A 135367-nucleotide genomic window follows, 5' to 3' on the forward strand; every position below is an offset into this window, starting at 1 on the left:
TTAACCCGAAGTATTAGAGTATCTTTTATCGGCATTCCTCCACCTTGGACGAGGAGCAGGACTGCTAGAAGTTAAGGATTTCCGAATGGAAGACCAAGTGCAAGTGGAACCTTGAAGGCTTAACAAAATACAACTTGGTCTAAGAATAATTGTCGTAAAAAATTAGGTTTCATTAGGCTCTAACCTAAGCCTAGGATGCTAAAAAAACCGGTATTCGCCGATATTCGTGGATAAGAAATGACATTAGGAATGATAACAGGGCAGGGATGAGTTTCGCTATCTCATATCCATTCTTGCAGAAAAAATTCATCCTTATTCCCATACCCAAACCCAACGGGTATCAAACTTTTGATTCATTCTCATTCCCACCGGGTAACGGATATAATTTCGTACCCATACCCGTACCTGTGTTTTAATTACTTCAATATTAATTTTTATAAAAAAAAAAATTACAACAAAAAAACATAATATTATCAAATATTCAATATTAGGAGGATGATTGTTTCTTCCATATCAAATATTTTGAAATAAAGTATAATTGTTTACATTTTAGATTAGAATACCAAATAAAAATTCATGAGAACCAAAATATTTATTAAATTTGCAAACTACAAACATGAGTGAGACTTAGTTGATAAAATTAAAAAATATTTTAAAAAATATATAAAAGGAAAACTAATATTCAAATTAAAATATATTTTAAATGTTTGGTTACTTCAATTTTTTAAATTCCAATGAATCTCTTTTTTATACACTAATAAAAGTTATAATAGATCACTTAATCAAAATGATACAAAGAACAAATAATAAACATAATAATAAAATTTTGACATAGATTTTGTATCTTTTGAATTCCAATATATGTTGGATAGTGACAAAAAAATATTCATAGAAATTACATCAAATTTTTATATTGTAGTAAATAAAAATTATTTATACAATTAAAGTGAAAAAATTATAATTTGATTAATAATGAGTTAGAAATAAAAAATAATTAGATAGAATATATCGAAATATTATTCTACATGATGAAAATAAACAATAAAAAATATTAAAAAATTAACAAATGTGTGTCTTAGAAATAATTTGAGAGACTATCGAAAAAAATCGCACAAAAGAAATCAAATGTATAATTAAGGGTATGATAAGATGAAAAATAACTTAGAGATCTAAGAAAACTTTTCAAATATCAACATTTATACTCAATGGTTGAAAAATAACGAAAATTATTTTAATTAAACAAAAGAATTCTTCAAATTAGACAAAAATTAATAATAATAAGTAAATAATTCTTTTTATATTACCTTAAATTGAGAGTATAAACATTCTCGTGTAAAAGGAAAATATATAATAAATAAAAATATTAAAAAATAATAGAAATATTCAAATGTGAGGCATAAAATTTTTTAATTAACATACATCATTTTAACATAACTACATAAATGTTATAATAAGATGAAAAAATATATTGGAGATGCGAATAAGTTTCATGACAAACCAAATAATTAGAAGAAATAAAATATATATATATATATATATATATATATATATATAGTTACTTAATTAATTGTGACTATTTTAATAATTTAAATGGGGACAGAGATATGACGGGGACAGATATTATGGCGGGGATATGTACATCCCCATACCTAATTGAAAAGGTCGAGGATTCCACATACCCATACCCAGTCAATGCGGGGATTCCCCGTCAAAACGGAAATGGGTTCGAGCAATACATATGGGGTAAGTTTATTTGCCATCTCTAAATGACATTGTAAAAAATCAGTACCCACCGGTATCCGTACTCGCTATACTCTAATTTAAATTAAAAATAAAAAATAAAAAAATATGATCAAAATATTAACACACTCATTTTGAATGGATTATTTTTTATCAATTTGTTTTAAAAAAAATAATTTCTTTGTAAAGTATCATTCAACACTATTTAAATAGGTTATTTGGACTAAATGTTTTTTTTTATTTGGTTAAAATAATTTATCTAACAATATGTTTTGTGTAATAAGTTAGAAAACTTAAATTAAATTTTACTACATAGTTACATTTGTCTAATTCATTTCAATTCCCTTAATTCATATTATTCTTTATTCTTTGTTCACTCCACATTTATTACTAACTTTTTCTTTTCAAAACTAAAAATTTTAATACTAAGTAATTTGCTTTTCTAATTACTACCTTTAATTTAAATATATTTTCATTAAATATTTTCTTAAAAATAAACTTTACATTTATATTACTACATTTTAACTTTATATTATTATTTTTTTCAAATATTTCAACCTACAATCATATATTATTTTATTTTATTTTTCTTAAATTTTTACACACAAAATGTTTTTACATAAATACTTTTAACCAAATAAATATACATTTATTAAAATTAATTTGACAAAAAACTATCACATTTATAATATTTTATTATTATAATTTTTCTATTACCATAATTACAATATATTTAAATGATCTTCTTTATTATAATTACTATTCAAAATATTTATTCTTGATTAATTTATACATATTAAACTAAATATATTTTTTAAATTTATATTCACTTGGGTTTATAAAAAAGTTATAAATTTTAAAAAAGTAATTTATTAAAAGTAAATATAAAAATATATAAAACCAGAAAAAAATGTTATTAGGTATTCATTCATAAAAAAATAGGATTCCAACAACAAACAACATGCAAAATTATAAAAAGAATGATCAGAATTTAGTTTTTACCAAAAAAAATTGTACTTAAATAGGCTCTAGTTTGAGAAAAAAATAATCCTAATAATCTACGTATGTTAATAAAGTTCAAAAGTGGTTTATATAAATAAAAAAGTCCACAATTGATCACAATGTTTTAAAACCTGAATTAGTCAGAATAACTAATAAAATATTTATTTTTTATATTTTTTATATCCGTAATAATGAGTAAAACTATCAAATAATAATAATAATAGTAATATTGCTATTATTATGTATAATTTAAAATTTGATAAGAATAATAAGACATACAAATATTATAAATATCTATTTATTATTTTTGACTTAATTTCATGTATAATTATAATATAAATAAGTATAAGCTAAAAATATCTTCTTAATTTTAATTACAATAATCAATATTGTATGTATATTTGTTTTTTTTTCTTTTTCTTTTTTGATTTTTTATTAACTATAACTTGAAGAATTCATACACATTTGATGTTTACCACAAAAGCTTTTGTGATGAAATTAAAATTGTAATAAAGTAGGAATTCGTTACAATTTTTTATGACGAAAAACATTACTCTATGTAAATGCTGATGTCAAAGCTATGGTCATCGACATTTTCTGTTTTACAAAAGAATTCAAAAAAATATTATATAGACATGTATTATAATAGAAATGTTTTATCATAAAATTGTTTGATAATTTAATTGTGCATGATAGGTAAATTATTTAAGCGTGATTAAACTGACTTAGGTGTTTGAAGTATTCTCTTATTAATAATAATAATAATAATAATAATAATAATAATAATAATAATAATAATAAACATGACTTTTATTATAATTATTTACTAAAAGAGTATTATTTTTTTAGTAAAAAATATTTGAAATTATAAATACATTAATATTAATGTAATTGGGTTCAAATTAGAAATAAATAATAATATTTTATTAAAATGGAGAACATCAGTCAGTTTAAAGAACAAATTACAATTATTTTTGTACAGAGAAAGTATTTGTAATAAATAAGAATGTATTACTACTAAAAATAAATAAATAATCTTCAATTTACTATTCCATTTAATTTGAAGGGTTTCACTAAAAAAGACAGTTTATATTGAATATAATAAATATGATAAATAATATTTAATTATTTTGACCAATATGATAATAAATTGTAGGGAAACTGCCATACATCAATAAATATGGAAGATGAAAAAATATTGTATCACATTTTAGTCATAATATATCTAATATATTCTATATTTAATATAATCAATAACTATTATTATTGATCCGTTAATTGCCTCCCTCATTGAAAACACATTTAATATATTTTTACGTTTTTCTTTTTGTTTGTTTTTCTGATGCAAATTCTCTATTTAAACGAAATTACAATACCTGATAAAATTCCAACACCACTCTTCAACTAATTAAGTCAATCTCACTCTTCTCAAACATGCAAAGATTAATCATTTTTCTTTTCATTCTTGGTTTTATTTCACCATGTTTGTGTGCGAGGTGTGTTAAAACAGAAGAGAAAGAAAACACTTATAATGTGATAGATTATGGTGCTCATGGTGATGGCAAGTCAGATGATTCTAAGGTACTTTTTTTTTGTTTCATGAGATTTTCTTTACTTTCTACCGGCTTATACACATATGAGGTGCACTACAGACATGATACTACAGACATGATATTAGTAGGTGATGGTATTAGTAGATGATGATAATGTAATGTTTTTAAGTTAATATATAAAATAAAATTATATTTATTAAAATTAAAATGAAATATATAAGAAAAATGAGAAAATAACAGTGAATAAATAGAGTAAAAGAGAAGAAATAGAGATAGATGATTTTTTTTAAAAACCTTGTAAAAATAACGGTCAATTTTTAAAATTATAATAAATAATTATATTTTAAAGGATAAAATTGGTATTTTAAAATGTTACACGAAAGAGGGAATCCTCTTTATATATTTTTATAGAGTATTTAAATTAGTTTAAATTATACTTCATGAGAAATGTCACTTTTATTTTTGTAATTTTGGGTTTAATCTTTCTAATTTAATATGATTAATCTTTGTGTTTTTTATTTATGTAGGCTTTTGTGAGTGCATGGAAAGAGACATGTGGAACAAAAGGAACATCAACTCTTATTATACCAGAAAATAGAGTATTCTTGGTGAAAGGCATAGCCCTCAATGGTCCTTGCAGTGCCACAAAAATTAATATTAGGGTACAACTTCTTTAATTTTGGATTGATTTTTTTTAAATTTTAGTGGTAAAAAATATTTTTCTTTCACTTTTGACTATAATAAATTTTAATGTTTTTCTTATCAATGTTTTTTTTTTTAAATTTTTGACTTCTTATAACTATAGACACGGAGTGACTTTTTCCTCGAGAAATATTATTTAATTTTGGAGGTATAAAATATTTTTCTTTGATTTTTACTGAATTTTAATAATGTTATCAATGTTTTTCTTATAACTACTGAATTTTGGTTTAGTGTGTGTAAATTATTATAAATTTTTTCCTAAAATATTTATTTTTCCAATACTTTCTCGATCATTTTCTACTCTTCTTATATACTCTTATAAACAAATTTGAGTAGAAATTTGGTCTCTTGCTCAAACAGTATTTCACTTTGCTTGCATCAAGCAAATAAAGAATAGCTTCGTAAATTACAAATATATTTAATTTAGCTTCAATTAGAAATAAAATTTCAAATCCAATGAATAATGTTTTTTAACAATTGGATTAAGTGGAATGAAATAACAATAGAAAAAACTATGCAACACTTGCACATCTGAAGGAAAGAACTGTAATTTACTTGAATGAAATAAATTATACAGACAAAACTATATAACATGATATATTCTTGTGTTAAAATATACAATTTAGCTTATATATTTGATTTCCTTCATGTAAATCACAATTGCAAAACATTGATTCTTGTTATAAGTTTAGTTTATTCATCATTTAAATTTGTTTGATTTGGGGAATCTAATCTATAGATTGTATCACTAGTTGAATAATTGCTTCTTTTTTCAGATAAATTAATAAGTAATGACAAATAGACGTTTTAAATATTTTATTTTCAAAATAAAATTAAAAAAAAATTCTTTTCAATTTGTTACTATAAAATCTGATTTGAAAAAAAAATGAAAATAGTTGCACCTTGAAGCTTATGGATATATGAAACCTCTATCTAAAATTATCTGGCTACAAAATATCTTTCAGATTGAAGGGAAAATAGTTGCACCTACGAAAGATGGATGGCGAAAAGGTACAAGTAATTTGATAGTAATCTCAAACGTAAATAATCTCTCAATTGATGGAAGTGGAGGATCAATTGATGGCTATGGTTCTTCTTGGTGGAAATGCGAGAGTTGTGGAAGACCAACGGTTTGACTACTCTATCTAAACTATGTGTTTTTTGTCTTTACAATGAAATACATCATATTTTCTTGGGAATATAAGAGTAAATCTAAGTCTGATATTAGGTAAAAGTGATAAAATTGAACATCATATAAAGAACAAGACTCACAAACTATGTTGTCTGGATATGGACACAGATACGACACGGACACAGACATATAAATACGACTAAATTGAAAAAATATAGGACACGGGACACGATGTGTATATACATATATGTTTGAAATTGTCATCTAACACAATGTGTCCACTAACGCAACAAATGAATCTAATATTCAAGAAGTGAAAAGTAGTGATTGTATAAAATTTGTTTCTTATTTTAATCAACATAATAGAAACTTATGTAATAAGTTAGTTTATGGGTCTTAAAAAATTGTTAGATTTGTGAATTTTAACATCGTGTTGTAACCATGTCAAAGAGAAAAAAAATATCTTTCAAATTTGATGTAGTGTATTTTACGAGTATCATCGTAGAAACGTCAGTGTCCGATACGTGTCACACACGGGACATATCATGTGTGTCTGAGCTTCATAGTCACAAACTTATTACTTTCAAATTTTGGATTAGAAATGGTGTGTCAATTTCTTATATAGACCGAGTTCATATCTCATTGATGTTGTATCGGTAAATCTTCATATCGAATAGTTCATGACATTTTATCTTCCAAACATATACATGAATTGATAATTGCAAGCTGGAGCATAACATGTTTTAGTTTTTAAACGCTGAGACTAAATGTTTGATGTGGTTGATGCAGATTCTTAGGTTCAAGTCTTGTAAGGATCTTAGTGTTAGTCACGTGAGCATCACGAACAGCCCAAAAGCTCACATAAGGATAAATAATTGTGAGAATGCCAGAATCTCTCATATCAACATTGATTCTCCTGGTGACAGCCCCAACACCGATGGAATTGACATTTATTCTTCAAAAAATATCTTCATTGAAGATTCCACCATACAATGTGGTAAATCATGTTTTCATATATTACGTACAAAAATTTAATGTTTCAAGCTGTTAATTTTATACATGCATTAAAAAATAACTGTTATTTGTTCAATTTTCTTTGTGTAAAGGTGATGATTGCATAGCCATTAGTGATGGCTCCTCTTACATCAATGCTACTCGAATTGCTTGTGGACCAGGCCATGGAATAAGGTTTATTTATATAAAAAATTGGAATGTTTAGTTAATATTTTTTTTTGACTCCCAAATTCAACAAACCCTAATCCAATAACATGAACAAATTAACAGCATTGGCAGCCTGGGTAGAGACGGATCTTATGAAACAGTGACAGAAGTTAATGTAAAAAATTGCAGCTTCAGCCACACTACAAATGGAGCAAGAATCAAGACAGCACCAGTAAGTAATAGCTTTTGTTTTTCTTTAGCTCCAATGAAGTAATTATATAAAAAGCCATAGTAATGTGTGAGAAAATACTATTTTTAATCTTGTAACATTGATTTTAGAATTGGTGAAACTAGGAATCAAAGCCTATGGAAGGATAGGAGTATATATGGAAAAAAACTAAAGTAAAAAACCAACATCAAATAAATATATATTCCGACCACAAGTTAGCAAAGATGACATGTTTAAAGTACTTTTGAGTATTTTTTTTTTCTATTTTCGAGAGAATAAACAATTTGAAAAATACCATAGCCATTTTCACGTTTAATTAAAAATATCGTTTTAGGACATACGTGATAGGATGTTAATCGACTTCTGGACCAAAATTCCAGTGTTGTATGATAACTCAAAAACTCTATTTTTAAATTCTATTAATTATTTTTTGTTCATTGTTCTGTCACGATTTTTGCTGACAACAGTTTAAAAAAAGTTATTATAAGAAAATAAATAAAAAGGAGCTAAAGTAAACAAACAACATCAAATAAATATATATTCTAAAATTATTATATTTGAAATATGATCTATAATTTTAACGATTAAACAATGTAAGACCATAATGAACTAAAATATCTCATACATTGTCCAAATTTTTTAGGGTGGATCAGGTTATGCAAAACACATAAGTTTTGAGGACATCAAATTAACACAGGTTGAGAACCCAATTATTATAGACCAGTACTACGGAAGTAAACATTCAAAGGTACTCTTAACTTTGTGTTCGTGTTTATATCTTTGTGATTTCGACTTATTTCTTATTTCTTATGAATGTTGCATTCTTGAACTCAGAAAAAAGGATTGAGCGTGAGTGATGTTACATTCCGTGGATTCAGCGGAACATCTGCAAGTGACGAAGCTATTAACTTAAATTGTTGTCCACCTGGTTGTTTCAACCTTGTTCTCGATAATATTGACATTGTCTCTTCTAAACCAGGAAAACCAGTTTCTTGTTCTTGCAACAATGCCCATGGAAAAGTTACATCCACTCATCCAAATTGTTCTTTCTCCTATAACCAAATAATTATGTAGAATCTTAGTGAGTGGGTGGCAGATCTTTTACTTTTAGGAAAACTACTGCAAAATAACTATGACTTTATTTCACCTTCTAGGTTTTGTTTTGTTTTGTTTTTTTTTTTTTTTTGGTTTATCTTAGGAACACTGGATGCATGGGGTCAACTGACTAGGATGTTCTAAAACTTGTATCTTAAATTTTAGTGATGTTAAGTTGTAGTTTCATTGGAAAAAGGATGGAGTTGCTTCTCTTACTTTCTCATAAGGGTTTTTTTGAAGATTAATTCTATTCAGTTTATTGTAAAATGTATTTTGAATTTGAGGTTGGACGTGATTTACTCTCTCGAGTTCTCATATGGTAGAAGTCATTTATAATAATAATAAAAAAAAGGATTAAATATGTTTTTGGTCCCTTAATTTCCAGTGAAATTTGGAATTAGTCTCTCTTTGAAACTTTGAACCAATTTAGTCTTTCAACTTTAAAAATTCGTAAATTTAGTCCTTATAATCAAATTTTGTTATATTTATTTGATATTTCAAACGCATTTCAGAATTGTATTTGAGTTGTTGATAATATTTGAAACATTTTGATTTTAATGTGAAGTCAAATACTATTATCAAACGTGTTTGAAACGTCAAATAAACTTAACAAAATTTGGTTAAAAGGACTAAATCTATATATTTCGAAAGATAAAAGACTAAATTGGTTCAAAATTTCGAACATGAACTAATTACAAATTTCACTTAAAGAAAGTTAGGAAAAAAAATATATTTAACCCTTAAAAAATTATATTAAATGTAACTTGAAACAAGTGATACATAAAAAAGACATTTTGACTCCCACAAAATTCTTGAATTATCTATTAATTGACTTTTAATAAACTTATATCTCAAATTTTAGAGGCGGATAAAAAAATTAAAATATTTAAATTCAGCTTATTATAATGATTACTTTAATTGGTTTATCTTACATCAAAGTCCATACTTTTAGATCAAGATAGTTGGATTGAACGAATGTTAAGTTGGGTAAAAAAATTTAGGTCAAATCAAATTGGAACGGATCTTGTTAAGCGAATCATTTAAAATTTAGGTTGGATTGACCTAAAAGAAAACTTATTTTAATTTCATTAGTACTATAAAGTTACACTCACATCAATTATGATTATTGATATAGTAATGATTAATATAAAACAAATATGAAACAAATTCAGGTTATTGTTCAAAAATAAAGCTTATAGAAATTAAATACTACCTAGTTTATTCGCACTCACCATTTGACTTTTGTAATTTATTCACACATTCTCACACTCACTTTATAGATATAAAATATTCTTCTATAAATAAGTAGCATGTTTATTACCCTGAAAGTGAGAAAGGTTGTGGGAGGACAAGGAAAATATTATGTATTATTTTCTTTAATTTTCAATTTTAAAAAAATATTTAACAAATATATAAAATGGTATAAATTTAAATATAAATACACCTATTACTTGAAGGATGAAACACTTCATATTCATCAAATATTAAAAACTAGGATAAATATAATTTTTTTTATTAGAAGATAAGATGTGTATCATCAAATTCACGATGAAAGTGTAGCTTTTACTTTACATATCATTCATTGTAAATTTAATCACATTTCCATTTTTTTTCATTTTTAATCAATAACTTAAACTCACATTTCCATTCCCAACATATTTATATTTCGTTACTGTCACAAATTCTTACAATAATTGTTTGACTTTTGTATGCCTTCTTCGGGTTATTATTGACCATGTTCTCTTACTAAAATAAATTGTAACGTTGAAATTGTATATCATTTTAATTTAGAGATGCAATATAATTAATTTTTTTCCTGCTTTCTTTGTTGACCTAATTAATTTGTGTAATGCTTGGATTGAATACTACAAAACAGATGGTATATGAATAGAGATGACAAATAAATCTGTCTTTGTAGATATTGCCCAAGCTCGTCTCTGTTTTGACGGAGAATCGCATTGACTGGGTATGGGTATGGGTATGAGGATGTACATATCTCCACCATATCTCTATCTCCACTTAAATTATTAAAATATTCATAATTAATTAAATAACCAATATATATATATATATATATATATATATATATATATATATATATATATATATATATATATATATATATATATATATATACTTTCAATTTTTTATTTCTTCTAATTATTTGGTTTGTCATGAAACTCATTCGCATCTTCAATATATTTTTCATCTCATCAGAACCTTTATGTAATTATGTTAAAATGATGTATGTCAATTAAAAAATTTTATGTCTCACATTTGAATATTTCTATTATTTTTTAGGCTTAGTTATCATTTTGGTCCACTAATTTGTTGGTTTTGTTCATTTTGGTCTCCTTATTATTTTTATGTTCAATTTGGTCATCTAATTCTTTAAAAAGGTTCAATTTGGTCCCTGCCATTAGGTTGACGTTAACACCGTCTTCGTACATGTCACGTGTCATTATATGGAATTTTTTAATTTTTTTTTAAAATAAATTGCCACGTGTCACTTTATGGTTGTGACACGTGTCAACTTGATAATTTTTTTTAATTTTAATTTTTTAATTTAAAAAAAAGTGCCACGTGACACATCATAATTGTGTCACGTGTCAAACTAACATTGGTTGTTTTCAATTTAGTCCTTCTATTTACAATTTTGATTCAATTTAGTCTCCCAATTTTTTAAAATGATTCAATTTTTTTTCTCTCTAATTTGAGATCAAATTAGTAATTAAGCTTAATTACAACTTATATATACATGTTAAAATAATTTTTATTATATTTATAGATCAAATTACTCCTTCTAACTATTCAAATTTTTTTTTTTACATGTATACAAAATTTCAAGTGTAAAAAATTACAAGTGAAAAATGTAAGAAATAAAATAACATGAGTATTTAGGAAGAGATTTGATGTATAAATGATAAAAAATTATTTTAACATGAATGTATAAATTGTAATTAAGCTTAATTATTAATTTGGCATCAAATTAGAGAGGACAAAATTGAATCATTTAAAAAAAAGGGAGACTAAATTGAATCAAAAATTCAAATAAAGGATTAAATTGAAAACAATAAATGTTAGCTTGACACGTGGCACAATCATCACTTGCCATGTGCCAGTTTTTTTTTTAAATAAAAAAATCTCAAATTGACACGTGTCACAACCATAAAGTAACACGTGGCAATTTAATATTTTAAAAAAAATTCAAAAAAATTCAAAAAAAAATTACAAAATTCCACAAAATGACACGTGGCATGTATGAAAACAGTGTTAACTTCAACTTAACGGTAGGAACAAATTGAACCTTTTTAAAGAATTAGATGACCAAATTGAATCAACAAAAAATAAGGGGACCAAAAGGAACTAAACTAACAAATTGAGGGACCAAAAAATGGTAATTAAGCCTATTTTTAATATTTTTATTTATTATATATTTTCCTTTCACATAAGTGTTTAATAACATAAACCTTTCACTTACTAGGTAATATAAAAAAAATTATTTACTTATTAATATTCATATTTTTTTCATTTGAAGAACTCTTTTGTTTTGTTAAAACATTTTTCGTTATTTCTCAACCATTGAGTATATATGTTGATTTTTGAAAAGTTTCTTAGATTTCTAAGATATTTTTCATCTTATCATACCCTTAATTATAAATTTGTTTTTCTTTATACAATTTATTTCAATAGTCTCTCAAATTGTTTCTAAGACACACACTTGTTAATTTTTTAATATTTGTATTTGTTGTTTATTTTCATCATGTAGAGTACTATTTGGATATATTTTATCTAATTATTTTTTATTTTCTAACTCATTATTAATCATACTATAATTTTTTCACTATAATTGTATAAACAACTTTTATTTACTACAATATAAAAATTTGATGTACTTGCTATGAATATATTTTTATCACCATCCAACATATATTACAGGGCTTAAAATTCGTGTGTTTAGAATGGTCATCATTTTCGTAGTGTTTGTTGCGAATGGTCCTCATTTTCACAGAATGTTTAAAATGGTCCTCATTTTTACCGAATGTTTAGAATGGTCCTCATTTTCACAATTCGTGTTTTATTTGGTCCTTTTCTGTAACGTCGTTTAAATCATTAACGGAGCATTGTACATGTGGCACGATTTGTATTAGGGTGTATTACGTGTACTGTACAGGTGGCTTAATTAGATATTTGGGGATAAATAAGTGAGCTAGGGTTTTGGTAGGGAATGTTTGGGCAGTTGGTGAGTTTGACAATCTTGTTCCTCTATTCCCAATTGGTATTGCTACAATCTTCTTCTTCCTGCAATCCCATTATATAGGTATGTTACGGTCCCAATCTTCTTCCTTTACCTCTGGTTGTAATCGTTGGAGACAACCGTGTTGTATCACTTCGTGCACTATTGGTGGTTCAACGAGAAACGAATTAACCCCGAATTGTAGTTGTAGAGAGATGGCTGCTTTGAGGATGACAAGAACTCCAAAGAATATTGGTAGAAAATTTTGGGTACAATCTATTTTTATTTTTGTGTTAATAATAAATTGGTTTTAATTTTTGGTTTATTGATTTACAGAGTGGTGGTTCCAATAATATGGGCTGCAACTTTTTCAAATGGTGGTGTTGATGAAAAAGATGTCATCATCATGACACAAATGAGGCAGATTAATGATTTGGAGAAGTCACTGAAGGTTGCTGAGAAGAGACTGCAATTAGTAATAGGGTTCACTTGAGTTGTTATTGTATTATTCGTACTGTTATTGTGTGTAATCTTTTAAAGTCCAATCTGTTTTGTACTATTGTTAAATGAAGAAATGAATTAGTTTGATTATGTTGATATTAGTCCCAACATGTTCAAAATGACATCTTAATCTGAGCATTGAAGTAAGTGAAATTGATTTAAGTTTGGGAAAAACTAAATTGATATAAGTCTGGAAGAAGTTAAATTCATAACATTAATTCATCCTCATCAAAATGCACTACATCAATGTTTGGCAAAAGTGAAACTGAACCAAGTTTAAGGAAAGTCAAAATGCAGTACATCAATAATGAATTCTACATCAGAAATTCTAAAAAATAACTAAGACATTTGTAGCTGCTATCATGGTCTCCTCCTAATCTGTAATTTCATCCTAAACTGTAATTTCATCCTAAACTGCTGAGATGGTTCTTCTGGTGTTGGTAGTGGTGTTGCTTGACTCTCCACTTCATTCCTTGGTGGTTGAGTTGTTTGAGTTATTAAGTCTACTTTAACGCAATGGGGAACCACTGCTACAATCAATTACAAATAAAATAATGGGAACCATTACACCAACATCGACAACCGACAAACAAACCAACTAAAATAATACCCCACTGAACCCCACCTACAGACACAAACTACACAAAATCATGGAAGTAAATTAGAAACCATGCAGAACATCACAACAATCGAAAGACAAACAAACCCAAAAATAGAATTACGAAAACCCTAACCCACGAGCAAACACAACCCAGAAAACCCTGAACCCACTTACCTCGTTGATGATGATTAACTAAAAAATGGAAATGAAGAGTGCAACTGCAATCCAATGATGAAATGACAAGTATTAGTTGTTTCCTCTGCAAATCTGAACTCAAGAAAGACGAAGATAAAGAAATTTTCCTAATTGCAAAATTTCCCCTAAATTGAAAAATTAATGTTAATTAGCCACCTGTACAGTACAAGTAACACACCCTAATACAAACCGTGCCACCTGTACAATGTTCTGTTAATGATTTAAACGGCGTTACAGAAAAGGACCAAATAAAACATGAATTGTGAAAATGATGACCATTCTAAACATTCGGTAAAAATGAGGACCATTTTAAACATTCTGTGAAAATGAGGACCATCCACAACAAATACTACGAAAATGAGGACCAAAAAGGTATTTAAGCCTATATTACAGTTTAAAAGATACAAAATCTATGTCAAAACTTTATTATTATGTTTATTATTTGTTCTTTGCGTCATTTTGATCAAGTGATGTATTATAACTTTTATTAGTGTATAAAAAAGAGATTCATTAGAATTTAAAAAATTGAAATAAACAAACATTTATAATATATTTTAATTTGAATATTTGTTTTCCTTTTATATTTTTTTAAATACTTTTAAATTTTATCAACTAGGTTTTATTAATGTTTGCAAATTTAATAAATGTTTTGGTTCTCATGAAATTTTATTTGCTATTCTAATCTAATATGTAAACAACTATCATTTATTTCAAAGTATTTGATATCAAAGAAAGAATCATCCTAGTATTTTGAATATTTGATAATATTATGTTTCCTTAACCGTAATTTTTTATTATTTTATAAAAATTAATATTGAAGTAGTAAGAAAACGGGTACATGTATGAGTGCGTGCGAGATTATACCCATTACCCGATAGGGATGGGAATGGGACAAAAGTTTGATATGCATTGAATTTGGGTATGACGATGGAGATGAATTTTTTCTATAAGAATAATATATGATAGTGAACCCGTTCCCGTCCCGCCCACCCGTTCCATCCAAAATATGAATGAATATGGATAGTCAAATTGTTTTCCTTATGGATTAATATTGATTAAAATAACGTAAATAAAATGTTGATAACATACTCTTTAAATATTTTTTTAATACATATTAGAAATATGATAAATATTGATTAAATTAACGTGTATATATATATATATATATATTATTTATTTGTAGGAATGATACTTTATTTATTTATTTAAGATTAAAGTAATACATATCCAATACTTTAATCTTAAATCAGAAGCATAGATGCATGTAAGCATGTTAAGTTTAAATACATTTGTAGTCTTTAAGAAATTAAGTGCGTCTCGATGTTGAGCCTATAAAAATAATTCTTTCTATTTTGTCTTTAGAAATCTTTTCAGATTGTTTAAGATGAAGAATTTTAATTTTGATCTCTATAAAACTTAAAAGAACTTATTTATTTACTAAATTTCATATCAACATAATAAATAAATTAAAATTGTCTTAAGAATGTAGAAATATTTTTGAAAGTACTAGTTTTAGTTTAATTGATCTTCCATTAAACACATAAATCACCCATGAAATTCCAATAATATGAATTGAAAGAAAATTTCAACCATTTTAAATGAATGAAAACCAAGATATGTATAAGGTTTAATATTATTCTACTTTACATCTAAATATCAAATTTATATTCTTTGGGTATGGATGGATCGAGTACTGTTAATTTTTGGATTAGTCTTTTGTTACTTCTATCTCTTGTCTGTTTGGTCTTCCGGATCTCTCGTTTGTCCAACATCGTTCAGACGGTACCTGCAAAAAGTATTTCGATGCTAAAATTAGTAGGTGATTAATCGAAAAAGTATTAAATGTTGTGATCGAAAGAGTACTAATTGTTTCAATTAGATCATTTAAAAGTAATAATTATTAACCGTGTTAACAGTGTTAGCAATGTAACACGTGTCAATTTGTAGTTTTTTTTATTATTTAGTTTAATTTTTTAAGTATTTTAACTTTTAATATTTACAAAAAAGAATTTTCTCGTGCCTCGTCTGTGGTATGACACGTGGCCCTGTCAATGCCACGTGACAAGGTACTGTCATGTGTCAGTGTTACTACAAAGTATTATTATCTTGATCTCAATTTAGTCTCACATTCGTCTCTTTGTTTTAATTTAGTCCCAACATAACTTTTTTTTATTCAATTTAATTCCAATTTTTTTTTTCAAAATACAAAAATGGCCTCTCTCTTAAAGTTGAGACGAAATTTATTATTTATATAAATATTATTGATATTTGTTACTAAAAATAACTTATACAATTAAGCACTTATTAAAAGTCATGAATAACAAAATAAGGATTAACAATTAAGAAAAATGTAATATCTTATAACGTCATTTTCAATAAAAAAATGAGTATAACATGTATATAAATAAAAAATTTGGTCTCAAAATTTAATAGAGAGACAATATTGCTTTATTTTGAAAAATAATTGGGACTATATTGAATAAAAAAGACACATGTGAGGACTTAAATTGAAATAGAAATACATATGTGAGAATTAAATTGAAATCAAGACAATGAAACTTGGTAGTAACACCTTGTCATGTGACACTGACAGCACCACGTGTTATACCAGATACCTGATGTGACAAAAAAAAGAGGAAAATTTAAAAAAAATTAAAAAAAATATAGAATGTCACATGATAAAGCGTTAACGTCATTAATAATTTGTTTTGAAAATGATCTAATTGAGACATTTTTTAAAAGTTGGAACGTAATTGACACCTTTCTCAAAACGAAGACCAAATTCACACATCCCAACAAAAGTGAGTACCATTCAATTAATTAATCTATTTTAAATTATTAAAATACTTTAACTCTTTACGTAATTTTAATAACCTTATATCGGTTTTTTTTTATTCTTCAGTTTCTTAACTTATTTCCTAGACATAGTTTGACTTTTTAACCTTTTTTAATAATTATTTAACATTTATTTAGTTATTATTTAATATTTTCATTTAATATTTCTGTAATTATAATTTCTCTTAGTTATTATTTAATATTTTCATTTAATATTTGCCATCTTTTTATCATTAAATACTTAATAATATCATTCTTCTTTTCCTTCATACCTATGTCCAAAGTTCTATTTAATTGAACTCGAACCTACCCTTCCCTCATTATCTATTAGCCCACTCTTCTCCTTAGGATCTTGCCATGCCAACTTCCTCAAACATGCAAAGACTAATCACTTGTCTTTTGATTCTTTGTTTTGTTTCACCATGTTTGTGTGCGAGGTCCACACTTACTACCAAAAGCAATACTTATAATGTCAAAGACTATGGTGCTCATGGCGATGGCAAATCTGATGATTCTGGGGTACCTTTTTTCTGTGTTTTATTTTTCTATATTCAAATTTAGTTTAATATATAGTTAGTGAAAAATGCCACTTTAATTTAAGGAAAAATTTATGATTGATATGTGTTGGTACAAATTTGATATTTGAAAACATATTGAAATATTTTTTGTTATTTGAATTTATATGTAGGCTTTTCTAAGTGCATGGAAAGATACGTGTGGAGCACAAGAAACACCAACCCTAGTTATACCATCAGAAGGAGTATTCTTGCTAAATTACATAACCCTCAATGGTCCTTGCAATGCCCCAAGTGTTAATATTCAGGTAATAATGATGATAAAGAAAATAATTATTTTAATAAAAGATGACATGCAAAATTATATAATGTAAATGAAACGAAAGAAGAAAAAACAAACTTGTGACGATACCAAACCAAAATGCGTTAGACAAATCAAACAAATTGATTTTTCATTATAAGGTTGTTATTACAATATATTAAATTATTTTCTAATAAATATGGGTAGGATATCCAGAAAAAAAAAAGAAAAGTTCTCTATAACGTCCAAACCAATATAAATGACCAATGCAATGCAATACCAATATTTATTCATATCGACAATAACTTAATTTTAGTTTACCTTATTATGATGAGTGCAAAACAAACTTTTATATAAAATAATTTTGGCTTTTTACATCTGAGAGTACTTCAACATTGATGGATGTGAGTGACATCAATATTATTACTTTTAATGTCTAATGCTTTTTAGATACACATTAAATTAGTAACGTAAATGTCTTTTATTTTTTACATGAGCAAATAAAAACTTAAAAATTATAAAAGTATTAAATTCATTGATATCATCTATTATTATTATTATTATTATTATTATTATTATTATTATTATTATTATTATTTTGTTAAATCAGATAAGTATAGTACATGTCAACCAAAAGGAGTGAATTGGTATTTAGAGATTTTCATTATTTTGAATGATTTTTGAATTATTTTTCGATCTTTATCAAATGTTCCGATCAATTTACCAACATCGTGTTAATAGATTAATTCAAACAATTAAGAATAATAGAAAAGATGAAAAGAAACAGAGAAGGCAATACTTTTTATATTGGTTTGATTTAAGATGATTCTACACCTAATTTTCTTCTAACAACCCGATCTTATAAATTTTTCACCAAATCAATTGAGTTTTAAGAATTACAATATCATCTAAATAACTCTAGACTCTAATGATCCAAGAACTTAATTCAATAATCAAAAACTCTCCCTACATGTAACAACATTCTAATAAAATACAATACATAAAATTCACAAACTTTAAACAAAATCCAAATAACTTATTTAAATAGTGTTGAATAACAGTTTACAAAGAAATGAGGATTTTTTAAAATCAATTGATAAAAAATAATTCATTCAAAATCAATGTATTAATATTTCACTCGTTTTTTTTTTTTAAATTTAAATTAGAGTATAGCGAGTATGAGTATCTACGGGTACAAATACTACAATATCCATACCTGCTCCATTAACATGCGAGTATAAAAAATACATGTACCCGTTACTCGCAGGTATCCATTTTCTACTCGTTACGAGTTTTATCCGTGCGTACCCGCAGATACATATATTTTTGACATCCCTAGTAACATGCTTAACCATGTTGCTTGATTTTAGACATCATCAAAACTTCATTTGGCTAACTAGACTCCCACTTTCAACATTATTATTATTATTATTATTATTATTATTATTATTAATATCATTATTACTATCATTATTATTATTATTATCATTATTATCATAATTATTATTATTAATATTCTCATTATTATTATTATTATTATTATTATTATTATTATCTATAACAATATATAAAGATGATTCCCTCCTTTGTGTCCACATTTCAAAATTCTAGTTTTACCCTTTAAAATATAATTATTTATTAAATTTTTGAAAATTGACTATTATATTTACAAGTTTTTTATAAAATTATCTATTTCTGCTTCTTCTCTTTCTTCTTATTTATCAATTTATCAACCGTTATTCCTTCATCCTTTCTATTATATTTCACTTTATTTTAAATATAATTTTATTTTATATATTAACTTAATAACATTACAATATAATCATCTATTAATATAATATCATTTATATTTTAAAAATGGATGTACAGGTGCAACAAGATATGTGTTTATGCCGGTTATTACATAAATAGGATTCGTGTTGATATACACATTTTATTATTCATTTTACCCTTTAAACATGTTTTTTTAAATTAAAATAATTATTTCATTAATTTTATTCTTTATGTAATGTTTTTTTTTCTAATTTAATTGTTCTTTTTTATTTGACACTTTTTATAATTTAATAATTTTTTAAACTAAAATAAATATTTTTAATAAAAAGTTATCTATAATATAAATAAAAATTATCTACAATAAATATTCTCATTATCATTATTATTATTATCATTACATCATCATTAATAATAATAATAATAATAATTATTATTATTATTATTACATAAATGGGATTCTTGTTCATATACACAATTTATTTTTCATTTTACCCTTTAAATAATGTTTTTTTAAATTAAAATATTTATTTCATAACTTTTATTCTTTATGTAATGTTTTTTTTAATTTAATTGTTCTTTTTTTATTTGATATTTTTTAACAATTTAATCATTTTTTTAAACTAAAATAAATATTTTTAATAAAAAGTTGTCTATGACATAAATGAAAATGATCTACAATAAAATTATAAAAAATGTTTATATTTATTTTTATAATTATAACAATAATAATTTCATTATTTTTGTCACACAAAACAAAAGTAAACGTAGATATATTTTTTTTCTCAAATCTTCTACTCATCTTCCACCAAATGATAATGAAAACACATACAAAACTTCATCTCTGAATTCTTTGCTTCTTCAATGCTCCAAATTTTCTTATGTATATGAAACATATGTATTAAAATTCATCTAACTACATTAATATATGTTCTTGCAGCTTCAAGGGAAAATAGTTGCATCTGCGAAGAAGGAATGGATAAAAGTGTCAGAAATCCAAAACCCTAACACAAAAGGTCTCACAAATGATACCTCCAATTTGATTGTATTCTCAAACGTTACTAATCTCTCAATTGATGGAAGTGGAGGATCAATCGATGGCTATGGTTCTTCTTGGTGGGAATGCAAAAGTTGTGGAAGACCAACGGTTTGACTATTCTATCTCAACTATGTTTTTTGTCTTTATAATTAATATACAATACATTTTACTAGGAATCTATGTCTCATATTCCATAGAAATGATAAAATTTAACATCATATTAAGATTTTTCATGCGGTCGATGCAGATTCTCAGATTCAAATCTTGCAATGATCTTACTGTTAGCAATTTGACCATCACTAACAGCCCAAAAGCTCACATAAGATTAAATAGTTGTGACAATGCCACATTCTCTGATATCAACATTCGTGCTCCTGGTGACAGCCCCAACACTGATGGATTCGACATTTACACTTCCAAAAACATCTTGATTCAAAATTCCAACATACAATGTGGTAAACCATGTTTATATTTTATTTTATGGTTAAATATGTTTTTGTCCCTTAACTTCTGGTTAATTCTGGAATTAGTTCATTTCGAAATTTTGAACTAATTTAGTCCTTCATCTTTCGAAATACGTGAATTTAGTCTTTTAATAAAATTTTGTTAGGTTTATTTGATGTTTCGTACGCATTTTAGGATTGTATTTGAGTTGTTTATACTGTTTGACATATGTTTGCTTTAATGTTAAGTCAAATACTATTTTGAGATGTGCTTGAAATGTCAAATAAATTTAACAAAATTTGATTAAAATGACTAAATTCATATATTTCGAGAGATGAATGACTAAATTAGTCCAAAATTTCAAAATGGACTAATTCCAAAATTCACTAAAAATTAAGAAAAAAAACATATTTAACCCCCTTTATTTTATGTACAAGAATCAAATTTCAATGCTTCATGGTTTTTTAAAACAATTACTATTTGTTCAATTGTGAAGGTGATGATTGCATAGCCATCAGTGATGGCTCCTCTAACATCAATGCTACTGGAATTGCTTGTGGACCAGGCCATGGAATAAGGTTTATTTATACATATATTTGATGAAATTATCACACACTTTTGCTAATGACATCAATCAGTAAAATGTTCCTTGATTAATTAATTAATATCTTTTGTTAGTCCCAAATTTAACAAACCTGATTAACTGACATGAAAAAATTAATCAGCATTGGCAGCCTGGGTAGAAGCAACGCTCATGAAACAGTGGAAACAGTTCATGTAAAAAACTGCACTTTCACAAACACTAAAAATGGAGCAAGAATTAAGACAGTCCCGGTAAGACATGTTCCTTAACATAGAGTAGAAATGAAAAAAAATTAGTGATAAATCTCCTTATTCTAACTTTGCTATAATTATATTTTGTAGGGTGGATCAGGTTATGCAAGAAACATCATTTTCGAGAACATCACATTAATAAATGCAGATAACCCAATAATCATAGACCAGTACTATGACAGTTATGGAAAATCAGAGGTATTATATATATATGTGTGTGATTTCACAAATTCTTTTTCCTTCAGTTTATGAATGCTTAATAAGGTTGAATTTGATATTTGGTGTACTTAGAGTGGAGCATTGAATGTGAGCGATGTGACATTCCGTGGATTTAGTGGAACAGCTGCAAAGCAGAAAGCTATTACTCTGAATTGCTGTCCATCAGGGTGTTTCGACATTGTATTGGATCATGTTGACATTGTCCCTTCTACACCAGGAAAAACAGCTTCTTGTTCTTGCAATAATGCTCATGGAAAATCTACAGAAACTGTTCCACAATGTTCCTTATCATCATAACTTATGTTACCTTCATACATACATGCATAAGCCAAAATAATGTGTAGTAGGCTAGATCTTTTATTTTTTGTCAAAACTACTACAAGATGTACGAGCTTTTTTGATCAATGACATGAGGAACACCAAACTGTGGGTTATCCGCTTTCTCATTTTAAGATATTCGTCAACTCTTGCTACTCATATCTTATTTTATTACGAAGCATTTCAACAATTATACGAAATTGAAATATATTATATTTAAAATTTTTATAATTAAATTTCTTTTATTTTTTAAATAATTTATTTGGATAGAGTAATTGAAATACCTTATATTTCAATTTCTTGTTTGGATAAAATAATTGAATTTCTCTTATGAGATAAAATTTCATTTAACAATATTTATTTTAATATATAAAATTTTGAAATTAAATTTTAAAAAATATAATAGTCAACTTAAAATATTTAAATTCAGTCTAATTTTGATCGAATCGACTAGATTGAATTTGGCTAAATTTTAGTCGGCGTAAACTCAGTCCAATTTGGCCAAATTTAGGTCGATGTTGACTCGACTAAATTTTGCCAAATTTCGATTACGGTCAACTCGGTCCAATTTGGCTGAATTTTAGATAGAGTCATTTCGACTGAACTTATCTCTAAGTCGATTAGGTCATATTTGGCCAAAATTTTGGTCGACGCCAAATTAGGTCAAGTCAGCCCCAACCAAAATTTGGTCGTACCCGGCCAAGACGATCTCAGTTGAATTCGGTCGAGTTAGTTCCAGTCAAATTTCGATTGAGTCTATCTTGACAGAATTCGGTCGAGTTGGTCCCGATCGAATTCGTTTGAGTTGGTCCCGATCGAATTCGGTTGAGTTAGCCCTAACCAAATATTTGGCCGAAATTAGTCGAGTCAGTCCTAACTGAAATTTGGCCAGTCGTATCAGTCCAAACCGAATTATGACCAAGTCTGCACCAAGTGAAATTAGACCGAATTCAGCCAAGTCACTGTTGGTCGATTATTGACCAAGTCGACCCCAATCGTTTTTCATCTTAAATAATGAGGAATTTAACAAATTGGGAATTTCAATTTCCTTCTTTTTTGAGTGAATTTCAAATTCTACTAATTTAATTATTTGAAATACCTTCTTAAAATTCCTCAATTTTAATTTCCTCTAAATTTTCTCATCTAAACAAGTCATTTTACTTCAAAGAAATTCAAATTCTCCAAATAAATGAATTACTCTCTTAAATTACCTCATTCAAACACACCATTAAGGAATTTAGGAGTTTAACTTACTCGTCCACAACTCGTACAAAGTTGTCTTGTCCTTCGTTTGCACTATTCTGAATGTCAACCTGTGGTGTTAGCTGGTTCTTCGTAACTATTTTCCACCATGTCTCAATTATCTTGGAAGCCAAAGAAGAACCTTTATTTGCATACTCCAATTATCATAGGTGACAACTTTTGTCAACTTGGACTCGGCATCTTGTATATTATTCATGCAAAGAGCATTGCAATATCGAAACTCTAATTTGGTTTTTCATTCCAAACCTTAAAATTTTACTATCAAGACAAGATTATTATGAAAATATAGCACACTAATGACAGTAAAGCTTCTGACCTTTGCACTTTTGTAAAGAGACAAAATCCCTAAAACATTTATTATCCCTAAAACAATTTATTTAAGGTGATTCCAACAGGCAATAACCCAACTGAAATCATTGGTTTACCATATATGTGGTATGAGAACTACGTCCGGTCATCTATTGGACGTAAATAAAATTTTTAACTACTTAAAAAATAAATTATAACTTTATTTCACTACTCCAAAATATTTTCTCAAGACGATTACCAATCAAACATCATCAATTATAGTACTTATTTTCATAGGAACAAATTAGATTTTTGGAGTGTCATAATGAAGACATTCTCTCAAAATTAAAGATATATTATAGAAGAGGGATTCACTATTCTTGAAGACACCTGCACTCTTAGTACAACTCAGAAGAAGTTGAAGCAAAACAAGAAGAAGGATTCAAGAACTTTTTTTGTTCTTCAATAAAGAGTTGATAACACAATCTTTCCAAAAATAATAGGTGCCACAAGTGCAAAGAAAGTTTAATTTATTTGTGTCTTTTGTTTCTAAATATAATAAAAAACAATGATTTTACATTCTAGCTAACTAACAAAAGTGTTTAAATCTATATGCATGTTAATCATAAGGATTTTTAAATTTAGTTGAGACTTTACTTTGATTTAACTTAGAAGCTTTCATGTGATTAAATAAGTTTTTATCAATAATTGATATTTTACTTTGATTAAAGGTAATCATTTTAACTAAAATTAGTCAAACATTTAATTTGATTGATTAAGCTTTTTATTTAGGCAGAAAACAAAGGAATAGACATGATTAGACATAGTAAAATTTAATTGAGGTTGTATTTTTGTTGAATTTATTGTGATAATCAAAAGGTTCTTATTGTTAATTGAGATTGTACTTTGGTTAAAAATAAGCATGTCAAAAACCTTACATTGATTGATTTGAAAATCTAAGACAATAATCAATTAAGCAATAATCTTTAGATAATATATGATGAATCTATTTTAAAAAAGTAGTGGAATCAATATATTCTCTTTATCATTATTTTTATATCTTTTTATCTTTTTGCAATTTGTTTCTTCCTATCATTTTTATTATTTAAATTTTTATTTATTTAATTTTTCTCCATCTTCTATTATTTTTATTTTATTTGACTAACCCTTTTATATAAATTTAATGAGGACTAATTTATTAGAAACAAATTACGTGTTCATTAGGACACAACTTAGGGTTAAGTCAATCCTATTGTTAACTACTCACTTGGAAATATTGAAGTTATTATAGTTAAGTAAATGTAAATGTTAATTTGATTGTGTTAACAATAACGTTATCTCAGGCGAATCTGAATAATGAACATTAAAGACCTTTTTAAACATGATGATGAGAACCTGAGGATGAAGGATGAAGGAAGCAAACAAAATAGAGAAATCAAGAAGAGAGGTAGAAGGGTTCACCACAAGAGGAATTTAAAATTGTATAGTATGGAAGTAACTTTTCTAAAAATTTAACCCTAAAAACAAGAATAAGCTTGGACTCTTCATAGAACTGAAATCTATTCTAGTATAGGCTTCAATTATTTTGGACAAAAAATTTCATAAATAACACCATGTTTTGAAAGACTTTGTTTTTTTTTTTTTAAATCAAAGTCTATCGGGCAATTTCCAATATGTTTTCTGCACTAGTAAATATATTACTAAGTTGCAAATTTGTGAAGAAAATTATATTTTTTATGTCTCTAAGTGATGTAGTGTTTGTTTTTGTTTTACCTATATATCGGTCAATATTTAAACCCTCGCAATAATCGTACACTTTACATTTATTTTGTAACCGGTATAAGATGTGTTTTTGTATTATAACATATGTTTATATCGGCCAGGCCAGGTTGCCTACATGTTGGAGTTACCTCCACACAGCAGAATACATCCACTTTTTCAGGTATCGCTGTCGAAAAAGGCCATTCAAGCAACTACAGTACCTCAACCCTTGCCTTCTACATTGAATGAAGACCTGGTGTTGGTTCTTAATCCAGAAGAACTATGTTAGGAATACGAACCAATCCATTTAAACTTGGACTAACATTTCTAGACATCACAAATGCAGTTTGTTTCTGACATCACCGATCAACTCAACCAATAACAAACAACCTTAAAACTTATGAATCAATTACAAATAATAAACCACAACCTAGATTGTGCATAGCTGACGACATATTACAAGGAAAACACCACACCAAACCAATTATTTCTTCCAACAAGTGATTGTCCTCAATGATAAAAAAAAAAAATTAAATCTGGGATGCCATAGGCTGAGATTACTGAGATACAGAAAGAACAGAATGGCAGAAAGGCTAATCCTTTAAGACAGGTTTATGGATTTCCATATATTCAACAAACTCATCTATATACTTTTGGTGCAGTTCCTTGTCCCCAACTATCTTACTCATCTCTTCTGCTTCACTTGTGTAACTTTTTTCCAACATCACTGCTCTCAATGCATTGGCCAATGATTCTCTGGTCAATTTCTCATCATGCTCACTTCTCTGTACTTGGAACCCTACCCTTTTCTCCTCCATAAGCTTAGCAACTATAAATTGATCATTTTGGAATGGCAACATCACAAGTGGACACCCAACTAGAAGACTCTCATTCACTGAACTCCAACCACAGTGAGTCAGAAACCCCCCAACAGACTTGTGTGCCAAAATCCTCATCTGTGGTGCCCATGTTCTCCACACCAAACCCGTTCCTGAGTTATTCACAACCAGATCCTGCAACTCAACGTTAGAGGTGTTTTGCTTTTTCAGAACCCAGAAAAATGGAAAACCAGACATTTCTATTCCCTTTGTAATTTCAGTAAAGTCTTCATCACTTAGTCTCACTTCACTTCCAAAAGCTACGTAAACCACTGACCCTTTTTCCTGTTTGTCTAACCATTTAAGGATGGTATCCCAGTTTTCATCATTGCTATCTTCACTGAACTCTAGTGAAGGTGGCAATAAACCAACTGGAATCATTGGTTTACTATATATACTTTCCAACAATTTGAGAGACGCAGCTTCAATCTCCATGCAGGTTCTTATAGCACTAGCTTGAGCACTATTAGTAGTTTCAAGGACTCGAAACACGTCTGAAACCCCCGATTCATTTGTCTCATAATGTTCATCAGGAAAACCTTTGTTCTGCGCAGACACACGTGCTTTACTAGTATAATGATCTAAGAGAAAATAATACAAAGCAGATGCACTAAAAATAGAGAAAAAGATGCATGAGATTCCAAGCTGAGAACATATTGGAGACAACCAATAGGGTGCAAAGTCGTATATTATCCAATGGGGTTTGCATCTCTCAAGAAACATGGTCAAAGGTTGTTCAAGACCATCAAAAGCCTGCTTGAGGTATGGAATGAGGTGGTAAGGAACGTCCACTGTGGCCTCTGCATTTTCTGGGAGTTTGTCAACACGGGGCAGTGGCAGTTCTATCAGATCCACCAAATGTTGCAAGTTTTCAGGCACTTTGGGTAGGTGATGGATATTTCTAGGTGTGGAAATGAAAGAAATTTTGTGACCCTTTTGAGCTATGAGTTTGGCAAGCTCAAAAAATGGGCCTAAGTGTCCAAATGCTAGCCATGGAAACACCACAATGTGAAGCTTCTCACGCTGCTCCGCCATGGATATGCTTCAGATTAAGAATGAATGTGTGGCTTCAAGTTCTTTACCTTGGATTATCATGGATGGTTGTTTATTGGGATTTGTGTATTTTGTTTGTTCCTGTTTGTAACATCTTGCAATCAGTGAGTGACCCATAGACAACATAGGAACTTCTCCTTTTAAAATTACTCAATTTGATCAAAAAGAAAACACTAAATTTTGATACCTACCATTCATTCATGATAACCTTGCATTCATTACTGTCTCTCTTGTCATGTCACGTCTCACTCAGCAGGGACCATTCTGAATTCCTGCAACTCATGATAGCTTCTTCTCACGTTTTACTTATGCATAACAGGAATTCACTCAAAAAAGTGGAAACCATTTGAATCATACCAATCACATCTAATTACACACAATTTACTATTAGGAAAATGATTTTTGGACAAATATTTAGTTAATAACATTGATAAAATTATTAAATAGAATAATTTTTTTTATGAAAATTAAGAAAATAAAATAATAAATTTTTAACTTTTTTTATTAAAAATAATTATTTATTAAAATTTATAAAAAAAACTTTGTCAAAATATATTTTTCTTATTATTATTGGACCATTAAGTGTATCAGAAGAAGGAAAGGGTCGTTATAGATTGTGGTGCCATGGAGCAGTCATAGATTGTGGTGCCATGGAGCAGTTATAGATTGTGGACAAAAGAAATTGTAGGGTTGCTGAAATAAATTTTTTTATAGATAAATTAATTTTTTTTCATTTTGTCTACTAAAAATAAATACACATAATAATAAAATAAAATAAAAGTAATTATAAAAATTTACCTAATATAAAATTTATAAATAATATATAACTATAAATATAATTTTAAATTTCATATAATAATATATAAATATAATATTAAAATATATATAAAAACAAAATGAAAAAAAAAATTGGGAGACCAATCACTCTTTTTTATCTAACAAAGGACCGTCCTGAGGTCTTGGAGAGCGAGCCAAATTCACGAGTTGCTAAATATGTGAATTTTTTAGTTTTTTTGTTATTCACTTGTTTTTTTTTATTTATTTATTTTCAAATATATTGATTTTCACCAACTAATTTTATAATTTAAAATTCTTTTTAATACGTAAGAATCAATATATTTTAAAATCAACTTTTCGTATCTTTATACTTAATATATAAATCCAAACTTATCATTGTAGAAGTTCTTAATAATTATTATTTAGAAACAACACATATTGATTTAAGTTAATAAATTTCAGTGCGTGAGATATGTAGCACACAAAATGTCTTCTAATGTTCACAGTTTCATGTGAAAAATGTGAGATCAAAATGTGTAATGTTTCAATTGTGACAAAATCACCACAAATCAATTTTATAATTCTACCAACCTCAACATGAGACTTTCACCTCATTTTCCCTTATAATCCAAGGAAAATGTCTGCACACACAATTATATATCATTTATGCCTTTTTAAAATAAACAAATATGAGTTTATATCTATTTTTATATATATATATTTGTTTTTTTTATGTCTAGTTTTTTTTTTCTTTATTACAATACTTTTACACTATTTTAGGTTAATTTTGTTATCAAAATATTTTAATTATCCTGTTTTATGAGTACAATATTGATTGAGTTAATTAAAGTAAGTGATTCACCCTATTTTAATTCATTCTTTATGTCAAATTTTTTTTTCTTCTTTTTTTGTTGCAATATTATTCAATATCTTATTAAGTATTTTTTAGAGTGTAGGTCACACCTACGAGTAAAGAAAACTATTATTTAATAATTTTTTATTAATAAATTATATTTAAGAATTAAAGTGAAAATAAAGTTATATATTTATTCTTTTAAACAAAAATAGTTTTAAAATAGAATAATAATAAATATTTGATCACGGTTAAATTAATGATTATATATAAGATATTAGGTATACTTTTAAAATGATTTGATGTAGATTAAAGTTATATCACTACTAAAATTTTGTTTTAACATCAATTTAATTTATTATTTAGTTACTATTCCAATAGTCTTTTTTGTTAATTAATTAATTTTCATATAAATTGTCACAAAATATTATAACGTCAATTTATTATAGTCAGTTTTAACTGTCTTTAAATTAATTTTAAAATATTTTATATTTACAATTCTAAATTAATAAATTTGAAAATTTTAAGAATGGTAACTACAGTCATTTAAGTGGATGTTATAATCTCCAATAAGTTCCTAGAAATAAAAAAGTACATTAATTACCTTTAGCAAATTGTTTCACCTTGTTCCTTTTATTATTTTCTTTTTATTAACAAAAAATAAAATAAAATTAAATAGGATATTTGAGATGCTCAAATCTTTATACACAAAACATAATCTATTAAGTGTTGATGCATAGTTAAAAAAAAAAAAAAAAGCGTCATCAACCAAAACATTCCATGGTTCCTCTTACCTATCTTACCTAATAGTCATCTCCTATTGTTTTATGTTCCACAATCAAGAGTTCATTAATTCCGAGCTGCTATTATTTAAAACTCATTATTATTTGATGATTTGTTAATGTATTGTGATTTTAGAATCTTGATTGACGTTGATTTAGAATCTTGTGATTGGTTTGATAGAATTGTGTTATACTAATACTTTAATAAAAATCTTGAATATCAGTCCATTTTATATATATATATATAAAACTTATGGGAACAACCAAGTGTATCTTGTCTACTTAAAAACTAAAAAATTAACTATTACAAAATTTACAAAAAACTCTATATCTAATTTCGTAACACCCGTACATTTCTTTGGTTTTTTCAACCTTAGATGGGCTGAAAATGGTTTGGTGGTTAATTACCAACGTATCTCTTTTCATTTATTGTGCAACTGATTATTTGTAATGTCAAATTTGTCTTTGACCGAGACTTTTGAAATAGCGCGAATATTATACGTGATTTGATTGGATTTCTGTTCGAAGTCAGAAAATTGATGAGGATTCTTACCGAAGACTCAAACGAATTAAATTTTTTGAAATTTGAGAGTAAACCAGAAAGGTTACCTCCTTCCTCTCCCACTGAACTTCCTTGAACCCTAGCAAACCATTTTCTCATTCGGGAAACCAAAACACCTTTTGCTTTCCTATGTCAATTCTTCTCCTTCCTTTTCCATGCTTTATCAAATTTATTTGCTTTCTATTAATTCTTCAAATTCTCACAAATGTCTATCAAAATTTATTTGCTTTCTATGATTCCATCAAATTGCAATTTCCGTTTCAAGTTATATTATTTATTTGGTTGTATCAATTCTCATCAGGCATGGTACGTGGTGGCTACCATGGAAGTTGCATCAGCAAGTTTTCATTTCTGTCTTCTGGGTTCCAAAGTTTTCATTTTTCGCTATTTTTACTATCATTTCGTCTTTATTGAACTTGTCGTTTGGTTTGATGAACGTTTCACAACTTTTTTTATTTATTTTTGCAGTATTTTCGCCGTCTTCATCCTAGTGGCGTTTTTTTTGGATTATTTGTGGTTATGGTTGACGAGTAACTTTCGTGGTTTTTAAATAGAAGATGGAAGGTTTTTGAAGATCATCAAGATGAAGTTCTAATGAAAAAGACGAAAAAGGTTTAACTTTTTTTATTTCTCCATTTTTTTAGTTTTATTTTAATATTTTTGTTCTCTGAATCAATTTGTTCCGATATTTATTGGGTCATGTGACAAATGATAATGTATTTTAGATCCTTTTTAATTTTGTGGTAACAAAGACGAAGGGGTTCTTCTTTATTACATCTCAATCCATACAGCTGGTCAAAGGTGTATGCTTTATAAACAGAATAGAATTTTGATTGAGAATAATGATGATTTATTGTGTTATAGTTATGTTTTCAGTGTTTGTAATTCACCAATCACTCAGTAAAACAAAAGAAACATCAACTCCCGATGCACATCTAACTTTTTTTTTAATTTTATTTGACTAATTCTTTTTAATTATTATTATAAATTCAATTTAAACTTGGTGCTGTATTTATTTTGTATCTTGTATCGGATCTGTAATATGTAATGCACAATACACTAACATTTTATTTTAATAACGATCGTAAATATGTATTTTATTTTAATATAATATATAATATATAACTAAAATTTATAATTATAAATTTTAATCATACAATAATATTATTTTACTATACATAATTAATAATATATTAATATTATCACTGTTAAAGTGATTAGTATTTAATAAATATTTAATAATATTATTATTATTTTACTATTGTTATTATTTATTGTTATTATTATTATTTTAATTAATATTATTAATATTAATGAATATTTAGTATTATTATTTTGCATTATTAAACTAATAAAACAAAATCATAACATATAATACCAGCAGTTAATGTAACAAGATTTTATTATTTATACTAATACTAAATTTAGTAATTAATTGTGCTCATATGTAAAACATAGTGTAAGGCCCCATTTCTTTTCTGCCTTAAAGATTAGTGGGCTGCCCTTGTAAGTGGGCCTAAGGTCGGCCCATAGTATAAAACCCTTCAGATTGCCCTTATTTCCACTCTCACTCTCACTCTCGCAGAAACGCAGCAGCCGTCACCCCTTGCCCTCACGAAAAGCTCTGCTAGGGTTTGCCCTAAGGTCCCCTTCACCCAAGCTCAAACTCAGTTCCCACTCCATGTAAGTGATCCTGACCCTACTGTGACTGCTTCCTAAAACTGTTATTCACATTTCCCCGTTTAGAATCGAACTAACCCCCTTTTTCTTCCACTGTTACGCTGTTCCGCCAGTCCGCAAGTTCAGCGCGCGAGCTGCCGTACTCCGAGGTCCCGTGTCGAGGTTCCGTTAACCCTTTTCCAGGTATGGGAAGTTAGGGTTTCGAGTCGAGTTGTCTCTGATCTGTTTTGAATTGTTTTGATCTGTTTACGAACTTGTTGCATAATTCCATGGATGAAATTGTTATTTGGGGTGCGTGGGATACTATGTATGATTAAAGGGTTCGAAAATCGTATCTGCTGCAGGTGAATCCAGGGCGAGACCTGATAATATCGCCCAGGCGAGTCGGGTTCGCCTAAGCGAGTCTGGCGGAGGCTCGCCCAAGCCTTTTTCGCCCAAGGTCGCCCAGGCGACCAGCTCTTCCATTTTGAGCGAGCGAACCACTCGCCCAGGCGAGAGGGATCTCGCCTAAGCGAGATCCCGCAGTGGTTCCTGTTTCCTCGTTTCGAGCCCTCGCCTGAGCGTGACCCCTCAGCCTGAGCGAGGTGCTGGGCGAGACTGTGCTATGTTTGAATGTCTATGGGCCCCTGTATGATCTGTTTTGGTTGAGTATGATTGTATGAGGAGTGATCTGTATATAATGGAGCATGATGTATATTTTTGGCATGATTCATGAATTGTGGATGATGGGTTGGTATGAGACTTAGCATGCGAAATGAATGTGGGGTTTGAAATTTAAGGAACGTGGTATTGACATGAGATGAGACCCTAGACTCATGGGGTGGTGATGATCAGTGGTATGGATTCTAAATGTGATGCGTATGAGGAATAAATCTCATGGATGGGTATGGAATTGTAAACATGCTTTTGATGTTCTCTTAATGTTGTTTTATGAGTGTTGGTTCGTGTCAGCGTGTAAATTCCTTGGGGTCTCTAGGTGAGACCTCCGGGGTCGCGCTTCAGTGGTCGGGACGTAATTCCATGGCCCCTGCTAGTGGGTGTCCATGGTGGTGCCCCATCTATATAATTTGGTAAGGATTCAAGGTAAGGATTGCATCCTGAGACTCTAAAGAGTCAGTTAGTCTCACTTAGAGCGGACTGACTCTTGTGGTGAGAGTAGCAGGAGGCCTGAAACTCATTAAGGGCTAACCTTGTGTGTGGGGGATTGATTCATTGTAACACTTGTAACACATAGCTCGGGGGTGAGCAGCTCGGGGGTGAGCAGAGGTATCCACCACAAGTGCAAGCATCCGCTGAATCCGACCAGGTTATATGTATCCGGATGAGTCGAGTCGAGTCTTAGTGTATTGATTGGAAGGTCATAACATGCTTGGATGATGTATGCATATTGGACTGTGAAAATATATTTGATTGCATGTGAATATGTTGATTGGCTCTAGCTTACCCGTTTCGTTGTATGGTTGTGTTGTATGTGACTGTTCTTTCTTGCGATGATCATCGACTTGGTTGATGGGAGCAGATGGGCGAAGTTCTCGTGGTCAGCAAGGGAACGGTGATCCAGCAGCTTAGCCATCTGGGCTAGATTCTCACGCTTCTTTCCTTCATGTTTTCTTTAGGGTTATGGCCCATGTATCTCTTTCTGTATTTCTACGCTACACTCTATGTTGTATTCGTATTCAGCTTTCCTTTGGCATCGTGGTGTGCCTGAGTTTTGTCGGGGTTGTGTTAAAGACCCCAGGACTACGCTACTGTACTTGTATTGTGTGACGTTTTCCTTTAATTTCGCTTAATAATTAAATGGGACGTTACACATAGGATTGATTTATACAATCAAATTGATTTATACAATCAATCATGATTAGTTTTTTAAATTTTTTCATTAGTCGAATAATTAATTCTATTAATTGTTTTTAATTTTTAATTATGAGTGAATTTATTTATTTCATACATTTTGAAATCTTTTAAATTTATACATTTATAATTAATAATTGCATGATTAATTTCTAAAAGAATTTATCAATTAATTTATTTTATTAATAATTTTAAATTTCTTTAAATATGAACGAAGTTTTAATCGGTAATTAATAATACTGTTATAATTATTATTGTTTTTGTTATTATTATTTCAATTAATAAATATATTTTATTTTAAATTATTTCTTTAATTATTACTCAACAAATCTTAATAAATATTTATTAAATATATTTATTACATTTCACTATTTTCATTTACAATGTTAGTTTTAATATTATTTTATTTTTATAAATACAGTGTAGATGAACTATTTTAATGATAGTTATTAGTTGATTATGGAAGAAAAATTCAAGAATCAATTCACGTCGTCTTTCTTAATTTATAATCTATTTATCAATAATTATTATTCATTTTAATACTTTTTCTCGATTATTAATCTTACTTTTACTATTATTGTTTGTTATTATAAATATAATCAATTGTTATATTTTATTTTAATTAATTTATTTATTTATCAATTTATTTAGGCTACAATTTTAACACTCAATGAAGATTGAATTTATATTTATTGAAAATTAATAAATTTATTACACTTTATTATTTTCATATTTAGAATGTTAGTAAAAAAAACTATTTTCAATGCTTGGACTTGGTTGAATGCACAATTACATGATTAACCTTAAATTTGATTCAATAGGTGCTAAATAAATATATCATTAAGTCCCTCTTTTATACATTAAACACAGTAAAGTTTTATCTTTAAAATCTTTGTAACAAATATTTATCCATTACATTTATTTAAAGAAATTAATATTCAAATAATATTATTATTTTTTAATTAATTTGTCACTAAATAATAAATACCCATAATTAATGTTTTAGGTTTTTTTTATCATAAAACTCTCTTTTAAAATATTATTTTATAACTATATATAATTATAAACTTAAATATAAATTAAAAAGAAAAAACAAATGAAACATCGATTCCTCATGCACATCTGTTTGTTTCTTTAATTTCATTTGGCTAATTCTTTTTAATTTCTGTTATAAACTCAATTTAAATATTTTGTTGTATTTATTTTGTATCAGATCCGTAATGCATAATACACCTATGTTTTATTTTAATAACGATGATGAATATGTATTTCATTTTAATATAATATATATAATATATAACTAAAATTTTTAATTATAAATTTTAATCATATAAAAATTTTATTTTACTATACATAATTAATAATATATTAATATTATTAGTGTTAAAGTGATTAGTATTTAATAAATATTTAATAATATTATTATTATTCTACTATTACTATTGTTATTATTATTATTTTGTAGAAGATCTACAATTCTAAACTATTCTATTATTATTATTATTATAATTAATATTATTAGTATTAATGAATATTTAGTATTGTTATTTTGCATTATTATTATTTTTTATATTATTATTATTATTTTATACAGGATCCGTAATACGTCATATATCTCATATATATATATATATATATATATATATATTATTTTTGATTATAATAATTTATATTTAGCTTCACATTTTTTATAATTTCATATCACCAATTCATTTTAAATATTAGTCTAAGTTTATGTTTTCGTTAACAAAGTTTAACATCAATTTTATTTTTATATTTATTTTTTACGGGATATATAATGCAAAACTTACCTACATTTTATACATTTTATGCATTTCATACGTTATTATTACATCTCACACAATATTAAACTTATTGAATTTAGAAAAGAAATATATACTAAGGAACTATAATATTATTATTTATAAAGTATTAATTATTCCATCTATAGTTTTTGTTCTTAATAATAATAGATTCTAAAAATTATATTTTAGTTTGCTAAAAATATAAATAATTATTAAATTTATTGTATTATAACCTCTCTTTTATTTATATTTTAATTAGTTAAAACTATACATAATTATTAAATCAATTATATTATAACCAAAACCAAATATTGTTATTTTAAATATATTGTTATTGTAAAATATACTATAACCCTAAACATTCTTTCGTAATACTAAGATATTAAATTTGTTTTTTTAAAAACAATAAATTTGCTTTTTTTCCTTACTGTTATAAGATTGAAATGTGAATTCAATGGAGATCAATGTCTAATCTCTCAGAAATTGTAGAATATAAAACTAATATAATTATTGCAGAAATCATAATTTGTTATTAGTAAAATATGCATCATTTATCAAGGCAAGCAACGTGTTTTAATGTCCATTAGTTATGTTATCTTTATATAAATATTGAAAAGGGATTTGGTGTTATTGATTTTCATGATTTTGTTACTATTTTGACCCTACATAGTAATTTTAAGCATTATCAATATTTTATGAGAAGTATGTTTCAATTGATGATATAGTTGTAAATTATGATAAACTTGGATATCAAAAATGAATTATGATAATATTTTTATAATATTAATAATATTAATAATATAAGTTAATAATAGTGAAATATGGTAATAATATAAGTTAAAAACACTAATAATAATATTATAAATAATTATAAACTGTAAATTTTTTAGAACATAAAAAATTTATTTAATAAAATTATATAGTACAATAACATTTTTATAATTAAAAAAATACATATAATAATAAAAATATTATCAATAATATATATATATATATATATATATATATATATATATATATATATATATATATATTCATGCAATTAGCTCAATCTTTTTTAGGTTTATGCATTATCCTTGATATATACTTTTTAGATCACTCATTACCTTTGATTTTTCAGACTAATATTCAAATTTCTATTTTATAAAATATAATAATAACCAACATATCATTAGTTAATTGACTAGAGAAATTTTCTTAGGATCATTTGCACATACTTTAGATACAAATGAGTTAACTTTAATTTATCTAATCTAATCATAAAATATTATATAGATCATATAAAGTATAGTTTTAAAAATAATTTCATAAATTAAGATATATAATTAAATTACAAATTATATACATGTAAGTGTGCACACAACTAACATTAATTATTTGATTATATATTAGAAAAAAAAATATCATATTATTTATAATTACATTAACTCTCTTAATATAATTGAAAAAAATAATAATAACCATGCGTATGTCTCAGTACTGGCCACTACTTATTATTATTAGTTGTATTACATTAGTATTATTATTAAAAATAATAATAATATTTTTTTTTCTGAAATAAATATTATTTATTACTAAACATACTTGTGATTAGTTATTTAATTATTTTTATACGGTTATTCTTTTTCACAGAATCCATAATATTATTATTATTTAAATTATTTGAATTATTATTATTAGTATTATTAATATCAATGTTAATATTAACATTAATAAATATTCAGTATTATTATTACTTTTATTATTAGTATTAATGTTATTAATAATATTACTATTATTTTGTATTAGTATTATAATAATTATCATCATTGTGATTGTTATTCTTCTTATTATTATTTTGTTCGGGATTTTTAAAATATCTTATGTTTATATTTTATATTGAAAAGTGTAAACTCCACTTCAACCTTTTATATGGTTTAATTACGTAATCATTAATCAATTTTATAATTTAAAGCAAATAAATTTACATATAAATATTATCAAATTATTTATTTAGATACTATATATAATTATACATCATTATAACACTTAAATATAATTTTTCTATTTAAATATAACAATAATTATACAAATATTGAATTAACGGTCATCTTTCGATCCAATGCATTTTCATATTATATACAAACAAACTTATTTTTCTAGGATGAAAACAGGGTAACGAATTTTGGAATTTGTTGGTGTATGGCCGGGTACATCCTGACCCAATAAGATAGAAATGGCCAGGATCACCCCAGCCCAAGTATGAGGCACATTCGTTGTGGCCCAATTACCGGGGTACCTACTTTTCACCTTTTCTCCAACACAACACAGAGGGCCCAATAAGTGTGATGGCCGGATATATCCCGGCCCCTTTTGGCCGAGTACATCCCGACCCAAGGGAGTGGCAGATGGAACATGTGATTATGGCGCAGAGGTACAAAGGAGCAGCGTGCAATCTCAGCCAAAAAGGAAGGAGTTGATATTTGGTGAAGTACAGACGGACAAACCCCACAAAAGGAAGGAGTTGATATTTGAGAAGTACAGACGACAAAACTCCAAAAAAGGAAGGAGTTGATACTTGAGAAGTACAGACGGCTAAACCCCAAAAAGGAAGGAGTTGATCTTTGACAAAAGTACAGATGGACAAAACTTAGAATGAAAAGAGCTAATCTTTAACAAAGACACAGAAGAACAATCTCAGCCAATAAGGAAAGAACCGATGCGTGCAACCTCAGTCGGAAAGGGAAAGAATCGATCCTCAAATACGAACGGCCCGCAAATAATAATAACAGGTCAATTAAGAAATTAGTATAAATTAAGGCCTAGTGAACAAGTAAAGGTACACTTTTCTCACTAACCAATTACACCTCATATCAATCACTTTCTGACTTGAGCGTCGGAGTGTCTACAGGTACGCCCACCCCCGGAGTGCAGACGGCGGGGAGATCCAGAAGGATTCCAGGGAGGAACAGGAGGAGATTCGACACAGAGGGTTCTTGAGATTGTCTAGTTCCGCATCGAAATAGTATCGATCAGGTACAATTGGCGCCCACCGTGGGACTAGACAATTCTCAAGAAGGATGGTGTCGACAAGAGCAGCAGTCGATCAAAATACAGTAGCAGCGGAGATGCAATGAGAGATGAACCGCTAGTTGGAGGAATTGAGACACAAGAATGAAGAAGAAATAAATGCCCTAAGAGAGGAGAACCAACGGTTGCGAAGACAACTTGAGCAAAATTTCCAATAAAGGGAAGAATCTCATAGTAATGGAGAAGGAGAGGGTGGCACAAGACAAGATGAATTCAGGGTACAAACCACCACCCACCAAACAAGCGCGAGACCCAGAACAGCTAGATGCCACCCCTTCGTGGACGAGATCATGGAGGTAGAACTTCCTACACGCTGGAAGGGATTGACTATGAGCCAGTACGATGTCACTACTGATCCAAAGGAGCACGTGGACGTATTCACCACCCAAGCAGGGTTGTACACTTCAGATGACGCAATTCTTTGTCGCGTGTTTCCAACGTCCCTGAAGGGTCCTGCACTCAACTGGTTCACACGATTACCACCTAACTCTATTGATTGTTTCGATACGTTGGTCACCCGTTTCGACATTCAGTTCGCCACTTGTAAGCCACACCATCTCACTTCTCTAGCGTTAGTAAATATACGACAGGAGAAGGGAGAATCTCTGCGAGAGTTTATGGAGCGCTTCGGGAAGATATCGTTGAATATCTCTAATCTAAATCTTGAGGTCGCCATGCACCACCTTGTAACAGCGTTAAAGCCTGACCCGTTCATTGACAGTTTGTGCAAGAAGCCCGTGAGCAATCTGGATGAGCTTCGAACCAAGGCAACCAAATTTATGCAGATGGAAGAATTAAAGGAGTTTCGCAGTACGACCCAATCAGACACTTGGGAAAAGAAATACATTGACAGAGAAAGGGTGTTAGCGCCACGACCTAACAGTAGGTTCAAGGACTCTAGACAACCAAAGTACAACAGGTACACACCCCTCGTGTCTAACTGAGCGAGAATTTTGGAGGAGGCCTTGAATGCCGACCTAATAGCAACCCCTCAAAGGGTCTCGACTCCCCCAAACGCGGATACCACTAAGCATTGTCGGTATCATCCGAATTATGGGCACACGACGGAGGATTGTTTTACTCTGAAAGATAAAATCGAAGAGCTTATACAAGCAGGACACCTGAGAAGATTTGTCAAACGAGAGGAAGGGAGATTCTCTTCCAGAGAAGAGCGAGAAGGTAGATATGAGGAGTGACCACGAAAAGCGTTAGGGTACCAGGAGAGGCGAGAAGAAGGCACCAGAAGGAGGGTTGAGCCCGAGAAAGATGATGAACAGGATGTGAGGGAGAAGCCATTGAGAGGGGTGATCAACTATATATCAGGAGGCTTTGCAGGAGGCAGAGCCACTATGTCCGCGAGGAAAAAGTACGTCCGAGCAATCCAAAATGTCAATGTCGTATCTACATGTCCCTGGCGGCACATGCCACCCATCACATTCTGTGATGATGATTTTCAAGCCATTAACCCCCAACACGATGACCCAATGGTGATCTCAGTGGAGATTGATGACTTTGCAATAAGTAAAACCTTGGTAGACCAGGGTAGTTCAATGGATATCCTGTACTGGGGCACTTTCAAAAAGTTAAGAATTTCGAAAGTAGAAATCCAACAATACTCGGAGTCAATCATGGGCTTCTGAGGGGAGCGAGTGAATACAAAGGGCTACATTGATTTGTTCACCAAATTCGGAGCATGGAGAACGATGCGAACGGTAAAAATTTGATACCTTATTATTGACGCTCACACCTCTTATAATATTTTGCTAGGGAGACCTTCGTTGAACATGCTTGGTGCGGTGATATCCACGTATCACTTAACTATAAAATTTCTGTCAACTTCGGGAGACATAGTCACTGTACATGTAGACCAGCCAACTGCGCACAGATTCTATGCAGACAGCTTGAGAGAAATACCCATACACCAAGTTGAGAGCCCAACACTGCTACAATACCAAAATCAAACCCAAGTCTTTTCACCAGGGAAATCTAGTGTGGCAAATGGCAAGTGCTGCCCGGAAACACGAGGAGAAGTTCTCGCCCAATTAGGAATAGGGTCACTCCATGTTAAGAAAGTTGTGGGTAAATGCGCATACAGATGGGAACACCTATCAGGTGTCTCTATTCCAACAACCTGGAACGCCTCACATTTGAAGTATTACAGTTAGTTTGTTAAATGCTTATTTTTTATTTACAGACTTCTTACGAACGATTTGTGGATTGATTGCATAATAAGTGGTGTACTCTTTCCTACCTTGATATTTTTTTTAACCTAAGGAGGGTTTTGGTCAAGAAAGTTTTAATGAGGCATCGTAGCAATGAATAAAGCATAAGTTTTCATTATTATTACTCTACGCTTACATTTTCCATCGCTGAAGCACGCACACATTTAAATCAAGTGCATCAAACAAATACTTTCTTAGCATTCTCTCTATGGTAAAGGAAGCTTCGTCAAACTAGATGATCCCCCCATATATATATCAATGGAAAAGGAAGCTTCATCAAACCAGATGATCCCCTCATATCTGTATCAATGAGAAAGGAAGCTTCATCGCCCTAGATGATCCCCTCATATCTATATCAAAGGGAAAGGAAGCTTCATCGCCCTAGATGATCCCCCCATATTGATAAAATAAATACGACAAAAATGACACATAACAACTCACAAAAGCGGACTTACTAACCTAGTAGGGCTAGAGGCCAGCCACATCTCGGTCAGGAATGGCCGGGTACATCTCGGCCAAGACACATGTTGGCAGCATCACAACCACATCCCAGCCAGGAATGGCCAGGTACATCTCAGCCAGGAATGTCCAGGTACATCTCGGCCAAGACACATGTTGGCAGCATCACAACCATATCCCAACCAGGAATGGCCAGGTACATCTCGACCAGGAATGGCCAGGTACATCTCGGCCAGGAATGGCCAGGTACATCTCGGTCAAGACACATGTTGGCAGCATCACAACCACATCCCAACCAGGAATGACCGGGTACATCTTGGCCAAGACACATGTTGGCAGCGTCACAACCACATCCTAGCCAGGAATGGCCAGGTATATCCCGTCCAGGAATGGTCAGCTACATCTCGGCCAACCACACTCTTTCTTTCCTTCATACTCGATTTTACACATTTCAGCCTCTTGTTTCACTTCGTTCACTACGAGACTGGAGGGGTTGGTGTTGGTGTATGGCCGGGTATATCCTGGCCCAATAAGACAGAAATGGCCGGGATCACCCCGACCCAAGTATGAGACACATTCGTTGTGGCCCAATTACCGGGGTACCTGCTTTTCACCTTTTCTCCAACACAACATAGAGGGCCCAATAAGTGTGATGGCCGGATATATCCTGGCCCCTTTGGCCGAGTTCATCTCGACCCAAGGGAGTGGTAGATGGAACATGTGATTATGGCACAGAGGTACAAAGGAACAACATACAATCTCAGCCAAAAAGGAAGGAGTTGATATTTGACGAAGTACAGACGTGCAAACCCCAAAAAAGAAAGGAGTTGATATTTGAGAAGTACAGACGGCAAAACCCCAAAAAAGGAAGGAGTTGATACTTGAGAAGTACAGACGGCCAAACCCCAAAAAGGAAGGAGTTGATCTTTGACAAAAGTACAGACGGACAAAGGACAAAACTCAGAATGGAAAGAGCTGATCTTTAACAAAGACACAGAAGAACAATCTCAGCCAATAAGGAAAGAACCGATGCGTGCAACCTCAGTCGGAAAGGGAAAGAATCGATCCTCGAATACGAACGACCCGCAAATAATAATAACAGGTCCATTAAGAAATTAGTATAAATTAAGGCCTAGTGAACAGGCAAAGGTACACTTTTCTAACTAACCAATTACACCTCATATCAATCACTTTCTGACTTAAGGGTCGGAGTGTCTGCAGGTACCCCCACCCCCGGAGTGCAGACGATAGAGAGATCCAGAAGGAGTCCAGAGAGGAACAGAAGGAAATTCGACATAGAGGGTTCTTAAGATCATCTAGTTCCGCACCGAAATAGTATCGATCAGGTACATAATTCTTTAGTTTATAATCTTCTTGATACAGTCATGAAGAGTTCTTTTCCTTTCTTACCTAAGATTAAACTTTTTCTTTGAACCCAAACAAATCCACCAAACAATTTTTTCTCTCTTTAAACATCATTTTCCATCTATCACTTTTGATGTTTGTAATTTTGTATTCCAATATATTAAAAAAAATAATTCCTCACTTTTGCAACTATATTTAAACTTTTAATTAATATATCCCTCCAAAGATTATAATAACCAATAACCATGTGACATTTTAATACATAAATATCACAATAATAATAACCATAATATTATTTGTAACCAATTTATTTATTAGTAAGCAATTAAAAAATATAATATTTTATTATTCCATCTAATAAAATATATTTGATTATTTATAAGCAATTTTAGAGTAATCTATTAAAAAATATAATATATTTTTATTCCAAATAATTAACAAAATATCTAGAGTTATTTGTAATCAATTTTAAATTAATCCATTAAAAACTATAACAATAAAGATTAAAGCAATATTCATCTATCCTAATTTTAATAATATATAACTCTAATATTTATTATTATTATTCGTGTAAACAATAATATTGTATGATAATATATGTAAAATAATTATTTACTGCAAATATAACTAATGTTTTTCTATTTTACAAACACAAAATTAAAAGAAAAATAAAAAAAACACAGCATCCGTGCATACGCACGGATATAGCACTGGTTCTATATAAAAACATCCATTCCTATCTGAATATAATGCGGTTCAAGATTTATAGTTGGTAGGCTTCCTTGTGTCACTAGAATATCTTAATGTTCTATCTTTTCATTGAATATTTGATTCTTACCGTACAACCGAAAATAATAAAATAAGATTGAATCTAACGTTTTTAATCACTCTATTATATGTTTTCATTATAAGAATTGGAAACACATTTATTTATAATTAGAGAATGTATTAAAATAAAGTAGAATAAATTTTTCATTAAATAAAATACATAAATATTTATAAAAATATAATTAAATGTTAAATCATTATTTAAAATCATCTCTCAAAGAGGATTTTTCATTATAAAATTTCATCACAAGTTTAGGAATATGTTTCGTAAATGAAGATACGAAAATTTAATTTAAAATTAAAAAAATTATTCCAAAAATGTTTGAAAATTGAATTTCATATTTTTTTCGAGGGATAAATTATTTAAAAATATCTATATTCCTAAATAGTATGTATTCCAAAATTAATTTCCATATATCGTTAACCAAATTTAAATATTTTTTCAACCCAATCTCATATCTAAATCTTTTTAGATTAAGATGAATATTCAAAATACAATCTAACATTAATTTCTTTGGTTGGATTGATCTTATGTTTTTATTTCTTGATTTTAGGACAAATTTTGTATTTTCTTTACTACATAGAATAAATGTTTTATTAATTCTGTATTGATATTTTTATTTTAGACAAAAAATTTGCTTTTACTAATTAGTTATTTTTTTTATCTTATAGGAAATAAAATACAGATTATAGCTTCGAATAAATTGTTATTGTCTTGATATAGTTCGAATAAATTGTTATTGTCTTGATATCGTTTACGTTTCAGCATAATTTATACTTTTTTTTTTTTCATTCCTTGTGTAGTTAACCTAAGACACCAATTAAACTGTATAAGTTATAGACAAATTTATGTATTTGGCTAGTTACGTGTCACTTTATAAATAAATAAATATATATATATATATATATATATATATATATATTTTTTTTTTTTTTGAAATGTTTACTAAATTGATCGATTACAAAACCCTTGATGAAACGAAAACATTTACAGTACCAAAATTGTAATAATTAGTTAAAGTTTACCCTTCAATATTTTGAAGTGACCAAAAGGTCCAGTTCTGTTTCAAATTAGTGCTTATCCAAAGACACTTATTTGATTAACTTTGTTCATGATTTTGTAAGGTTAAAATACCTTTTTTTTTTAAATTTTTGTTAAGTTTTGTCAAATAAGTCTTAATTTTTGTTTTGTGTTCAAATAGATTCTAATTTTCGTCAATTTTGTTCAATTGAATCTTTTTTTACTAACACCGTTTAAATCATTAATGGTCATGAACAGTGACTGCCACATGTCACTTCGTGATTTTTTTGAATTTTTTTAAATGTCCACATGTCAACCCAATAGTGTGTCAGTGTTAAAGTCAATATTCTATATTCAATTTGGCTATATTTGTTATTTTTGTTCAATTTAGTTCCAATTTTGTTTAAAATTGACCAATTTTGTTCCTATTGAAGATGTGACTAAATTTAACTTTTATATCAAAGTTATAATGATGTGAATTTTAATATATTATATAAACATATTTAATAAAAAATGTGAATTTTAATATAAAAAATAAATTTGGTTTCAATTTGGAAAGGGACGAAATTGGTTCATGTTAACAAAAATTGGAACTAAATTGAACAAAAATAATAAATATAGAGACTAAATTGAGTATAGAACATTGACTCTGACACGTGACACGCTACTGGGTTGACATATGAATATTTTAAAAAAATTTAAAATACACAAAATAGTCTTTCGGCCCTACTGTACTTACAAAGTTTGTAGTTGACAAAATTAAATTTGGAAAGGAATGTAGTTAGCAATTATCTATGAAACCTGAAAGCAAAGAAATGGAGTAATCTTTAAACAAAGTAAATTGGACTCTGAAGAAAGATTTTATACATAAGTAGTGCATGGACTTTGATGAAACACAAATTATCTAAAGCTACATTGTCATATATTGACCGGATCGAATGTCGAATTTAATGTTTAAAATCATTGTGTCCAGGAATCGAGGAACTATTGATCCAGAACTTATAAATATAAAGGTAGATAGTATGGGAGTGTTGAATGTTTTCCTTGTAGGATTGTGAGAACTAGGGAAGAGATGGCATTTTATGTAGAGGCAGTGAATATTGGGAGTGAAATTTTCTTATACAGGGAGATAATTAGTGGGGGAGTATAGCCTTTTCTTTGTAGGAATGGGATTGAGAGACTAATGTTATGTTCGCCTGAGGTAATTTGTTGATTGAAAGGAAATGCATGGATTACGAGGTGAAAATTATGTTTATTTGGGTTGATTGGAGGGCAAGCCAAAACGATGATTTGCAGGATGCACTACTTTTTCAATTCACGTATGAAGAGCAAATTTGAGGGAATTATTTGAGAAAACACCATTTTACCCTCTAAAATGTTGTGAAGTGCATCGAGAAGACCATGGTGGTCAAGAATGGAGCATCATCCGTGCATGGAAGTGATCGTTCATGAGGTTTGAACAGAGAAGAAAATGGAGAAGGAAACAAAGTACTTGATCTGATATAGTCAAGTGTGGAACCAATCCACTTAAGAAGGGATTTGATCCAATCATGTTGGTACGATCCACGAGAGCTTTTTGGAGAGGAATCCAATCCATGGACGTTGGAATCGATCCACGAGAGCTTTGTGGAGAGGGATCTGATCCATGGACGTTGGAACCGATCGAACCATTGTGTAAGGAGAAGGTATCTGATCCCATATGAGGTTGGAACAGATCTGGACATGGAGATGGAGAGGGATCTGATCCCATTCTTTGCAGATTCGATCCCCCACTGCACTGGATCGGATCTTTATATGTTAGAATCGATGTACTTCGTGGATAAATATGGTTGTCAAACTTTTTAAAGTTATTTTATTATCAGTTATAAATGTTATTGTTCTTCAAATGACCTAGATTCTAGAATAATATTCCATAATATTGTTATTAATAATACAAAAACGCCTTCAGAATTTCTTGGTAAAATTTATTATAATGTACTACTAAATAAATATATTATTTTATTAATTTTTATAATTATTTTTTCAATTCTAGTAGTTAAAAAATATTAACAAAATAAATATTACTCGTACAAATGTCAATTTATACTACTTATTATATAAAGATCAATATGGTAATCTATCTATTATTTCTATTAATTTTTTTTTAATTTATCACATAAATTAAATCATTCACAAACTTTCACAAAATTTACTTCCAAATTCAGTCACTATCACTTCTAAATCCCTTAAAAACAAAAACACAGAATTCATATATTTTCAAATCTACTCCCTCTCCCTCAAACTCATTCACTCAAGTGAATACACCTTAAAAGAGGGAAGTCTCCAACAAGGAATGAAAGTATGCAGGAAGATACCTTCATGATCTGGTGAGGCACCATAACAACATCAAGACTATGATTCTGGCTCACCTTAAAACTATGTTGTTGTAATAAGGAAACAATGTTTTTGTTCTTTACCTATGATTTTATCTCATCTCTATAATTTTGTCAAGCAAGAAACTCGTTTAACATATTAATTGTATATGTTTTGTCCTTGATAAGATATCCTTAATTTGTGATTATGAATATGGTACCTACAAAATGTGTAATCCTTGTACGAGGGTAGTTTGTAATTTGTTTTAAAAGAGTTAGAGCATCCTTTTATTAATTTCATTTTTTGTTGATAAAAAAAATATATTTTAATTAAGTCTTTTATAAAGGTTAATCCTTAATAACCTTTATTAAGACAATGATAATTATATATATATAAAAATTGAAATTTAGTGCAAAATATTTTGTATAGATTAATGATTTGTTTAACTTACCTTTCTTATTATTTTACTCACAACTAGTATTGATCAGACGTAATTATTTTGAAAATTCTAAGGATGCATTTTTATAAATAATTTTTAATTGCCTGTTTGATTGCGAAAAATTTCCTTTAGCTGATGATGTAATGTATGTTGGAAGTTCCACATCGACTAGGGATAAGACCAATTCACAATATATAAATTGAGGTGCAAACCTCACCTTACAAACGAATTTTATGGGGTTGAGTTAGGCTTAAAACTCACTTCTAACATGGTATAAAGTCAAGTTAGAGGCTATCCTAACGAGCTTTCTTAGACATTTTGTTCCACCAGATATCGGACCGCTAATAGACCACCCATTTTTCTAGTCCCACGCACGAGATGTATATAACTTGGCTTTGATACCATGTTAGAAGTGATTTTTTTTTATCGGCAAAGAATTAAATTAAATTAATAATAGAGCACTTGAGGGATGCTCTAATCCATTTACAAAAAGATGAGAGAAAGATGCAGTGCATCTCCTAAACATGTCAAAACAACGATAAAACTTTCATGTACAAAAGTTAAGATTTCCCTAGACATTGGACATATAATATATATCATAGGGGCCTTCGAACAACATCTAAGCAATATTCTTGGAAAGGAAATAGAGCTTGAGTAGGCGCCAACAACATACTATGCTACTACAATAATCTGGCAGAACAATTAAAACTGGACTTTCAATGCAAGAGTTATGCCTCCCCAACGTCAAGCTGGGTAGGAATCTTAAGATTAGCCACCTAGATCGCACCTTCACTGGCTAGTTTACAAGATTACACAGAAAGTGAATACAAAGCCATGTATGCATGGTTCGTTGCGCTCCCGAGACTATGTTCTCTTGGTTGTTACGGAGTAACCAAAGAATTGTGTATAATCACTGATGAAGAACTCATTTCTTTAGACATGGGAATCCCTTTCATGCTCACTTGACAACTTAAACACATAAAGCATCATATCATAGAGATTTTAAACACACAATATGAGCGAAGTACTAGTCACTATATGAAAACTTTACCGAAGGAATTTTATGTTTCAACCAAGCCCAAGCATTAACTTGAGCAAGACTAAAAATCTCCTCAGTGTCAACTTTCTTTTGCTTAAAGATCACCTCATTCCTATGTCTCCAAATTTCCCCAACTATTTTGCTTAGATGTTGTTAGAAGTGGGTTTTAAGCACAACTCAACCCCACAAAGCCGGCTTGTAAGGTGAGGATTGCACCCTCTTATATATTGTGAATTGGCCTTATTCCTAATCGATGTGGGACTTCCAACAATGTATAATATATTTAGGTCAAATTAAACATTTTTAAGCCCCATGTTTAGAAAACATTTTAGAAGTCTTAAAATAAATGTAAAACAATATATAAAACAAACTAAAATTGAGAAAAAAAGTTATTTACTTATTAATATATGATTGTGCACATAACAATATTTTTTTCTCTCCTTGTTAATTCATAGCATGTTTGGGTCAGTTCAATCATCTTCTAGTTGTCCATAGGTTGAGGTAGAACTTTTGCAAGTTTGAAGCCACTTTGGGGGTTCTTAGAGTTTTGTGTTGTCTTTGAAGGTGAAGGAAGTTGGCTCTGATGTCTTTTATGTTTAAATAGTTGTAGCAAATTCTATTGAATGGTTTGATTGAATTACATATGTTTGATTTGGGGATGAAATTGAGATGATAGCGTGAAAATTTTGGAGGATATCTTTCTGTTTATGAAGTGTGGATGAATTGAATTGTAATTTCATATTTGTAAAATATGAAATGGTGGAAGGGGTTGTGAAAAATAAGGCTTTGTGCAATTGAGTTCAAGTTTTACTTTAAAAAAAAATTATTTCTAATCAGAACTGCAAAATTCACATGTTGTGGAAAAATCCACACGTCACCTATAAAACTCGCTAGTGTGAATTCTACATCCTAGAGCCAAATCCCCAGGTTGTGGGAAAATCCAAAAATTACTCGTGGAACTTTTTGTGTGCTTGAATGTTGTGTTTGAATTGTATGGTCATATAATTCCTAAGGAGGAATGGTATGACATGTGAGTCTAGTGTTATGTATTTACTAGGGTCACTCTTTGGAAACTATCCTTACACTCAGACTCATACAAAGGAAGAAGTCTATATGGTGAAGAGGGAAAGATGTTCCTATAACTGGTCTTGGAGTCATGGACTCCATTTCTATTAGGCTATAAGTGAACTCACTTTGTCATAAGAGAGGGGGACCATGTACCATTACTGAAATCTGTACTACTGAGGATTTCATTTTACATGATAAAGCAATGCTTTTAGGGTCCGAGTGAATGCATAAATCTTGATAATTGAGTATAGGACGTAATTATGTAAATGGATGAGAATTATTTTGTAATTTACATGAATTGAACAACTGCTAGTTTAGTTGTAATAGATCTTTATATATTATTTTATATGAATGCCTAAGTTATCATTAGCTTGCTCTCTTTTTGTTTATTGATTGTTTATGTCTTTTTTTGCAATAATCGCTTCTATGGCATGAGCATATATGAGGTTTCAAATTGTGTTGGTGTTAGCTCGTAGGTTGAGGAATGTCTTTGGAGTTTCTATGGCGTGATGTACATAGATATACATGACATGATGTAGTTGATTTGTCTTATTTTATATTTTGTAGAACTTTAATAACTTTTGTATTTTGACTTTAGTTTGTGAAATGACTACATCTACTCTAGTTTGAAAGACTTTTTATATAAATGTCTTTTATCCATACGACTAGGTTTGCTTAATACCTAACTTGTAATGGTTAATTAGTAATAGGCTTAAATATCTTTTTCGTTCTCATTTTCGTAGTGTTTGTTACGGATGATCCTTATTTTTACCAAATATTTAAAATGGTCCTCATTTTCGCAATTCGTGTTTAATTTAGTCCTTTTGTGTGATGTCGTTTAAATCAGTAACGAAGCACTGTACATGTGTCACTATTTGTATTACGTTGAATTGTGGTTCATTAGGTGTATAGTACAGCTGGATTAATAACGTTAAAATTCAAATTTGGGGCAAACTATGCAATTAAGGTTGACGCTGCAATTAGGGATTCTGGTGGGTGGGAGGCGATTTTTGCATCCCCGATTTTCAGAGGAAGCAATTGGACGTGGTGATTTTTGCGTTCAATTTCAAGTTTCCAGATAATCATCATCGACGAGGTAAGTACTTTGCTCTTGGGTTTAGGGTTTTCGGGATTGTTTTGTAGATTGCAATCAGTTGGGGTTAGGGTTTTCGTGATTATGTTTTGGGATTTGCATATCTCCGCATTTACAAATTGGGGTTAATCAATTTCTCATTGAACCACCAACATTGCAGGAAGTGCTACAACACTGTTGCCTCCAACGATTAGAACCAGAGGTAAAGGAAAAATATTGGAACCGTGACATACCTAAACAATGGGATTGCAGGAAGAAGACTGCAGGAAGACACCAACACAAATTGGGAATTGAGGAAGGAATATTGTCAAAATTTCTTCTGCCCAACAATTCATTTTCAAAACCCTAGCTCATCAATTTATCTTCAATTATCTAATTACTATAGTTGTATTGTACACATAATACACCATAATTCAACGTAATACAAACAATGTCATTTGTACACTACTTCGTTACTGATTTAAACGGCGTCACACAAAAGGACTAAATTAAACACGAATTGCGAAAATGAGGACCATTTTAAACATTTGGTAAAAATTAAGATCATCCGTAACAAACACTACAAAAATGAGGATGAAAAAAGTATTTAAGCCTTAGTAATATAAATCTACTAATTTAAGATGTTACAACCGGTAAAGCATATAAGTAGATAATACCATTACTTCAAGCCTCTAAGAAAAAAAAAATGCTTAAAAAATAATTTTTAGCCTTTAGGTCTTCAAGAAGAAAAAATCTAAAAACACTCAAAAAATAAATTTTAAATAAAATTATAATATTTTTTTCACATAAATTATTTCATTAGTAAAAAAATAAAGTCTCATTCTTAAATTTATTTTTTTTCTCCCAAACCTTTGAGGACCATATACAAGAATAAGAAAGATTTCATGGCAATAAGCAAGAACAATTTGGAAGAGAAGATGTAATTGTTCCATGGGCATTTTTGCAGGAACAAGAAGCTGGTTTTCCTTGTTGAGAAGAGACGATGTTATTTCGATCCAATACAATGTTGAAACAACCTTGTGGACCACAATTCAATGTAATAGCTGCATTAGTCATACTTGTTCCACGAAATCCACGAAATGTGATTCCACTCACTTCAACTCCTCCATTCTAATTATCTCAAAAATGCAACTTTAATAAGTAATAAATAAATTAACTAATTTAGGACGTACACTACTCTCAAGTATATGAGTAATAATTAATTGAAGAGATAAAAAAAATGCATATTGTGAAATTACATACTATTTTTTTATAAAATTTAAAATCTTGATTACATTATATCCAAACTTTATGAAATAATTAAGTGAATACCTTTAAAGATTGAGTTGTGTTAGTGTAGAATTGGTTAATAATTATTGGGTTTCGAGTTTGTATCAAATTAATTTCCTGAAATGTGATTCCTCTTGCATAACCTGATCCACCCTGCAAAAAAATGGATAAATATGTAATGTTAATTCTATTAAAATGGCAACAGATAGTGATAAAATATTTAAATTTTCCTTTTTCTTTCTTATATAATTTTTAATGTTCCTTAGAAATTAATTCTCATTTATCAAGCACACCTCTTACTCTAAAAAATAGTAAAGAATTTGAACTCTTTTTCATCTAATTTTAGCTAGTTTACCGTTGTGATAGAGTGAAAAAAAATCCATGACTACTTTATAACAATTAGCAGAGAACTTCGTGTATTTGTTGAAACTTTATGTAATAAAACTTCTAAAAGGCACATAAAAAAAAGGGGAAAAAATAAATCTTATACCGCATATGTCTTAATTCTTGCTCCATTCTGCGTGTTTGTGAAGTTACAATTTCGTACTTGAACTTGTTCCACTGTGTTACTTTTGCCATTTCCCAGGCTCCCAACGCTGATTCACAAAAACATATAACAAAATATATTATTTAACATTTTTATATTCACTTAACATGCTAATTCTTGAATTTCCAACCACATATCTGTTAACTAGATATTACTTGAAAATACACGCAAGTAAAACAGAGTTTTCGTATATAAAAACCTTATTCCATGGCCTGGTCCACAAGCACACCCAGTAACATTGACATAAGAGGAGCCACCACTGATCGCAATGCAATCATCACCTATTTAGAAACACAAATAAAGTTAAAACTTTGCATCTATTAAGTATTTAAAAACACTGTACTAAAAATTATATATATATATATATATATATATATATATATATATATATATATATATATCATAAATATGTTTTTTTCCTCAACATATTTTGAAATTAGTTGATCTTCAAACTTTTGACCTAATTTAGTTTTTAACTTTATAAATGTGTGAATTTTATATTTAGTTTTTTTGAATTATTTACACCATTTGACATATTTCTGCTTCAATATTAGCTAGAAAACATGTTTGAAATGCTAAATAAATTTAACAAAATTTAATTAAGAAGATTAAATTTACGCATTTTCAAAGACGAGAGACTAAATTGATCCAAAATTTTAAAGATAAACTAATTCTAATTTTTACTAAAAATTAAACTATCAAAGAAATATATATATATATATATATATATATATATATATATATATATATATATATATATATATATATATATATATATATGTATGTATGCAAGAGATGAACATTGGTTTACCACATGCTATAGTAGAATCTTTGATCCAGATGTTTTTTGAAGCATAAACATCAATTCCATCAGTGTTGTGAGTGTCAGCAGGAGACTGAATAGTGATTCCAGAAAATGTGGCTCCCACACAATTGTTTATGTTTATGTGAGCTTTTGGACTGTTAATGATGTTTAAGTAGTTAACAGTAAGACCATTGCACGAGTTGAAAGTAATGGCCTTCATCACATCACCCACAAGAATTGGAAAAACATAAATCAGAATCTTAAACCTAATAAAAACTTAGTGAAGACTGTATTATTAAAGAATTCTCTAACCGATGGTCGTTGACAGTTTGTGCATGACCACCATGAAGAACCGAAGCCATCGAGTGATCCTCCAGTTCCATCAACTGTGAGACCATTTACATTTGAGATCAAAATCCAAGCATACTTATATGATGGCCATGCGTTCTTCTCTGCTGCAACTAGTTTCCCCTGAAGCTGCAACAACATTGATCAAACTCTTAAGAAAATTAAAGGATCGTCCATTTTATTAACTCGTAAAATCGTAAAATTATATAATTTTATGTAGTATTTTCAATTCAGACTCTGTGCATGATGTAGCCAGAATAAAATTGTTAGGATCTTAAGAATCATCTATTTTCTAAATTGTTTATTACACCACCTTTTTAGGATGAATAAATTCATTTCAAATAAAGTATAAACTTAATCGATGGTTAAATATAAAAGGGTGAATAAATTCATTTCAAATAAAGTATAAATTTAATCCATGCTTAAATATTATTTTAGTCTAATCTGTTTTTCGTAACTGGAATGCATTTTCTTGAAAATAAATAAATATAATTATTTTTAGTCAATTATGTTTTTTTTTTTTTTTTTACATGTCAAACAGGTCTTGTTCTAATACCGTTTAACAGGTTAATGCTTCAATATGAAAAAAAAACGTATTTAATACGTAAAATATATTAAGATAATTAAGTTAAAAAAATTATATCCATTTTTTTTAATTTTAGAACCAAAATATAACAAAATTTTAAACAGAAATAAAATCCAAATTTACGATAAAATTAAAAAACTAAAATATATTTAACTCATTAAAAATATATCATGTTAGTAAGTTGTAAACAACAAGCCACTTTAATATAATTAAAGTTAATTTTTTTTTTCACTTGCAAGTGTAACATTAACATTAGAAATACCTGAATTTGAATAGTTGAGGCAAGGCAAGGACCCTTTAGCATTAAGGGTGAGAGAAGGAATTGATAATTTGCAGGTATGACTAGAGTTGCCATACCTTTTGCTCCACAACTGCTTTCCCAAGCTTTTAAAAATGCCTGCCACCAATTCACAACAAATATCCTATATATTAAACATCAAGTCAATTGCTCAAAACAAAATAATATTATAGTTTTTTTTTTTTAAATCTAAATCACTTCTTGGTCTTTGTAACTGTTTTTTATATGAATAAATAATATTATTTTAGGGATTTGTAATTATTTTTAGAATATTATATGCTAATATAATGTTGGAGAGAGAAGTGAATATCTTTTGAGATGATAAAAAACCTAACGAGTTTATAATTTGAAGGAGTAGAGTTTATAGGGAGATGATGAGAAAGACTCAACAATATATTCAATATACATCAAATTTTATTATTATGATTTTAATATTATGTTAAGAAGTGCACTTTAAGTTTAACTCAATCTCACGAAATCAACTTGAAAGATAAAGTTTGGACCCACTTATATATTATATTATTTAATCGATGTGAAACTTCTAACAAAGAGTATAATTGTTTCATATAGTAAGAAAAGCTAATTCATGCTATAATACATTTGGTCAAGAATGACTCTAGTAATTTAACATAAAGATTACACATTAAAATTACATTTATGTATACTGTATTAGTTCCCAAAAATTATTAATTAAGATCTGCATATAGTGGTTAGAGCATTCTGGTGCTTCCAATATTTTTCTTTAAAAAAAAATTGACAAAAATGAAAACTACAATCTCAAATTGTTTTAAAATAAAAGTTATTCATTTTATATATTATATTGAAACCTCTTTTAAAGTATATTTCATTTTTTGTTTAATTTTGATCAATTTATTAACTTGTCAATGAAAATATTGACATGATAAATTAGCATTATAACATTGAAAACGTGACATTAATTAACATATTGGTTAAATGTTGGATGTGAAGTCAAAAATATAAATATTACACACAATTGAGATTATAAAAATTGAATTAAAACATACGTATAGTAAAATTAGTAATTACAATTAAGCCTGAAAATTGTAAATAACAAAATAAAAAACACATACCTGTGCATCATCCGATTTCCCATCTCCCTTAGCACCATAGTTTATTATATTATAAAGTCCATTAATTTTGGTTTCATCACAACGTAGGCATGGGGAAATTAAAGCAAGAACAAAAACAAAAGAGATTAAGCTTCGCATGTTTTCACTAAAGGGCAATTTTTTTCTTATTCGGTTGAATTTTTTCTTTGGTAGATTAGGACTGGTGGGGATTGGGTAGAGTTTTGAGTTTTGTGAAGGAAACAGAGGTGTGTGGTTCAATATATATATATATATAAAATTCTTAATTAAAAAAAATATTTATGTAAAAGGAATTTATCTATAATTTTATATAAAGAGATTCCTTCTTTTGTGTCCACATCTCATAATTCCAACTTTACCTTTTACAATGTAATTATTTGTTAATTTGTTTTTTTTTTAAATTAACGTTTACTTTGACAAACTTTTTATAAAATTATTTATTTATCTTCTATTCATCAACAGTTATTTTTTTATATTTTCTTCGTATATTTTACTTTATTTTTGATAAATATAATTTTATTATATTTATTAACTTAATAACATTATAATATCATATATATTTAAAAGATATTTACACATTTGTGTTTGTCTAGTATTTAATAAAGCTTTTGGGAGAACAACAATCACTTTTTTATCATTAATCTTTTATTTCATTGGTTGGGAAAAGCGTTGGCAGGAAAAATAAAACGGTTTTCATAGTTTTTCGTTTTCCTAAACAATAATAAAACGTTAAATTAAAAATGTTAAAGTTGACTAAATTGTGAGATTATATTAGCTTTGAAATATTAATGTTTGACTAAATTATGGTATTATTATACAGTGGGATTGACAATAATACTACAAAAATAAAAACAATTGTTTTTAGGAGTTTTAATTGACGTTTCTAGAAGTCTTAATCCCGATAAAGATTTACTCGCAATTTTTCATTCTTCACAGTCAGAGATATTAGCATGGACTTGCTCCAAGAGATTCATATATTACCACGGTTGGGCTTTCGCCAGGATGAAGATAGAATTAGCTTTCACTGGTTAAGGTTGACTTTTCTTCTTTAGCCATGTCGGAAAGAAACACAAAGATGAAAAACAAGAAACGGTGAAACAAGAAGAAAACAGAATCAAATGAATAAAAATAGGAGAGAGATTCAAAATAGGTTTATAAATTCAACCTTTTGTAAGTAGAAACAATTGTTTTGTCAGACCTCACCTTAAAGAATATATATTCATAAAGATGATTTATGAATATATCTTTTGTTACCTTAAAATATACTGAAATATAATAAATTTTTAAATCAATGTACACGTAATATTATATAATTTAATTTAAACTTAAATTTATTTTCTGCTTACATATCTAGTCAATACTAATATTTTACATTATAATATAATAATTTCCGTAATAGAGATTTAGTGGGAATAATATAAGTAAGAAATAAAGGACAAGTTAGAGAATGTTATAGTGGAAGACAAAAGTTTGAGGAATGTTAACAAAAATATAAGAGTGAAACTAAATTTTTTGCTAAAAAGAGGACACTGTTAACAAAATATCAACAAAAATAGAAAAAAATAAAATAAGGCAGCGAAAAAAAAAAATGCACAGATTTATTCTTGTTTTTCTTTGTTGGCAATGTTTGTCCCAATGAACTGTTTAAGATCTTCAAGTAGAGTAGGTCTTGATCGAAATTCTTCATGATTTGCAAGAGTGAACACTGTTTCTTTTGGCACAAAACACATTTCCTCTTTATATAACTTCTCTTGAACGAAAGAAGAAACAACCAGAGTCTGCAACATTTCAGAAGGAGTTTCTGCGTTATCTTTCTGCCAAAATTAGCAAACTATTAGTTTGAATCAGAGAAAATAATGATAAAACAATTCAAAGCACTGATTTGATCATTGAGTATTTTTTTTTTTAATTCTTGGAATCAGATTTAGAAACTTGTTTTATAACGAAAAATAAAAACAAAATAAAAAAGATAGAATAATGTAAAAAAGAATCGACAGGTACATTTCATATACACAAAGCAGTTACATAATAAAATCTCTTTTGACCATATCCTCTTCCATTAACCGATTCCTTAAATCTCGCTAATACATCCAACCAAAAGCAACCTTGACACAAAAATTGGTCACAAAATAGTGAAGTACAAAAAACTGACAAAATCATCATTGCAAATCTAAGACGCATCAAAACTTACGCATGCACAATGACAACAATGTAATTAACACCTAACAAAAATCACTACAAACGCAATGAGCAAAAACATATTCATTTGACAAATAATATAACTCAGTGATAATCTATACCTCAAGTGAATTTGTGAGTTCAAGCATCATAACTTGAACTTGAAGGTACTTAACATACTTTGAAGCTGCACGAAGCATTTCAGCTGTGTTCATCTTTGGTCCACCAGGAACCAACTTTCCAAGTTGCTGCGTCTTCTCAGTTATCTTTCTTCTCCTTTCTCGTGCCGCTACGCTTTGTGGAGATATCGTTCTCTCCTTTTCTTTCTTCTCACACGTAAGATCCACACAGTCTGCAAACTCACCTGATATTTGTTGTTGCAGTTCCTCTATGCGTGAAGAGTAGAAATTGTCATAAGGCACAACAAATTCATTTGCGTAACTGGGTGACAGTGTAGTTTGTGTTGTGAGTTTTTGCACTTCACTCTCACAGCAACACTTTTGGCGTTTTGCAGATTGGAGAAGAGTATGTTCTTGAGGAGTTGGAAAGATGTTAGGATGAGGAAGAGAAATGAAAGGATCATAGAGAGGAGGGTCAATATTTGAAGGGTAAACAGAACCACCAATTGGGTCAATGTAGTTCTCAGAAGAACCGCTTGAAAGAAAAAGGTTTTCATCGGAGTAAGAGTAAACTAGTTGTTCCGGCATGAGTTCGTGGAAGTTTGTTTCCGAGGTTGGAATTTGAACAGTGTCCCAGTTGAAGAACGTGCTCGGAGACATCATGAAAATCAACCTCTGCAAATGAAGATAAACCTTGTGATATAGAAGAAATGGTAGCAATTAGTAATTCAACATAGTATAACTGCTAAAGTTAGAAGTAAATGTTTGGAGAAGAAAAAGAAAGAAATAACAAGACAGAAAACACTGTAAGTGATTGACCTAATAGGATGTTGTGGATTTGAGTTTTTGAGAAGAAAATGACTGTGAAGATTTATTGTGTGGGAGATAATTCAGGGGAAGTTGCAAGCGGTTACTGAGAATGGCTTCTAAATTTATTCACCTATTTATTTTTACATTTTACATTTACTCTATTCATTATATTTATTTTATTTTTCATTTTGATACAATTTCAGTACTTAGTTTTCAGCAATTTATTGGTTCTGATTAAGACATTTTTGTTTTTAAACAGAAAATTCGTGGTTGCATATTCAAAATTCTGGGAAGGAATTGTGTTAAAAAATTGTTGATGACAGGCATACCAACTTATTTATTTCTAATTACTTTACGTGTTCTTTTATTTTAGATTAATTATACTTTTATGACTTTGTTAAGTACTATGTGATAGGACAATGTAGTTTAGAAAATGAAAAGTAATGAAAGTAGTTCATTATTACAAAATTGACTAATGCAAATTATGCTTAGTTTTACATTTTGTTAAACATTTTTTTTTCACAGATTAAAATAGTTAATTTTGCAAGCAAACGTTGTTTTGTACTTTATTCTTTAAACTGTTTTTTTTTATTACAAAGGATCGAAACTATTTGAAAACTTAATTTAAGATATATTATACATTCCGGAATTAATTAATATACTCTTTTTTCTTATTTAGTTTACATGTTTTGTCAGGTAACCCATATGATATAATTAATGTAGACAATAAACCTCACCTGAAAAAAAAACAACTTCTTTATTCATTGTTGTTCTTGTTGTTCATTCATAATACACAGTATAATTTATGGACTCACAATTTCTGACCGTTGTACTCTCAACGGCTACAAACAATTATAAACGGCTAAAAACGACTAACTTATTAATTACCTAGACTCCAACGGCTAATGCATTAATTACCCATAATGACTAGTTTCTTATAATGGCTAGTTACTAATAATGACTTTACATTTAAGTTTATTAAAAACTCAACAAAACTCCCCCGTAAACTTAAATGTTCTTTTATTATTCGTCTTCGTTCCTCTGTTCTTCATCTCAGCTTCCCACGTTCAATAACTCTTCTCACATTGTACTTTCCCTTTCATGAATAGTCAAGTTAGTCACTTTCTTCATGGCTGACTTCGCTTTCATTTTGTCTGTGGTCGACCTGTAATTCACTTTCCCTGTGGCTAACTTGTTATATACACTCTCAGTTTTTGCATTCTTAATGGTAGACTTGTTTTTCTCTTTGGCCGACTTGTTACTCATTGTTTTTTGTCTTTGTGGTCGACTTGTCATTAACTGAGTTCTTGTCAATAGGCCGACTTCTTTTTAAAAGATTAGACCGCACCCACTTATTGTTGTGCTCAATCTCCTCAATCTCTTCATCAATTTCAAGTCGCCACTTCTCATCTTGCACCTCCATTGCAGCTCTCAGATCCTTCTCAATTTGTAACTGTTCTTGTAAACTTGAAACATCTTGTTCAAGTTTCAAGCGCCGCTTTTGCAAAGCTTGTTTCCTTCTCTCCACGCTTGTTTGTAGAATTGAATTGTCTCTAACCTCCTTTTCAACTCTTTGTTGCAAATCTCTTTTTGCAATCTCTAACCTTTGAATTACAAGCTCTTCTTCTTCAAATTTTGAGCTACTTGAGCTTTTCACATGCTCCATTGAGCTATCTGAGTACTCCACTTGCTCCATCGACTTAACTGAGCTATGTAGGTGCCCTACCAAGTTTACTGAGTTAGCCTCATGCTCCACCAATGTGTTCAAGGTATCTACATGCTCCACGCATGCCTCACCATCCTATGCAACCTACTCGGTTGTCTTGCCGAGCTATCCACACTACTCGTCTATCTTATTGAGTTATCAACTATACTTAACCTTTTTGTTGAATTCTCCATGCTACTTGGTCTTGTTGCCGAGTTTACCATTTGCTTATGCTCGCCCCCCGAGCTACATGCTATCATCAACAACGTCGCTTCTTCTTTACCTTCTTTTGTGAGGTTAATCATCTCTTCTTTCCTATTTTCAGATCGACAATTTTAGCAAAATGTCCAAACTTACCACAACTGAAACACTTGTCCGAGTAACATTCCTTTCATAATGGCCATATTTTCCACAATTCGGCTAGCGGGCAACGTCTCTTCGTTTCTACTAAGTTGATTCGCCACAGTTTCAACTCGAGTAATGTACTCGACTACTCCTTTTGTCTCCTTCATCTTCATTCTCTCCAATTCGCCTCTAAGTGTTTGAAGTCACACCTGTTTCACTCGGTCATCTCCCTTATATATCTTCTCCAATATGTCCCACACTTCTTTTGAAGATTTAGCACTTACAATCTTCTCAAAGTCGGACTCATCCACATCTTGGTACAGGATGTACAAAGTTGTCGTGTCCTTCACACGTACTTCTTTCAGCACTTTCAATTGCGCATTTGACCAACCTGTAGTGTTGGTTGGTTAATCGAAACCATCTTAAACCACCTCCCAATTTTCTTGGGAGCCAAGAAAAGCCTTCCTTTTTAGACTCCAATTGTCATAGTTGACAGACTTTGTCAACTTGGGCAGGGAAACACTGTTTGTAAGACTGACCATCTCACTCTCTTTTTTCTCAAACAATTAGCTCTCGAACTCTCTTTTTCCAAGCACTCAAGCTCTCTAGGTCTCTCTTTTTTCCACTCAGACACTCAAGCTAACTGGCTCTTGATACCACTTTGTAGACAATAAATCTTCTCACTTGTGAAAAAACTTTATTCACCTCTTGTTGTATTTCATTCATACAATACACAACTCAACGGCTATAAACGACTAATTTATTAAGTACCTAGACTCCAACGGCTAGTGCATTAATTATCCATAACGACTAATTTCTTACAACGGTTAGTTACCAATAATGACTAATACGTTTAAGTTTATTAAAAACACAAAAATTAACCCTTCCATTTCTTAAAATACTTATATTAATTTACTTTATATAGCATTTAATTAAACATATTTACATAATTTTATAATATTTACTCAAATTTTATGAAATTAAAAGATTAAGACAGCTAGTCGTTTGTCATAGTCAACAATATCGATACATATTACTTTCAACTCCAAGTTTTATTAGAAAAGTCAAAATGAATTCGTGAAATAAATTTTAAAAGAAATTATGTAATTTTTTTTAGTATTAATAATTCTTAATAGTGATCATTTAGAACTAACACATATTAATCTGATTTAATAAAATTTAATGCTTGATTAACAGTACACAAAAATATTTTCTGATGATGGTCAGTACCTATTTATCAGAATTTTTGTTTTCAGAAAAATAATGACTCAAAGCTTCATGTGAATAATGTGAGATCAAAATATTTAATGTGTCGATTGTGACAAAAACACAACAAATCAATTCTATAATTCTACCAACCGCAACATGAAACTTTCATCTCATCTTACCTTATCATCCGTGAAAGTCAGAATTGAACATACAGTTGTATCAATATTTTAAGAATAATAGTTTTATAGATGTGTTGATGTAGTTATTTTTTAGTTTTTATGGATGAAAGTAAAAAAATATGTAAATAATGTTCATGCTTTATGTATTTGTTTTATAGTTACTAAAAGATCCTTTCCATCTAATAAACTCCGTTTCAAAATATAATTTTATTATAATATTATTGAGTTAATTTGTTATATTTGAAGAAATTTTATGCATTAGAAAATGATATTTTTTAAATTATATTATTTTAATAAATAATTTTCTATAGGTTAAATTCAATAATTTTATTAAAATTTTGATTCTTTTACTAGAATATCTAATATTATGCTAAAAATGAATAATTAAAAAATTAAAAATATTATATATTATCTGAAAAAGATAAAATAAAAAACATAATTAAACTTTTTTCTTTTATAAAATATAATACAAATTTAAGGGATAAAGAATTAATTTTTTTATTAAATATAATATTATAACGGTTTAAATTTAGACAACAAAATATTTTATTTATATGAATAGTTCAGCTCAGACCATATATTTTCCAAACAAGAATGTAACTATTAATTTACATAAACATTTGGAAATCTTATAAATTAAGATGATTTAATATATAATTATAGTGGGTGTCGAATAGCTAATTATATTAAGCAAATTTATTGTTTTATAAAGATGTTTTAATTCGTGAGGTTTATTTTTCCTAGTAAATTTGTTTTTCACTCTCAAAATACACAAATAAAACTGGAAACCTAAGTTCTTATATACTCGTGCAGTAACTGAAACGTGTTCAGAGTTCATATTCAGATGAATCCGAACATAGAAGTAGTGGTGCTAACTCTCTTATGCACCGAGCATCGAAGTACCCGTGGTAACTCTCTTATTTTAGTTGATGATTATGGTAACATGTTTGATAATTTGTTTGAATGAATGCAAGTAGAATTAGGGCATGCTAAAATCTGTCTAAAGTACCTTATTCGAACTAAAACACACACAAATGCAAGAAAATGAGTTAGGGATGGTTAATGCGTGAATAAAAATGCATTATACAATCAATTAAATGTATTACATATGCAAACATGAATCGAAACCCGGAATTAAATCTAAAATCAAGCAATTCAAAAGTACCTGAACCTTAATTAATTAAACTATTTGTTAGAATAAATTTCACTAAATTCTACTTTCAATGTAATGCGAATTTAGTTTTGAAGGTTAATGGAAACATGTAAAGCATAGAGATAACAAAACTATGCAACCGAAACTGACAGAAACCAAAGATGATACAATCCTGTCCAAAAGAAATCGTTTCTGAGTTTAGATCCTTAAAAAGCAAAAAAAAAATCAGAAAAGAATTAAGGGTTCTACCCCAAGAATCCTAATTAGCTGAAATAATTTATATTCTACTTTTGAATGTGATGCAAATTTGAGTTGTGAAGGTTAATGGAAACATGTAAAGCATAGAAACAACACAATTATGCAACAAAAATGGATAGAAACACATGATTCTTGATTTTACTATAATTATCATCTTATGAATTATTTAAAAATTTATTTAAATATTTGAATACTAAAAAAAATAAATAAATAATTTTTGTAGGTGAATTGGTGAGCCAACTCACTTAACTCACCAACCCGTGGTGAGTTGAGTCGGATTACAAAATTTCTGACTCACCAGAAAATGAGTCGGATTGGGTTCACTCATTTTTAACCCGACTCGTGGTGAGCCAACCCATGTAGCCGAGTTGCCTACTCTCATTCCAAAAACCGAAAATCAGAGGAATGTAGGAAGAAAATATGTTTGAATATGAATGTTGATAATTTATTGTAACCTTAGTTTGTTATTATGATAATTTGTTGTTGGGTGAATTTTAGTTTTCCTTTTGAAATTTAATATCGAAATCATATATTATCTCCGATTTGAAAACAAAATCATATATTTTTTTAATTAATGTAAAAGAAGAGAATACTAATAATGTACATTACAAGAATGTATTTTAGCGTACTAAAATATGCGTTGGATTGCGGTATTGAATCTTGAATTAATTAATTGATATAGTAGTTTCTACTATCTTTCATCAAACAAGTGCAAGTTGGTTATCTGTACCACACAGAATTTAGATTTTTTTATTAGTTTTTCCTGTGTTGGTATTTTGTTGCACCTTTAAGATACATTGATAGGTATAATTCTTATCTTTTAAAACATTAAAAAGTTAAAATATCAATATCAGTATATTTTTAATGTTTAGTAAAATCTAACAAAAAAAAATATAGATTCGTACCACAGACTTAGCTCTTATGTCATCATTGTGGAACACGAAACAGGCTCAATATCTGTCTCTTCAAATCAGCACATTTGATAAAGCTGTGATAAAGGGATCATAACCTAAATCTCTTTAAAGATAGAACATAAATTTTATCTTCAAATTCATCTACATACTCTATCTCAAATTTATCTTCTCAAAACAATACACGAGAAAGGGTCAGAAAAATTAAAAAGATCTCCTAAATACAATAAAAGAATTAAAATAAATATCTTAAACACGTAGTTATTTTCTAAAAAAAATTAACATAAATGTAATAAAATATATTTTATTTTTTCAAAAATAAAATAAAAACTGATTTGTGAATAAAAAAAGTAAAAAATCAAATTAAATAAATTTCACGATCAAAATACTACTTAAGTCTTAGACTGAAATATAGGTAATAATATATTTATTATTATTATTATTAATAAAAATTATTAATACTATTAACGAAAATTGTGATTAATATATGTTAAATTATTATAATTAATGTATCTTAATAATTAATATGTATTAAGTTATTATAATTAGTATATATTAGTAGTTAACGTATATAAAATTATTACAATTATTGTATATTATTATACATAAATATTTGTGAGCTAATATTACAAATATGAACATTTTATTATTAAAAATAACTTGTAGCTTTTATAATTTTGTAATATTCTTAAGTGATAATTAAAGTGATATTTTCTACAAAAATTTATAAATTTCATTATAATTTGATATAATTCACAAAATATTTATGGTTGTTGTTTATATAAGTTATTATTACTAGTGTAATTAATATATATTAAAATATTTAAGTTTATATATTTATTTTTTGTGATTAATATATATATTATTATATGTGCAACTTTAAGTATGAAAATTTTATTATTGAAAAAAAAATCATAATTTCATTATAAGAGAATTGGGAAGTATTATTTATTATTAAATTATTAAAGAAAAAGAATGAATTAACTTTAATATAAGATTTTATTTAAAAAATTAATTTTCTAAATATTGATAAATTAGTTAATCTAATTGATTGAAAACTATATCTTTACGGTGATTTTGTTATAGATATTATATTTATTATGATAAGGAATCAATATGATATGGGTACAATTTTGAATTGAGTACCAGACTATAAATTATATCTTTTAATTTTTCCAAAATTTGATAAATTAATTAATCTATTAAATAACTATGTCGATGGAAAATTATATCTGTATAATAATAATTTTATAATATTATATTTATAGATATATGATAAGCAATCAATACGATCGATATGATTAGAATTGAATTTGAGTGCCAAACTATAAATTATATCTTTTAATTTTCTAAAAAATAATCAATTAGTTATATGTTGATTGAAAATCACTATACCTGTATAGTGATTTTCTTATAAATATTATTTAGATAGATAGATGATAAAGAATGAATATCATTATTGTTACAAATTGAATTGAGTACCAAACTATAAATTATATCTTTTTATTATCTAAATCTTTATTGTAGAGTTCAAAACCTATAAATAGATACTAATGTTACAGATACTACTCACTCAATATTCATATACACTCATTCGTTAGCTATTCATAGAGTTAAAGAAATTTCTTGAGATTGATATTTTCTGAGTCTTCATCTTGGAAGATCAAACTCAACTTTCTGCAGATCTCACTCTTTCCACTTCAAGATACCAACGTTGTTTCAGGTTAGACGAAAATCAATTTCAATAATTGTTTATCTCTATATTTATAATACTTACAAAGTTTTCGAGCATTATGTAAGGAAACGTTAACACGGAGCATTTGTTCATTAAGCAGAAACAGTGTTCATCACTGAAGATGGCACGCAAAGGGTTCATTCTGTTGGTGTTCTTCGCTCTAACCACACTCTCGTCGATTGGTTTTGCGCAACACCACTCATCTGTTGCTGAAGTTCTTTCTCTGAATCGAAGCAGTTTTCCGACCGGCTTCGTTTTCGGGACAGCATCCTCGGCTTATCAGGTAAATGTTTTCTTATCACAGACCTACATGTATACGAGGGTTGACAAGCACACTTTATTTTGTTAACATTATTACTAAGTGTTTTAATACACTCCATAAGTTTCACATAGTTTAGGAGACATGTCTTTCAGAAACAAAACTAGGACAAAATAATTAACAATGTACTCGAGTCGGATTGGAAAACAAAATACATGAAAAATTTCATTTTGTCCCCTTAATCTTTTATATTTATCTCTTCAACATATCGTGTCCACTAACAGCCTTAATTCCGCTACTGCTTATCAAAAAAATCCTTTACATTATTACTCAAAAAAATTCATATTTTCTACCAATTTTGTTTTAAAAATTTTTTCGTAGAAAATACTTACAAATTTTGTTGTAAAAAAAAATTTGCAAGAAATTGCTACCATTTTTTTACAAAATATTTTATATAAAATTTTTCGTAACAAATTTTGTAAGAATTAATTGCAAATTTTATAATTTTATAGAAAATAATTACCCACAAAGAAATTATTTATCAATTAAAATTCTTAGAAAAAATTGCAGAAAAAATTTTTTCTTACAAATTTTTTGATTAATTTGCAAAAAACAATCTCATGTAATATACTTTCAAACCTTGAATTGTTTTCTTATGTTTCTCCATCATATCTACGTATAGTACGAAGGTGCAGCAAACGAAGGTGGGAGAGGACCAAGTATATGGGATGCATACACTCACAAATATCCAGGTTTTTTTTAAAATTTTTTATTGTGTTTTAATCTCTAATATGATATCATTTTGTTGTACTTTTTAAACTTAAAAATAATTGATAATAATCTGATTATATATGTGTAATACTTGCAGACAAGATAAGGGGCGTAAGTAATGGAGATGTAGCTGTTGACCAGTATCATCGCTACAAGGTAAATTTTAAATTTTAGTGATGACAACAAGAAACCAATTATCTCTCTTCCTCAAAGTAATTAATTATTTTTGGATGTTTTTCATTTATATAACAGGAAGATATTCAGATAATGAAGAATATGAATTTGGATGCATACAGATTTTCCATCTCTTGGTCTAGAATCCTACCAAGTGAGATCAAAGTTGATGAACAATTTTTGTTTTTGAAATTATTGTAGTTGGATCTTTCACGTTATAACGATTTCAATCTTGTTGTTCATATACAGACGGAAAGCTGAGTGGAGGTGTAAATCCGGAAGGAATCAGATATTACAACAACCTTATCGATAATTTGCTAGCCAACGGTAACATTCATCTTTTACTCTCTTGTTTTTTGTTTTTTTTTTAATTATTAAATTTTACATTGTATAGTAAAATGACAATACATAAATATTAATATTGCAGGTATAGAACCATACGTGACACTTTTTCATTGGGATCTTCCACAAGCTTTGGAAGAAGAATACGGAGGTTTCTTAAGTCGTCGCGTTGTGTAAGTTATACAAAAATTATTACTTATTTTTGCTTTTCTAAATCTGGTAAATTTTATACTAAATTATCATTTTAAAATAATAACTTTGTTGTATTCTTGATTTTTCAGAGATGATTTTCGAGACTATGCAGAAATTTGTTTCAGATACTTCGGAAACAGGGTTAAATATTGGATTACTCTGAATGAGCCATGGTCTTACAGTAACAGTGGGTATGCAGTTGGGAGTTTTCCACCAGGTCGATGTTCTAAATGGTTAGATTCAAGTTGTTTCGGTGGTGACTCAGGAACAGAACCTTATATAGCTGCACATAATCAACTACTTGCTCATGCATCCGCTGTACATCTCTACAAGAAAAAGTTTCAGGTTTTTTTAGCTTCTATGAGAGCTTTTAAATCTTCATATTTCATAACAATTCCACATTGTTGTAAGAGCTCAAGTATTATGGTATAACACTCTTATTATTTATGCAGAACACTCAGAAAGGAGTCATCGGCATAACACTTAATTCTAATTGGTATGAACCATATTCAAATAGCCAAGCTGATAAAGACGCCGCAATTCGAGCAGTTGAATTCATGTTTGGGTGGTAAGTTCTTAAGTCGGTGAGATAACTAAAAATTATTTGGATTATGTCTTAATATTTTCGTGTACACGTAGGTCTGTCACTGAGAAAACATATGAGTAGTCGTAATTTCTTTTGTTTCCAACCATTCTCAAATTTGATATTTTCATATGTGACAATGATTATTATAGGTACATGGAACCGTTGACAACAGGAAAATATCCAAAAAGCATGCGTTGTCTGGTTGGAAAACGGTTGCCAAAGTTTTCGAAACATGAAGCAAAACTTGTTGCTGGTTCAATCGATTTTGTTGGACTAAACTATTACACAACTTATTATGCTGCCAATGCATCCAAAGCCAACAAACCTAGTTATACTACAGATGCTAATGCCAAAGAAATAAGTGAGCAAAACCTTTTATGTATCAATTATATTTAAATTATAAATGTTAAGAATATATATGAAAATCACATTTTTCTTTGGTTTTCATTTGCCACAGCAATTCGCAACGGAGTTTCTATTGGTCCACAGGTATGTATATAATTTGTTCATGTCAAATTGTAGAAACATGTCATTATTATAGTTATTTATTGGTTTTTCTATAACTTGATTTGTAATTATACTTGCAGTTTGGTCCAAGTTGGTTATATGTCTACCCCAAAGGATTTAGAGAACTGTTGCTTTATACCAATAAAGTATACAACAATCCTTTGATCTACATCACAGAAAATGGTAATTATATCAAAATTCATTTTTATTATTATCTTCAAAATACATAGTGAATATTTAAACAAAATTATTCAAAATATATAATTTTACTATATATGTGATTCTTGTTCTAACATATGAATGTGTATTACTTTTTATTTACAGGAATGGGTGATATTTACACTGATCCAACATTATCTGTTGAGGAAATGCTTCAAGATACTTACAGAATTGATTATTTTTACCGCCATCTTTATTATCTACTCTCAGCAATCAGGTAATTAATACATCATTTTTTTTCACACAATAATATTTATTTTTCTTAAATCTAAATTTTTTTTTTGTTGAATTTATAAGGGATGGCGTAAAAATAAAAGGATACTTTGCATGGTCATTGTTGGACAACTTTGAATGGAAAGATGGCTACGTAGTGCGATTTGGATTAAACTTTGTGGATTACAAAAGTGGTTTAAAGCGACATGCCAAACAATCTGCAAAATGGTTCAAAGCTTTTCTTCAGAAAGATTAGATTATTTTAGGGAATTATAGTATTTATATTACACACTATTAGACTTTACAATTTGTCTTTCATGTAATGCTAATTTTATTTCATTTAATAATATTCAATAAAGTGTGTGTTATTATTATTTTTTAGTTAATGTAATGAAGCTTATTTAATATTTCCTTCAATCCTTTGATATGTGTTGGAAAACAATATTAATTAGATGTTTTTATTATTTGTACTCTTATCGTAAGGTAAAATAGAAAATTTCACACATATTTCATTAAAATAAAAAATATATTATATTTTCTTTGTTTTTCTAAAAGAAATTCCAACAATTAAACAATCTAAAATATATAATTTTTGTATAATAAAACACACCTAGTACGTATTATTTCAATCCATATCTAATAAATGTTTTTATTATATAATATATATATATATATATATAATATAAAATAAAATAACATAGCAGTCATAACTAAACTGCCAATACTTATTTATTTCATTTTAATATTATCATAACAAAATCTTAAAATACAAAGAGAGTAAGAGTGAATTACTTATTCAATTTAACTTATAAAATGTTAATATGGATAAACTAAATATTCAATTCAACATATAAAAAACAATATATGTATAAGACTAGCTTGGGAATAATATTAAGAGACTAATATAAATATCATCTAGGAATATCATATAATAAAGTAATTATTTTTACTGAATATTAGACAAGCAATGGCGACAAGGTTACTTAGACCTTTATTTGGAGAATGTCACGACGTGATACGGATATCAAGTACTTATATTTTTACTTTGGAATATCAAACACTAAAAAAAAAAAATGTTTCATTAATAATAAATTTTAATAATCAAAACTTGTTAGTCACTCTAACCAATTTAAATATCAATTTATAAAATAAAATAAAAAATTATAATTGATTACTAAATTGGTCATTAATTAATTAGAAACTAATTTAGACATCAATTCTTTTAATTACAAAAACATTAGTAACTAATATTTACTAACTAATTTTTTTTATAACTAAATTTAGATACAATTTAAAGATTAATTATAAATTTTTATTCATAATAATAATTATTTTAATAATTAATAATTTTTTATATTACAAATGGGTATCTAAATTAATTATTATAATAACTATTACTTTTTATTATAAAAATTATTTGTTAAAGAGATATTTTTTGTAATTAGACGACGAGAGTGATCGTACTCATATCCAAAAGTGTAAAGCAATAAAACATATCTTTCAAAGAAAAAAATGTTTCAAGTACAAGATGACGTTTGTGACCATACAAGAGCTTTACTTTTCATGGGATTCCAAATTAGACGTACGGTTATACAAATACCCAAAATGAAAAGCAAGAAGTATTTCTTCATTTTTTATTTCGTAAACTTTTTGTATTTATTACTATGAAAAATATTTATTATTATTATTTTTATAGCATATTTTTATTTTTATTAAAAGTTGTATGTACATTTGAAAATATGGGATGCTGAACAATTAAAGGAGTGAAAGTATGAATAGTGAAAATAAATGTTGTGAAAAAAGAGCCCAAAACTTTAAAAAGTGAGAAAATTATAAGGAAGGGTGTATGAATAAAACATGCTGCGCAAACAGCAAAAGCACATATTCAAACCAATGAGTGTAGTCCAATAGTACACAAAAAGTAGTATGGGAATGACAACAATTTTTTTAAAAATTCGTGGGACTTTTTGACTCACACTTGGACTATTCCCAACAGAACCCTAGTTATAAGAATTTTTGTTTTCAGATAAATAATGAATCATAGTGTCATGTGAATACTGTGAGATAAAAATGTGGAATGTGTCAATTCTAACACCCACAACATGAAATTTTTACCTCACTTTAGCTTATAATCCAAGTATCAATGCCATATTCATAATATAATATAATGTTAAAAAATAGTTGTATAAGTGTTATGGAGTTATTATGGTGGAAGGAAAAGTGTAAATATATGTTTATGTCTTTGTTCACGGTTGCTAAAAGAATTCTTTATATAAGACTAAATTCAGATCAAAAATATAGTTTTAACATTATTACTATTTTTTGCTGCGATATTATTAATATTAGTTTATTGTATTCAAATAAATCAACTCATAGCATGGTGAGCTATAATTACTTACTCCTATTCTTATTTTATTCTTATGTTTTAATAGAAAATGACATATTTTTCAAAATATATTTTGTTGAGACACCATTCCTAAGCAATGTTATTGGACTAATATCTTATTATATTATTTTCTATATTTTCTTTTCAATTTTAAATGTTTTTGTTGTGTGATGTAATATATTATTCTTCAATTATAAATTTTACTAAATCAAACATAATATATCTGTTACCTGATTATAAGAAATAAGATAAAATAATATACATAATTAGTTAAGTTGTTATTTTTATTTTTTATAATATAGGATACAAATTTAAATGATATATAATTATATTTTCATATTAAATACAATATTGTAATGGTTTAATTGTAGTGAAAAAAATATTTTATTTACATAAATAAATATTTGATATCCATCATATATTTACACAAATATTTGATAAATAACATATTAATATAACAAATCAGTTTTAAACTTAATATATTTATTTATATTAAGAATGAAATTGACCTTCAAACTTCAAGCGGGGTGAAGACAAGATTTTCAACCTAGATTCTGTAAAAAAAAATGACAAATAAAAATCCAAAAGTATAAAAAAGTGAGAACATAAAGATTAGGTTAGGGTTGTTATTTAGTACTTTTGAGTAGTGTTCCATTAATCTTGCAAGCACCGATCAAAGCAATGGATGTTTAGTCATTACTTCATTTAAACTATTGTATTATCTCTTAGTTAAGCATGCATTTTATTTAAGTTAGACTGTAATTTTACATTCAGTTTTGCAACATATTAGCTCTAGGTTTCATAGTAGTTAGTCGATTAATATTATGTTTCTCTCAAGTCTTTGCACAATAATAATTTTTTGCATAAATCTTCATTTCTAGCCCTAAAAAATGTTAAGTTTTGTGTTATACATTGTTAAAATAGTCTACTTTAGTTTGTTGAGTTAATTCATAGTCTTGAGTTGTTTCTATGTGTTTGAATTGAATGTGTATTAGTTTTGAATTGAGTTGTTAAAACAGTCAAGTAATTTTAAATGAATTAGTTTCATTAGTTTAGCACATTAAAATTGCTTTTATTTCAATTTTATTGTTTATCTTATATTGCATTGATCCTTATATTTTCATTAGTATGAATGATTAATTCAAGTTTAGACGATAAAAGTTGTCACCAATGACAAAAAAGTTTTTCGGATCTAGTTCTCTCGCTAAACAAGGTACATTAGACGTCGGACGATTACGTATTTTTCTAGTCAACGCAAGTTTAGTAAAATTGAATTTTCCATTTATATCATATAGTTCTTTCATTTGACCATTGTGATCCTTGTTTGGATCAAGCTGAAATTTTGACGTTTGATCTGTATCATATAATTCTTTCATTTGGATCAAGTTGAAATTTTTACATTTGATCTGTATCACGTAGGTAGAGATGTATTTCATGCATGTTTGTTGTCTTTTGTTGAGTTGTAATGATACTTTTGTTTTGAAATTGGTGAAGATGTGTGCTAAGTTAAACGCACCGGGCATTATCTAAAATTGTATTTTCAGTGCAACTATAACAGATGTGACTGAAATTTATTTGGATAATTGAATGAGTTAAATTGTGTATTAAAATTTTTTAAAATTTATAGTTCTTACAAAATAACTTAGTAGCATCCTTGATAGGAGTTACATTGTGGAACATTGACTTCTCTATGTTTGGGTATCAAATAGTTGGGTTTTTCTTTTTACACCTCCAAGCATTTCTTTTGCACCTCCAAAATTTTTTTAAATTTCCAAAATATCCTTTGACTATTTAAGGAAACTCACGAACATCACACCCCTAAAATTACTTTCGGAAGTCGACTATAACTTCCGAAAGTCGACTTCCGAAATTCAAAATTTATCACCGAAAGTCGACTCCCGGAAGTTGAAAATCATTACCGGAAGTCGACTTCTGAAAACAAAAAACATTACCGGAAGTGGACTTCCGTAAGTAAAAAAGTTAAATGATTTTAAATATTTTTAATTCTTTCTCAAGTGTATATTTTCTAACTTATTTTATTTTATTTTTTAAAAACATATAAAAAATTATAAAACATATAAATTTTTAAAAAAATTACTTTAAAAATTAAAAAAAATAAGTAATAAAAATATTAAATAAAAAATTTTAAAAAAAATTAAAAAAAATTTAAAATAAAATAATAAAACTTTAAATTTAGAAAAAAGTGAAAAAAAAATATATATATATATATATATATATATATATATATATAAATAAACAAACGGAAGTCAAAATCCGTTTATATATATATATATATATATATATATATATATATATATATATATATATATATATATATTTTCTTTTTAATTTTTTTAATTTAAAATTTTATTATTTTAAAATAAATTTAAATATTAAATAAAATAAAATGAAGGAAAATAGATAACAAAAATACTAAATAAAAAATTGAATATATATATATATATATATATATATATATATATATATATTGTTTTTAAGTTAATGTTATTATTTTAATTTAAAATATTTTTCAATTTTATTTTTATTTTTATTTATTTTATTGATATTATTATAATTTCTGTTATTTGAATTTTTGAATTTTGTTTAAAATTTAAATATTTTATTTTAATCAAATTTTTAAAATCATTTCAATTATATATCTTTTTATATTTTTAAATTTAAATTTATTTTTATATAATTTATTAAAAATTTAATAAAAAAAATAAAAAAAATCATATTTAAAATAACATATATAAATAATATATAAATAATGAAATTTAAAATTAAAAAAAAAGAATATATATATATATATATATATTTGTATATATATTTTCTTTTTTATTTTTTATTAATTTAAAGTTTTATTATTTTAAAATGAATTTAAATATTAAATAAAATTAAATGAAGTAGAATAAATTTATTATTTTTTAGTTTTTTTTATTTAAAGTTTAATATTATTTTAATTTTACTTATTTTTATATTTATATTTATTTTTTAGTATATTAAATAAAAATAAAATTATATATATAGATATTAATATTTAAAAAATAGTATATATTAAGAAATTTGAAAACATAAAAAATAAATAAAATAATAAACTAAAAAGATCATTAAAAGGTTAAAAAATATAAGTTTTAAAAAGTATTAAAAATATTTAAAATAAAATTTGATTTTTTACTTACGGAAGTCAACTTCCGTAGACTTTTTTTTGACTTCCGGAAGTCGACTTTCGGTTTTTTGACTTCCGGAAGTCGACTTCCGTTCCGGTGATGATTTTTTATTTCCGGAAGTCAACTTCCGGTGATATATTTTGACTTCCGGAAGTCGACTTCCGGTGATATATTTTGATTTTCGAAAATCGACTTCCGGTGATATATTTTGACTTTTGGAAGTCAAAAATTTTGACTTCCGAAAGTCGACATAATTTTGGGGCTGTGGTGTCTACTGGTCAAAGGGTTTTTTGGAAATTTAAAGAAAGTTTGGAGGTGCAGAAGAAATTTTGGAGGTGCAGGAAGAAAGACCCCAAATAATTTCATATCACTAAAAAGAAATACTTTGAACCCCAATAGTTTTCAATAAAAAAATATAAACCAAAATGTTATTCGAGACAAACATTTTCTATAGATATATAAAACCCATGTCAGAATTTATCTGATTAAAAAACTAAACAAAAATAATAAAAAAAATTAACAAAAGAACAATGCATATTAGTTGTTTGCATCAATTTATATTTATTGAAGTAACAGTGATCATTTAACTTTTACATGTATATTATAAGAAAAGAAATTCATGGCATTAAGCACGAACAATTTGGAACAGTAGATGTAACTGTTCCATGGGCATTTTTGCAAGAACAACATGCTGGCTTGGCTGGCAAAGAAGAAACAATGTCGATTTGATCCAATACGATGTCGTAGCAACCTAATTGTCCACAGTCTAAGGTTATAGCTCTGCCATCAAAGGATGTTCCTTGAAAACCTCTGAATGTCACCCCACTCACTTCTACTTCTCCATTCTATATTTTGCATACCAAATTCAAAATCCAACTTTAATAATAATTTTTTTTTTCTTTTTATAAAAAGAAAAAAAAAATAACAAGGAAAACAAGTTGAATAATATTAAGTGAATACCGTTAAAGAATAACTGCCATAGTGTTTATCAATAAATATTGGGTAGCGGGTTTGATCTAACGTTATTTCTTCAAAAGTGATTTGCTTTGCACAACCATTTCCAACCTGCAAAGAAATGAGCAATGTGTGGTAAGAGATAATGGAAACAAATGTTTGATTTAATTTTCATTTTACTTTAGTTTGTTTCATACCTTTGAATACACTAATGAAAACATAGGATTTAACATGAAGATTTTGTATATAATGAAATTAATTAATCTAATTTAATAAAATAAACTATCACAAAATTGTAAATATAGACAGTTTAATCAGAATAATAAGTGTGAAAGTTCTCTTTAATTTTTTTTCTCTCTTTAAATCGATTGCAAGGTGAAAGAGGAAGAAATTTGATATTTCATAATTTTAAAATTTCATCTTCACTATGAAACTTAATCCTAGGAAACACAAAAATGGTTACACCAAAAAGATTTTTTCCAACATAAAAATAATGCTAACACTGACATAATGAAAAGAACTACATAAACTGTATAATTACTGATTTAGTCCTCACTACTAAAAAAAATTCATATTTTTTTATCAATTTTGTTTTAAATTTTTTTAGGAAATATTTATAAATTTTATTATGAAAAAAAAATTGTAAAAAATTACAGCCAATTTTTTTGCAAAATATTTTGTATAAAACACTCTTCGAAACAAATTTTGTAGGAAATATTTGCGAATTTTATAATTTTATGGAAAATAATTATCCATGAAAGAATTACATGCCAATTAAAATTCTTAGAAAAAATAGCAAGAAAAAGTCTTTTCTTGCAAAATTTTTTAATAAATTTGCAAGAAAATTGTCATGTAATATGAGAATTTTTAGTAGTGTCTCTAATCTTTTGGTTTAGTTTATTTTGATCTCCTTATTATTGGAGGACTAAATTGAATCAAAAAAATAGTAATGAATCAAAATGATCTAGAACAAAGAATTGAATGACTAAATTAGTAATTATAACCTCTAATAAAATAAATATTGAAACCACAAGAAAAATATTAAATAATTTTTATGAATATTGTATTAAATGTTTATAACATATTATGATTGCATTATTTTAGTTGAGGAAAATGTTAGAAAATATATAGTTAAGATGGTCAAATAGTTGTCGGATGCAAAAATGTTTGAACCCTAATATTACTTACCGGAAATGTTTTGATTCTTGCTCCATATTTAGTTTTTGTCAAGGTGCAATTTCGTATATATATTCCTTCCACCGTTGCATTCCTTTTTCCCAGGCTACCAATGCTGATTAATTCATTCATGTCAATTCATGTTAAAGTTACTAATAACAAAAAGATGTTAAATAGTATAAACCAATCAATATTTTTATAGATTTATGCAATGTGCAAGTAAGTGATATACTTTCACACGATTTTAACTGTTATTTATTTTTAGAAATTGACTTTATCTCTAATCGATATAAAATTTTTAACTATTATGTGCATGTATAAAAATCAAAAGTACCGTTAACCATTTGAGGATAAATAGAGAACCTTATTCCATGGCCTGGTCCACAAGCAATGCCAGTAACATTGACTACGGAGGAGCCACCACTGATAGCAATACAATCATCACCTGTTTGGAAAGACAATGCAAGTTAAAACACTACATTTGAAAATTTGATATTTTGATGAGAAGAAAACATTGGTTTACCTGATTGTATGGTGGAATCCTGAATCAATACGTTTTTTGAATAAGTAACGTCAATTCCATCAGTGTTAGGACTGTCACCAGGAGCAGTGACATTGATACGAGAGAACGTAACACCCTCACAATAATGTACGTGTATGTGAGATTTTGGACTGTTGGTGATGGTGAAGTCATGAACACTGAGATCATTGCAATATTGGAAAGTAAGCATCTGCAAAAATAATTGAAAACTTGAATGTGAATTGTTTGATGTCTCATTCTGAAATTAGAATTTTCTGTGAGTTTTAAACCTAAAGTAATTTTATGGACTTTTAAATGAGTTCTAACTTGACTCTAATATCATGTTAATAAGACTTTAAGTCTAATTCAATTCTACAATATCAACTTCTAAAATGAGATTTTCATCTCATTTATATATTATGAAATTGTGTTATTTAATAAAAGTGAGATTTGTGACGATGTTAAAATAAATTTTAAGATATCAATATAATATATTTTTAATATTTGGTAGAAACAAGATAAAAAAATTCAATTAAATATCTAGACTCGTGATTTTGTGGGAGAAGAAAGTTTAGTGTTGTAACTGATGGTCGTGAACAAGTTTTGCATGGCCACCAAGAAGAACCACAGCCATCGATGAATCCTCCACTTCCATCCAGTGTGAGTTGCTTTACGTTTATGATGGAGATCAAACTCCTCTTATTATTCCCTGCCCATGAATCCTTCGTAGGTGCAACTATTTTCCCTTCAAGCTGAAACAAGGGAGGGGGAAAATTAAGCAAACAAAATGAGAAAAATACAAAACTCATTAATTTAACACATTATTCTTAACTCTTTCATTATAAAAAATATGTCAATAAATGAAGGATGTCAACCTACCATTGCCCTTTAAAGAAAAAGACAAAAAAACTAAATTGTATAAAACAAACTTTAATAAATGGCCACCGTCTAATTGAGCTTACTTTTTATTTGATTATCACAGTTTCGAGAAAATGTACAAAACTCGTAACTTTTGTACATATTAAATCATAAAAACATGGTTTTTAAAAACGTTTAAATTGTGTTTAAAAAAATTTAAAAAATTCATAAAAAAATATTTTGTGTTTAAAATAAAAAATAATGAAAACAAATAAGACTTTAATAGTGAAAACAAATTAAATCAAACGAACCGATCAACAATTAAACATCAAGTCAAACGAGGTTGGAAAACTTAAATGAAATGCTAACAAGAACTCTTCGCAATAAGGTCTAACTCTCTTCGTATGTCCTGTAGATCTAAAAGTTGAAACAAATATATAGAGAATATGAAAGTTAAAGACAATTATTTTGAGTTATTACATGTATGAGCTTTTTAAATATAAATGTTAGGTGGTTTACTAAAATGTATTTGAACATTTTCATGGTGGTATTATGTTATAGTGCTCATGTCAATGTAATCTGCTACTTCTTTAATGTTTTTAGTCTTCTGAACTATTATGGAGTTACAACATGATAGTAACCAATTTGTAATGTTTTTGAAATTTGTAGAAGGGTTAGGATATCCCAAATATTCTTATATATGTATTGGTTTAATTAGTCGGATGATACCTCCTTTCGTTTAGATGTGTCAGTTTGGTACCCACCTCTAAAAAAGTGTCAATTGAGTTCTAAATTTTGAAAAAATGTCTCAATTAGGTCTCTTTCAGAAAATACCAATTCATGACTTTTACCACTAAATTTTAATATAAATACCAATATCGTTAACGGCATCAATAATTATTTTTTTCTAAAAAAAACCTAATTGAGACATCTTTTCAAAAGTTGAGACTCAAAAGTGAGTACTATCTAATTAGTTAAACATATATTTATTTAATTTTTTGTTGCCGATAAGAAAAAAAAAATGTCGGTGGAGATTAATTTGTCATCCTCTACTCAAAAAGACTTTAATAATGTAGAAATACCTTAATTAGAATAGTTGTGGCGTTGCAAGGACCCTTGAGTACTAGGGCAGACAACAAGAATTCATAGTTCGATGGAATTTGTAGGGTTGGCGTCCCTTGTGCTCCACAAGTACCTTGCCATGCTTTCAGAAAGGCCTAACACCAATTTTAAAACACAAATATCTTATTAAAGGCCAAATCAAATGCTACAATACATCAAAATCACGTAAATAAAACTGCAATTATATATGCTTTTTAAATCAGAAATAAGAAAAAAAAAAAGGAAAAGATTTACTTGTGAATCATCTGTTTTGCCATCTCCCACAGCACCAAAATCCATCACATTATAAGATGCGTCATTGCTTCCAAAACATGGTAAAATTAAAGCAAGAATCAAAGAGCAAGTGATTAGGCTTTGCATGTTTCGTGCAGGGGAAATTTTTCTTAATATATTTTATGTTGAGTTTTCTTTGGAGCAAATATCATGGGTTCAATATATATATCACAAGAAAATACTTGAATAGTGATTAATTTTAGAAACAAAAATAATTAGTCATTATAATGATTAATTTAGATACTAATTTATAAACTAAAAATCATATTAACATCTAAAATAATCTCTATTATAAATTAAAAAAAAAACTTAAAATTTATTTGTAAATTAATCTTTAAATTCATCTCTAACCTTATTTATTAAAGGAAGTAGTATATAAATTTATCAATAATTAGTTAGAAACTAATTAATTTTTTTGGGTAGACAAAATGTTAGGTAATTAATGTTAGAAATTAATTAGTGATCGATTCATAAATTAATTATAATATTTTATTTGTTATAGAGATTATTTTTGATATCAATAATTTTTAATTTATAAAATAATATTTAAATTAGTTGACTAATTTTTTTTCTTTAAAATTAATTTTTATATAAAAATTTTATTATAATGATATACAATGCTTGCATTTCATTGTGTAATTAAGGAACGAAGACCAAGTACCCAATAAATATTAAATAAAAACGTATGCTTTTTTAAAGCTATTCCCATCTACAAATTGTTACGATATACGTCATAAAGCAATGCCATTAATAAGAGATTAAATTGTCAATAAATATCTCTATTAAGACAAATAAGTTATTGACTAGTTTATTTGATTAATTTAATTAACCTTAAAATAGTTTATTTTAGTAGTTTAAATATCACTAGTGCAAAATTTCCTTTTTACCTCGTCTTATATGCTTCGGTTGGCCAGGAACCGAAGCATATAATGGCGCGGTGGCATTTTTGCAATTTCAGCCAAGTTTTATGCCTCGGTTTAGCTAACACCCGAAGCCAAAGATAGCTATAGGCCTCGGTTCGCGTAAAACCGGTGCCAAAGAGTGTTATAGGCCTCGGTCCAACAAGACCCGAAGCCAAAAAGGGTCTGCATTTTTAAAAAACTGAAGTAGTCATTAGGTGTTTGGCCTCGGTCCAACAAGACCCGGTGCCAAAAAGGGGTATATGGCTTCGGTTGTTAGAGGAACCGAAGCCATAGAGTTTATTTAGGGTTTCAATTTCGCCAACCCTTCTACTTCCCCGCGTCGCGAATCTGCAACTCCTTCCTCTCTCTCTTCCCGCAACTCCTTCCTTTCTCTCTTCCCGCAACTCCTTCCTCTCTCTCTTCCCGCAACTCCTTCCTCCCTCTCTTCCCGCAACTGAACCTCGACGAGAGATTTCTTGGAGGCGCACAATGAGGCGAGGGCGGCGGTGGGCGTTGAGCCGCTGCAGTGGAGCGAGCAGGTGGTGCAGTGGAGCCGCTGCAGTGGAGCGAGCAAACCAGCTTTGGGCGCACGGCGGTGACGGTGCGCATGGTGGTGGAGGAGTGGGTGAAGCAGAAGCGACGTGCGTGAAAGCGATTGCGAAACCTGCGACCACCTCTACCAGATCTGTGATTCTAAAACCTGCAAATCAAAAAACCAAATCTGTAAACATTGTCGCGACCCCTGCAGATTCACAAACCACCATTGACAATCGCTGTTGCGGACGAGAACACCTCCATTGCGCGGCTGAGCCACCGTTGACACAATGGCTTCGGTTCACAGTAGAAACGAGTAGAAGAGTAGTTCTATGGCTTCGGTTCACACCCGAGGCCATAAGCCATCCCTTTTGGCCTCACCCTAATATGCCTCGGTTCTAGAACCGGGACAGAATATCAAAAACAACCGGGGCCAAAAGCCCTTCCTGCACTGATGTATGGATGACCCACAGATATGAAAGAAAAAGCTCAAACCTGCTTTCATGAATATATTGGCCCACAGATAGTTATCCCTAAGTTCACATGATTTATTAATAGTTTATATTTTCTTCATAATTTATATCAACTTCCGATATTATGTAGTGTATACTTCCTTTATAGAAAATTTGTTATGTTTTTTTATAAAAAAATTCTAATTAATGATTAATTTTAGTAAAAAAAAATATGTTTAAAAAAGTTTTTTATAATTAAAATTTTGATAATTGATGTTAGTGATCAATTTAAATATCAATTTATAATAAAAATTATTTTAGTTATCAATTTAGAAATAATTATAATTTTTTATTTTTAATAAAAATCAATTATAATTTTTTATTTATAATAGAAACTATTCTAGTTACAAATAATTTTTAATTCATAAATTAAAATTTAAATTGATAACTCTACTGTCTAATTAATTTTAGTCACTAAAATTGATCATTATTTAACTTTTTTTTTATAATTTTAATATTGGTTTAATTTGCTCTCCCATGTTTTTGTATATATATTTTTTAATCGGAATGTTTCATTTGACATAAATGATAGATGAACTATAAGGAATTGCATAATTGAAATGTCAAACATTAAGAGCAATGTCTATAAGGAATTGCATAATTGAGATGTCGACTTTTAGAGTGATGTCTAACAGATTTTTTTTTTTTTCAATAACTTATTTTAAGAGTTTTTAACTTATTAGGTATAAACTATTTGATCTAATTTCTAATTTCTAGATTATAATTTCTAATTTATAGCTCATTTAGCCAATTTTATTTTGTGATTCTTATATTTTAATTTCTTATGATCAATAAATATTTTTTTACCTATTGTTACTTATATTAATTTCATAGAAATAATTAATTATCATCCCATTTGCAATAAACATATATATATATATATATATATATATATATATATATATATTTATACAATTCAGATTAAAAATACTAGCGTAACACAGGCGCTATCGCGCCTGTGTGTATATTTTTTAAATATACGTAATATTTTATTAGCAGTGATAATATTATAATGTTATTAAATAAATATATATATATTAAAATTATATTTATTAAAAATAAAGTGAAATATATCAGAACAACAAAGGCATCTGATTTTATAAAAAGTTTATAAAGTAACGGTCAATTTTTAAAAATTTAATAAATTATTATATTTAAAGGGTAAAATCGGTATTTTGAAAAGTGGACACAAAAAGGGGAATCCCCTTTATATATTGTTATAGATTTAACAAATTGATGTAAGTAACGTTTTCAATATATAATTCTAGGTAAAAATTACACAAATTAAAAATTTGAAAAAATCTTTATTATAGTTTAAATTTAGAAATAAAATTACTTGTCTAAATCAGTAAACCTAAACAACTGTTTAAAAAAATAGATGTGCTAAAATATTTATTAAAAGTTTAACGATTTTAAAAGAAAATCTAAATTATAATTATAGAATGATATATTTTTGTCTAAAAATATATAAAATTTTAGGTTATGATGTAAAAACTTATAATGCTCATTTATTTTATAGAAGGTCATTTATTAACAATCAATTAATTAATGAATTATTAAGTAATATATGAGTTCCTTTTATTAAACACACTTGTCTTTTTCTTCATTAATATTAAATCACTAATTCACTTTTTTTTTTCTTTAGTTTAGCATTTGTGCATGGATTCGTGGGATAAGAAACATAAGAGAATCTTTAAATAACGATCAATTTTAGAGACTAAAATTAATTAGCCACTATAATCATTAATTTAGATACCAATATATAAAATTAAAATTATTTGTATCTTAAATAACATCTATTATGAATAAAAATTATAATTGGTCTGTGAATTAGACTCTAAATTGGTTACTAACATTAGCTACTAAAGTTTTAACTACAAAGTAGTGTCTAAATACAACAATTATAGTCTAATTCTTTTAGTAGTTAAAATCCTGATAGCTAATGTTTATGACCAATTTAATTAGAGTTCAATTCACAAATCAATGAAAATTTTTATTCATAATAGAGATTATTTTAGATACCAATCATTTTAATTTTATATATTGATATCTATATTAGTCACTATATTTACTAATTCCCTTTTGTCTCTAAAATTTGTTGCTATATTTATATGATTGTCTTTTGGTGAAAATATATTCTTCTTAAGAAAAATAAGTTTTTATTTTTTTAAACTATATAAAATAATTTATAGATATTAAATTTAAAGTAATTATTATATCACTATCTATTAAAAATGGGCTTCAAATAATGGTTAAAACAGCTCTTCAACGATAGTTTTTGTTAGGATCGAACGCTTATCATTTGGCCAAAATCTATAACCATTAGTTAGGGCACAATTATTTTTACTTATGAGTGTAATAGCCCAAGCGCCACGATTCGATTGTGACTCGGCCCAGTTGTCCTCCGCCATGGGACAACTGATGCCACATGCAATAGTTTTCGAACAGTAGTAGATGTCGACGTCTTTAAAAGGTCGACAAAAATGACTACAATTAAAATAACAGTCGATGAAATTTTAGAACAATTTTTCTTACCGGTGGATCGGTACAAAGAGCAAAAAAGTTCTTACTGTAACATCCCGTCAAGATATTACGGATTTTAAATAAAAAGTAAGGAAATATTACGTTAGCTTCATTTATTAAAGCATCATTTCCCAAAAACGCGGGAAATTTAAAACTTTATTAAATCTATGAATAGTCTAAAATTCCATAATTTATAAAACTCAAAATAATATAAAACATCCATAGTGTTTACAATTTATTTCAAATCCATAAATCATAAAAACTCCCAAGCTATCCCCGCTCCGTCGCCAAGCCTTACCAAATCCACCTGCAACATCATCTGCTCCCGTGTACCGCGTACACAATCATCGCTAAACACAAGCAGATAGGGTGAGCTAACAGAATAAACCACATATTTATATATTCACACACACACACACACACACACACACACACATATATATATATATATATATATATATATATATATATATATATATATATATATATATAAGACACTCATATACATATCTAACACATCATTCACATCAGGGAAAGTTCCTTTCATTAATGCCATACCACATGGCCACCACCATGTGAATCGTGTTCTACATCTTCTAGCGATTACTTCAAGATGAATTGTTGTCATACCTATCGGCCACAATCGATAGAGCACGTGCGGGAAACCATGTTACGGATCATACACCGTAACGTCAGGTGGAGTTCCCAAATACAAACATAGTTTGCAACGTCCCAAGACTACCAAACTCGTCAGTCAACTACTGAGGAGGACAATCTATCTGGACCCATCCGTACTGGCCACAACCAACACACTCACATTGGCAACACTCGCCAACCCGAGCTCAACTCAAGGGTTCCTTGTGTTCATCCGCCATCCCGAGCTCAACTCGAGGGATGTCATTCTGAGCTCAACTCGAGGAATGCCACGTGCTTAACCCCTATCCCGAGCTCAACTCAAGGGATACGTTCCGAGCTCAACTCAAGGAACACCAACAAACCCACCTCTGAAGCATCACTAAAAGTCTTGTAGATCACGCCTGTAGAACCAACAACCCAAAGTTGCAGCAGCAAAATCACCTTTTGGGAGACACGTACCGCCAGACGCAAACGCGCCTCTGATCCCCATGCCTGTAGTTATTGCCTGGTAGGACACTCCTCATCGCCAAGCGCCATGTGCTTTCCAGAGCCTCTACCAGAACTTTTCTGATTGGCGGGATCACATTTTCCGCCAAGCGCCATGCATTTCAAGCTTCTCTGGTTTTCCTTTATCACCTAGTAGCGCACCCCAAGCCGCCAGGCAGCACACCCCAAGTCATTAGGCGCCACATCAGTAGCATCACTGTTACTGGTTTTTGGCACTTTGAAGCAAGTTCGAAAGAACCCCAAACACTATACGTACAATCCATAACATGAAATATGCTTATCCAGTCATAATCACATGATTGGATCATAGTCCAACACAATGTTGAACAACCAAACAATATACAAAAGCAGGAAGAATATATAACTATTGCTCCAAAATATCACATGGGCAATAAAACAATAAATTATAATAATAAAAATAATAATAACAACAACAATAATAAAATAAAATATATTAAGAAAAAAATAATAAAATAAAATAAAATGAAACAACAATAATAAAACAATAATACTAATAAGTTAAAATAATAACTATTATTATTAATAGTTATTATTAATAATAATAATAATAATAATAATAACTAGCAATAATAATATATAAATAATAATAATAATAATAGTAAAAAAATAATTATAATAATAATAACTAGTAATAATAATATATAAATAATAATAATAAAAAAAATAATAATAATAGTAAAAATAGCAATAATAATAAAAAAATAAAATAATATTAATAATAATAGTAAATAATATAATAATAATAATAGTAATAATAATAAAAATAAAATAATAAAAATAATAATAATAATAACTAATAATAATATATAAATAATAATAATAATAATAATAAAATTATTATTATTGTCATAATAATAATAATAGTAAAAATAATAATAATAATAATAATAATAATAAAATATTAATATATAAATAATAATAATACAAATAATAATTATAATAATAACTAGTAATAACAATATATAAATAATAATAATAATAAAAATAATTATAATAATAATAGTAATAATTATAATTATAATAATAAATAATAATTATAATAATAATAATAATAAAATTAATAATAATAATAGTAAAAATAATAATAATAATACGATAACAATAATAACTAATAATAATAATATATAAATAATAATAATAATAATGATAATTATAATAGTTGTGCCATATTTAGGAGAAAAACTCTAAACATTTCGGCAAGTCATAAAAGAAAGAAGAAGAATCATAATAATAGAGTCACATAGCTAGAGTACTCAATACAATGGAAACCACAAACATACCTATACTGTCTCTAAAATCACATACAACAAATATCAAGAGGTTAAACGATAAAAGAGTTTTGGTTCAGGAGAAGGCTTTCATGCATCAATATATAATGCAATTGCATACAATATCATTCAAAAAGGAGATGGCAGCTCCCTAACCTGGTTTCCTTAGCTTATTTGGAATTGTTGTGAGTCCCCCCTTGATCACCAAGAATGAGGCTTAATGGTAATGTTAATTATCATTCAATGGTTCATTATAGTCTGTTTTTCAGCCCCTTTGGGGGCTCCTTAGCCAGCTAGGGTTTCCATGCCCTTTCACCTTCAAGCTAAAGGGAATTTTTTGACAAAAAGAAAATTTAATTTGGGTTTGCCAAGGTTTGAACCCTTAACTAAGCCAATGTCATCCTAATGCACAACCACTCAACCAATTCATGTTTCATGATAATTAATATAATTCTATGATTATATTATCACTCAACATGATCAAGCATATTATTAAAAATAATAATAAATCAAATAACACACAATTGACATACATAGGACTCGAACCCAAGTCTTTTCACACAATCAAGTAATCTCAACAATTTGAGCTAGTATTTTTCGACATCACATTAATCAATATTAAATGTTATAAATGCTCCAACTATCCGCATTTATTAATTAATTTTTTAATTAATTAATTAATTTTTCTGGATCTTACACCTACCATGAATTTATTATAAATTATCGACGGATAAAATCCGTTGGTAATTTCATATCTTAAATTCGTTGATAATTTAAAATTCATATTATTGACATATTTTCTGTCGGTAAATTCGTCAATATAAAGAGCAGCAAAATTTTTGTTCAAATCTGACGAGATAGATATTAGAAATTAAGTTCGTGGTAGAAGTAAAGAAGGGAAAAAGGAGGAGGAGGAAGAGAAATAGGAGAAAACGAAGGAGGCAAAGGAAAGAAGAGATGTTGGAGGCGCAACGACAACATGGTGCTAGCACTGAAGCGGTGTGGTTGCGGCTTATTTGTGGTGTGACGACAACGCAGTGATGGCACAACGTGCGATAGTGGAGGAGCAAAAAGAGAAGAAAATAAGAAACATGAAAAAATGAGAGAAAGAAGTGGAGAAGAAGAAGAAGGAAAAGAGGTGAAGGAGGAGTTGTTAGCTATGATGGTGGCGACGATGAACGAAACAATGTTGTGGAGTTGACGGCAAAAGAAGATGTGCAGGGGAGAAAGTATTGAAAGAAAGAAAAAATCAAAGGATAAAAGGAAGAAGAAGGAGGAGGGAAGAGGAGGAAGATGAACCAAATCACGTTATTTATCGATTGCTTTTTTCATTGGTAACTATCGTTGTATTTTTCCTTTGATAATTACCGACAGATATACCTACAAATTTTTTTGTCGATAATTTCGTCAGTAAAAGTTTATTGATGAAAACTTTATCAATGCATTTTTGACTATCAAAGCTTGTCGATAATTTTGATTTATCGACAAATTTTAAGCATTATTGACGAATTTTAGTCGTCGGAAATATCAATTTTTCTTGTAATGTATCTAAATTAGTCACTATAGTAACTAATTATTTTTTGTCTCTAAAATTTGTTGCTATGTAATACCTTTCTTGTAGTGAAGATATATTCTTTTTGAGAAAAATAAGTTTTTATTTTTTTAAACTGTATAAAATAATTTATAGATATTAAATTTGAAGTAATTATTATATCACTATTACAAAATGGACTTTTCGCGATGGTTAAAATAGCTCTTCAACGATGCTTTTCGAACCGTTGTAGTTGTCATCGCTGTTTAAAGGTTGACAAAATAACAACGGTTAAGTAACGTTCGTTAAAAATTTAAAACGACGATGGTTGTTCTATAACTGTTGTTAAAATTCATCCAAACAAAAAAGAAAAAATAATGTGTTGCATATCACGATAGGATTAACAAAGACAAACTTACCAAAGTAAAACCAAAAAGCATCTCCATCTAAGTGTTAACAAAGGCACATAAGTTTACATGGGTTCATTATTTGCTTTCTCATGAAGTAGTAAAGATAAATTAAAAACAAGTAAACAAATTCTTGAATAAATATAAAGTACCAACCATAGGTAAGGAGGAGGATCATAATAAGGGTTTCTGCGACGCGATGCCGAGAGCTTCACAAAGGAGCATCATGAGGTGTGGAGAGCTTCACATAGGAGCCTCGTGATGTTAGTTTTACTGCACAGTGCAACAGAGACTTGCGACATGCATGGTGAGACCGACAGTGATTCACGATTGGCAGAGATTACATAGAGCGATTCACGACTAGGAAGGCTCGTGGAGCTTCACCAATGGCGGTAGCGACAATTGTGAAAATGTAAGGGAAGGATGAAATGAAAATGTAGAGGGAAGAAGAAACACTCAAATGAAACTCGTGCGGAGAAAAGAAAGTAATGTACACTCAAATGGCAATTCATTATACAACAATGGTTATTTCTCGCCTATCCCACTATTAAAGATAGTTCTATAAATAATCATCATCATTTCCACTTTTAACAATGATTATTTCGATCACTAATTTGTGACTACTACTATTCGGTGGCTATTTCAGTTACAATTTGCGACCAAATTATTTCGGTCGCTAATTTCGGTTGCTAAATTGTATTTTTTTTAGTAGTGTGTTAAACACCGTCAATCAATGTGGAAAGATTTTTTTTCCACTAGTCCATGAATAAAGTTTTAAGTCCTTTTACTAATAACAATTATTTATAATTACTAATAATATTTCAACAATATAGTTTATCTTAAAAATCAATTCTTATTAATTGAAAAACATTTACATTTAAATTAGGAGTAGTAAAAGTAAACGCAATAGACAGTTTTGAGAAAAGCTTTTTCGAAGGCTCTATTTTTTTCCTTCTTTTATGCAGTGTTTGCTTCTTTCGATGTATTGTATGAGCATATAGTGTTTGCTTCTTTCAATGTATTGTATGAGCATATGGATTAGTGAGTGAGTAACTTGTTTGTTTTCATGTATTCCGATACACTCTATAGTCTGACATTGCTTAAGAGTCGACATCAAACGCAATTTAAATACTTCTTTCTCCCTTTACCCTACAAGGCATTTTTTAAAGATAAAATCGTGACGGAGCTCCACGATTCAAAGCGGACAATACCTTAAAAACTCGGTGGTCGTTCCTAACGATGTTGTCGGACGGACTTGGATCGATTCGGAACATTGGCATCGTTTGTGGGGACCAACAACTCCCGTTTTCCTTGATTGGAGGGCTTGTTCCGGTACACCAAAAAAGTTTCACATTGCTTACGAGTCGAGTTCAAACTTAAGAAGAAGACTACGTCGATTTTGTTGCATATTGGAGGGGGAATCAATTATGTTTGATTGTGAAGGATATTTAACCGATTCTGAACAACCCTGGAACCGATTCTAGAGCTCATGCAACACATGGTTCATAAGGAAGATTAATTTTCTGAAAAAACCTTTCATAAATAACCATTTAATAAATTTTATTTTAACATACATATTATATTTTAATTAGTCAATAAGTAAACTAATAATGAAAGATAAAGTTTAGTTGAAAATTTAAATTAGTTGTATAGTAATTGTATATATAAGATATATAAAATTAGTTGTATAAAAAATAATAATTCAGATTTTATTTAAAATTAATTTTAAGTAATTGTATTTTATTTTCAATTAAATTTAATCATAAGGGCAAAAGTGTAAACTTAAAATTTAATATGTTAAAACATATTTTTATCAATTACATAAATCAAATCGTATACAAATTTTACTTTCAAATCTCTTCACTCTCACTTTCAAATTCTTTAAAATAAAAAATGTAAATTTCATCTTCAAATCTCCTCAAATGCATCTACTCACTCTCTCTCATGTTCATTTTCAAAAAGCAAACTCACCATGTGTGTGAAGATGAATTTAAGGGAGAGTAAGTGAATGAATTTGAGTGAATTTAGAGATTAAGTTTGTGGTTTTTCTTTTAAGGGATTTGGAGGTGAAGATATGTGGATTTAGGAGTGAAATGTGTAAAAATTTGTGAAAGATTTGATGAATCTTATAAAATAAAATAATTTTTTTAATAAATTAGAACGTAAGATTACTTAATTGTATTTAAATATATTATTATTATTATTATTATTATTATTATTATTATTATTTTAAGTCTATTTGATCTGATTTGTGTAATTTCATCGCTCTTGGTGTCTCTGGGGATTTTTACGTTGTTTAATATGATAACGAGTCACAATGACATTCATCAAGAAACTTGAATTCCTCCTTTCCAAGAAAACAATAACTCTCATTGTTCACTACCTCAACAAAAACAAACTTATTCTTGATTCGATACATAATTTCTCGTATACATGAGTAAGGGTTACTACTTCATTTGTATATGCCATGACAACTTGGAACTGTGGATGTAGCTATTCCATGGACATTAGTGCAAGAACAAGCTGCTGCTTTTCCTGTTTTAGAAGATTTTATGTTAACTTTATCCAACAAAATGTCGTGACAACCTCGTGATCCGCAAGCTAAGGTAATAGCTCTGTCATCCCCTGATGTTCCTTCAAACCCTCGAAATGTCACCCCACTCACTTCAACTCCTCCTACACCCTAATCATGCCAAATTCAATGCAACATTTATATATATACATGCCAACTTCAAATCACAAAGATATAGTAATATGAAACCAAAGTTAAGTCAATATATATACCTCTAAACCTACGTAGTGTTGATTTATAAGTATTGGGTTATAAGCTTGTATTAACGTAATTTTCTCATAAGTGATGTTTCTGGCATAACCTGGTCCATCCTGTAACAAAATGATAACGTTACATTCATCTGATCAGTGATTACTCTTTTTATCAGAAAACATATGATAACATGGTTTGAGTTGAACAACAATGTTACTGCCACCCTTAAATACCTTAAATGTCTTGATTCTTGCTCCATTTGTAGTTCTGGTGAAGGTGCAATTATAGACATAAACCTGTTCCACGTTGTCATGGCCATTGTTTCTACCGAGGCTACCAATGCTGGTTAATTCAACGAAGGAAACATTTTATAGATCAATGTCATGTTCATGTATTATTTTTTTCATTTAAAGTGTGTTAATTATGGTTGATAATATATATAAACCTTATTCCATGGCCTGGTCCACAAGCAATTCCGGTGGCATTAATGTCAGAAGAGTCACCTATGATTGCAATACAATCATCACCTGTGTAAAAAACACAACATAAATCGAAGGTTACAGAAATATTAGTTCTTTTACAATTCAATTGAAATTTGAAAAAGTATACATAAGATGAAAATTTGGTTTACCACAAGCTATGTGGGAATCTTTTATCAAGACGCGTTTGGAAGAAGAAATGTCGATTCCATCTGTGTTAGGGCTATCACCAGGAGACTTAATGTTAATATTGGAGAATGTGGCACCCTCACAACCATTTATGTGTATGTGAGCTTGTGGACTATTTGAGATGCTCAAGGAACTAACTCTCAGACCATTGCATGCATGGAAAGCAAGGACCTGCACCATCCAAATTGCAATTTACAATTTACACTGTATGAGTAGATGTAAATTTTATTACAAGTCGATTTTGTAAAATTGAATTAAACTTAAAATTTATTTCTTAATATTACATCAATGTCATGAGTTGGAGTTTATCTTAATAAAATTTGTTGTTTGTTAAATATAGTGTTCCATCAATTATAACCTTACTGTTGGACCACTCATTAATATTTAGTTCAAATATATACATTGTGGATATATTTCTGGTATTTTATCTATAATAATATATAAAGAGGATTCCCTTTTTTGTATCCACATTTTTAAATACCAATTTTACCCTTTAAAATATAATTATTTATTAACTTTTTGAAAATTGACTATTATTTTTATAAAGTTTTTTAAAAAATCGTCTATCTTTACTTCTCTTTCTTTTCTCTATTTATCAATAGTTATTTCCTCATTTTTTTCTAATATATTTCATTTTATTTTTAATAAATGTATTTTATTTTATATATTAACTTAAAAACGTTACATTATCATCCCCTATTAATATAATATCACACATGTTATTTTTGCAAAGGCAGTTATGGAGAAATGAAGTGTGTAATGATCTAACCGTTGGTCGTTTACAGCTTTCGCATGACCACCAAGAAGAACCGAGGCCGTCGATTAGTCCACCAGTTCCATCGATGGTGAGACCATTGACGTTTGAGATCATAATTATCGGAGAGTCATTACCCTGCCAAGCTTTCTGGGTTGGTACAATTATTTTTCCATGGAGCTGCAAGTCATGAGAAATTAATAAACACAATAAGGAATATATCTAGTTTATTCTAAGGAATTCTTGAAAAAAATGGCCTTCTACTATTATAACATATAGATATTTAATATTAACAAGAAAAAAAATGGAAGGAAACACTCTTTTATATATGTAATAGGTTCTTGTACTATCAAACTAATAATTACTTGGAAAAGAAAAGTAAAGAATTATTTTTTAAAAATATTTTATTTCATTAGTCTGTTTTTAATTTATATAACTTTAGGCATTTCTATAAATTGTTAAAAAATTTGGTTTTAAACTAATATTTTATAATTTTTTTTTGGATATCACTAAAATGATTTAATTATATTTTTATCTCATATTTGAAGTTTTAAGATCATTAGAATTTCTTAACTGAAAAGTATTAAAATGCTTGGACCAAAATATTACTCTTTTTAGCGTTTATTATAATAAATTATTTTAAGTAGTATTGATTTCAATAGTTTCCGTTTAATTTAATTCAATTACATACTTTAAATTATGCATTATAATTACTCATGGACTTTACATAACACCGTATCAATAGATTATTCATTTAAACAAAAATTAGAATTTATGAACATAATTATTTAATTTTCATTTCACCTACAAATATATAAATATATTTAAATTTGATATAAATAAAAATTTAAAACATTTTTTGTATCGTTTTGTAACTTTTAAATAAAAAGAATTGAATCTATTCAAATGTACGTTTGTGTGTGTAACACAGGGTTAAATAGTATATACATTGCATTATTATTTAAGAGTGGTTTTTCTATTTAGTTGGAACTATTTTTTAAATAAAACATATTATCAACATATTGATTTCTTTTTCAAACACGTAAGTAAATTACAAGAATCAAAGTTTTTACCAAATAAATGTTCAAATTTTAGCTATTGTCTTCTCAGTTAGAAAGGAGAAAAAGATAAAAATATATTAAGATATATATCTCATGTTATTTATGTCTATTTAAATGTTATTGTATTTTGTTTACTAAAAGTAGGAAAATAGGATTTTTTTTTATTTTTATATTGGGTGTGATTAAAAGTTGAATAATACTTAACATGTTATACCTGAATTTGAATGTTTGTGGCTTGGCAAGGACCTTTGAACATTAAGTTCTTCTTCAGTAAAAATGTTCCTTTTGATGGTATAACTAGGGTTGATCCACCTGTTGCACAAGTCTTTTCCCATGCACTTAAAAATGCCTGTTATCATCATTTCAAAAGACAAACTTCACAATTGGCCAAAACCTATAAAATGTGTACAAAATTTATATATATATATATATATATATATATATATATATATATATATATATATTGGTTGAAATACTTCAAATACGCAAATTTATATATTATTTTATTGATAAAAAAGAAAGAAGGAAGAGAAATAATAAAAATATACCTGGGAGTCATCAGTTTTACCATCTCCTTTGGCACCATAATAAATCACATTGTATGTGTTGGAACTTGCCAACAACAACCTCTTACAGAAACATGGTGAAACAAAGAAAAGAATCAAAACACAAGTGATTATTAGTGTCTTCATGTTTAAGAAGAATAAAGTAGACAGAACAAGATCTTTCTTTTGTCTTTGGTGACTATGCATATAATGTGAGAAAACAAAGCATAGGTTAAGGGGTTTAAATAGCAAAATTTTGTTATTCACAAACTAATTACATAAAATGATGCAATGTACATCATAAATGTTTATTTAATGTAATAATATAAATTATAATATTATTGTAGAATGATGCAATGTGCATCATAAATTTTTATTTAGTGCAACAATTTTTTTTATAATGGATTAATATGTTTTAAACATTTCAATTGTATAATAAAAAAATATAATAAATTAATTCATTAATATCAACTTTATTTGGGATTCATAATAATTATAAAATGATGGAATTTACTTTTCAAAACATTGACTTCTGAAAACATTTAATTTTTCATTTTGAACTTTGAAAATTACAAAATTAGATGAAAACATATAATAGTTTGATGTAAGTTTTTGACCTTTTAAAATTAATTTATTAACATCAATTTTTAAAAGTCCACTCTATATAACATTGACTAAATTTATATTAATTTGTTATTAATTTTTAATTAAAGCATATAAGGATGAGTCAATATATGAAAATGTTTCATACACATAATTTGAACTTTCCCTTGTCTATTAGTTTGTCATTTGATGCATGATGATTTGGTACCTTGTGTGGCACTTATATACCATGTTTTTGTTTATTAATCGATTCTAATAATTTCTAACTTGAGACTAAAATGTAAAACAAAAAAATAAAGTTGAATTTATAGTGGTTAAATTCGGTTTAGGTAACATTAATCTTATTAATTTTATTTTTCATATTTATTTAAAGGCTTAATTAGTCGAAACATATCCAGTTTCATCCCAAAGTTTTAAAATGGTATTCAATTTTAAGTTTGTTTCAAATTAGTATCCAAATTTAAAATTTTGCATCAATGTAATACATTTTTTTGACGTGGTTAAGTTGGTTAACGTCTGTATTATTAGTGGTGGTAAGTTAGTAAAGTTTGAATGATGTGGCAAGGCTGGATTGTGTGATGTGTATTAGTGGAGCTGATCAGAAATATTGAAGTGAAAATCTTTAAAAGAACAAATTTGGGGTTTTTTAGTTACAAGGAGTAAGTGATGCTCGAAGACACAACTGAATGCAATTGAAGTTTTTGTTGAGAAGAAGGTCGATTCCAACTTCGCTCAAAGGTGCGCCACTTTCCAATCATTCTAAGGAGTGCAATTCCCATCGCTATGGCTGCAAATATCTTGTGCAGACAACTCCTATGGCTAAGCCCTCAAACACATAATGTGCACAAAGGGCAACAATCAACAAGATCGTGTCTCCAAGTGAATGGACAGAGCCAAGTGCAGGGCTTGCGAAGTGGTGATCGGTGCTAAAAATGGAATGGTTCTTATACCTTTTTGATTCTCGTCTTCTATCAAAATTGAAGTTTCGCCATAGCAATCTATATGGATCACAGAATCCCTGATTACACGAACTACCAACAAAAACACTAAATTGCTACTAATCATCCTAGTTCTTAAAAAATATTGAAAAAGGAATGTTTAAAAAGTTTTGAAAATGTAACATCTCATTTAATAATTTTTACACTACCAAATTAAACATTATATTATGATCAAGCACAACAAATAGTAAGGAATAATGGTCATATATATATATATATATATATATATATATAGTTGATACAGTTATCCAAAATAGCTATATAGATTCGAAAAAGCAAGTATAGACATAAGAAAAAGGCTAAATTGCACATTCCAAAACTTCACGGCATCAAATCCAAAAACTATCACAGGACATTCCAGAAAAAGTATCAAATCCTGCTCAGAAGAGGGGTATCTTCATCTGGATTCAACTCTACTCATACCAACTATAGGTGATCATTGCAAAGGAGAACACACAAGGAAAAACAAACATAAACAAGAAGGGTAAGCTAACTGAAATAAGAGAAAATAATACAGTTTACAATATAAATATCATTCATAACACATAGCTCAATTGTATAAATCTAGACTCGATATCCAGATTGTGTAAGCGACATTGGACACCTGTAACGGTTCCCAAATTTTGTAGAGTCTAAACACAAGGGGTTATCACCCGACCGTTCCCAGGGTAAGTACCCTTCGCGTCTAGGACTCAATCAAGTCCAAAGACTAGGACCTCCTACTACTCCTCACGACATAATCCATTCTGCTTTATCTGAGCGTGAATGATTATTGGAGTTTTAGGATACCAACCAATAAGGAGTCCTCACGTCCTTACACACGCTAACATACTTATCTGAATTTCCCTTGAAATTCCATTCAACCACAACCTCTCTTAATTCATGTTCATCAATTTTCACCACACAGAATATTAACATAACATTTCAAGCATATAAGAGACTAAAGGTGCAAATTTTCATTTAGACATATAACTTCATTCTTTACAACAGAACCACAAACTTCCCACTGCAGTGATCCTCGCTCAAGCTAGACAATCTAGCCCAGGCGAGAGGCCATCTCGCTTAAGCGAGTCAGTCTCACCTGGGCGAGGCTCTAACAGTGGCAAAAATAAAAACCTGGGCGAACTCTCGCTTAGGTTAAGCTTGTTCGCTTAGACGAGAGCGTCTCTCGCTCAAGCGACCTCAGCTCGCCTAGGCGAGGCTTCACGCAGGAACAGGGTGGGTTTTTCTGGTGTTTTAGCTCAGGCAAGAGTCACTCGCCTAGGCGAAAATACCAGATTACGAACCTATTCCCACATGTAGGAGCCTAGATTCTTCACACACAAATCAATCACTAACCAATTCATGCAATTCAAACATCAGCTCAACACTTAAACATGTAATTCACACTCATCAAACAAATTTCTATACGAATTCAAGTAAAAATGGTTAGCTTCCCTTACCTCTAGAGGTTACTAACTAGCTAGAACACTTCCAACCAAGGGCACTTCAATTGCACAACCTATTGAGCTGAAATGCAGGTTCACAAGGTGAGAATAGGTTCCTAATTTGGCTCAGCAAGACTGGAGCTCCAAAATTTTGAATTAAAGAGAGATGGGGAAGGCTGAAATTCACTTACATGGAGGAAAAGGAATTACAGATGAGGGAAGAGGTCCTGAACTAGCCTCAGGTCTGAATTCTGCAACAGAAGAGAATGATTCAGACTTTTGGATGAAAAATTCATAATGTCTTCTGGTAGAGAGAAGGCAGAGAAAAGTAGAGAGGGAGAAGTGTTGTTCTACCGTATGGGTAGCAGAGAGAAGAAAGTATAAGGGGAAGAGATAATGGGGTTTTCACAGAAAACATATCTACTATTCCATTCGATAATTATTTACCAAAAAACATAACATTGTTATTCTAAAAAAAAAAGAAAATACTAATAGTAGTAGTGGTAGCAATACTAACTGAATCACATTTTCATTTTCGGATACGAATATCGCTACAGAAGTTACAAATGTAGCTACAGAAGTTGTTTGTGCTCTTGCCACTCTCAACAGTGCAATCTCCCCACAATAGCAAATTGGAGATCCGCCTAATGACTCACACCACCCACGAGGAGGAGAGACACTATGGTTTTGTGACTCATACGAACAAGAAGAACAAGGATGGGTTCATGTGCGAGACATTGTCTTCAAGAAATTCCTTGCTCTGCTCTACGATGAAGAAGAATAGGAAAATCGAGATTGGGGCCAAAGCAAGATTAGGGCAAAAAAATTTGAACACATCCATTTAAAATAAAGCACTGCACACGTTACACCAAAAATACCACTGTACAATTAACATTTGTGACACGTTTCAGTTATACTATGCCACATCACCTCACTCTTAACAGCGTTTGTGAAGAATTAACGAGATGTACTACATTTTTGCAAATTTTCAAATTTGGTACTAAATTGAAACAAACTTAAAATTGAGTACCATTTTGAAACTTTGGGACGAAATTGGGTATATTCCGACTAATTAAGCCTTATTTAAATTAGGACTAAAGTATTTTTTAAACACTTATTTAACTTTTTTTATTAAAGGTTTTCCTGGGATTGGAACATCACACTTCATTTATGCTTTTTGAAGAAAGATGTATCAAAAAGAGATTAAAATTGAAAAATACAACATTACAAAAAGAGATTAAAATTGAAAAATACAACATTACAATGGGGTCATGTTTTCTTTTGAACTAAAAATTATTCTCTTATAGGTACATTCAGGGGCAGACCATAGGTTTGACAGGGGAGCCACAACTCTTCCAACGATTTTTTTATATTTTATTTTTTTTATATTTTAAAAAAATATTTATATTATTATTTTATTTATATTAATCCTAATAAATTTTATTTTATTTTATCTTTTATATATTTAAAAAATATTATTATATATTATTACTTTATTTATATCAATTTAGTTTAAAAAAGCTTTTTTAAAATTTAAAAATTACGTTTTCCCTTTCTATTATAATTTCTTATACTTCTTTATATAGTTTCTCTCTCTCTTTCATGCATCCATCTCTTTCTCTCCTCTTATTTCCATCTCAATTTTCACCATCAATTCCTTATTATTTTCAAAATCAAATTGCACTACGACAAAATTAAGGAGTTAAGAAACATTTTGGACCGAACAATTTCTTCTTTTGAGTAAGTTCATTTTTTATCCTTTTTTTTAAATAATGTGTTTTCCTCTTGTATGTGGCTTATCTACGCTCTAGACATATCTCTATCTGTTAGAGATCATAAAATCATGCTCTAATTGTTGATCAAACTCTTCTTTGTGTAGATAGAGCTATTTTAGGCTTTGAAGTTGTGTAAAGGAAAAACAAGATTAAAAATCTACTCTAAGGTAAGGGAAGCTAATTATTTTGAAGTTATTAGTTTTCTTAAAATATTGAGTCTTGCTTTTAAGATTTAATTTGGGATATTCATAATTTTATCTTTTTGTAAATAGGTGAGAGGTGACAAATTTATATTAGAAAAATTATGGTAAAGAGTAAAAGAATTGATTCTTTTTTCAAGAGGAAGGCTTGTGATGAAGATGAAAAAAATGCATCTACGTCATCTAAAATTAAGAAACTTCATGAGAATCCAAAAATTGAAGAAAATGAAAAACAACTCTCTAAGGTTCCTAAAGTTACATATAATGATTTTGAAAATGCTTTAGAACGTTATATGGGGAAATGTCTTCAAATTTGACAATACCCACCAAATCAAATTGATAGGTACGAATGGCTTATCTAAAATGGAATCTATATCAAATGTATCTAGAAAATTATCTGTTGTATGGTAAATATGATATCCAAGAAGATTTCAGTAGACATGGTTTAGCTTATTTCCTTCATGGTTAGAGTATTCGCCATTAAAAGATGTTGCATATTGCTTATCGTGCTATCTTTTTAGTAAAAAACCAAGTGGACGACTTGGCTGAGATGTTTTCATTGTTACAAGTAATTGAGTTGATTTTCATTGAATTCTAATTGGCAATGAGTTGATTGTCATAAACATGTTTTAACTTTTTCAATGTTTTTTTTATAGGTTTTAAAAGTTTGAGGAAAGTTAACAACGAAAAATATTATGCTTTCCTTAAACACATAGGGAAGGATCCTTGTTCACCACATAATATTGCAGTGTCTGCTTGTCAAGACTTGTTAAATCAAAATTGCCACATTAGGAATGTTTTGGATATGCAAAACTCAAATCAAATTATAAAGAATCGGTTACGTCTCAATACTTCAATTGACACAACTCGTTTTTTATCACTTCAAGCTTCTGCTATAGAGGTCATGATGAAAGTACTGAATCGAGGAACCAAGGTAATTTTCTTGAGATGATAAAACTCATAGCATCATACAATGATGAAGTTGCAAAAGTTGTGTTGGAAAATGCTCCATACAATTCCAAATATACTTCACATAAAATTCAAAAGGAGTTATTAAATATTCTTTCTAGTAAAGTGAAAAATCATATTCGTGAAGAAATTGGGGATTCCAAGTTTTCTATAGTTGTCGATGAAGCTCATGATGAATCAAAAAAAGAGCAAATGGCTCTTGTTTTGATATTCGTTGATAAAAGTAGTTTTATTCAAGAGCGATTTTTTGATATTGTGCATGTGAAAGACACTGCAACATTAACTTTGATTAATGAATTGTGTGTTGTACTATCTCAACATAATATTAATGTTTCTAATATTCGTGGTCAAGGGTATGATGGTGCTAGGAATATGAGAGGGGAATAAAATGGATTACAAACATTATTTTTTATTGATTGTCCTTATGCATATTATGTTCATTGATTTGCTTATCGGTTACAACTTGTCTTGTTTGCTGCATGAAGAGAAGTTATTCCAATTCAAAAGCATTTTCCAGGGATTTCTTGCTTGTTTTTCCTTCTTTTACGCAATGTTTGCTTCTTTCAATGTATTTGCAAAGGTACAAAGTTATCATCTTCACATATTGAGGAGATGCAAAGTGATTTATTCTTCATGCAAAGTGAGAAGACCACATTGCCCTCACATGAAGTTCATGAGTTCTCGGAAGAAGAAATGAAGGGTGCTGGTAAGAAGAAGACCTGGGTCGATTTTGTTGCGTATTGAACGAGGGGGAATCAATGATGTTGGGTTGTGAAGGATATGAAACCGATTCTAAACTACCCTCGAACCGATTCTAACCATTTAATAAATTTTATTTTAACAATAGATAAATAAACTAATAATGAAAGATAAAGTTAACTTGAAAATTTAAATTAGTTGTATAGTAATTGTATATATAAGATATATAAAATTAGTTGTATAAAAAATAAATATTCAGATTTTATTTAAAATTAATTTTAAGTAATTGTATTTTATTTTCTATTGAATTTAATCATAAGGTCAAAAGTGTAAACTTATTATTAAAATGTAAGATTACTTATTTGTAATTAAATATATTATTATTATTATTATCATCATTATCATTTTAAGTCTATTTGATCTGATTTGTGTACTTTGCATGGCTCTTGGTGTCTCTGGGAATTTTTAAGTTGTTTAATATATATGATAACGAGTCACAGTGACATTCACCAAGAAACTTGTATTCCTCCTTTCCAAAAAAACAACTCTCATTGTTCATTACCTCAACAAAAATAAAGTTATTCTCGACACATAATTTCACGTATACATGAGTAAGGGTTACTATAAGCCATCACAATTTGGAACTGTGGATGTAGCTGTTCCATGGGCGTTAGTGCAAGAACAAGCTGCTGGTTTTCCATCTTTAGAAGATGTAATGTTAATTTGGTCCAACACAATGTCTTTACAACCTTGTGATCCGCAAGCTAAGGTAATAGCTCTGTCATCCCCTGATGTTCCTTCAAACCCTCGAAATGTCACCCCACTCACTTCAACTCCTCCTACACCCTAATCATGCCAAATTCAATGCAACATTTATATATATACATGCCAACTTCAAATCACAAAGATATAGTAATATGAAACCAAAGTTAAGTCAATATATATACCTCTAAACCTACGTAGTGTTGATTTATAAGTATTGGGTTATAAGCTTGTATTAACGTAATTTTCTCATAAGTGATGTTTCTGGCATAACCTGGTCCATCCTGTAACAAAATGATAACGTTACATTCATCTGATCAGTGATTACTCTTTTTATCAGAAAACATATGATAACATGGTTTGAGTTGAACAACAATGTTACTGCCACCCTTAAATACCTTAAATGTCTTGATTCTTGCTCCATTTGTAGTTTTCGTGAAGGTGCAATTATAGACATAAACCTGTTCCACGTTGTCATGACCATTGTTTCTACCCAGGCTACCAATGCTGGTTAATTGAATGAAGGAAACATTTTATAGATCAATGTCATGTTCATGTATTATTTTTTTCATTTAAAGTGTGTTAATTATGATTGATAATATAAATAAACCTTATTCCATGGCCTGGTCCACAAGCAATTCCGGTGGCATTAATGTTAGAGGAGTCACCTATGATTGCAATACAATCATCACCTGTGTAAAAAACATAACATAAATCAAAAGTTACAGAAATATTAGTTCTCTTACAATTCAATTGAAATTTGGTTTACCAGAAGCTATGTTGGAATCTTTTATCAAGATGCGTTTGGAAGAAGAAATGTCGATTCCATCTGTATTAGGGCTATCACCAGGAGACTGAATGTTAATATTGGAGAATGTGGCACCCTCACAGCCATTTATGGTTATGTGAGCTTGTGGACTATTTGCGATGCTCAAGGAACTAACACTCAGATCATTGCATGCATTGAAAGCAAGGACCTGCACCATCCAAATTGCAAAACTCGGGATAAGATATCGATACAACTCAGAAATTGCAGCTTTTACTAAGATGAAATGATCCAAGGAACCGTTAGGATATTTTAAATTATATTTAGTTAGAAGTCCCACATCGATTAGAAATAAGACAATCTCATAACATATAAATCTGATACAAATCTTATTTTACTCGTCAGTTTTGCAAGGTAGAATTAGACTTAAAGTTCATTTTCTAACATGGTATCAGAACCCTTTCTTTAAAAAGTCCATCCTAGGTATCTTAGTCACTATCGGACCGGGCCACTATCGTACCACTTATTTCTAGTCCCACACACTTATTCTTCAGTGAGGGAGGTGTGTTGGAAGTCACACATCAACTAGATATAAGACAAACTTCACCTTATTTGTTCATTTTGAATTTTCTTAAATATTATTTCTAAAGAAACATCTATGAGTTCATCAAGATTATATGGCAGCAAGGTGTTTTTGCAAAGCCAATTATGGAAAAATGAAGTGTGTAAATGATCTAACCGTTGGTCGTTTACAGTTTTTGCATGACCACCAAGAAGAACCGAGGCCGTCGATTAGTCCACCAGTTCCATCGATGGTGAGACCATTCACGTTTGAGATCATAATTATCGGAGAATCATCACCCTGCCAAGCATCCTGGGTTGGTACAATTATTTTTCCTTGAATCTGCAAGTCATGACAAATTAATAAACACAATAAGGAATATATCTAGTTTATTCTAAGGAATTCTTAAAAAAATGGCCTTCTACTATTATAATATATAGATATTTAAAATTAACGAGGAAAAAAAATGGAAGGAAAGACTCATTTATATATGTAATAGGTTCTTGTACTATCAAACTAATAATTACTTGGAAAAGAAAAGTATAGAATTATTTTTTAAAAATATTTTATTTCATTAATCTCTTTTTAATTTATATATTTTTATGCATTTTTATAAATTGTTAAAAAAATTGGTTTTAAAATAATATTTTATAAAAAAAAATATTTTTTTTTTGTTTGGATATCACTAAAATTATTTAATTATATATTTATTTCATATTTGAAATTTTGAGATCATTAGAATTTCTTAACTGATAAGTATTAAAATGCTTGGACCAAAATATTACTCGTTTTAGCGTTTATTATAATTAATTATTTTAAGTAGTATTGATTTCAATAGTTTCCGTTTAATTTTTAATTCAATTACATACTTTAAATTATGCATTATAATTACTCATGGACTTTACATAACATCGTATCAATAGATTATTCATTTAAACAAAAATCAGAATTTATGAACATAATTATTTAATATTTATGTCTATTTAAATGTTATTGTATTTTGTTTACTAAAAGTAGGAAAAGAAGATTTTATTTTATTTTATATTGGGTGTGATTAAAAGTTGAATAATACTTAACATGTTATACCTGAATTTGAATGTTTGTGGCTTGGCAAGGACCTTTGAACATGATGTTCTTCTTCAGTAAAAATGTTCCTTTTGATGGTATAACTAGGGTTGATCCACTTGTTGCACAAGTCTTTTCCCATGCACTTAAAAATGCCTGTTATCATTATTTCAAAAGACAAACTTCATAATTGGCCAAAACCTATAAAATGTGTGCAAAAGTTATATATATATATATATATATATTGAAATACTTAAAATATTCACGTATTTATATATTATTTTATTCAGAAAAATGAAAGAAAGAAGAAAAACAACGAAAATATACCTGGGAGTCATCAGTTTCACCATCTCCTTTGGCACCATAATCAATTACATTGTATGTGTTAGAAGTTTCCAACAACAACCTCTTACAAAAACATGGTGAAACAAAGAAGAGAATCAAAACACAAGTGATTATTAGTCTCTGCATGTTTAAGATAATAAATGTGACAGAACAAGACCTTTCTTCTTGTCTTTGGTGAATATGCATATAATGTGAGAAAACAAAGCATAGGTTAAGGGGTTTAAATAGCAAAATTTTGTTATTCACAATTTAATTACCTAAAATGATGCAAAGTGCATCATAAATGTTTATTCAATGTAATCATATAAATCATAAATATTATTGTAGAATGATGCAATGTGCATCTTTAATGTTTATTTAGTGCAACAAAAGATTTTATAATGGATAAATATGTTTAAAAATTTAAATTGCATAATAAACAAAATATAATAAATTAATTCATTAATATTAACTTTATTTGGGATTTATAATAATTATAAAATGATGGATTTTATTTTTCAAAACATTGACTTCTGAAAACATTTAATTTTTCTTTTTGAACTTTTAAAAGTACAAAATTTGATGTAACTTTTGTATTAATTTGATGAAAACATATAATAATTTGACGTAAGTTTTTGAACGTTTAAAAATATTTTATTAACATGAGTTTTTAAAAGTCCACTCTATATAACATTGACTAAATTGATATTAATTTTTTATTAATTTTAAATTAACTTTTAGTTAAAGCATATTAGGATGAGTTAATATCACTACAATAAAAAGTATTTTAGACAACACCACAAAATTATGGTCTAAAACCATAAAAACTATGGACTAAAGTTTAGATAACGATTTCTTAGGTGTAGTCTAGGTGGTCATTAGACCATGGTTTTCAGTACGACAACATCGTTAAAACCGTAGCTTAATATCCTTATAATAGACAACACCCTTATAAATATTGTCTTTGAGTTTAATCCACATTTATTAAATTGTGTTTTTATAGAAAAGTTCAATATGAAAAAGGTGTAACTCTTCAAATCACAATATTACACAATTAGACACCACAATATATCAACACTTCAAACAATATTGATACGCAAAATATTCATAATTGAATGCATATTAAATGTCATTCATACATATATTTCAATGTTAGAATGTAAACTATTAAAATAACTATCTTGAAATCATTATTAAGGATGAACATTTCAAAGTTAATGCTAGAAAGCTAAAATATAATATGTCTAATGTTTATTTACTACATAACAAAGATCATTATTCTATAAGATTGTCTTCATAATCTTCTTAGCATTCATGAATGTGAAACACCGAAGAATGGGAGAGACGTTTTTCAATCTAACATGAGGGAGGGGAAGGAAGAAAAACTCTTAAAGTGGATTTCACTTTCTTTCAGACCACATTTTTTTTAGCCCACGTGTTTTAAAGACAATGTTCAAATAAATGTGGATTTTGATTTGCTTTATATCAAATTTATAAAATTGTTGTATTTAATATATTTAAGCAACATTTATAGACCTACACTATATTTTAGTATGGTCTAAACTGCAAAATGACATAGTGTATATTGTTGAAAATGTTTCATACACATAAACTTGAGTTTTTCTTTTGTCTGTTAGTTTATGATGATTTGGTACCTCGTGTGCCACTTATATACCATTTTTTTTGTTGATTAATCGATCCTAATTTTTAACTTGAGACTAAAATGTAAAAAAAATAATAAAGTTTATTGAAGTTAAATTCAGGTAACATTAATCTTATTAATTTTATTTTTCATATTTATTTAAATTAGGACTAAAGTATTTCTTAAACACTTATTTAACTATTTCTATTAAAGGTTTTCCTAGAATTGGCACATCAAACTTCATTTATGCTTCTTGAATAAAGATGTATCAAAAAGAAATTAAAATTGAAACAATGGGCTCATGTTTTCTTTTTAATTAAAAATTATTCTCTTTTAGGTTCATTTAACCGATATTAACATTATTCATCGATCATTTATTTACTTATAAAAGAAACACATGATGTCAAAAGTAAATAAACATTGTTAGAAGTATATAAATGAGTCAATTTAAAATATTTAAGTGAGTGCAAATCTTACCTTATAAGCCAATTTGGGGGTTGCGTTAAGTTTAAAGTCCACTTCCTAATATAAGTGCTATTCTTAGAGCATATCATAGGGATATTTGTTGGCTACCGGACCACCCATTAATGTCTAGTCCTAGGCAAGATATGTATATACCTTAGATGAGGTGTGTTGGGAGTCCCACATTGATTAAAGATAATAACAATCTAAAATATATAAATGGGTGCAAACCTCATCTTACAAACCAATTTTGTGTGATAGAATTAGATTTGAAGTCAAACTTCTTAACAAACATAAAAGGAATAACATATTTAAAGCTAGTTTCTAAAGAATTCCCAACTAATATAATAGGTCATACTTCCAAACCAACAAAAATCTTTCTTAGAATCAATTCTTAAATTAGTTAGCTTATCAAAAAATGATTTTATATTATAATATCATTTATATTTATTATCTAACAAACTTAATATGGACCAAACCAATATTAATCTGATTCAATTTTAACATTTATATTAATTTAAACTGAATATTACCCTTATCTTCTAGCTCTTCATGGGAGAACCTCAAATTCTTAAAGATGACAGTTTAGCAGCGAGGGTTGAGGATGGGGTAATGGTGATGGTGAACGATTTGGGTGAACGTGTGACGATGAACGCCGAAGTCGACGTGCGTGGTAGTTGTTGTGTGGGTTGCGCGCGATTTGCAGCCACGAGTTTTAGCGAAGTCTTAGGTTTGAACGGTGGATCTCCGAACTACGTCGCTAGAAAAACGATTTGCTTACAGAAAAAAATGTCATAATTTGTTTTGTTTGTTTTTATTTATCATTTTAAGATGATACCATAAGAAAAGAGAATCACATAATGAAAACAGTTCAAATAATATAAAAACTAATCTAAACTATAGAGTTCACCATAAAGTTTATCACATTACTTGTATAATCCATTAGCTAGAGAAAAAAAAAAAGAAACAACTTTCGTTTACTTGTTGATACATCATTTCACATATAGTGTACGAGGACATGGTTCATCTCAATGAGATATTACAATTTGGAACAGTGGATGTAGCTCTTCCATGAGCATTTCTACATGAACAAGAAGCTGGTTTTCTTGGTTGAGAAGAAACAATTTTGATTTTATCCAACACAATGTTGAAGCAACCTGGTGAACCACAACCTAAATTTATAGCTCTGTCGTTTGTAGATGTTCCTCGAAACCCACGAAATGTCACCTCACTCACTTGGACTCCTCCTCCTGCATTCTATTCATTCCAAATTTAAAAATAATTTTAGTAATAAACGATAAATTCACAGGAAAAGAAAGTTGAAATCACAAGTTACAATATGAATATTAAGAAAATACCATATGATTATAGTGTTGATCTATAATTATAGGGTTGTAAAATTGGTTTAATGTGATTTTCTCAAATGTGATTCTTTTGGCATAACCTGATCCACCCTTTAAGAAATGGAAATTACATATCATTCAAGTCACATAAGACGATATGAAAAACAAATATGTTTCAAATTTCTTTGTTTGTTCCCTTCATCTGAACATTTCAACAACAACATCAACATCATAGAAGGGTTTAAAAATTAATTGTATACCGAAAATGTCTTGATTCTTGCTCCATTTGTAGTTTTCGTGAAGCTACAATTATAAACACGAACATGTTCCACAATGTCACGGCCATTGTTTCTACCCAGGCTACCAATGCTGATTGATTCGTTCATGTCAAGTTAGAAATAACTAAGATATTAATTCAATAAATGAAAGATTTTATAAATTATCATCATGTTCATGTATTATGTTTCATGGAAAAAAGATACTTTCATCAAATATTTACATTTTTTTTTGTTTGTGATTTTAAGATATGGTTGATAATATATAAACCTTATTCCATGTCCTGGTCCACAAGCAATTCCAGTGGCATTAATGTAAGAAGATTCACCTATGATTGCAATACAATCATCACCTGTGTAAAAATACAACATAAATCAAAGTTGCAGATGTAGTAATTCTTTTACAATTACTGAAATCTGAACAAGTACATAAGATGAAAATTTGATTTACCAGAAGCTATGTTGGAATCTTTTATCAATATATTTTTGGAAGAAGAAATGTTAATTCCATCAGTGTTAGGACTATCAGCAGGAGAACGAATGTTAATGTGAGAGAATGTGGCACCCTCACAACCATTTATGGTTATGTGAGCTCTGGGACTATTTCTGATGCTCAGGTAATTAACACTGAGCCCATTGCATGCATTAAAACCAAGGACCTGCAACAGTTAAATTTAAATATTCATTATAAGATATTGATAATAATTCAGACTAGTATTATTTCATCCACATAATAACTTCAATTTAAAAAGTTATTCATTTTTGTTTTTTTTTCTTCCCAACCATAATGTATAGAATTTAAAATCAATAAATTTAAAGATGTTAAAATGGATTAAAATTTCATGAGCCAATCTCGCTCACAGTAAAATAGACTCACTAAGAAGTAAAATAGACTCACTAAGAATCTAGCTTACCCGAATTGAATTTATGGTGATCTGGATTTGCTCACCAATCTCAATATAGAAAAAAATAACCCCTCATGGATGCTCCTTCTTACACCTACCTTTTTACTTCTTGCACCTCACTCTTCAAAAATCCTAACTTTTTACTTCCTCATACCTCATTATTTCTTTTGAAATATAATTGTGTGGGCAATCCTCTAAATTCTTTGAAATTATAAAAAACTTAACTTTTTGCATTGATATATTACATCAAAATCTATAGTATTTTTGGTAAACTATGATATTTCATGTCTTTTCAAAGTTAATGCATGAGAGAGTTTAATAGTGTAAATTTTTACACCTTTATGAAAATGCTTTACCAATTAATGTTGTAACGATACAAAGAAAAATTGTAATATTTTTTAATTAAATGAGTTAGTCCATTTAACTCACCCACCAATCCGTAGTAGGTCGAACCAGGTTCAAATTTTTTGAACTTACTAATAAGTAAATTGGGTTGGATTGATTCACTAAATGACCAACCCATGGTGGGTCAGGCTGGACCGAGTGACCTGTTTTAACAACTCTAAATAGATTAATACTACTATCAATATCATATGTATAAAATGAACAAACCAATTATGTAAATAAAAACACAATAGTTTATGATCATCTAACCGCTGGTCTTGGACAATTTTTGCATGGCCACCAAGAGGAACCATAACCATCGACTAATCCTGCTTTTCCGAAAATTCTGAGACCGTTTGTGTTTGTGAACAAAATCATTCTAGATTTACTACCTTGCCATTCATTCTTTTGTGGGGCCACTATTCTTCCTTGAAGCTGCAAGAATGGGACACTTAATAATTAAATTAATAAATGTATTTATTCCAATTCTATGATGTACGATACCATATATGTATTGGATATGTGATACGTATCCAATACGTTGATACATTTATTTTGAAAATAATAAGATACATTAGATAATAGATACTTTATATATGAATATTAAAAAGTGCACAATAATTCTGAAAAACAATAAATATATGATTATTATTGTGTGAGTCCAAATTAAAACTATATGTATTATAAAGTTGTTAACATAAAAAAATATAAATTATTGTCATCATAAAATACCACTACAACAAAACTCTAAAATATTGACCAATTTTAGTAACTTGAAATATGTTAAAGACTAATTATTTTGATAGAAACAACTTTGGTAGTTAATGTTAGTTACCAATTTAGAAACTAATTATTTTGGCAGTCAAAATCTTGGTAGCTAATGTTAGTAACCAATTTTGTAGCTAATTTTAGTGACCAATTTAAAAACCAATTCATAATACAAAAATATTTTAATTATCAATTTAGAGATCAATTATAATTTGTTTGAAACTATTTAGTTGTCAATAATTTTTAGTTTTTAAATTAGTATCTAAATTGGTCACTATATAATTATTAATTATTTGTTGTCATTAAAATTGGTCATTACTCAAAGATATTTCTTGTAGTGTACTAGAACTTTATAAATTAGATACTTCATTGATAAGTATCGATAAAATATCCTAAAATATCGGACACGGATAGTCAGACATGGATACGTGTTTTAACTTGAAATATTAGTGTATTATAACTCCTATTACAAGAAAGTCTACCAAGAAATGACACTGTTGGACTACCTTGTTTAGAAACACTTGACTAGATTTAGAAACATGAAAGGCATGAGAAGGTTGCATATAAACTTCTTCATGAAGAAAACATTATTATTTACATCAAGTTGTTTGAGATTTATTTATGAATGGCTAAATAAGAAGAAAAAAAACAGACTATCAATAGCTTTACTACTACAGGAAAAGTGCCAAGAAAACCAAACCCTTCCATTCCATATTTTATAATTTAATTGAAATTTTATGAGCATAATTTAATTTTCATTTTACTCCTCCAGAATAGGAATATATTTAAATTTGATTATAAATCAAATTTTAAACACAATTTTTTTTTATAATTTTAAAGAAAAAGAATTGAATGTAGCCAAATGTACGTTTATGTGTGTAACACAGGGCTAAATATATACATTGCATTTTTAGAATGATCATGATTATTTTCATAATATATTTTATGCTTGCATTATTCTTTAATAATGATTTTCAGTCACGCGTATGTAAAATATAAAAATTAGAATGATAAACTGAGCATGCTATACCAGAATTAGAATGTTTGTGGCTTGGCAAGGACCTTTCAGGATTATGTTTTTCTTCACTAAAAAAACTCCTTTTGATGGTATAACTAGGGTTGGTGCACCATGTGTTGAACAAGTCTTTGCCATGCACTTAAAAATGCCTGTTATCAATACAAAAGAGAGAGTTCATAATTGGTCAAAACCTACATAAATTGTTTAGAAACAATATTAAATATATTTTCTGCCAATTTTTTTTTTAACTTTTTTTAGAAAAAAATATTGCATGCAAATTTTGTCATTATTAATAAGAATTTGCTATCAATATTTTTATAAAATATTTTGTAAAAAATATTTTTTATAGAAAATTTTGTAAAAAATACTTCTAAATTTTATAATTTTGTAGGAAATAATTACTTAAAATAATTATCTGTCAATTTAAATTTGTAAGAAAAATAGTAAAAAAGAAAGTCTTTTCTTACAAAATTTTATAACAAATTTGTAAAAAATATCTCATGAAATATGAAAAATTTTGAGAAAAACAAGAAAAATATACCTGGGAATCATCAGTTTTACCATCTCCTTTGGCACCATAATCAATTACATTTAATGTGTTGGAAGTTGCCAACAACCTCTTACAAAAACATGGTGAAACAAAGAATAGAATGAAAACACAAGTGATTATTAGTCTCTGCATGTTTAGGAATAGTGAAGTTGACAGAGCAAGATCTTGTTGTCTTTGGTGACTAATGATCCTGCAGAATATGCGTATAATGTGATAAAACAAAAGCATAGGTTGTGGGGTTTAAATAGCAAAAAGCATCATAAATGTTTATTAAATGTAAATAGTATAAATCATAAATATTTATTTAGAAACCATTATTGAGGCATGTTTGTTTATTATATTAATATATTAATATTAACTCATATTTGGGATTTATATAATAGCTATGAAATGGTGGATTTTGTTTTTCAAAACATTGACTTCTGAAAACATTTAATTTTTCCTTTTTAACTTTTAATAACATAGCGATTCACCATTTAGTTTATCGAAACTTTATTTTGATTACCACAAATTCCAAATTGAATCTAAAGTAATAAGAACAACATAAAATAAAAATGGTTATAAAGTAAAGTCAATAAAAACAAGTAAACAGGGAAGACGAAATTACAAATTTGACACAAAAATGATAAGAAAAATGCATATGTTTAATTGTTTATGTGATTATCAACTTATAATCTCTACCATTTATGTATAATTGTATGCTTTGTATGTATAGTTATCGTTTTTTTAATGATTATTCTCACTGAACTTTTCATACACACAATTTCTTCACTGCAACAAATAAACATTTAGTGTCAACCAAAAACAAACCTAACAAGTAAAAGTTAATATTAATAAGTCAAAATATTAAATTTTCATTTTACAAATAGTTGATTTTCAATTCATAAACACTAATTTAGTAACATCAATTATTAAAAGTCCGCTCTAAATAATATTGAATAAATTGATATTATAATTTGTTATTAATTTTTAAATAAAGCATATTAGGATGAGTCAATATATTGATACACATAATATAAAACTGAGCTTTCCTTTGTCTGTTAGTTTATGTGTGTTGGCTTTGTTATTTGGTACCTCGTGTGCCACTTATTTACCATTTTTTGTTGATTAATCGATTCTAATTTGAAACTAAAAGATATTCTGTTATAGGTAAATTTCAACGAGATTAACATTTCAAAATTATTCAATCATTTACTTATAAGAAAAAAATTATATCAAAGGAAATAAACACAAAAACAATAACAATAACGTATTCAAAATCCGTGATCAATTAAAAAATTTCTAAAATTTAGTAGTCAAAGCCAGTTTCTAAAGAATTTATGACTAATATAATAGGTTTTTTTTTACATTAATGGGTCACTTTGACCCATTTATTACAACAAAATAGTCAGTTAATACGGAAATTAGACGATTTTTTCTAAAAAAAGAAATTAAAATAAAGAGTAAACACGACATTTAATTTGAAAAAAAGTCTTAGCTACCAATTTTCTACGTTTCTTTCTCGAACCCTAACCTTAACATGTTGTATTTTATATAATTTTATTATACAAAATTATTATTCTATTTTATTATTATGGATTAACATTAATTAATAAATAATATTATTTGTAAATATCAATTATATTGCACAATTATTATTAATTTATGGATAATATATATTGGGTTTCTGATGAAGATCTGTGATGGACTTAAGTATTCAGAAACTTGTTGAGAGGTTTCTGCTGGTAAGGATATAAAATTGATATCCCATTTATGAGACGACGTCAAAATACATTTTGTAAGATGCGCTCTAGAAAAACCTAATAGGAAGAGAGCAGTATAGTCTCACACGTAAATAATTTTTAATCTTTCATTGATTCTATTTGGAAGATCAGGTATCACTTTTATCTATATTGTTCTTAATTACTGATTATGAGGTACGCTTCCGCATACTACTCTTGTTATTAGGAACTGTTCTTAATATTATAATAATATATTATATCGATAATTTGACGATTCTTATGTTTTTTTTTTTTTTGATTCATAATCTAACATAACATTCTATTCTTCTCTTCTCGGTCTATCGTGTTTTATCTTGTCTGTTACAAAGCCTATGTTTTTTTGTTGCACTATTGCTATAAAGCCCCCAATCGCAGTAACCCCTTTTCTCTTTCATTCATTCTTTCTTGTTATGCTCTGTTTGCTGCTACCATACAAATGGGAAAGAAAAAGGCTCGTGCTTGTAAACTGTTAATTATTTAACAAAATTCCTCGTTGATTCCTTTTACATGGTGGCCTTGTCCAAGTGTTTTTATTCAAGTATTTTATTATTCTTTTGCGGTGATTTATGTATTTTTGTCTTTTAATGGATATATAAATGAATGAAAAAATATACGGGTATCAGCCATTGCTCTGTTATTTTGATAGTTTTGGTTTTTAATTTAACATTATTATACTTTGAACTGCCACATGAAGAAATAGAGCACTTACTTTGAAGGGATTGGGAACTTATGCAGGTGATGACTCAAGACAGTCAAGTAAGCATGAGTTGGAGTAAGCATTTCATGAAGGAGTGAACCTTACATCAGATGTAAGGTGTAGCAAGAGAGAAAAGATTAATTAAAAATATGGGTATAGAAATTTAAGAAAATGTATTATAATAATGTAAGATGTTATTTTCATTTTGTTTTTCACGCTTAATCATTTGGATAATGTTGGAAAATATGAATTATGAATGAAATATTTGTAAACTTTGATAATTTTTTATTTTACCTTTTCTGATTTTACGAAAAATAGGTTAAATAAATTATAAGAATATAAAATAGTTAAAATAATTTTATATTCAAACAATTGGAAACGTTGTTATATTTCGTTACAATGCAAACAATGATATTTATTGGTGTCATTTTTCACATTAGAATTATTTTAAAATAAATAAATTATGACAGTTTCAATTACCATTATTTGTGTATTGTATTAAATGGTAAGTGTTCATGAGATTGTGATATTATACATTGCGGTTACATGATTGACATTATCAATAGATAATGAATTTTCTTGCTCCAAATCTTATGCACCATAACATTTATTACGCAACTCGTATAATGCATTAGTTAAAAATAAATAAATAAACATCTTTCGATTACGTGTTGATACATCATTTCAATAAAGAACCACATTCTGGAACGACGGATGTAGCTGTTCCATGAGCATTACTACAATAACAAGAAGCTGGTTTTTCTGGTTCAGAAGAAACAATTTTGATGTCATCCAACACAATGTTAAAGCAACCTTCTGAACTACAACCTAAATTAATAGCCTTGTCATTTGCTGATGTTCCTCGAAACCCACGGAATATCACCTCACTAACTTCCACTCCTGCTCCTTCCTAATCAACCCAAATTTAGAAAGTAATTTTAATAAATAAAAGACTTAATTAGTCGGATGGTATCCACTTTCATTCAAATATGTCAGTTTAATATCCGTTTTTAAAAATATGTCAATCGAGTCCCAACTTTTGAAAAAGTGTCTTAATCATGTCCCTTAATTTTTTTCTTAAAAAGACTTAATTAAGGCATCTTTTCAAAAGTTGAGACTTATCTGACACATTTTTAAAAACAGATACCAAACTGACACATTCAAACGAAAGTTGATATCATCCAACTAATTAAACCTAAATAAAATAAATGAAGAGCATAAACAAGTTAAAATCACAAGTTATAATATGAATGTTAAGTGAATACCATTATGTTAGCATAGTGTTGGTCTATATTTATAGGGTTGTGAACTTGGTTTAATGTGATTTTCTCAAACATGATTCTTTTGGCATACCCTGATCCATCCTGTAAGAAGTGGAAAAAAAACATTTTCATTTTCATTGTTTGTTCTTTTCATATGAACATTTCAACAACATGTCATTCTCAATTTCATCAATGACTCCTCCAACTAACGTTAAAGGATTCAAAAATGAATTCCATACCGAAAATGTCTTTATTCTTGCTCCATTTGCAGTTTTCGTGAAGCTGCTATTATAAACAAGAACTCGTTCCACGTTGTTATGGCCATCGTTTCTACCCAGGCTACCAATGCTGTTTCATTGTTAACATCTCAAGTTAGAAATAACACAAAGGTATTGATTCAATAAAGGAAAGATCATATAGATTAATGTCATGTTCATGTATTATTTTCATGAACAAAAGACACTTTCATCAAACATTAAATGTTTTTTTTTTCATATTAAGTGTGTAATTTTAAGAATGTTTGATAATATATATATAAACCTTATTCCATGTCCTGGTCCACAAGCAATTCCGGTGGCATTAATGTTAGAAGATTCACCTATGATTGCGATACAGTCATCACCTGTGTAGAAAACACAACATAAATCAAAGTTGCTGATGTAGTTATTGTATTACAATTACTGAAATTTGAACAAGTACATAAGATGAAGATTTGGTTTACCAGAAGCTATGTTGGAATTTTTTATCAATATATTTTTGGAAGAAGAAATGTTAATTCCATCAGTGTTAGGGCTATCACCGGGAGAACGAATGGTAATATGAGAGAATTTGGCACCTTCACAACCATTTATGGTTATGTGAGCTCTGGGACTATCTGTGATGCTTAGATAACTAACATGAAGACCATTGCATGCATTGAAACCAAGGACCTGCAACAGTCAAATTACAAATTCATCTAAGGAATTGATAATAACAAAATTCATAGCAAATCAGATTAGGTTTAAATTTTTTGAACTCTTTAATAAGTGAGTTGGATTGAATTGACTTACTAAATGACTAACGTATAATGAGTCAAATCGGATTGAGTGACCCATTTTGACAACTCTAAATAAATTATTGCTACTATTAATATCATATGAGTAAAATGGACAAACCAATTATAAAAAAAGAAAAATAGTTTAGGATGATCTAACCGATGGTCGTGGACAATTTTTGCATGGCCACCAAGAGGAACCATAACCATCGATTAATCCTTCTTTTCCGACAATTCTGAGACCGTTTATGTTTGTGAACATAATCATGGTGGATTTATCACCTTGCCATGCATTCTTTTGTGCTGCCACTATTCTTCCTTCAAGCTGCAAGAGAGGGAAACTTAATAATTAAATTAAGAAATGTATTTACTCGTATTGCGAGGAATTCTAGAAAGAAATGACGTTGGATGTTTTGTGATGTAGATCTTTAATATTAATGACAAAATTTAACAAGAAAAACAAAAAACTCTTTTAGTTAAAGGAAAAGAAATTTGAAAATGCACAGAAGAAATTGTACTAAAAATAATAGGGTAAAGACTATCAATAATTTGTTTGTTGTTCATGTCCTATGTCCTGAATGAGACAAGAATGAGTAGAAATTAGAAAATAGGGGTTTTTTTTTTTTTTGTGTTTTGCTTTTAAATCTGAACAAATAAGTGTCTGACTAAAAGTTCAATAAGAAATTAAACATACTATACCTGAATTTGAATGTTTGTGGCTTGGCAAGGACCTTCCAAGATTATGTTCTTCTTCAGTAAAAATACTCCGTCTGATGGTATAGCTAGGGTTGATTCACCTTGTGTCGAACAAGTATTTTGCCATGCACTTAAAAATGCCTGTTATCGATTAAAAAGAAAGTTAATTGACCAAAACCCATATAAAATGTGTAAAAAGTAGGAGAAATATATATATATATATATATATATATATATATATATATATATATATATATATATATTATCAGTAAGAAATATATAAACACTTCTTAAATAATTCGAGAGTGATGTATCTTAAAACAATTGCAGGAATGACAAATTTTTTATATAAATTAGCATAAACACATGCGTTATTGCATATGTGTGTACGCATTTTTTAAATATGTAAAAATGAAATGAATAAGAAGAATAATTGTTGATGAATAAAAAAAAGAAAAAGGATAAACAGTTTTATAGAAAATAGGTAAAAGTAACCGTTAATTTTAAAAAAATTAATAAATAATTATATTGTAAAGGGTATAATTGGTATTATGAAATGTGGATATAAAAGAGAGAATCTTCTTTATATATTGAAATTTAATAAATAATTATATTGTAAAGGGTATAATTGGTATTATGAGATGTGGATACAAAAGAGAAAATCATCTTTATATATTGATGACTAGCATAAACATTGGCGCTATCGTGCTTGGGTGTATGCATTTTTTAAATATGCGTGATATTATATTAGTAGGTGATATTAAGTTAATGTATAAACTAAAATTATATTTATTAAAAATAAAGTAAAATATATCAGAACAAATGAAAAAATAACCATTGATAGATAAAGAAGTAGAAAAGAAACAGAGATAGCCGATTTTATAAAAAACTTATAAAAGTAACGGTCAATTTTTAAAAATTTAATAAATTATTATAGTTAAAGGGTAAAATTGGTATTTTGAAATGTAGACACAAAAAGGAGAATCCCCTTTATATATTGTTATAGATGATATAGATATATTAAAATTTATGAAAATATCAAATATATAGAATATTATTAAAAATATATTAAAATGAAAAAATAATTTAATTATATATAAATTTATATAAATATAAAAAAAAATTAGGAGTAAAGGCTTCCTCTGTCAATATTAATGTATTGTTCTTATCTTGGTACTCTTAATTTATTTTCATACAAATTCTTATAAATAAGAGTCAATAAAATGGTTAAAAATTCAAGTATGATATTGAGTAAAAATAAAAAAAAAATTAAATGACATATATAAGAAGAACACGACCAATTTATTAAAAAATAAACTTTAAATCTAATTCAATCTTACAAAATCGACTTGTAAAGTGTGGTTCGTATCTCACTTACATATAATTAAATGGTCTTATCTCTAATTTACACCTTATCTTACAAGTCGATTTTGTGGGATTAAATTGGACTTAAAGTCCACTTTCTAACACAATAAACATTAAACTTTTATTGATATAGTCTGTCTATCCATGAGATGAGTTCTATATAATATAAATGTATATGTAGGTTGAAACACTTCATATACTTATGTATTTATGTATTATTTTTTTTATTAATAAAAGAAAAAAAAAACAATAAAAATATACCTGGGAGTCATCAGTTTTACCATCTCCTTTGGCACCATAATAAATCACATTGTATGTGTTGGAACTTGCCAACAACAACCTCTTACAGAAACATGGTGAAACAAAGAAAAGAATCAAAACACAAGTGATTATTAGTGTCTGCATGTTTAAGAATAATGAAGTTGGCAGAACAAGATTTTTCTTGTCTCTTGTGGCTAATTATCCTTCAGAAGATGCATGTATGTGAGAAAATAAAGCATAGGTTAAGTGATTTAAATAGCAAAATTTTGTTATTTAAACAGATGTAAAGTGCATCATAAATGTTTATTTAATGTAATTAAATCATAAATATTTCTTAAGAAACTACAATTGTAGAATGATGCAATATACATCGTAGATGTTTATTTAGTAAGTTTTATAATGGAAAATGCTTTAAAAATTTAAATTTATAATAAATTAATATATTAATATTAACTTATATTTGGGATTTATAATAATTATGAAATGATGAACTTTGTTTTCCAAAGCATTGACTTCTGAAAACGTTTAGTTTTCCTTTTTTAACTTTTAAATAAGATATATCTTTTCTTCCTTTTTTCCGTTTCACAATTTAGTTTTTGTACAAATTTGCATTGTAAAAATAGTTGATTGGAAAATCATAAACAATAATTTATTAACATCAATATTTAAAAGTTGACCCTAAATAATATTGACTAAATTGATATTAATTTGTTATTATTTTTTAATTAAAGCATACTAAGATGAGTCAATATATTGCTGAAATTTTTCATATACATATGTATGTTGATTTTGTTACTTGAAGTATATGATGATTTGGTATCTCTAGTGTGGGATGACAATGTGTCAGATATGGGCAGTGTTTATTTGTTACTTATTTTGTTACTTATTTTGCTCAGTAACTAATTTTGACAAAAAAAATGTTAAAAAGATTAAAATAATATATTTAAAATTTATATATTTATTTATTATTATTACTAATATAACAAAAGTATATATGATTTAATATTGAAATCTTGTTGGTTTTGAAGTTATATTTGATATAAAAATCATTTTAAATAGGCTTTTTTAATTTCATTTTTTTTAGTAATTGGATATTCTCATATATAAAATTTTTTTATGGTATAAGTTCCAAATAATTAATATGAAATGGTTCATCTAATTCATCCTTAGTATCACAATTAAAAATATATGAAGAAGTAAATTTGTCTTGTTTTCATCTTGATGACATCACTGAAATAAAAATGAATTTATCATTTTATTCTTCATCAATATACCTATTTAAAAAATTAAGACTAGAAAATAATTTATCAAAATCTATTAAAAAATTGAAAGCCATAATTACTGAAAGAAAAATATATGATAATTAAGTCACAACTAAAATTGGTTATGAGAAAACATATAATACATTTTTTTCCTTCTATATTCATAAAAAAAATATACAAAAAACTTATGAGATGAAAATATTAACTATTAAACTAACATTTCACTATCAAGATATAAGAGTGTTAAAATGAAAGAGAACATATGAAAAATGAAAATAAAAAGAATGATTTTGTGTCTAATTTTTTACCTTTACTTATCAAAAAAGAAAAAGACATTCAAGAATGGAAGATGAATATTCGAAAAAACTTACACAACAATGAAAAAAAAGATAAAAAAACATTTCAATAATTATTTTATTTTTTATTATATTTAATTTTATATTTTATTATTTATTAACATTAAATATTTTACTTTATAAAAAAATTAAAAATCAATCTAATTTAATTTTCACTTATATTATATACTATATATTTAAAAAAAATTAAAATTTTGATGGAACCATGACCCCTAAATCACAACAAAGATTTGTCTATTACCCGTTCTTTTACTCGTTATCTCTGAAAAGTTACTTGTAAATTGTTTGCTTTTATATTCGGATATCCATATATACCCACGTATATTTTACATTTCATTTTTCAAAATTTTAAATTAAGTAATTTAAAAAAATAAAATTTACTAATAACTAATAATTATTAGTCTGTAAAGATTATCACAAGTCATATATCATGAAACTTGTACTCACTAATAATTAAATATACATATTGATTACCGGTGAGTATCCATTAACTAAAAGCATTAATTTCATATTCGTTATAGAGTTTATTTGGGGATAATTGCGTTTATGAATTTATGTTTTTGCCATCCATACTCGTGGGCCACTTGTATACCAATTTTTTGTTGTTGACAAAAGAAATGGCCGACTCAAATAGAGTTTATTAATCGATTCTAACTTGAAACTAAAAGATTAATAAAGTTGAATATATTGAGGTCAAAATCGGTTTAGGTAACATTAATCTTATTAATTTTTATTTTTCATATTTATTTAAGTTAGGAATAAAGTATTTTTTAATACTTATTTTTTTTCTTAATTATATTTTAAGTCTCGGTTGGAAATTCGAAATTGAGTTTTTGATGTATTTTTTTCTCTATGCAGCTATTGAGTATTTAATAAATATATTTTTTTCAATTGAGCATTTGTGGTTAACTTTTTATGTTAATGGGATGATGTGGATGTTAAGTGATTAACATGAATATTATCTTATCATGTCAATTTACTCTGTTGTTCCCACGTGTCATTTTAATATTTTTGTTATTTTAAAATTTTATAATCTATAATTTTAGAATTTTCTAATTATATAATTTATATTTTTATAATTTTAATATTTTAGTATTTTAATTCAAAATTGCATAATTATAAAATTATATGATTTTATGAAATATAAAATAATGATATATTTTCAATTTTTATTCAAATCATAAAATCATAATTTTATAAATATACAATTTTGAATTAAAATAATAAAATTGTAAATTATTTAACTATAAATTTTAAAATTATAAAATTATTTATAAAATTTTAAAACAATAAAACAATAAAATGATATATGATAGTTCAGCAAGATGATATGACAAGATAATAACAAAACAACGTCAACCTCTTAAAAGACACATTCTCTAATTAACAAAAAATAATTAACGGACAAATATTAAGCGTAGGAACTCAATTCAAAAATTAAATTTATTGAGAACTCAATCCACCATGAACATTTATCTAAGACTCAATTGAAATAAAACATGACAAAATTAAGCCATGACAAAAGATTAAACCCATAAAACCGTTTTAGTTCAACTAGCTTTACCCGTTAACCCGGCAGACGAGCATGCGCGCCAACCCACAACCAATTTTATTAAAAAAAGAATAAACATGTAATGCTGCTATTCGGTTCTCACTCATTCGTAGAGTCTCTTACTCTTTCATTTCAGTTCTCACCCTCGTTTCTTCTCACACTTCATTTCACTTCACATTCCCTCCCACCAACATGCACAACTCTACCACGAGCCAACATCACGATTCTGATGCAAGCCACCACCAAGAGTTAAACGCAAGCCAAGAGTGCCGCCAGCAGCGACCAACGCGAGGACAAGGTCCAATCGACGCGAGGGAGAGTGGCGACCACAACAACAATTAGGTCCAACCACCATGACGAACACATATTCGTTTATTTAACCCCCGATTTTACCCTAATTTGAAGCATTTTGCCCTATTTCACATTTTGCCCCAATTTTGTTGTGTTTTGTGATGAATTGTTGTTCATGATGAATTCGAGTAATTCACCAACTAACCCATGATATGTGATTTCTGTGGTCGAATTATGATCCATGATTTCAGTGGTATACATGTCTGAAAAAAAAAATAATGATTATGGCTTTAGGGTGCATCTCTCTTGTTTCCAATCCAATAGTCTTCTCTCTAAGTTTAAGGGATTTGTGCTGATAGTTAAAATGTAGGAATGTTTTGTGGTGATCGAGAAGTATTGTCCAACAATTATCTTTTATTTTTAATTGTTGTTCAACTAAATGGTTATACTATTTTTCTATCATATGTATGTGATTTTCAACTAAATGGTTATACTACAGAGACATTATATGCATGTTTGGGATTTTCAAATTCATTAGTGTGCTTACTTTTTTTGGAGAATGATACATCCTGTGGTCGTTTTTTATTTTATTTTGGGCCTCGTCTCTCAACATAAAGGGAAAAAATGAAAAACTGGCAGGCTACCGCGAGACGGGTTATGCATTTCAGCCTTTTTCATGTTGCGGGTCAACCCGATCCGGTCTGTGTTTGGCAGGTCAAAGTCGAGTCGGATTAAAACAGACCGACTTGTAATAGAGTAAGTTGACATGCATCTTTTCTTTTTTATTTTTCTTTCATCTTTTATCTCATTTGCAACAACCACACTATAAAGTAAGTACCTTCCAAAAATGGGTATAAAAGTATTTTTAGTACTTTTATTTTCAAAATTTACTATTTTTTCACTTGAATCTAAACTAAGTATTAATTTGAACAAACTCCTTTATTACATTTGTATAAATGATATTTTATATTTCATTTCTTAAAAATTATTTATATTCAAACTTACGATCATAAAATGTATAAATATTGTTACTAAAGAAAATCCTACAAACATCCAACCATATTTGGTTTGTTCAAACAACTTGTTTATCAAGTTGTTTTACACCTACAAATAGTTATAGAAGTTTTTAAATAGTTTTGCATATTTGTAAAAAAAGTCAACATATGTTAATTTTGGTTTAAAGTGATTTGAAAAACACCTTTTACACCAAAAAAAAAAGAAGAAGAGACAACCAACATTGATTTAAAATTTAGCTACTCCAGATATACCATTTTAGATACATCTACCATATATAAAACTAGCAACCAATTCAATATACACAGACATTTATCTGCTTAAACATTCTTACATCTTCATCTAAGATCAAATGATGACTATCATGAGTTCATTATCTTTTTCTTATATGGTATGTTACTTTTATTGTCAATGTTGTATTATTACCCTTTCATTTCAATCTCATTGTATTCACATCTTTTCATAGTATGCGATTAAATCATCTACAAGATTATCAAATGACTTATCCTAGATACACATTTTTATGGCTAATGTTAATGGTTTATGAGCAGTTAAATATGGCGACTACATATAAAGTAACAATGATTTCATTATCAATAATGATGATGCTCTTTAGCACAACACTATCAGTTGTCTTAGAGTTTGATGAAAATCATATCAAGTCAACCACTTTTTTTCTGAAAAAATTGAGGGGGGCCAGGAAAAATTGCAGTGAAGACATTATTTGATATTGACTTTCCAAAGGGTCGCATTGGGATCAAGAGTTTTGATGTTGAAGTAGTTGATGAAGATGGTAATTCTGTACCTTTATATGAAGCTTACCTTCATCATTGGTTTGCTGTAAAATATATTGAAAACATTACCATGTCAGAATATATTAAACAATCTCACAATATTCGCAATGGTATTGAATATGAAAGAAATGATGGTGCATGCTAAGGTTTTTTGCTTCCACATTATTGGGGCTTGGGAGGAGAATCACGAGGAACATCTTCAAATCTCCCAGGTCCTTTTGCAGTTGAAGTAGGTAATCCTACAAAAATAAAGCACGGCTTTACAGAAAAATGGTTGTTTAGCATCATGCTCATCGATACACGTGGCACACACGATAGAAAAGGTTGTACAGAGTGTAGGTGTAAGCTTATGAATCTCCCAAAGGACTTTTACAATGTCACAACAAACATTAATGGTCAATTGTTGTCTAAAAATTATAAAGGATGACTCTTTTGTTGTCAAGATAACTTACAATGCAAATTAAGAAATGGTTTCCGAGGCCCAACGAGAAAGCTTTCCCTAAAATACAAAATAAGGTGGGTTGATTGGGATGAACACCAAGTGCCTCTTAAGTTCTATATACTTGATTTAGCTGATCGTGTCATTTTAAATGGTTCTACACCAATTCATGATTGTCAGGTAGATTATTTATTCGATATATATTATACTTTACAAATGAAAAGCAAACTTTTAAAACTCATTTATATTCCAAACAAAAATAGTAGGCTATTAATTACTTTTCTCGTTGGGATGTGAGTAACATAACTTTCACAATTTGTTATATAGGTAGAGTATAAAATCCTGAGAAATCATGACAATGACTTTCCTCATGTTAAGAAAGCAAATATTCCAATAACAAAAGGTGGTTATCTTATACATGGCACTACTCATATGCACACTGGTGTTGTCAATATTACTCTATATGGACAGGTAATATTCAATATTTGTTGGTGTTCTTATATAATCTATATCATGTAGATAAACTAATATCAAATTTTATGAGCTTAAACTTTGTTGATAAATTCTTTATCTTTGTGAGAAATTTACTATTTTAATGCATACTCTATTTATTTATGTTTTCCCTCAACTTAGGATGGAAGAGTCTTATGCACGTCGAATCCAAAATACGGAATAGGAAAAGAGGCAGGAAATGAAAATGGTTACCTAGTTGGAATGTTGGTTTGCAATCCAAAACCTGGTTCTATCAAAATTAAAGATGGTGAAATTCTGACAGTGGAATCTATATATGAAAATAAGTTTCGAACCGGGGCTATGGGGCATTTCTACATTTACTTGGCAGAACATATACTAAAAGAAGATTTGGAAATTTGATGTGAAACTATTTAGTTATCTTTCTATGACTATGTGTACTAACGTCATTTTACTTTTAATATGATTTATGATTGTGTTGTTTTTTTTATATTGTGTCTTTTTAATGTGTTATTCGGTAGATAAAATATTTTTTGTACTAATTAATGCACTAAAAAAACTACCAATTGATCTTATAATTTAATAGAAAATGTTGTGAACTTAGTGACAATTTGAGTGTAAGAATATCAATATATTGTGCAAAGTTAATTATAAACCACACAAGAAAACAAAATAAATATAAAGTTGGAAATGAATAAATCATGAAAAGTAAACATTTTTTGTTTACATCATATAGTTTACTCTTGGCAAAGGAACATGAATATATATATATATATATATATATATATATATATATATATATATATATATATATATATATATATATATATATATATATATAGAGTCATGAAAGTCTTCTCCTGAACTAAATTATTGTATCGTTTAACTTCTTCTTGATGTTTGTGTTGTATGTGATTTTATAGAGAGTATGCGTGTGCTTGTGGTTTCCGTTGTATTGAGTTCTCTTTGTGACCCAATCATTATTATGATTATCATAATTCTTTTTTTTTTGCTTAACGAGATGTTTATAGTTTTTCTTCTAAATACGGCACACTTAATATTATTCTTATTATTCTTATTATTAATTTTATTTTATTTTACAATTATTATTATTATTATTATCCTTATTATTATTTATTATTATTATTATTATTACTATTATTATTATTTTATTTTACTATTATTATTATTATTCTTCTTATTATTATTATTATTTTATTTTACTATTATTATTAAAATTACTATCATTTTTATTTTTTAATTATTATTTTTATTTTTATTATTATTTTTATTATTATTATTAATTTCATTTGATTCTATTTTATAATTATATTTACTAGTATTATTATTTTATTTTATTTTACTATTATTTTATTATATTGTTTTTATTATCATTATTTTTTTTATTGATGATTTTATTATCATTATTATTGTTTTATTTTATTTTATTAATATTAATATTTATTTTTATTGCTTCATTTTATTTTATGATTATTTTCATTTTTATTTTTATTTTTAATTTGAAAATTTCATTTTATTATTATTATTTATATTATTATTATTATTATTATTATTATTATTATTATTATTATTATTCTTATTATTTTGATTATTATTATTAACTTCATTTTATTCTATTTTATAAATATATTTATTAGTATTATTATCTTATTTTATTTTACTCTTATTTTATTGTATTGTTTTTATTATCATCATTTTGTTTTATTGATGATTTTATTATCATTATTATTGTTTTATAATTATTATTTTATTAATATTACTGTTTATTTTTATTGCTTCATTTTATTTTATGATTATTTTCATTTTCATTATTATTTTTACTTTTAAAATTTCGTTTTATTATTATTATTATTATTATTTATATTATTATTATTATTATTTTTAATATTATTATTTTTAATATGATTATTCTTATTATTTGTATTACTATTTTCATTTATTTTTATTATTATTATAACTATTTTTTTCATTTCATTTTATTTTATAATTGTTATTATTATTATTTTTATTTATTTTATTTTACTATTGTTTTACTAGTATTTTATTATATTATTTTTATTATCATTGTTTTGTTTTATTGATGATTTTATTATCATTATTATTGTTTTATAATTGTTGTTTTATTTTATTTTATTAATATTTCTGTTTATTTTTATTGCTTCATTTTATTTTATGATTATTTTCATTTTTATTATTATTATTATTTTTATTTTTAAAATTTTGTTTTATTATTATTATTTATATTATTATTATTATTATTTGTATTACTATTTTTATTTTTTTATTATTATTACTATTTTTCTCATTTTATTTTATTTTATAATTATAATTATTTTTATTTTTATTATTATTTATTTTATTTTACTATTATTTTATTATTAGTGTTATTATTATCATTGTTTTGTTTTATTATCAATATTATTGTTTTATTATTATTACTTTATTTTATCATCATTATTATTTTATTATTATTTTATTTTATTAATATTACTATTTTATTATTATTTTCCATATTAACATTTTTATTTTTAAAATTTCGTTTTATTACTATTATTATTATTATTTATATTATTATTATTATTTTGTTATTATTTTATTATTATTACTATTTATTATTATTATTTTTGTTATTATTTTCATTTCATTTTATTTTATTTTATAATTATCTTTTTCTTTTTTTTTTATTATTATTATTATTATTATTTTATTATTTTTATTATTATCGTTGTTTTATTTTATTTATGATTTTATTATCATTATTATTTATTATTACTGCTTTATTTTATTTTTATTATTTTATTATTATTATTATTTTATCTTATTAGTATTATTGTTTCATTTTATTTTATTATTATGTTCATTATTATTTTTTATTTTTATCATTATTGTTATTGTTGTTGTTTTTTTATCATTATCATTATTACTATTTTATTGTCTGTGTGATATTTTGGGACAATGGTTATGTGTTCTTCCTGTTTTGTATATTGTTTGGTTGTCCTGGATTGTATGTTAGGTATAACACTTTGTTTTGATAGTTTTGTGTGGATTTATTGTGATTCTTCAGGATGTATAAAAGCAAGAATATTGTTGTGTTTGACGTATGACCATGTGATATTGTGTAGTTGAGTTCAACTTAATGGTATGAAAGTGTATTTACTTGTCATGGATGCATGTTTTTTGTGCAATGAGTGTCTTGTGTAAATAGGTTCATTGGAACCTATTCTAGAGTGTCAAATACCAGTAAATTACCAGTTACTGGTGTGGCGTCTGGCAAAACGATGTAAACCGCCAAGAGATAGGCCTCAAAGTGAACTCTAGAGTAAAATCCAAGAGTTGGTGCTTGGCGACGGAAGTGCTCCCGCTAGGTGGTGTGTTGTAGAATTGGGCTTGGACCAAAATCCAGTGGGTTAGCGCCCGACGGCAGCCAGTGTTCTACCAGGTGGTCTAGAACGCGAGTTAACCTAGTGAAGTGGATGTTGTGCTAGGCGGTTTTGGATGCAGTAATGGATTACGCGAGAGATTCTACACATCTTTGGATGGAGGTCTTGATGCGATGCTTTTCTAGGGGCCCAGTTACGAGTGTAACTTGTATTGGGGTAACACATGGCCACTCGGAGGGGCAAGTTGACACTCATGCAGCAAAGATCGATTAGTGTACTCATCATAGGGTGTAGAAACAAGAGGCGTGCAGAGGAAGATGTGAATATTTGGGTATGAGATTGGAGTGTAGCAGAAGTGTTAGGGATTTTAATTTGTTAGTATAATGTACCTTGTGCTGTATAATTTTATTTTGAGCTCACCCTATATGTGTGTGTTTGGCGATGGTCATGTAACTCGTTACATGGGAGCAGATGTTGTTGCAGGTGAGCATGTGGAAAGCTTAGAGCCGGAGAGGGGCTAGCATGGGGAAATTTCACAGATTCATCTTTGTGATGTTTTTGTAATAAGTGACTTGTTTTTAATAATTTTGGAATGTGGTAGACATTGTACAAATTTATGGATTTTGGAACTTTGACGCTTGTAATAAAGTTTAAACTTTCCATTTTTTGGGAAAGTATTTCAATAATAAATGCAGTTTATTATTATTTCTATTATTTTAATTTTAATTAAGTAATATCCAGTTGGGATGTTATAGTGTAGATCTTATGTATAGATGCTGCTGGAATTGCATTGTAATATTCTATGAGTAGTTGAACTCCCTCGTGTCCAGGTTTGATGTAATCAGTTCTGATTTTATTCACTTCTACTTCTTGGGTTTTTATATTTGCTTTCATTCAAATTTTTATGATTTGATTTATGTTTAATGATGACTTGATCACTCATTTATTTAACTGGTTTGGATTTTGAGTTGGAAACTAGCCTCAAACTGTGGTCCAATCAAATCATCATACATGTACTGGATGTTGCTTATTAAGTGTATTTGAAATGTCTTTGATGATGTCCATAATAGCATGACAATGGTTAACATGACATGTGTGTGATAATCTGAAAATGTTAATTTGCTGCCCCGATAGTCGACTAGCCAACTAATGTAGTCGACTAGGTTCGTGCCTGATTGTAGCTGTTATATAAAAACAGATTCTGCACTTTCTAAAAAATAACCTATTGAATCAAAAGAAAGAAAGAGAAGTGTGAAACAGGTTCTTGGAGCTATCTTGGAAGGTCTTCTTGAAGAATTCTATCAAGACACATTCAATTTTGACTTGGCAAGAAGAAGAAATTTCAGTCTTGGAAAAGGTGTACTCAATCCATTTTGTAGGCCTTGTTCTTGTGTTTTGATACAGTTTGAAACTGTTTGTTTTTGTTGTTTTCTGTTTAAAGCAAGTGTGTGTGATAGCCTTGCTGTCGTGTGGTTGTGCAAGTGTGTGGATGCCTTGCGTTTGTGTTCCTTTATCTTAGAATTTAGATTTATCAAGTGTATTTGTAAATCTTGAAATTCTTGTGATATAGTGAATATATTTAGCTGTGGTTTGCTAGATGAACTGGATGTAGATTCTTAAGAATCGAACCAGTATAAAAATTATGTGTGCTTTATCTCTTTCTCTCTTTATCTTGTCATAGTATAAATGCTCCATACATTAAGCATCAAACCATACTATTTCAATTTATTCAAAAGCAAAGGTTATTACCAAAACAATTTCAAAAGTGCTAAAACTGGGCAAAATTTGTTAATACCAATTCACCCCCTTCTTGGTTGTGAAATATTGGAGCATCAATTCTAACAAGTGGCACCAGAGCTGGTTAGTCGAATCCATAGTCGACTAGATCTTGACAGATGGCCAATATTTCACAAATGTTTTTTGAAGGGGTTTCTATCAATAGACCACCTTTGTTTGCTGGAGAAAATTATCTTTTCTGGAAAATAAGAATGAAAATCTTTTTAGAATCCATTGACATGAGTGTTTGGGATGCTATTGTAAATGGACCACTTATTCCTATGCATACCATTAACAATGTGCAGGTTGAGAAAGACTTCAATTTGTGGACTGCGGATGAGAACAAGAAAGTGCAATATGATGCTAGAGCTAGATACATCATCTCCTCAGCACTCACCATGGAAGAATTCTACAAAGTTTCTACATGTAAGAATGCAAAAGAAATGTGGGAAACCTTGGAGAAAGCTCAAGAGAGCATTGAAGAACATGGTCATAACAATTCAAAAAGCAACAACAGTAAAGATGTCAACACATGCTTCATGATTGATGTTGAGTCCCAAGAAAGCAAGATAAGTACTTCTAATTCTAATATTCAAGCAAAGTATGATGAACTTCTTGATACATTTGAAGAATTGCATAAAGATGCAAATGAACTTAATTGTTTAAACAAAAAGCTTAAGATGAACTATCAAGAGTTGGAAAATAGATTGGATCAATTAGAAGAGGCAAATAAGAAATTGGATTTTGATTTGGAAAATTTGGACATCATTCATAAAACCTCCTCTTGTAACTGTAATTCAACCTTGCAAGTTGAAAATTTTGATTGTAAAGATTGCAAGAACTTTAAAAACAGAGTTGAATTTCTTGAGGAAACTCTTGCAAACTTTACAGCAGAAAAATCCAACTTGGATACTCTTCTTAATTCTCAAAAGCATGTAATGGATGAATATGAATATTCCTTTTCAAAGAAACAAAAGTCTTTCAAAAATCTTTTCTTTCATCCTAAGAAGGCATTCAATACAACTTTTGTATCTTGCTTTTATTGTTTAAAGAATGGTCATACATCAAATTCTTGTTATTTCAAAAATGTTGGTGTTCCAAGTGGAAAATATCTTTGGTTACCTAAAAACACCATCTATGTTGCTAACATGAAAGGACCCAAGTACAAAGTGGGTACCTAGATGTATTTTACCTGTTTTGCAGGGTTTGTGAAAAGCCTAATAATCAATATGGTATTATTTTTTTTTGGCTGCACAAGTAAAGATAAGTTTCAATCATTCCCTACATGAGTAAAACAACTTTTAACACTTTTTGATGATGTCTCTTAGGACATAAAAATTAATCTTTTTGCACCAAAAGTGTTTCCTACAAATACAAATTGTGTTGTTGCATCTATGTTGTTATTCTTCAACATTTTAATGAATTAGGCATACTTGATTTCACATTTACAGCATAAAAATCTTCATCAGATTTTACCATTCTGCAGCAAATAAAGTTGACTATCTAGTTAACTATCGTTTTCATATTGCACCAGATTTGTCACCACTGCACCAGTTTTTCTGTTTCTTCATTACATAGTCGACTCATTAGTTAACTATTTTTTCATATTGCATCAGGTTTTCTCATTCTGCATAAAATAGTCAACTTACTAGTTAACTAGTCACGTACTTTTTTGTGTTCCTGTGTCCAGATTTGCACCTATTCGACTAGATTAATAACCTAGTTAACTATGTCTGCAACAAACTTGGTTTGGTAAAGTTTTTGAGATAACTTTCAAATTAATTCCAAAAGTCATAAACAACACTACCAAATCCCTAAATAAGATCAGAACCCTAAATCCCCATTCTCTAAATTGTTTTCAAAACTCTCAATCTCTTTAAAACCCCAATCTTGAGAAGTTGTAGTAAATTACCTATATTCCTTTTTCATTGTGCTATTTGAATTGTGTTGTTGTTGTTCATCCTTCCCGCAACCTTCATATGAGGAAAGAAATTTGTCGCTGCCATTGTTGATGATGAGGAAGGATCTCCACAAGCTGAAATGTCCAATTAATGGGATTGTAATCTTTCTATCTTTCTCCTTTTGTTTTCATTTTGGCTTAAATTGGTGTTAACATGTACACTGCTTGATCTAGTTTCAGTAGCGTAAATAGGATATCTCTTTTACCTATATGTTGTATGAGCTGAATGTTGCATACATATTTTGTATCATGTTTGTCCTTGCTATGCTACATCTTTGTCTGAACAAATATTTGTGGTAGTGATACTGAATATGTCTCATCGTTTGCATATTTTTTTTCTGTCAGTTCCTTATTTTTCTAAATGTTCAAAAAGGGGGAGAAATGTGTGTGTGTTGTTTAAGTGTTTGTTCCTAGGGGGAGTAACCATACATCTAGATTTTGGGATCAAGATTGTTCTTTTGTGATTGATTGTACTTTGAGCTAACATGATAAAATTTGTTGTATTTGCTTTGCCCATTAAGTCCATGTTGTTCTTTTCTTGTTACTTGATTTGACAATGTTGCTTGTACTTTGATATTCCAATTTCTCTTATCCCCATCTGCTGCATTTTACTTTGATACCATATTATATAATGACATGCATTCCATAGTTATGACATTCTATGATTTCATTGGCCTATTCATCATATAAAGGGTTTCAAGTTAGGGGGAGCAAAGGAAGCCCATGATTTTGAATGCTTTTAACTATATACTTCATTGAGATTGGCTATTTTTTGCATTGTCTTTTTTCCCTGTTTTTGATCATGTCCAAAGGGGGAAAAAGGTTTGTTGTTCTATGCAAGTTTGTCCATCATCAAAAAAGGGGGAGATTGTTGCTTATTAAGTGTATTTGAAATGTTTGTGATGATGTCAATAATAGCATGACAATGGTTAACATGACATGTGTGTGATAATCTGAAAATGTTAATTTGCTGCCCCGATAGTCGACTAGCCAACTAATGTAGTCGACTAGGTTCGTGCCTGATTGCAGCTGTTATATAAAAACAGATTCTGCACTTTCTCAAGAATAACCTGTTGAATCAAAAGAAAGAAAGAGAAGTGTGAAACAGGTTCTTGGAGCTATCTTGGAAGGTCTTCTTGAAGAATTCTATCAAGACACATTCAATTTTGACTTGGCAAGAAGAAGAAATTTCAGTCTTGGAAAAGGTGTACTCAATCCATTTTGTAGGCTTTGTTCTTGTGTTTTGATACAGTTTGAAACTGTTTGTTTTTGTTGTTTTCTGTCTAAAGCAAGTGTGTGTGATAGCCTTGCTGTTGTGTGGTTGTGCAAATGTGTGGATGCCTTGCGTTTGTGTTCCTTTATCTTAGAATTTAGATTTATCAAGTGTATTTGTAAATCTTGAAATTCTTGTGATATAGTGAATATATCTAGCTGTGGTTTGCTAGATGAACTGGATGTAGATTCTTAAGAATCGAACCAGTATAAAAATTATGTGTGCTTTATCTCTTTCTCTCTTTATCTTGTCATAGTATAAATGCTTCATACATTAAGCATCAAACCATACTATTTCAATTTATTCAAAAGCAAAGGTTATTACCAAAACAATTTCAAAAGTGCTAAAACTGGGCAAAATTTGTTAATACCAATTCACCCCCCTCTTGGTTGTGAAATATTGGAGCATCAATTCTAACACTGGATGCTTCATGGCATACCAGAGTGGATGCTGGAGGAGAGAGTCTTGCACATTAAAACAAGGACTCATTCTACCAGGAGTTGAGGAATCACACTAGGGTTTCGAGTCCTTAGGTTCTAGTGTATCAGGGATGAACCTAGATATACAGAAAAAGAGTACTCCCAGGGCATTGAATGATTTGCATAGTAAGTAAACAAGATGGTAGTGATGTAGTAAAAGAAAACGAGATGAAATCAATTCATAGCCCCTACTTCACTCAACCTATTTAATTACTACTATTTTTATTTACTTGCATTCCTATCAATAAAAAAAATCCGAAAAATCAAACTATCAATATACTTGTTAAATCTATGTCGATACGACACTTGTCGATACTAGTACATACTAGTACTAGTACACTTACTGAGAAATAATTGTTGTGAAACAGTCATCAATTATCTTGTACGAGACTTAGGAAATAGGCATACACTTCCCTAAATTTGTGGGTTGTCACATTTTAGTATAAGGGTTAAGAAAGATGTACTACCTTCTGTTAGCCATTTTCCAGTTGTTGGGAAATCATTAATAGCTTTTAGATGTGACCTTTAAAATTGTCTCCTAGAATTTCTTTATAAAGCTAAAATTAAAACCATTTGGATACGGGCTTATACAACTCTCACAATCCCACACTATACTCCTAATTTCCTCTTTAGTGAATGTTCTCGTTAATTCCTGATTATCTTCTTCATCTATTTGGCTAAACTCATGTCGAGGCTTATTTGATTTTTTGTTTTTTCCTTAAGTTTTTACTCAAAGTATGTTGTTATCTCTTCTTTGACCACCCTAGGTTCCACACACCATACTCCATGAATATTCATACCTTTAATAAAACTCTTTGCCTCTCACCAATTTGTTGATAAGTGAAAAAACCCAGTATTTAAATTACCTTACTTCAACC

At 28.4% G+C, this 135367-nt stretch overlaps 11 protein-coding genes, 1 long non-coding RNA gene and 1 pseudogene across 13 annotated transcripts; 5 read left to right on the forward strand and 8 right to left on the reverse strand.

The window, feature by feature from the left end:
* The first annotated feature begins 4176 nt into the window (after window positions 1–4176).
* On the forward strand, window positions 4177–8743 carry LOC114166945 (putative polygalacturonase At3g15720). Its single transcript, XM_085667590.1, has 8 exons — window positions 4177–4323; window positions 4823–4957; window positions 5963–6127; window positions 6919–7126; window positions 7236–7317; window positions 7414–7522; window positions 8163–8267; window positions 8354–8743. The coding sequence occupies exons 1-8, from the start codon at window positions 4177–4179 to the stop codon at window positions 8591–8593; spliced, it is 1191 nt and encodes a 396-aa protein (XP_085523716.1). The 3' UTR covers window positions 8594–8743.
* Window positions 8744–17324: 8581 nt separating this feature from the next.
* LOC114165774 (putative polygalacturonase At3g15720) lies at window positions 17325–22528 on the forward strand. The gene is made up of 8 exons (XM_028050357.2): window positions 17325–17502; window positions 17672–17806; window positions 20510–20716; window positions 20856–21063; window positions 21549–21630; window positions 21778–21886; window positions 21977–22084; window positions 22178–22528. The coding sequence occupies exons 1-8, from the start codon at window positions 17341–17343 to the stop codon at window positions 22400–22402; spliced, it is 1236 nt and encodes a 411-aa protein (XP_027906158.1). The 5' UTR covers window positions 17325–17340; the 3' UTR covers window positions 22403–22528.
* Window positions 22529–26103: 3575 nt separating this feature from the next.
* Window positions 26104–27799, reverse strand: LOC114167514 (putative UDP-rhamnose:rhamnosyltransferase 1). Of its 2 annotated transcripts, XM_028052614.2 has the most exons (2): window positions 26539–27799; window positions 26104–26411 (listed from the first exon to the last, which is right to left on the reverse strand). In XM_028052614.2, the coding sequence occupies exons 1-2, from the start codon at window positions 27646–27648 to the stop codon at window positions 26379–26381; spliced, it is 1143 nt and encodes a 380-aa protein (XP_027908415.1). In that variant the 5' UTR covers window positions 27649–27799; the 3' UTR covers window positions 26104–26378. The 2 variants fall into 2 exon arrangements, with proteins under 2 accessions (XP_027908415.1, XP_027908416.1); XM_028052615.2 differs by having other exon boundaries at window positions 26104–27796.
* A 4399-nt stretch (window positions 27800–32198) lies between these two features.
* On the forward strand, window positions 32199–34100 carry LOC114166946 (uncharacterized). The gene is made up of 3 exons (XR_014985195.1): window positions 32199–32323; window positions 32434–32503; window positions 33840–34100. It is a non-coding gene; the product is annotated as an uncharacterized LOC114166946 (long non-coding RNA).
* A 17713-nt stretch (window positions 34101–51813) lies between these two features.
* Window positions 51814–56025, reverse strand: LOC114166947 (putative polygalacturonase At3g15720). The gene is made up of 8 exons (XM_085667629.1): window positions 55876–56025; window positions 54749–54883; window positions 53865–54029; window positions 53559–53766; window positions 52947–53028; window positions 52691–52796; window positions 52243–52353; window positions 51814–52041 (listed from the first exon to the last, which is right to left on the reverse strand). The coding sequence occupies exons 1-8, from the start codon at window positions 56011–56013 to the stop codon at window positions 51814–51816; spliced, it is 1173 nt and encodes a 390-aa protein (XP_085523755.1). The 5' UTR covers window positions 56014–56025.
* A 1466-nt stretch (window positions 56026–57491) lies between these two features.
* Window positions 57492–60696, reverse strand: LOC146881998 (transcription factor bHLH52-like). Its single transcript, XM_085668139.1, has 3 exons — window positions 60349–60696; window positions 58194–58865; window positions 57492–57707 (listed from the first exon to the last, which is right to left on the reverse strand). The coding sequence occupies exons 1-3, from the start codon at window positions 60694–60696 to the stop codon at window positions 57492–57494; spliced, it is 1236 nt and encodes a 411-aa protein (XP_085524265.1).
* Window positions 60697–66616: 5920 nt separating this feature from the next.
* LOC114167394 (beta-glucosidase 12-like) lies at window positions 66617–70014 on the forward strand. Its single transcript, XM_028052484.1, has 13 exons — window positions 66617–66778; window positions 67437–67506; window positions 67623–67681; window positions 67778–67853; window positions 67949–68026; window positions 68127–68214; window positions 68323–68578; window positions 68686–68801; window positions 68969–69180; window positions 69277–69308; window positions 69407–69509; window positions 69651–69762; window positions 69843–70014. The coding sequence occupies exons 1-13, from the start codon at window positions 66617–66619 to the stop codon at window positions 70012–70014; spliced, it is 1536 nt and encodes a 511-aa protein (XP_027908285.1).
* A 5835-nt stretch (window positions 70015–75849) lies between these two features.
* LOC114167588 (putative polygalacturonase At3g15720) lies at window positions 75850–80372 on the reverse strand. Its single transcript, XM_028052690.2, has 8 exons — window positions 80179–80372; window positions 79905–80039; window positions 78549–78716; window positions 77968–78175; window positions 77808–77889; window positions 77457–77559; window positions 76275–76379; window positions 75850–76159 (listed from the first exon to the last, which is right to left on the reverse strand). Exons 1-8 carry the CDS (start codon window positions 80302–80304, stop codon window positions 75932–75934), a joined length of 1155 nt encoding a protein of 384 aa, XP_027908491.1. The 5' UTR covers window positions 80305–80372; the 3' UTR covers window positions 75850–75931.
* Window positions 80373–91504: 11132 nt separating this feature from the next.
* LOC114166948 (putative polygalacturonase At3g15720) lies at window positions 91505–94997 on the reverse strand. Its single transcript, XM_028051833.2, has 8 exons — window positions 94854–94997; window positions 94520–94654; window positions 93260–93424; window positions 92454–92661; window positions 92268–92349; window positions 92056–92164; window positions 91843–91941; window positions 91505–91741 (listed from the first exon to the last, which is right to left on the reverse strand). The coding sequence occupies exons 1-8, from the start codon at window positions 94995–94997 to the stop codon at window positions 91511–91513; spliced, it is 1173 nt and encodes a 390-aa protein (XP_027907634.1). The 3' UTR covers window positions 91505–91510.
* Window positions 94998–102088: 7091 nt separating this feature from the next.
* LOC114166949 (putative polygalacturonase At3g15720) lies at window positions 102089–105186 on the reverse strand. The gene is made up of 8 exons (XM_085667588.1): window positions 105004–105186; window positions 104698–104832; window positions 103789–103953; window positions 103053–103260; window positions 102894–102975; window positions 102682–102790; window positions 102469–102567; window positions 102089–102367 (listed from the first exon to the last, which is right to left on the reverse strand). Exons 1-8 carry the CDS (start codon window positions 105145–105147, stop codon window positions 102143–102145), a joined length of 1167 nt encoding a protein of 388 aa, XP_085523714.1. The 5' UTR covers window positions 105148–105186; the 3' UTR covers window positions 102089–102142.
* Window positions 105187–108127: 2941 nt separating this feature from the next.
* On the reverse strand, window positions 108128–112479 carry LOC114166952 (putative polygalacturonase At3g15720; annotated as a pseudogene).
* Window positions 112480–115483: 3004 nt separating this feature from the next.
* Window positions 115484–119565, reverse strand: LOC114166953 (putative polygalacturonase At3g15720). Its single transcript, XM_085667626.1, has 8 exons — window positions 119422–119565; window positions 117799–117936; window positions 117260–117424; window positions 116788–116995; window positions 116607–116688; window positions 116306–116414; window positions 116070–116168; window positions 115484–115714 (listed from the first exon to the last, which is right to left on the reverse strand). The coding sequence occupies exons 1-8, from the start codon at window positions 119563–119565 to the stop codon at window positions 115484–115486; spliced, it is 1176 nt and encodes a 391-aa protein (XP_085523752.1).
* A 5232-nt stretch (window positions 119566–124797) lies between these two features.
* LOC114166954 (uncharacterized) lies at window positions 124798–126002 on the forward strand. Its single transcript, XM_028051837.1, has 3 exons — window positions 124798–124902; window positions 125457–125600; window positions 125763–126002. The coding sequence occupies exons 1-3, from the start codon at window positions 124798–124800 to the stop codon at window positions 126000–126002; spliced, it is 489 nt and encodes a 162-aa protein (XP_027907638.1).
* The last annotated feature ends 9365 nt before the right edge of the window (window positions 126003–135367 follow it).

The sequence above is a fragment of the Vigna unguiculata genome, chromosome 10 (genome assembly GCF_037176805.1).
Source record: "Vigna unguiculata cultivar grain cowpea cultivar isolate G323 ecotype 2 chromosome 10, ASM3717680v1, whole genome shotgun sequence".
Taxonomy (NCBI): domain Eukaryota; kingdom Viridiplantae; phylum Streptophyta; class Magnoliopsida; order Fabales; family Fabaceae; genus Vigna; species Vigna unguiculata.

Excerpts from the sequence above, each read along its gene's own strand:
- LOC114166945 (XM_085667590.1), top strand. The coding sequence starts at position 4,177 with ATGCAAAGATTAATCATTTTTCTTTTCATTCTTGGTTTTATTTCACCA. Across the intron at positions 4,958-5,962 it reads CCACAAAAATTAATATTAGG|ATTGAAGGGAAAATAGTTGC; the intron begins GTACAACTTCTT and ends AATATCTTTCAG. Across the intron at positions 7,523-8,162 it reads CAAGAATCAAGACAGCACCA|GGTGGATCAGGTTATGCAAA; the intron begins GTAAGTAATAGC and ends CAAATTTTTTAG.
- LOC114165774 (XM_028050357.2), top strand. The coding sequence starts at position 17,341 with ATGCCAACTTCCTCAAACATGCAAAGACTAATCACTTGTCTTTTGATT. Across the intron at positions 17,503-17,671 it reads GCAAATCTGATGATTCTGGG|GCTTTTCTAAGTGCATGGAA; the intron begins GTACCTTTTTTC and ends ATTTATATGTAG. Across the intron at positions 20,717-20,855 it reads AAAGTTGTGGAAGACCAACG|ATTCTCAGATTCAAATCTTG; the intron begins GTTTGACTATTC and ends CGGTCGATGCAG.
- LOC114167514 (XM_028052615.2), bottom strand. The coding sequence starts at position 27,648 with ATGGCGGAGCAGCGTGAGAAGCTTCACATTGTGGTGTTTCCATGGCTA.
- LOC114166947 (XM_085667629.1), bottom strand. The coding sequence starts at position 56,013 with ATGCGAAGCTTAATCTCTTTTGTTTTTGTTCTTGCTTTAATTTCCCCA. Across the intron at positions 53,767-53,864 it reads CAAACTGTCAACGACCATCG|GCCATTACTTTCAACTCGTG; the intron begins GTTAGAGAATTC and ends GATGTGATGAAG. Across the intron at positions 52,797-52,946 it reads GGACCAGGCCATGGAATAAG|CGTTGGGAGCCTGGGAAATG; the intron begins GTTTTTATATAC and ends TTTGTGAATCAG.
- LOC146881998 (XM_085668139.1), bottom strand. The coding sequence starts at position 60,696 with ATGGAGCAAGTGGAGTACTCAGATAGCTCAATGGAGCATGTGAAAAGC. Across the intron at positions 58,866-60,348 it reads TTGAGCACAACAATAAGTGG|AGGTTGATTTTCATGATGTC; the intron begins GTGCGGTCTAAT and ends CTTCATTTGCAG. Across the intron at positions 57,708-58,193 it reads AACTCACAAATTCACTTGAG|AAAGATAACGCAGAAACTCC; the intron begins GTATAGATTATC and ends TAATTTTGGCAG.
- LOC114167394 (XM_028052484.1), top strand. The coding sequence starts at position 66,617 with ATGGCACGCAAAGGGTTCATTCTGTTGGTGTTCTTCGCTCTAACCACA. Across the intron at positions 67,507-67,622 it reads ATACACTCACAAATATCCAG|ACAAGATAAGGGGCGTAAGT; the intron begins GTTTTTTTTAAA and ends TAATACTTGCAG. Across the intron at positions 69,309-69,406 it reads GAGTTTCTATTGGTCCACAG|TTTGGTCCAAGTTGGTTATA; the intron begins GTATGTATATAA and ends TTATACTTGCAG.
- LOC114167588 (XM_028052690.2), bottom strand. The coding sequence starts at position 80,304 with ATGCAAAGCCTAATCACTTGCTCTTTGATTCTTGCTTTAATTTTACCA. Across the intron at positions 78,717-79,904 it reads CCACAACTATTCTAATTAAG|CTTGAAGGGAAAATAGTTGC; the intron begins GTATTTCTACAT and ends CCCTTGTTTCAG. Across the intron at positions 77,890-77,967 it reads GGATTCCACCATACAATCAG|GTGATGATTGTATTGCTATC; the intron begins GTAAACCAATGT and ends CTTTCCAAACAG.
- LOC114166948 (XM_028051833.2), bottom strand. The coding sequence starts at position 94,997 with ATGAAGACACTAATAATCACTTGTGTTTTGATTCTTTTCTTTGTTTCA. Across the intron at positions 93,425-94,519 it reads CCACAAACATTCAAATTCAG|CTCCATGGAAAAATAATTGT; the intron begins GTATAACATGTT and ends CATGACTTGCAG. Across the intron at positions 92,350-92,453 it reads AGATTCCCACATAGCTTGTG|GTGATGATTGTATTGCAATC; the intron begins GTAAACCAAATT and ends TTTTTTACACAG.
- LOC114166949 (XM_085667588.1), bottom strand. The coding sequence starts at position 105,147 with ATGCAGAGACTAATAATCACTTGTGTTTTGATTCTCTTCTTTGTTTCA. Across the intron at positions 103,954-104,697 it reads CCACAAACATTCAAATTCAG|ATTCAAGGAAAAATAATTGT; the intron begins GTATAACATGTT and ends CATGACTTGCAG. Across the intron at positions 103,261-103,788 it reads AAAACTGTAAACGACCAACG|GTCCTTGCTTTCAATGCATG; the intron begins GTTAGATCATTT and ends TGGATGGTGCAG.
- LOC114166953 (XM_085667626.1), bottom strand. The coding sequence starts at position 119,565 with ATGCAGACACTAATAATCACTTGTGTTTTGATTCTTTTCTTTGTTTCA. Across the intron at positions 116,996-117,259 it reads AAAATTGTCCACGACCATCG|GTCCTTGGTTTCAATGCATG; the intron begins GTTAGATCATCC and ends TGACTGTTGCAG. Across the intron at positions 115,715-116,069 it reads AACACTATGCTAACATAATG|GAAGGAGCAGGAGTGGAAGT; the intron begins GTATTCACTTAA and ends TGGGTTGATTAG.
- LOC114166954 (XM_028051837.1), top strand. The coding sequence starts at position 124,798 with ATGGTATTGAATATGAAAGAAATGATGGTGCATGCTAAGGTTTTTTGC. Across the intron at positions 124,903-125,456 it reads AACATCTTCAAATCTCCCAG|GTAGAGTATAAAATCCTGAG; the intron begins GTCCTTTTGCAG and ends TTTGTTATATAG. Across the intron at positions 125,601-125,762 it reads ATATTACTCTATATGGACAG|GATGGAAGAGTCTTATGCAC; the intron begins GTAATATTCAAT and ends CCCTCAACTTAG.